Source organism: Scyliorhinus torazame, chromosome 3 (assembly GCF_047496885.1).
Source record: "Scyliorhinus torazame isolate Kashiwa2021f chromosome 3, sScyTor2.1, whole genome shotgun sequence".
In the NCBI taxonomy this organism is placed as follows: Eukaryota; Metazoa; Chordata; class Chondrichthyes; order Carcharhiniformes; family Scyliorhinidae; genus Scyliorhinus; species Scyliorhinus torazame.
The window spans coordinates 20,066,415-20,210,593 of NC_092709.1; the positions used below are offsets into that span (position 1 = coordinate 20,066,415).

The 144,179-nt window shown below is 47.2% G+C and overlaps 1 protein-coding gene across 3 annotated transcripts; it reads left to right on the forward strand.

Moving 5' to 3' along the window:
• Positions 1–10,197: 10,197 nt before the first annotated feature.
• Positions 10,198–85,978, forward strand: aimp1a (aminoacyl tRNA synthetase complex interacting multifunctional protein 1a). 3 transcript variants are annotated; one of them, XM_072495374.1, is made up of 7 exons: positions 10,198–10,213; positions 45,151–45,284; positions 59,273–59,386; positions 66,238–66,420; positions 74,648–74,847; positions 76,121–76,289; positions 85,742–85,978. In XM_072495374.1, the coding sequence occupies exons 2-7, from the start codon at positions 45,176–45,178 to the stop codon at positions 85,906–85,908; spliced, it is 942 nt and encodes a 313-aa protein (XP_072351475.1). In that variant the 5' UTR covers positions 10,198–10,213; positions 45,151–45,175; the 3' UTR covers positions 85,909–85,978. The 3 variants fall into 3 exon arrangements, with proteins under 3 accessions (XP_072351475.1, XP_072351474.1, XP_072351473.1); XM_072495373.1 differs by lacking the exon at positions 10,198–10,213 and adding an exon at positions 12,206–13,333; XM_072495372.1 differs by lacking the exon at positions 10,198–10,213 and having other exon boundaries at positions 66,238–66,402.
• Positions 85,979–144,179: the final 58,201 nt, after the last annotated feature.

A 144,179-nucleotide genomic window follows, 5' to 3' on the forward strand; every position in this document is an offset into this window, starting at 1 on the left:
GCGCCCTCGCCCAGGCCCCCTCGCGCCCTCGCCCAGGCCCCCTCGCGCCCTCGCCCAGGCCCCCTCGCGCCCCTCGCCCAGGCCCCCTCGCGCCCTCGCCCAGGCCCCCTCGCGCCCTCGCCCAGGCCCCCTCGCGCCCTCGCCCAGGCCCCCTCGCCCTCGCCCAGGCCCCCTCGCCCTCGCCCTCGCCCAGGCGCCCTCGCCCTCGCCCAGGCGCCCTCGCCCTCGCCCAGGCGCCCTCGCCCTCGCCCAGGCCCCCTCGCCAGGCCCCCTCGCCCAGGCCCCCTCGCCCAGGCCCCCTCGCCCAGGCCCCCTCGCCCAGGCCCCCTCGCCCCCTCGCCCTCGCCCCCTCGCCCTCGCCCCCCTCGCCCAGGCCCCCTCGCCCAGGCCCCCTCGCGCCCTCGCCCAGGCCCCCTCGCGCCCTCGCCCAGGCCCCCTCGCGCCCTCGCCCAGGCCCCCTCGCGCCCTCGCCCAGGCCCCCTCGCGCCCTCGCCCAGGCCCCCCTCGCGCCCTCGCCCAGGCCCCCTCGCGCCCTCGCCCAGGCCCCCTCGCGCCCTCGCCCAGGCCCCCTCGCGCCCTCGCCCAGGCACCCTCGCGCCCTCGCCCAGGCCCCCTCGCGCCCTCGCCCAGGCCCCCTCGCGGCCACGCACAGGCCCCCTCGCCCTCGCCCAGGCCCCCTCGCCCAGGCCCCCTCGCCCAGGCCCCCTCGCCCAGGCCCCCTCGCCCAGGCCCCCTCGCCCAGGCCCCCTCGCCCAGGCCCCCTCGCCCAGGCCCCCTCGCCCAGGCCCCCTCGCCCAGGCCCCCTCGCCCAGGCCCCCTCGCCCAGGCCCCCTCGCGCCCTCGCCCAGGCCCCCTCGCGCCCTCAGCCCAGGCCCCCTCGCGGCCACGCACAGGCCCCCTCGCCCAGGCCCCCTCGCCCAGGCCCCCTCGCCCAGGCCCCCTCGCCCAGGCCCCCTCGCCCTCGCCCAGGCCCCCCGCCCAGGCCCCCTCGCCCTCGCCCAGGCCCCCTCGCCCTCGCCCAGGCCCCCTCGCCCTCGCCCAGGCCCCCTCGCCCTCGCCCAGGCCCCCGCCCAGGCCCCCTCGCCCTCGCCCAGGCCCCCTCGCCCTCGCCCAGGCCCCCTCGCCCTCGCCCAGGCCCCCTCGCCCTCGCCCAGGCCCCCTCGCCCTCGCCCAGGCCCCCTCGCCCTCGCCCAGGCCCCCTCGCCCTCGCCCAGGCCCCCTCGCCCTCGCCCAGGCCCCCTCGCCCTCGCACCAGGCCCCCTCGCCCTCGCACCAGGCCCCCTCGCCCCGCACCAGGCCCCCTCGCCCTCGCACCAGGCCCCCTCGCCCTCGCCCAGGCCCCCTCGCCCAGGCCCCCTCGCCCAGGCCCCCTCGCCCAGGCCCCCTCGCCCAGGCCCCCTCGCCCAGGCCCCCTCGCCCAGGCCCCCTCCCCCTCCCCCTCGCCCCCTCGCCCAGGCCCCCTCGCCCTCGCCCAGGCCCCCTCGCCCTCGCCCAGGCCCCCTCGCCCTCGCCCAGGCCCCCTCGCCCTCGCCCAGGCCCCCTCGCCCTCGCCCAGGCCCCCTCGCCCTCGCCCAGGCCCCCTCGCCCTCGCCCAGGCCCCCTCGCCCTCGCCCAGGCGCCCTCGCCCAGGCCCCCCTCGCCCTCGCCCAGGCCCCCTCGCCCTCGCCCAGGCCCCCTCGCCCTCGCCCAGGCCCCCTCGCCCTCGCACCAGGCCCCCTCGCCCTCGCACCAGGCCCCCTCGCCCTCGCCCAGGCCCCCTCGCCCAGGCCCCCTCGCCCAGGCCCCCTCGCCCAGGCCCCCTCGCCCAGGCCCCCTCGCCCAGGCCCCCTCGCCCAGGCCCCCTCGCCCAGGCCCCCTCGCCCAGGCCCCCTCGCCCAGGCCCCCTCGCCCAGGCCCCCTCGCCCAGGCCCCCTCGCCCTGGCCCCCTCGCCCTGGCCCCCTCGCCCTCGCCCAGGCCCCCTCGCCCTCGCCCAGGCCCCCTCGCCCTCGCCCAGGCCCCCTCGCCCTCGCCCAGGCCCCCTCGCCCTCGCCCAGGCCCCCTCGCCCTCGCCCAGGCCCCCTCGCCCTCGCCCAGGCCCCCTCGCCCTCGCCCAGGCCCCCTCGCCCTCGCCCAGGCCCCCTCGCCCAGGCCCCCTCGCCCAGGCCCCCTCGCCCAGGCCCCCTCGCCCAGGCCCCCTCGCCCAGGCCCCCTCGCCCAGGCCCCCTCGCCCTCGCCCAGGCCCCCTCGCCCTCGCCCAGGCCCCCTCGCCCTCGCCCAGGCCCCCTCGCCCTCGCCCAGGCCCCCTCGCCCTCGCCCAGGCCCCCTCGCCCAGGCCCCCTCGCCCTCGCCCAGGCCCCCTCGCCCTCGCCCAGGCCCCCTCGCCCTCGCCCAGGCCCCCTCGCCCTCGCCCAGGCCCCCTCGCCCTCGCCCAGGCCCCCTCGCCCTCGCCCAGGCCCCCTCGCCCTCGCCCAGGCCCCCTCGCCCTCGCCCAGACCCTCGCCCTCGCCCAGGCCCCCTCGCCCTCGCCCAGGCCCCCTCGCCCTCGCCCAGGCCCCCTCGCCCTCGCCCAGGCCCCCTCGCCCTCGCCCAGGCCCCCTCGCCCTCGCCCAGGCCCCCTCGCCCTCGCCCAGGCCCCCTCGCCCTCGCCCAGGCCCCCTCGCCCTCGCCCAGGCCCCCTCGCCCTCGCCCAGGCCCCCTCGCCCTCGCCCAGGCCCCCTCGCCCTCGCCCAGGCCCCCTCGCCCTCGCCCAGGCCCCCTCGCCCTCGCCCAGGCCCCCTCGCCCTCGCCCAGGCCCCCTCGCCCTCGCCCAGGCCCCCTCGCCCTCGCCCAGGCCCCCTCGCCCAGGCCCCCTCGCCCTCGCCCAGGCCCCCTCGCCCTCGCCCAGGCCCCCTCGCCCTCGCCCAGGCCCCCTCGCCCTCGCCCAGGCCCCCTCGCCCTCGCCCAGGCCCCCTCGCCCTCGCCCAGGCCCCCTCGCCCTCGCCCAGGCCCCCTCGCCCTCGCCCAGGCCCCCTCGCCCTCGCCCAGGCCCCCTCGCCCTCGCCCAGGCCCCCTCGCCCTCGCCCAGGCCCCCTCGCCCTCGCCCAGGCCCCCTCGCCCTCGCCCAGGCCCCCTCGCCCTCGCCCAGGCCCCCTCGCCCTCGCCCAGGCCCCCTCGCCCTCGCCCAGGCCCCCTCGCCCTCGCCCAGGCCCCCTCGCCCTCGCCCAGGCCCCCTCGCCCTCGCCCAGGCCCCCTCGCCCAGGCCCCCTCGCCCAGGCCCCCTCGCCCAGGCCCCCTCGCCCAGGCCCCCTCGCCCAGGCCCCCTCGCCCAGGCCCCCTCGCCCAGGCCCCCTCGCCCAGGCCCCCTCGCCCAGGCCCCCTCGCCCAGGCCCCCTCGCCCAGGCCCCCTCGCCCAGGCCCCCTCGCCCAGGCCCCCTCGCCCAGGCCCCCTCGCCCAGGCCCCCTCGCCCAGGCCCCCTCGCCCAGGCCCCCTCGCCCAGGCCCCCTCGCCCAGGCCCCCTCGCCCAGGCCCCCTCGCCCAGGCCCCCTCGCCCAGGCCCCCTCGCCCAGGCCCCCTCGCCCAGGCCCCCTCGCGCCCAGGCCCCCTCGCGCCCAGGCCCCCTCGCGCCCTCGCGCCCAGGCCCCCTCGCGCCCTCGCGCCCAGGCCCCCTCGCGCCCTCGCGCCCAGGCCCCCTCGCGCCCTCGCGCCCAGGCCCCCTCGCGCCCTCGCGCCCAGGCCCCCTCGCGCCCTCGCGCCCAGGCCCCCTCGCGCCCAGGCCCCCTCGCGCCCTCGCGCCCAGGCCCCCTCGCGCCCTCGCGCCCAGGCCCCCTCGCGCCCTCGCGCCCAGGCCCCCTCGCGCCCTCGCGCCCAGGCCCCCTCGCGCCTTCGCGCCCAGGCCCCCTCGCGCCCTCGCGCCCAGGCCCCCTCGCGCCCTCGCGCCCAGGCCCCCTCGCGCCCTCGCGCCCTCGCGCCCAGGCCCCCTCGCGCCCTCGCGCCCAGGCCCCCTCGCGCCCTCGCGCCCAGGCCCCCTCGCGCCCTCGCGCCCAGGCCCCCTCGCGCCCTCGCGCCCAGGCCCCCTCGCGCCCTCGCGCCCAGGCCCCCTCGCGCCCTCGCGCCCAGGCCCCCTCGCGCCCTCGCGCCCAGGCCCCCTCGCGCCCTCGCGCCCAGGCCCCCTCGCGCCCTCGCGCCCAGGCCCCCTCGCGCCCTCGCGCCCAGGCCCCCTCGCGCCCTCGCGCCCAGGCCCCCTCGCGCCCTCGCGCCCAGGCCCCCTCGCGCCCTCGCGCCCAGGCCCCCTCGCGCCCTCGCGCCCAGGCCCCCTCGCGCCCTCGCGCCCTCGCGCCCAGGCCCCCTCGCGCCCTCGCGCCCAGGCCCCCTCGCGCCCTCGCGCCCAGGCCCCCTCGCGCCCTCGCGCCCAGGCCCCCTCGCGCCCTCGCGCCCAGGCCCCCTCGCGCCCTCGCGCCCAGGCCCCCTCGCGCCCTCGCGCCCAGGCCCCCTCGCGCCCTCGCGCCCAGGCCCCCTCGCGCCCTCGCGCCCAGGCCCCCTCGCGCCCTCGCGCCCAGGCCCCCTCGCGCCCTCGCGCCCAGGCCCCCTCGCGCCCTCGCGCCCAGGCCCCCTCGCGCCCTCGCGCCCAGGCCCCCTCGCGCCCTCGCGCCCAGGCCCCCTCGCGCCCTCGCGCCCAGGCCCCCTCGCGCCCTCGCGCCCAGGCCCCCTCGCGCCCTCGCGCCCAGGCCCCCTCGCGCCCAGGCCCCCTCGCGCCCAGGCCCCCTCGAGCCCAGGCCCCCTCGCGCCCTCGCGCCCAGGCCCCCTCGCGCCCTCGCGACCAGGCCCCCTCGCGCCCTCGCGACCAGGCCCCCTCGCGCCCTCGCGCCCAGGCCCCCTCGCGCCCAGGCCCCCAGGCCCCCTCGCGCCCAGGCCCCCTCGCGCCCTCGCGCCCAGGCCCCCTCGCGCCCTCGCGCCCAGGCCCCCTCGCGCCCTCGCGCCCAGGCCCCCTCGCGCCCTCGCGCCCAGGCCCCCTCGCGCCCTCGCGCCCAGGCCCCCTCGCGCCCTCGCGCCCAGGCCCCCTCGCGCCCTCGCGCCCTCGCGCCCAGGCCCCCTCGCGCCCAGGCGCCCTCGCGCCCTCGCGCCCAGGCGCCCTCGCGCCCAGGCCCCCTCGCGCCCTCGCGCCCAGGCCCCCTCGCGCCCTCGCGCCCAGGCCCCCTCGCGCCCAGGCCCCCTCGCGCCCTCGCGCCCAGGCCCCCTCGCGCCCAGGCCCCCTCGCGCCCAGGCCCCCTCGCGCCCTCGCGCCCAGGCCCCCTCGCGCCCTCGCGCCCAGGCCCCCTCGCGCCCTCGCGCCCAGGCCCCCTCGCGCCCTCGCGCCCAGGCCCCCTCGCGCCCTCGCGCCCAGGCCCCCTCGCGCCCTCGCGCCCAGGCCCCCTCGCGCCCTCGCGCCCAGGCCCCCTCGCGCCCTCGCGCCCAGGCCCCCTCGCGCCCTCGCGCCCAGGCCCCCTCGCGCCCTCGCGCCCAGGCCCCCTCGCGCCCTCGCGCCCAGGCCCCCTCGCGCCCTCGCGCCCAGGCCCCCTCGCGCCCTCGCGCCCAGGCCCCCTCGCGCCCTCGCGCCCAGGCCCCCTCGCGCCCTCGCGCCCAGGCCCCCTCGCGCCCTCGCGCCCAGGCCCCCTCGCGCCCTCGCGCCCAGGCCCCCTCGCGCCCTCGCGCCCAGGCCCCCTCGCGCCCTCGCGCCCAGGCCCCCTCGCGCCCTCGCGCCCAGGCCCCCTCGCGCCCTCGCGCCCAGGCCCCCTCGCGCCCTCGCGCCCAGGCCCCCTCGCGCCCTCGCGCCCAGGCCCCCTCGCGCCCAGGCCCCCTCGCGCCCTCGCGCCCAGGCCCCCTCGCGCCCTCGCGACCAGGCCCCCTCGCGCCCTCGCGACCAGGCCCCCTCGCGCCCTCGCGCCCAGGCCCCCTCGCGCCCAGGCCCCCAGGCCCCCTCGCGCCCTCGCGCCCAGGCCCCCTCGCGCCCTCGCGCCCAGGCCCCCTCGCGCCCTCGCGCCCAGGCCCCCTCGCGCCCTCGCGCCCAGGCCCCCTCGCGCCCTCGCGCCCAGGCCCCCTCGCGCCCTCGCGCCCAGGCCCCCTCGCGCCCTCGCGCCCAGGCCCCCTCGCGCCCAGGCCCCCTCGCGCCCTCGCGCCCAGGCCCCCCTCGCGCCCTCGCGCCCAGGCGCCCTCGCGCCCAGGCCCCCTCGCGCCCAGGCCCCCTCGCGCCCTCGCGCCCAGGCCCCCTCGCGCCCTCGCGCCCAGGCCCCCTCGCGCCCTCGCGCCCAGGCCCCCTCGCGCCCTCGCGCCCAGGCCCCCTCGCGCCCTCGCGCCCAGGCCCCCTCGCGCCCTCGCGCCCAGGCCCCCTCGCGCCCTCGCGCCCAGGCCCCCTCGCGCCCTCGCGCCCAGGCCCCCTCGCCCCTCTGCTTGACCCCATCACCCTACTCTGTTCCTCGCACCTGACCCGCTCAACCCCGACACTCCCACCTGACCACCGCACCCTGATCCCCTCTCTCTCCAGCCCCCTCCACCGAAACCCCTCTCCAAGCCCCCCTATCACGACCTGCTCCTTTGCCCGACCCGCCCCCCCCTCTTTGCCCAATCCTGGCCCCTCCCATCATTCTCCGTTGACACCCCATTGATAATTATTTTCATCTTCTACCCCTTCCACTATCCATCGTCTTAACACCCTCACTTAACTCAGCTTGCATTTATATCGAGCCTTTAACCTCTAAACCAAGCCACATTGTTGTTCAGAGGATGAGCATTAGAGACAGAGGTATTTGATGTGGAGGGAGGTAGGTCGGTAGGTTGGGGGGGAGGAGTTGATTAACAAATGTGGCCATAGTTTAGGAGGGAGAGGTGTAGAATACACCTGTATTTGTATAGGGCCTTCCATAACCATAAGCAGCACAAAGTGTCTTTATAGCCAATTAAGTTTATTTTTGAAGATAAAAGACAAATTAGTGTGGATGCTGGAATGTGAAACAGAAACACAAAATACTGGACAATCTCAGCAGGTCTGACATAATCTGTGGAGAGTGAAGGGTGCTAATGTTTCTATTCTGGGCTGCACGGTAGCACAGTGGTTAGCATAGTTGCTTCACAGCTCCAGGGCCCCAGGTTCAATTCCTGTCTTGGGTCACTGTCTGTGTGGAGTCTGCACGTTCTCCCCGTGGGTTTCCTCCGGGTGCTCCGGTTTCCCCTCACAGTCCAAAGATATGCAGGTTAGGTGGATTGGCCGTGATAAATTGCCCCTTAGTGTCCAAAAAGGTTAGGTCTGGTTACTGAGTTCTGGGGATAGGGTGGAGGCATGGGCCTTGCGTAGGGTGCTCTTTCCAAGAGCCGGTGCAGACTCGATGGGCCGAATGGCCTCCTGCACTGTAAATTCTGATTCTATGACATATAAGTGATCTGGACGCAAAACTTTAGCTCCCTCCTCTCTCCGCAGATGCTGTCAGTCCTGTTGAATTGTCCAGTGTTTTCTGTTTAAGTTTCTTTTTGAAGTCTGGCCACTGTTGTACAGTCGGAAATGTAACAGTTAATTTGTTATAGCACTTTCCTACAAACATACAGTTGATCTGTATTTACTAATGCTGAGTGAGGGACCAATATTTTCCAGGATATCAGGGCAAACTCCCAGGCCATTTTCCGATGTAGAGCCATGGGATATTTTATGTCAACCTGTGAGGTCAAACAGGGCCTCAGTTTACCATCTGATCTGAAAAATGGTGCCTCCAGTGGCGCAGCACAGATTGCTGTGCTCAAGTATTGGAGTGGGACTTGAATCCACAACGTTCTGACTCCGAACGCTGCAAACTGAGCCATGGCAACGCTGTATGATGCAAGATAGAGGAATGTAGAACATAGAAAAATACAGCACAGAACAGGCCCTTCGGCCCATGATGTTGTGCCGAACCTTTGTCCTAGATTAATCATAGTTTATCATAGAATTTATCATAGTGCAGAAGGAGGCCATTCGGCCCACAGAGTCCGCACCGGCCCCCGGAAAGAGCACCCCACCCAAGGTCAACACCTCCACCCCATCCCCACAACCCAGTAACCCCACCCACCACTAAGGGCAATTTTAGACACTAAGGGCAATTTATCATGGCCAATCCACCTAACCTGCACATGTTTGGACTGTGGGAGGAAACTGGAGCACCCGGAGGAAACCCACGCACACACGGGGAGGATGTGCAGACTCCGCACAGTCAGCGACCCAAGCCGGAATCGAACCTGGAACCCTGGCGTTGTGAAGCAATTGTGCTATCCACAATGCTACCGTGCTGCCCTTAAGAACAAATTAATCTACACTATTTCCTTCTATCGTAATCCATGTACCTATCCAATAGCTGCTTGAAGGTCTCTAATGTTTCCGACTCAACTACTTCCACAGGCAGTGCATTCCATGCCCCCACTACTCTCTGGTAAAGAACCTACCTCTGACATCCCCCCTATATCTTCCACCATTCACCTTAAATTCATGTCCCCTTGTAATGGTTTGTTCCACCCGGGGAAAAAGTCTCTGACTGTCTACTCTATCTATTCCCCTGATCATCTTATAAATCTCTATCAAGTCGCCCCTCATCCTTCTCCGTTCTAATGAGAAAAGGCCTAGCACCCTCAACCTTTCCTTGTAAGACCTACTCTTCATTCCAAGCAACATCCTGGTAAATCTCCTTTGCACCTTTTCCAAAGCTTCCACATCCTTCCTAAAATGAGGCGACCAGAACTGTACACAGTACTCCAAATGTGGCCTTACCAAAGTTTTGTACAGCTGCATCATCACCTCACGGCTCTTAAATTCAATCCCTCTCAATGAACGCTAGCACACCATAGGCCTTCTTCACAGCTCTATCCACTTGAGTGGCAACTTTCAAAGATCTATGAACATAGACCCCAAGATCTCTCTGCTCCTCCACATTGCCAAAGACCCAACCGTTAACCCTGTATTCCGCATTCATATTTATCCTTCCAAAATGGACAATCTCACACTTTTCAGGGTTAAACTCCATCTGTCACTTCTCAGCCCAGCTCTGCATCCTATCTATGTCTCTTTGCAGCCGACAACAGCCCTCCTCACTATCCACAACTCCGCCAATCTTCGTATCGTCTGCAAATTTACTGACCCACCCTTCAACTCCCTCATCCAAGTCATTAATGAAAATCACAAACAGCAGAGGACCCAGAACTGATCCCTGCGGTACACCACTAGTAACTGGGATCCAGGCTGAATATTTGCCATCCACCACCACTCTCTGACTTCTATCGGTTAGCCAGTTCGTTATCCAACTGGACAAATTTCCCACTATCCCATGCCCCCTTTCTGCATAAGCCTACCATGGGGAACCTTACAAATGCCTTACTAAAATCCATGTACACTACATCCACTGCTTTACCTTCATCCACATGCTTGGTCACCTCCTCAAAGAATTCAATAAGACTTGTAAGGCAAGACCTACTCCTCACAAATCCGTGCTGACTATCACTAATCAAGCAGTGTCTTTCCAGATGCTCAGAAATCCTATCCCTCAGTACCATTTCCATTACTTTGCCTACCACCGAAGTAAGACTAACTGGCCTGTAATTCCCAGGGTTATCCCTATTCCCTTTTTTGAACAGGGGCATGACATTCGCCACTCTCCAATCCCCTGGTACCACCCCTGTTGACTTGAGGACGAAAAGATCATTGCCAACGGCTCTGCAATTTCATCTCTTGCTTCCCATAGAATCCTTGGATATATCCCGTCAGGCCCGGGGGACTTGTCTATCCTCAATTTTTTCAAAATTCCCAACACATCTTCCTTCCTAACAAGTATTTCCTCGAGCTTACCAGTCTTTTTCACACTGTCCCCTCCAACAATATGGCCCCTCTCATTTGTAAATACTGAAGAAAAGTACTCGTTCAAGACCTCTCCTATCTCTTCAGACTCTATACACAATCTCCCACTACTGTCCTTGATCGGACCTACCCTCGCTCTAGTCATTCTCGTATTTCTCACATATATGTAAAAGGCCTTGAGGGTTTTCCTTGATCCTACCCGCCAAAGATTGTTCATGCCCTCTCTTAGCTCTCCTAATCCCTTTCTTCGGTTAGGGTTGATCCTAAGTGGTTGAAAAAACAGCCTTTTAATGATAGGTTGTGGGCAAAGGGAACTGCTTGGGCAGTAGGACCACCACTGGAGAGGTTAGCGATTTAATCATAATTGGTCATATTTTGGTTTCTCTTGCAGGGAGAACGCTGAAAGAAGAGAGTGAGTTTTCATTGAAGAGTTATGGAGGCTGACAGTTTAGCATTTTATACAGAAAGGCACTTGTATTTATGTGGCACCCAAGGTGCCACGAAAAGCAATGAGATAAGTCAGTAGATATACATTTTTAGTATTATTAGTTGAACGATAGATCTTCATGAAACTCTGGACTCTGCTGTTTTCGATATGCTACCATGGCATCTGTCATATCTACTTGAACAGACTGAAGACAACGCAGAACTCATTAAGTACTGCAGTGAAGTATCAGTCTGTATTGTTTATTCAGGAAATGTTAACGCTCCATGCTTTTATTATTGCAATTGCGGTGGTCCCTGTCTTTTGGGACCAGTTACTGTGGAACAGTTTTGTGTTACAGTCATATTGCTGATGTTCACAGTTTACTACAGAGTAGCATTAAGTAACTGGGCAACTGCAGAATTAAAATGTTGGCATGCAGTTAGTTAAAAGTCTTAAACGTGACTGGAAAATAACTTTGCTTACCTGTGTGAAGTTACTCTGAAGGTGCAATTTGTGACTTTAGAGTTCTGACTCCTAACCTTTCCTGATGTTAGTCAACAATCAACAGAGGTCAAGGATATGAAAATCATTTTGCCAGCTGAAATGGGTGATAGTTAGCTTGCCTGCCATCAGAATGAAATAACTAGAGTGCCAAACATAGATTCAGGTTAGAGTGAATAAAACCCTCACCAGGCTGGATGTCACTGGAGATATGTATGCCACTTCACTTATTTCCAGAGGCAGCAATGCTGTATAAATTTTGTATTAATTCATCTCTATTATGCTACTGAGCTTATTGATGCATAATTTCCCTAATGTTATCGACAACCCTTGTTCAAGAGAATGTTTTATGTTTTCACTTTTTTAAGTAGTACTGATGATGACCTTCAGACTTGGGATTTTTACATGCTTATCATTTTGTATTCATTTGCAAAAATGCCCTTGAGATATAACGTGTATCATGTAGAATCAGAGAATCATAGAATTTACAGTGCAGAAGGAGGCTATTTGGTCCATCGAGTATACCCGGCCCCTGAAAGACCACCCTATCATCTCTACCGTAACCCAGTAACCCCACCTAACTTTTGGACACACGGGCAATGTAGCGTGACCAATCCATCTAACCTGCTCATCCCAGGTTCGATTCCTGGCTTGGGTCACTGTGTGCGGAGTGTGCACGTTCTCCCTGTGTCTGCGTGGGTTTCCTCTGGGTGCTCTGGTTTCCTCTCATAAGTCCCGAAATACATGCTGTTAGGTAATCCGAACAGGCGCCGGAATGTGGCGACGAGGAGTTTTCACTAACTTCATTGCAGTGTTAATGTAAGCCTGCTTGTGACAAAGATTATTATTAGAAGTGGACAGCTAATAATTGCGGATAGTTTGTCTTATTGTGAGTTCGATCTCAACATTATGCGAAAAGATGATTCTTTGTGGTCACTCTGATGGACAGGAGAATTAGAATTTTATAATGTAATTTTGTTTTACATGCTGTTAGAGATGGAGATTCAGTTTGTTAAATCTATATGGTTTAAATTGCAGCACTAAATATGCATGAGAATCACAGAATACTTACAGTGCAGAGGAGGCCAGTCGGCTCATCTGAAAGAGCACCCTACCTAGGCCCACTCCCCTACTCTATCCCCATAACCTCACCTAACCTGCACATCCTTGGACACTAAAGAGCAACTTAGGATGTCCAACCCACCTAATCTGCACATCTTTGGACTGTGGAAGGAAACTGGAGCACCCGGAGGAAACCCATGCAGACACGGGGGAAAAGTGCAGACTCCGCACAGTCACCCAAGGTTGGAATTGAACTGGGTCCCTGGCACTGTGAGGCAGCAGTGCTGACCACTGTGCCACGGTGCTGCGTTGACTTTATTATTTTAATTTCATTTAAATTAAATAATTTCAATGGCCCTGAACATTTCAGTCAGAGTGAGGGAAGTATTGGTGTGATGCCCCAGGATTCAGTGTTGAAATGCTATTGCTTCAAATTTATAAGATTAACTTGGACTCAGAATGCCAATGAGCAAGGAGAGGAATGGCATTAAAAAGAGCATCTCATAAACTGCAAAATTAGCTGCATAAAATATGTAAGTGAGCAAAGCAATGGCAGATGAAATTTAATGCAGGCGAGGTAAATTCCGGCGTATTGGAAAGAAATATGGACAGCACATGAACTTTGAATGGTATTGACATAAAGAAGGTGAAGGTGAAACGGGCTGATGTTTAGTAAACTCACTACGCTGCATTGATTGGAGATGTTGAACATTCAACAAAATCAATCGAGTATTGAACTACAGTCAGCTAACGTCATGATTAGCTGCCGTGCTTTGGTCAGAGCATATTTTGAGATTCAAGTTCAGTCCTGGTCCCTGCAACGTAGACATTCAAATATTGGATTCAATGCAAACATGTACTCCAGTACTGCTTCGTGGAGAAGTTATTTTGTCGAAGTATGTAATTTATGTGAAAGGCAAATTTGGAAAATCAATTTTGAAAGTGAAGTACAAAAGGGCACCATAGGTTTGAATGTGTAAAAACAAATTTAGTACTGAAATGAAGGAATTAACCTGTTGAATGGACTCTTGGATAGAAAAGTGAATATGAAAACTTTATACTTGTGTAAGATGCAGTTGAATGCAACAGTGGGGAAGCCTTTCTGGGTTGGATAAGCAATATAGGCTATTGGCCTTCCTCATTGGAAAATTTCCATCAAAAGATAATTATATTTTGCAGTGACTTGACTCAATTTGCACCGAAAAAACATCCTTGACTAGAATACTATGAAATTGTCATTTGCCAGTCAGAATCTGGGTGTAGATTGATATGGCTGGTGCCATGTTAGGAATTAAGTTTCAGATAACATTGAGCTATTTATAAACATGCACGTGTTGCAGTCCTGTTAGAGTTGTCTTGCTTGTGCAAGTAACAAATCTTTCTCTTCAATCTTGGTTGGAAGAATGGTTTGTATTTGATCCTGAATGATCGAGCTGGTGTTTTTGCTGGGAACTGATGAACAAAGCATTTTGTTGTGATACAACAGACTAATGTTAAATAAGCCTCCAATCAACAAAACCCCTGGAACATTTACCATATTAGGTAATTAGATGCTTTTATTTATGCTGTAGTAGCGTGCAACCTTTTCTGCAGAAAATCTGATTATTTGTCAGAAATTCCAAAGTGAAAATAAGCTTAACTTGTTTTCTGGTGTCATGTATGATGCAATGATATAGATACTAATCTCAAAGTTCAGATTAAACAATTAAGCTGATGCATTTGATTGTGCATTAAACCCTGGGTTCAGGCTTTTATTGTCATCACCCTTGTACAATTTTCTATTAAATCTGTACGACATGACTGTAACATTTATTGGCCATAATACTGTTTTTAAGGGGTGAACTCATATTGTATGTATATGGTCTCACCGATTTAATCTGAAATGGGGATAACTGAGTAATTAGTGTTTTGCACATGCCTGAATGTATATTCAATAATTTAGAATATTCTGAATTATTTGTTTGATCAGAAACCTATTGTCAAATCCTTTCCTAGATGGCAGTAATTGAACTTTATCATAGTTTGTATTTTATTTCTGAATGTGATGCTATACATAATGCAAGTGAACAATTAAAATATAAACAGATTTATTTCAATGCTTCTGTATTTTAAGTTTCTTGTGACTGTGGCTCAATGTAAGAATAATGCCTCCAGTCAAGTGTAGGAAGTAGAATTATTAATACAAGGAAGTAATCATGTTTACATTTGATTTATCTAATTTTGCATTATCAGAGCAGACTGGAATTAAGTTTATAAAGAGATAGTGTTTGCATTAATTTTAATTTTTGTTTATTGAAGAAGTAAAAGTGCTGGTTTCAGTAAAGTTTTGCTGTCACGAGCAGCTTAAGATCATTTTTTGATGTGGTATTTAATGGAAGGAATGGCACAAATTAGAGACCAGTACATTCTTGAATTCATGTCTCCATGTTGAACAGATCCAGCAGCTGGTCTGTGACGCCAGAAATCTTGAAGTCAAACAATCGTGCACCATTATATACACATGGTACCGCTCAGTAATTGGTGTCACGCTAATGTTTTCTATTCTGTGTGAAAAATCCTCAGCTAGGTCGCAGAAAGCAAGAACAGTTTACATTCCAAAGCTGCACTAAAGCTTTAAACTTACTGGTAAAATGCACTTCTAGTTCCAGGTTCTAGAATTTAACTCCTATTCCAGCTATAATTTTGAACCTCATTACCTCCCAAAAAAATGTTTTGTTATTAAATGATGTAAAGTTGGCTTAGTGAGTTTATCCAGCTCCGGTTTGATTCTCTTTCTGTGGCTAGGTTACCTAATGTGAGCTGCAGAGTTGGAAGGGACATTTAAATTGGGTTCAGTCCATGGGGTGGAGGGAGAAATGGTCAGACTTGCTGCTTCTAATCACTATTCTATTGGTATTTATTCAGAACAGAATTAATTTCAACTGTGAATCCCTTTGCGGTAAAATAGCCTGCTAATAATTTGTCAGGATTCACAAACAAGCAAGATACTAGGAGGTGGCGAATGATGTACCCAGCAAGGAATCAGCATCTGTAACAGTAAGAAAGGGACATAAACCAGTGGACAAAAGTTCAAAGAGGGAGCAAAGAAACATTAGTTCATTGCTGAGAAATCGAATATATGCAGTCAAATATCACGTGCCGTGGATTTAGATCCTCTAACATGTCTAATCCATAGAACATCCCCTGTTTAGTTTTATTTAATGTTACGTGGTTGTGAGTCAATACACGGCCAAATTCTGCTGGAACAGAATATCTCATGGAGTGTCCCATTAATTAGACGTCATCCAGATTTTTTCTTTAATGTTTGCTCACAATGTTGAAGTGCAAGCTGATAATGGTGCAGCGAGGACAATGGAATATCTGGGATCTTGATATTTAACCTTAAGAAAAGGGAGGATTTGAGAATTACACAGAGGAGGGTGAATTAGGAGTGGTATCAAATTGGGTACAGAAAAAGAAATAGATTGAAAGAAAAATTGGATTGGATTGAGACAAAGAAGTTTAAAAAAATTAAGTATTAAAATTTGACATTTTTAAAATCCTGAATGATTCACAGCCTTGAAAGGAATGAGACTCTACGATTCTTCCACTTTACTTTCTGGACAAGCTCAATTAATTGTCAGTCATTCATAATTATCACATCATTAAAAGGGTACTTGGGCTATTCCATACCAGCTCTTTTTGTGATATATTTAATATGCAAATCTGGAAAATTCTTAAACGAATGGGAAGGTTGAGGGTGAGGCGTTATTTTCACAAATCTGCAGGTGGAATGATGCAAACCTGTCAGCAATTCACTGCTGCTGGGAGATCTATTGTTGCTTCAAGTTGCTAGCCAATATGTGGATCATTCAGACCGTGAATCGTGTTTTTGCGTAACTAGAAAATTCTTCTCATTTTTGGTCCATCTGTGACCACATTTATTCTTCCCACAGGAGCCAAAATGTTTGCATTATGAGCTCTCTTTAAATGGCTGTTCTGTCACTTCTTTAGCTTTTTCATGAGTGCTTCTCCCTCCCTTTAAATCCATAAACCACCCAAAATCTAAAGCTAATTTTATGTTATTAGGCCAAAGATTGATACGATCTGAAGAGAAACCACAGTGTACGCTAATTTTATATTAATGTATTCTTCAGCTACTACCCGCCAAAGCATAAGCCTCAAATAGTCAGTTGCTACTACCGAGTTAACATTGACAGTGAAACTGGTAAACGGGAAGAGTGGCACAGTAGTCCTTCCATGAGACAGCCTACAGTATATTAGGACATCCTGAGAATGGAATGGTTAATTGGATATAGAAAGACAACAACTTTCTTTTTGATTGCAGCTGGATTTCTTGAGTCACCTTGCTGAGTTACACCTGCAGATTGATAGTGAGGATTTGACCAGTGCACATGACATACCAATGGTATGATGTTATTTCACGACAGCTTTTCTGTTTTGCCAGTCTGATGCCCCTTCTGGTCCCAAGCAGACTTGTGTAAATTGCATAAACTGGTTTAAATTAAACTGGCTTAATTATAATAATCTTTATTGTCACAAGTAGGCTAACATTAACACTGCAATGAAGTTACTGCGAAAAGGATCAAAGTTGACAACGTTGCAGCTGATTATTAGAGACTCTTACTTTGGGAGGTAGCAGCTGAAGGATACATAAAGAATATAAATTAGCTTTATATTTTGGGTAGTTTATGGATTTAAGGCAGGCGGGACAGTAACACTCAGTTCCCAGCGACAGAAGTTGCAAACCGACATTTAAAGTCACTTTTGAGAGCTGTGGAATTTACAGCCTGCAATGCAAATTTGTGGGTGGTCAAAACAGGAGGGAGGGAAAAATAGCAGAAAAACCATTAACCAGAAGTACTGATTATCATGGACGTCTGGATTGAATGAGGGCACAGAAGAATGTATAAATGATGTACTTTGCAGAAGCATTAGAATTAAAAAAACATTTTTTAAAGAACTAGAAGAGGAAATAGATGAAGTAAGTACATTTTTATGGATTGAAATTACTGGAAGTGTGCACAATTAAAATCATTTTCTAAAAACATCACCGATCAGTGGGGTTAGTCCAATTTAAGTTGAACTTTCAGGCACTTTTTACAAAAAAAGATAAATAGTCATTTGGTAGTACAGAATCTGAGTGTTTTTGGTCTCAAAAGGACACTTTGCAAGAATACCAATATCAGTGCAAACAACAAATTAATGCTATATGAGAACAGAGTGCTGATTGGTTGGAAAGGGGATTCTAGGCGGTGCCATGGAGAATACACCAGTTAATGGTGACTTGACAGTTAACTGCCAATCATTGTTCGAAAATTTAAACCAGGCAGCTTGAACTGAGTGGTCACATTTAGGAAAATAACAGTAGTTTTAAGGGATTTATATTTGTATTGATAAACATTAGAAAAAAATATAGTTTTAAATGACACTGTCACTGACTTCATCTCCTCTGGAGATCTTTCCTCCGCTGCTTCCAACTTCTGTCTCCCAACCCTGGGCAACGTGCTTCTACTGCCTCCCTAAAATCCACAAACAGGACTGTACCGATAGGCCCATCATTTCTTCCTATCTTGACTCCATACTGTCTCCTCTTGTCCAGTCACTTTCACCTACATCTACAATTCCTTTGATGCCCTACATCATAACAACTTCCAGCTCCCTGGCCTTTCTGCCACTTCTTTACCATGGACGTTCAGTCGATTGATTTCAGAGATGAGGGGTTTGTCGTATGAGGAGAGATCGAACTGTTTAGGCCTACACTCTAGAAGAATGAAGGGAGATCAAATTGAGGTATACAAGACACTAATAGGTATGGATAAAGTAGACGTGGAGCGGATGATTCCTCTTGTGGGGCATTCTAAAATGAGAGGTCGTGATCTTAGAATAAGAGGGAACAAATTTAAAACTGATTTGAGGAGAAACAACATCTCCCAAAGGGTTGTGAATCTGTGGAATTTGCTACCTCGGAGTGCGGTGGATGTTGGAACAGTGAGTAAATTTAATGAAGAGTTAGACAGATTTTTAATCGGTAATGGGTAGAAGGGTTATGGGGAACGGGCATGACTGGAGTTGAGACCATGATGGCATCAGCCACGATCACATTGAAGGTGTTTATGCTCGGGAGGTCAAATTACCTACTCCTGCTCCTAGTCCATGTGTTCTGGGGAGGAGATGCTTGAGCTGATTTTGACATCCAGCTCTTGGTCTGTAGCATTGAAGGAACTACGGGCAGCACGGTAGCACACGTGGATAGCACTGTGGCTTCACAGCGCCAGAGTCCCAGGTTCGATTCTCCGCTGGGTCACTGTCTGTGCGGAGTGCCCGTTCTCCCCGTGTCTGCGTGGGTTTCCTCTGGGTACTCCGGTTTCCTCCCACAGTCCAAAGATGTGCAGGTTAGATGGATTGGCCATGCTAAATTGCCCTTAGTGTCCAAAAAAGGTTAGATGGCGTTATTGGGTTACTGTGATAGGCTTAAGTGGGTCGGTGCAGACTCGATAGGCCGAATGGCCGCCTTCTGCACTGTATGTTCTATGTTCTAAATGGAGAACATATCAGCCATGATCGAATGGCAGAGCAGACTTAATGGCTGAATGGCCTAATTCTGCTCCTATATCTTATGAATTCCCTCTATACCTCCATTCCCCACCAAAATGGTCTGCGGGCTTTCTGCTTCTTCCTTGAACAGAGGCCTGAACAATCCCCATCCATCTCCACTCTCCTCCCTCTGGCTGAACTTATACACTCCCTGAACAATTTCTCCTGTAACTTGTCTCACTTCCTCCAAATCAAAGGAATGACTATGGGTAGTCACATGGGTCCCAGTCTTTCCTGTCTCTTTATGGTGTATGTGGAACATTTCCTGTTCCAGTCCTACTCCAGTTCCATCCCATAACCCTTTTATCGGTACATCGAGAACTGTTTCAGTGCCACTTCATATTCCCATCTGAACCTGAAAGAAATTATGAACTTCACTTACAATTTCCACCCCTCTATCACCTTCTAAGGATATCTAAGGAGGTGAGGGAGAGTATCAAATTGAAGGAAAAAACATACAAAGTGGCAAAAATTAGTGGGTGACTAGAGGACTGGGAAGTCTTTAGGGGACAACAGAAAGCTACTAAAAAAGCCATAAAGAAGAGTAAGGTAGACTATGAAAGTAAATGGTTCAGAACATAAAAGCAGATAGTAAAAGCTTCTACAAATATATAAGACAAAAAAGAGTGGCTAAGGTAAATATTGGTCCTTTGGAAGATGAGAAGGGAGATTTAATAATAGGAGACGGGGAAATGGCTGAGGAGCTGAACAAGTTTTTTGGGTCAGTCTTCACAGTGGAGGACACAAATAACATGCCAGTGACTGATGGAAATAAAGATATGATAGGTGAGGACCTTGAGATGATTGTAATCACTAAGGAGGCAGTATTGGGCAAGCTAATGGGGCTAAAGGTCGACAAGTCTCCTGGCCCTGATGGGATGCATCCCAGAGTGTTAAAAGAGATAGCTAGGGAAATTGTCAATGCACTAGTGATAATTTATCAAAATTCACTAGACTCTGGGGTGGTCCCAGAGGATTGGAAAGTAGCAAATGTGACACCACTGTTTAAAAAAGGAGGTCGGCAGAAAGCGGGTAATTATAGGCCGGTAAGTTTAACTTCGGTTGTAGGGAAAATGCTGGAATCTATCATTAAGGAGGAAATAGCGGGGCACCTGGAGGGAAATTGTCCCATTGGGCAGACGCAGCATGGGTTCACAAAGGGTAGGTCGTGTCTGACTAATTTGGTAGAATTTTTTGAGGACGTTACCAGTGCAGTAGATAACGGGGAGCCAATGGATATGGTATATCTGGATTTCCAGAAAGCTTTTGACAAGGTGCCACACAAAAGGTTGCTGCATATACTAAAGATGCATGGCATTGAGGGTAAAGTGGTAGCATGGGTAGAGGATTGGTTAACTAACAGAAAGCAGAGAGGGGATAAATGGGTGTTTCTCTGGTTGGCAACCTGTAACTAGTGGGGTCCCTCAAGGATCAGTGTTGGGCCCGCAGTTGTTCACAATTTACAGAGACGATTTAGAGTTGGGGACCAAGTGCAATGTGTCAAAGTTTGCAGACGACACTAAGATGAGTGGTAAAGCAAAAAGTGCAGAGGATACCGGAAGTCTGCAGAAGGATTTGGGTAGGTTAGGTGAATGGGCTAGGGTCTGACAGATGGAATTCAACATTGCCAAGTGTGAGGCTATCCATTTTGGGAGGAATAACAGCAGAATGGATTATTATTTAAACGGTAAGATGTTAAAACATGCTGCTGTGCAGAGGGACCTGGGTGTGCTGGTGCACGAGTCGCAAAAAGTTGGTGTGCAGGTGCAACAGGTGATTAAGAAGGCTAATCGAGTTTTGTCTTTCATTGCTAGAGGGATGGAGTTCAAGACTAGTGAGGTTATGCTGCAATTGTATAGGGTGTTGGTGAGGCCGCATCTGGAGTATTATGTTCAGTTTTGGTCTCCTTCCCTGAGAAAGGACATATTGGCACTGGAGGGAGTGCAGAGGAGATTCACTTGGTTGATCCCAGAGTTGAGGGGATTAGATTATGATGAGAGATTGAGTAGACTGGGACTGTACTCATTGGAGTTTAGAAGGATGCGGGGGGATCTTATTGAAACATATAAAATTATGAAGGGAATAGATAGGATAGATGCGGGAAGGTTGTTTCCACTGGTCGGGGAAAGCAGAACTAGGGGGCATAGCCTCAAAATAAGGGGAGGTAGATTAAGGACGGAGTTGTGAATCTCTGCAATTCCTTGCCCAGTGAAGCAGTTGAGGCTCCTGTAAACGTTTTTTTAAAAAAATATTTTATTGAAAATTTTTGGTCAACCAACACAGTACATTGTGCATCCTTTACACAATATTATAACAACACAAATAACAATGACCTATTTTATAAACAGAAAATGAATAAATAATAAATAACAAAAATGAAAACTAACCCTAATTGGCAACTGCCTTATCACAAGTAACACTCTCCAAAAATATAATTTAACAGTCCAATATATAATTATCTGTAGCAACGACCTATACATATTATACAGTATATATTAACAACCCTGAGAGTCCTTCTGGTTCCTCCTCCTCCTCCTCTCCCCCCCCCCCCCCCCCCCCCCCCGATCCTGGGCTGCTGCTGCTACCTTCTTTTTTCCATTCCATCTATCTTTCTGCGAGGTATTCGACGAACGGTTGCCACTGCCTGGTGAACCCTTGAGCCGACCCCCTTAGAACAAACTTAATCCGCTCTAGCTTTATAAACCCTGCCATGTCATTTATCCAGGTCTCCACCCCCGGGGGCTTGGCTTCTTTCCACATTAGCAATATCCTGCTCCGGGCTACTAGGGACGCAAAGGCCAAAACATTGGCCTCTCTCGCCTCCTGCACTCCCGGCTCTTGTGCAACCCCAAATATAGCCAACCCCCAGCTTGGTTCGACCCGGACCCCCACTACTTTTGAAAGCACCTTTGTCACCCCCATCCAAAACCCCTGTAGTGCCGGGCATGACCAAAACATATGGGTATGATTCGCTGGGCTTCTCGAGCACCTCGCACACCTATCCTCCACCCCAAAAAATTTACTGAGCCGTGCTCCAGTCATATGCGCCCTGTGTAATACCTTAAACTGAATCAGGCTTAGCCTGGCACACGAGGACGACGAGTTTACCCTGCTTAGGGCAGCTGCCCACAGCCCCTCCTCGATCTCCTCCCCCAGCTCTTCTTCCCATTTCCCTTTTAGTTCATCTACCATAGTCTCCCCTTCGTCCCTCATTTCCCTATATATATCTGACACCTTACCATCCCCCACCCATGTCTTTGAGATCACTCTGTCCTGCACCTCTTGTGTCGGGAGCTGCGGGAATTCCCTCACCTGTTGCCTCGCAAAAGCCCTCAGTTGCATATACCTGAATGCATTCCCTTGGGGCAACCCATATTTCTCGGTCAGCGCTCCCAGACTCGCGAACTTCCCATCCACAAACAGATCCTTCAGTTGCGTTATTCCTGCTCTTTGCCACATTCCATATCCCCCATCCATTCCCCCCGGGGCAAACCTATGGTTGTTTCTTATCGGGGACCCCCCCCAAGGCTCCAGTCTTTCCCCTATGCCGTCTCCACTGTCCCCAAATCTTCAGCGTAGCCACCACCACCGGGCTTGTGGTGTAGTTCCTCGGTGAGAACGGCAATGGGGCTGTCACCATAGCCTGTAGGCTAGTCCCCCTACAGGACGCCCTCTCTAATCTCTTCCACGCCGCTCCCTCCTCCTCTCCCATCCACTTACTCACCATTGAAATATTAGCGGCCCAATAATACTCACTTAGGCTCGGTAGTGCCAGCCCCCCCCTATCCCTGCTACGCTGTAAGAATCCCTTCCTCACTCTCGGGGTCTTCCCGGCCCACACAAAACCCATGATGCTCTTTTCAATCCTTTTAAAAAAAGCCTTCGTGATCACCACCGGGAGGCATTGAAACACAAAGAGGAATCTCGGGAGGACCACCATCTTAACCGCCTGCACCCTCCCTGCCAGTGACAGGGATACCATATCCCATCTCTTGAAATCCTCCTCCATTTGTTCCACCAACCGCGTTAAATTTAACCTATGCAATGTGCCCCAATTCTTGGCTATCTGGATCCCCAGGTAACGAAAGTCCCTTGTTACCTTCCTCAACGGTAGGTCCTCTATTTCTCTACTCTGCTCCCCTGGATGCACCACAAACAACTCACTTTTCCCCATGTTCAATTTATACCCTGAAAAATCCCCAAACTCCCCAAGTATCCGCATTATTTCTGGCATCCCCTCCGCCGGGTCTGCCACATATAGTAACAAATCGTCCGCATACAAAGATACCCGGTGTTCTTCTCCTCCTCTAAGTACTCCCCTCCGCTTCTTGGAACCCCTCAACGCTATCGCCAGGGGCTCAATCGCCAGTGCAAACAATAATGGGGACAGAGGGCATCCCTGCCTTGTCCCTCTATGGAGCCGAAAATATGCAGATCCCCGTCCATTCGTGACCAGGCTCGCCATCGGGGCCCTATACAACAGCTGCACCCATCTAACATACCTCTCTCCAAAACCAAATCTCCTCGACACCTCCCACAAATAATCCCACTCCACTCTATCAAATGCTTTCTCGGCATCCATCGCCACTACTATCTCCGTTTCCCCCTCTGGTGGGGGCATCATCATTACCCCTAACAGCCTCCGTCTATTCGTGTTCAGCTGTCTCCCCTTCACAAACCCAGTTTGGTCCTCATGGACCACCCCCGGGACACATTCCTCTATTCTCATTGCCATTACCTTGGCCAGGATCTTGGCATCTACATTTAGGAGGGAAATAGGTCTATAGGACCCGCATTGTAGCGGGTCCTTTTCCTTCTTTAAGAGAAGCGATATCGTTGCTTCAGACATAGTCGGGGGGAGTTGTCCCCTTTCCTTTGCCTCATTAAAGGTCCTCGTCAGTACCGGGGCGAGCAAGTCCACATATTTTCTATAGAATTCGACTGGGAATCCATCCGGTCCCGGGGCCTTTCCCGCCTGCATGCTCCTAATTCCTTTCACCACTTCTTCTACCTCGATCTGTGCTCCCGGTCCCACCCTTTCCTGCTCTTCCACCTTGGGAAATTCCAGCCGATCCAAAAAGCCCATCATTCTCTCCCTCCCATCCGGGGGTTGAGCTTCATATAATTTTTTATAAAATGTCTTGAACACTCCATTCACTCGCTCCGCTCCCCGCTCCATCTCTCCTTCCTCATCCCTCACTCCCCCTATTTCCCTCGCTGCTCCCCTTTTCCTCAATTGGTGTGCCAGCAACCTGCTCGCCTTCTCCCCATATTCGTACTGTACACCCTGTGCCTTCCTCCATTGTGCCTCTGCAGTGCCCGTAGTCAGCAAGTCAAATTCTACATGTAGCCTTTGCCTTTCCCTGTACAGTCCCTCCTCCGGTGCTTCCGCATATTGTCTGTCCACCCTCAAAAGTTCTTGCAGCAACCGCTCCCGTTCCTTGCTCTCCTGCTTCCCTTTATGTGCCCTTATTGATATCAGCTCCCCTCTAACCACCGCCTTCAGCGCCTCCCAGACCACTCCCACCTGGACCTCCCTATTATCATTGAGTTCCAAGTACTTTTCAATGCACCCCCTCACCCTTAGACACACACCCTCATCTGCCATTAGTCCCATGTCCATTCTCCAGGGTGGGCGCCCTCCTGTTTCCTCCCCTATCTCCAAGTTTACCCAGTGTGGAGCGTGATCCAAAATGGCTATAGCCGTATACTCCGTTCCCCTCACCTTCGGGATCAACGCCCTTCCCAGCACAAAAAAGTCTATTCGCGAGTAGACTTTATGGACTTGGAGAAAAACGAGAACTCCTTACTCCTAGGTCTGCTAAATCTCCACGGGTCTACACCTCCCATCTGCTCCATAAAATCTTTAAGTACCTTGGCTGCTGCCGGCCTCCTTCCAGTCCTGGACTTCGACCTATCCAGCCCTGGTTCCAACACCGTATTAAAATCTCCCCCCATTACAGCTTTCCCATCTCTAGGTCCGGAATGCGTCCTAGCATCCGCCTCATAAAATTGGCATCATCCCAGTTCGGGACATATACGTTTACCAAAACCACCGTCTCCCCCTGTAGTTTGCCACTCACCATCACGTATCTGTCCCCATTATCCGCCACTATAGTCTTTGCCTCGAACATTACCCGCTTCCCCACTAATATAGCCACCCCCCTGTTTTTCGCATCTAGCCCCGAATGGAACACCTGCCTCACCCATCCTTTGCGTAGCCTAACCTGGTCTATCAGTTTCAGGTGCGTTTCCTGTAACATAACCACATCTGCCTGAAGTTTCTTAAGGTGTGCGAGTACCCGTGCCCTCTTTATCGGCCCGTTCAGCCCTCTCACGTTCCACGTGATCAGCCGGGTTGGGGAGCTTCCTACCCCCCCACCTTGTCGATTAGCCATCCCCTTTTTCCAGCTCCTCACCCGGTTCCCACGCAGCTGTATCTCCCCCAGGCGGTGCCCCCCAGCCCATCCCCTCCCATACCAGCTCCCCCCTCTCCCCAGCAGCAGCAACCCAGTAATTCCCCCCTCCCACCCCCCACCCCCCCCTGCTAGCGTAATTACTCCCCCCATGTTGCTCCCAGAAGTCAGCAAACTCTGGCCGACCTCGGCTTCCCCCCGTGACCTCGGCTCGCACCGTGCGACGCCCCCTCCTTCCTGCTTCTCTATTCCCGCCATGATTATCATAGCGCGGGAACCAAGCCCGCGCTTCTCCCTTGGCCCCGCCCCCCAATGGCCAACGCCCCATCTCCTCCACCGCCCCTCCTGCCCCCATCACCACCTGTGGAAGAGAGAAAAGTTACCACATTGCAGGATTAGAACATAAAACTCCTCTTTCCCCCCTTTTTAACCCCCCTCTTCGCCCCCCACATTCGCCCCACCACTTTGTTCAAACGTTCTTTTTAATAACCCGCTCATTCCAGTTTTTCTTCCACAATAAAAGTCCACGCTTCATCCGCCGTCTCAAAGTTGTGGTGCCTCCCTCGATATGTGACCCACAGTCTTGCCGGTTGCAGCATTCCAAATTTTATCTTCTTTTTATGAAGCACCGCCTTGGCCCGATTAAAGCTCGCCCTCCTTCTCGCCACCTCCGCACTCCAGTCTTGATAAACGCGGATCACTGCGTTCTCCCATTTACTGCTCCGAGTTTTCTTTGCCCATCTAAGGACCATTTCTCTATCCTTAAAACGGAGGAATCTCACCACTATGGCTCTGGGAATTTCTCCTGCTCTCGGTCCTCGCGCCATCACTCGGTATGCTCCCTCCACCTCCAACGGACCCGCCGGGGCCTCCGCTCCCATTAACGAGTGCAGCATCGTGCTCACATATGCCCCGACGTCCGCTCCCTCGGCACCTTCAGGAAGACCAAGAATCCTCAGGTTGTTCCTCCTTGCGTTGTTCTCCAGTGCCTCCAACCTTTCCACACATTGTTTCTGATGTGCCTCATGCATCTCCGTCTTCACCACCAGGCCCTGTATGTCGTCCTTATTCTCGGCTGCCTTTGCCTTCACGACCCGAAGCTCCCCCTCCTGGGTCTTTTGTTCCTCCTTTAGCCCTTCGATCGCCTGTAGTATCGGGGCCAACAGCTCTTTCTTCATTTCCTTTTTGAGCTCTTCCACACAGCATTTCAAGAACTCTTGTTGTTCAGGGCCCCATGTTAAACTGCCACCTTCCGACGCCATCTTGGTTTTTGCTTGCCTTCCTTGCCGCTGTTCTAAAGGATCCACTGCAATCCGGCCACTTTCTCCTTTTTTCATCCGTATCCAGGGGGGATTCCCTTCTGGTTTACCGCACAGTGTTTTTAGCCGTCAAAATTGCCGTTGGGGCTCCTATCAAGAGCCCAAAAGTTCGTTTCACCGGGAGCTGCTGAAACGTGCGACTCAGCTGGTCATCGCCGCACCCGGAAGTCCTGTGAACGTTTTTAAGAAAAAGATAGATGCCTTTCTAAAGAATAAAGGGATTTGGGGATATGGTGTACGGGCCGGAGAGTGGAGCTGAGTCCACAAAGATCAGCCATGATCTCATTAAATGGCGAAGCAGGCTCGAGAGGCCAGATGGCCTACTCCTGTTCCTAGTTCTTATGTTATGTCCTTATGTTCACATTACCCATCTCCAGCACTTCCCTTCTTGAACCTTCACTTCTGGGGATAGACTGTCCACTAGTATCCATTACAAGCCCACCCACTCCCACAGCTACCTCAACTACAGCTCTTCACACCTCATCCTGGACGGACTCCATCCCATTCTCCCAATTCCTTCACCCTTGTTGAATCTGTTTCAATGATGCCACTTTCAAAAACGATGCCGTTGACATGTCTTCATTCTTCCTTGATCGTGGTTTCCCTCCCACTGTGGTTGACAGGACTATTAACTGTGTCCAACCCATCTCCGGCACCTCTGCTCTCACCCCTTCCCCTCCCAGAACCAGGATAGGGTCCTCCTTGTCCTCAGTTTTCATCCCACCAGCCTCCGCATTCAAAGAATAACCCTCCGCAGTTCTGCCAACTCCAGCATGATACCACGACAAAACACATCTTCCCCTCACTCCCCCGTCAGCATGTCTCAGGAATTGTTCCCTCCGGGGCACCCTGGCCCACTTCTCCATCACCCCCAATACCTTCCCTCCTCCCACGGCATCTTCTCATGCATTTGCAGAAGGTGTAACACATACCCCTTTACCTGCTCCCTCTCCAAGGGCCTAAACACTCTTCAGGTAAGGCAGTGCTTCACGTGAACCTCCTTCAATCTGGTCTATTGCATTTGCTGCTCCTAATGTGGTCAATTGTACTTTGGAGAGACTAAATGCAGACTGGGTGACCACTTTGCAAGACACCTTCGGTCCATCCGCAATCAGGACTCAGACCTTCCTGTCGCTTGCCATTTCAACTCAACTGCAATGTTTGTAAAGCCCAGCGTAAACTGGGAGAACAGTACCTCCTCTTCTAATTCGGCATGTTAAGGCCTTCCGGACTTAACATTGACTTAGCAATATCTGACTGAATTCTCTCCTTCACCTTCACATCATTTTTATTTCTATTGATTCATTTTCATTTCTTCCATCCATCCGTTTTTCCCTTACCATTGTCCCACCCTAATTGGGCCAATTGTTCCCTGTTCCTAGTTGTCCTTTGACACACTGCTTACCTTTATTCTGCCCAGTAAGGAGTCTTACAACAGCAGGTTAAAGTCCAACATGTTTGTTTGGAGTCTGTGGAAGGAAAATTAATGAGTTGCCAATTTATAAGCATGCTGGGAAATGCTTGACTGTAGTTAACACTGCTTTTTATCGAAAATAAGTAGGTCAGGCAACATAAACAAAATACTGCTTAATATTTAGTTTTTGGACTTATTATGATAACACATTGTCCTCCGAAAGATAACAAAATGTGTACTTGAGTTGTTTTTAGCCAAGGGCAAGAACATACATCCTACGTATTTCAGCTTACGTACTTTCCAAGGTTTATTTAATATAAACATGGCTGTTTACTTCAAACTGTTATTTCCGACTATAAAAAATATGCTTCCTTCAATCAAATCTCAGAGTGCAGTGCACTGGCTTTTGCAGCTGGAACACTCTCCGCAAATATATTTGTGTAAATACATTTCCTTAAATCGAACCTCGAGGAATTTGCCTTTATTATGACTTCCACAACAGAGTCACTAGCTTTCGGAGCGCAGCTCCTTCATCAGGTGAGTCTGGTTTGTTCTGCCATTAACTCATTCTGATATCTTAATATGCCACTATCAGCACCCTTCTTAGTCATTACCCCCCCATTCATGTTCCCTTTGTCTTTCTGTCCATGGCATCCTTTTCAATCTCCCTGTCGCTGGCCTTCTATCCAGCCCCACTGCTCTAAGCCACCCCCCGCCGCACAACAATCTGACCCTATGTCAATTTCTCTCTAGCTTTGACAAAAGGCCATCCTGACTCGAACCGTTAGCTCCATTCTCTCTCCACAGATGCTGTCACACCTGCTGAAATTGTACAATATGTTCTGTTTTTGTTTCAGTTTCCAGCATCTGCAGTAATCTTTTCTTATTATAGTTTTAAGTGGGTTTAATTGGTGGTTTCTATGCCTGGCAGGGTTAAACCTATAGTTAGATTCATGCTGTTTGTATGTGTGGGGGTTGGTTAAGTTCCAACTGTGTTCCTATTGTGCTTAGAGAGGGCTATGGCGTGAAGAATAGATAGTAGTAGCAGGCGCATTGCTTAGCAACAGGATGCCACCTTTGTTCTTAGTTGTAACTGGAAGCCAGAGCAGTTGGAGCCAGGTCGCGAAGGAATGAACAGCTCACAACTCTTCCAAGAGAAACTGGACAGGGGAAGGCAGTTGCAACGATGAAGGCTTACTAAGGGTCAAGATACAATGCAGATAACCAGAGAATTGGGGCAGAAGTGCTGTCAACAAGAAGTTTGGAGTTAGGTGAGCAGAGAACAGGGTATTGTTCGAATAATTCAAGGACGAGTAAACAAAATGTTCTGAGTTAAAGAGACAATCGCAGCAACTGGATTTAAAGTGGGACAGCAGACTACAGGAGGGAGATTAAAAATCTGATGCCAGTTTAATGCAGTCTGGGAATCAAGAGTTATTGTGAGCAGTTTGCACTGCAGTCAAGACCAAGAAATCCTAAAGGGGTTGGTGTGAAATCCTGGACTGGATTCATTATTAAAAGTGGAGCGGAAGCTTTTGTTTAAAAGTGTTATTTGTAAAACCTGCAGGGTACTTTGGAATGCAATGGAAAGTATTATTATGAGAAGATTTTAGAGCTTGTTTTTGCGAGTGAGTTTGGAAACTCATGTGACAATCATCTGGGGGAAATCTAAGGAGAAAACCACAGAAACTAACTTGGTTCAGAATGGAGTATATGTATTCGACCACAGTCATCTTGTGTGCTTAAGGGAATTGTGTTAGTGGGACCATTGTATTTTGTAATCTATGGGTAAAACCTGTGTAGAATTGTTAAGCTAAGGGGGGAGTAAAGGAGTATTGTATAATCATCCAATTTTTCATGTTTAATAATTTTTTTCTTATTGTTAAAACTAATTAGAAGTCCCGTGACACTGTTCCTCCACGTTTTATAAAAAAAAGTTATTGTTTTTTGAGCCAGGGTTCCATTCTGGGATCGTCCAATCCAGTTATGACATCAATTGGGATCATACACAAGGCATTGCCCTGAGGAGTGAACCTGTGAATGGCTATCTCTTTGTTTAGCTGTGTACTTGTTCTTTCTGTCTGCAACAAACAGGGCATTGTGGTATTAATATGTCTTGCAATACACACAAATGTGTACAAGCCCAAATGACAATCTTGAATTGTTTGTTTGTATAATTTTTAGCACACAGGATTATTTAGAAAAATATTGTCCAATTGCTGAATCACACCGAATGCTGGAAATTATGTTTTAAAGGCTGATGTGCCAGTTGAACTGAAAAATGGGTTTCCAATCTGATTTTCATTTTGAAGAAAAAGATTGAAGTGTAGAATGGATAGAAGCATAACAGAGTAACTTTTAAAAATTAACCTTGTGGTTTCATATAATGTGTGAAAAAGTATACCTATTAACAGCATCAACATGATTTTTAGTTTGAGAGAGTGCAGAATTATCAGTCTACCTAGAGGTAATGCAAATGTATAGTGTGCCCAAATTTCGACAGGCTGATATCTCTATTTAAATTGGTGCAGTGTTGATGATCTGCCATTAGATGACGCTAACACATTTAAAACTACTCTTGAATGTTTGCAGTGTGTTTAAACCATCCTGGACGAAAAAAAATGTTACTCTCTGAACTTTCCATTCTTGATTCTAAATCCTGCATTAGCCTTGGGAGTTAGAACAAGCTCATGGTTTCAAACCCTGGAATGCTTTTGTAAGAAATTACCTTTTAATAACTGTTTTGTGAAGATTTGATTGCCATTCCTATTTAAGGCAGCTGTGGTTTCTAACATCTTGACATACCGGAGAAGATGCTAACAGTGTACTGTTGGGTAGCACAGTGGTTAGCACTGTGACTTCACAGCGCCAGGGTCCCAGGTTCGATTCCCAGCTGGGTCACTGTCTGTGAGGAGTCTGCACGTTCTCCCCATGTCTGCGTGGGTTTCCTCCGGGTGCTCTGGTTTTCTCCCACTAGTCCCGAAAGACGTGCTGTTAGGTAATTTGGGCATTCTGAATTCTTCCTCTGTATCCGAACAGGCGCTGGAGTGTGGCGACTAGGGGCTTTTCACAGTAACTTCATTGCAGTGTTATTGTAAGCCTACTTGTGACAATAAAGATTATTATTGTAGCTATATGTAAAAATTCAGACTTTAGTGATAAAAGCTGCCAAAGACACATGAAAAGGTGAGAATGAGGGACAGGTGACTGTTTTGGAAAGCACTTAACAGATTTATAGGGAGAAAACAGCTACAATATATGTTTGATGACAAAATTCTGGACATACACTGCAAAGCAGTCAAATATAAAGAGCAATGACTAGTTATCACGTTTGTTTTTACATTTAATTAGATTTAAAATGTCATAACATTTAGAATGTCATAACCTACCTTTACAGGTGCCAGCTGACCTCTATTTCCAGTATTTTCTTTTTCTGATTTTCAACATTTGCAGTTTGTTTTCTTCATGTTACAATTATGGCACATTCTATGCGTGGACTGAGCATCTGGTTCAAATTTTGAGCAAATGCTTATTTTCTTGAAATTTCAAATTTCTACATGGCAAAAAAATGAGCATTTGTTAGAGCATGTAAACAGTCTCCTGCAAAGAAAAATGTAGGGTGTGTATCAACGGTTATAAGTCTTGAATGCCACTCTTCATGTAGTTTTAAATATATATATAATCCCTGGCCCATATGGTACCGTAACATTTCAAATTTTCCATTGCTTGTGGTCTGCCCCTAAGAGTTTCAATCTTATTCCTCTTCAAGCCACAAAACATATACCAAATTAAGTCATTTCAAGAGAATCAAAGGGTTTGGTTCAGATTGGTTAATTTTATTCTTAACTGAAGATATTACAGTAGCATATTTTATTTTAACACAAAATGGTTTCACTGTTCTTTGGCCTCCTTGATTGCATCGAAATTATAACTCTGAAATTGGCCATTTGGATCAACCAGCCTGTTCTGTTGTATATCCTTCACATGAGCCTGGCTCATTTTCTTTTCTCAACTCTTAAGGTTATCACGACCCTGAGGAATCTTTCCCTGCTAACTGCGACCCATATCCAACCGCCTTGCGCGTCCTTGAACATTTTGTTGCTTTTCCAATTAATGCTCATCTTGCCCACAATGCCCTGATGGTATCCATAATATCACCTGCCTCCATCCCTCCCCCGTTGATCTGCTTCTCAAGCCCTCACCACTGCCTTTGTCATCTCTAAATCAAATTATTCCAATGTTCTTCTGGTTGACATCCCATCCTTTACTCTGTGTACTTAACTCCTCTGAAACTCTGCTCTCCAAATGCAATCTCACACCAATTTTCATTTACTATCACTCTTGGTAACTTCCATTGGCTCCCATGCTCCTATTTAAAATTCTCCTTGGGTTTAAATCACTCCATAGTCTTACTTTTCCTAACTCATCCTATTCCAGACTCAACTAACCTAATCCAAATTCCCCATTCCTTCCACTCTGGCCTCATGTACCCTCTTTCTACCCCCACCCTCTTTTTGCCCCATTATTGGTGGCCATGTCTTCGGCTCCACTGTCTGGAATTTCTTCTTTATACTCCTTTGTTGTCTCTTTTTGAAGCTCTACCAAACTTCTGGCTACCCCTCCTATGTTCTGATTTGGGTTCGGTTTGACATTTAAAATAAATCTTCATGGCCCTCTGAAGCCCTTTGAGCTGTTTTTCTAAATAAATGACAAAATATGAATGTATGGCATTATACGTTAACACTTCAAAAGACCTACAGTAAGTTGATTTATTTTTCTCAGTTATAAGTTTCCAGTGTAACTTCTCATTAGAACTGATTTCAGGTGAAGAGCCATACTTGAGTTGTTAACCTGTCTCTTGCTGCCGTTGTACCATATTTTGGGAGGTAGCGGCCTAGATTGATTTTATGGAGCTAAAAGAACAATTCTGCTCCTGGCAAACCTTCAGAAATAGAATAAAATTAATTCCATGGGTTTCTGTGCCTATGTCATGCCTATTATAACCAAGTATCCGTTCTGGCAAACACGGTAATGTGTATTTCAAAAGATTAAAATAGTGTATTTTCTCCCTCGGGCCAATATTCTGGTCATCCAGTGGTAGACACAGGGTTGAATTGAGTAAGCTGCAGCCACAATGGTCACATCCAGATTTACTAGAATGGCGCCAGGAATGAGGCACTTCCATCATGTAGAAAGATTAGAGAATGGGGATTGTTCTCCTTACAACATAGGACTTTTAAGAGAAATTCAACAGAGATATTAAGTATTTTTTTGAGTTTTGATACGATGTATAGAATGAAACTGGCAGGAGAGATGATAAGCAAAGGGCACAAATTGTACATGATTTGCAAAAGATCAAAGAGATCCCGAGCAATTTTATTTCCACAGTGTGTTATGAAATGCACTGCCTGAAAACGTGGTGGAAGCAGATTGGACAGATTAAAGGGAACTGGATAAAGACTTGGAAAAGAAAATGTAGCAGGGCTATGGGGAATGGGCATGGGACTGATTCCCTGACTAGCTCAAAGGGCAGGTGCAGACATGATCGATAAAGATTTATGCTGCACTGAACCTAGTCTCAAAGAGAGAAAGACTTGAATTTATTAAGGGTCAAATCACTTACTCGGAATGTTCCTAAATGAATCACAACCAGTGTATTGACCCAAGAACAGGAACCCTAATCTCATGAGCATGCCTAGTTTCCATAACTCCTTTTAAACTACTTATCTAACCTATAAGTGTTGAAATTGCCTTTGCTTCAATCATTACCTCTCATGCATTAAGTTCACAAGCCTATGTAAAGTTTCTCCCAATTTGCCCTAAAACTCCTCTTTTTAATCTTGTATCTACATCTCCTAGTTCAAGATGCCTCAGTCAACACCAATAAACTGTTCCAATTTGCTCTGACCTATCTCTTAGAAATGTTAAACTTCTATCAAATAATCTCAAATCCTCCTCTGTTCTAAGAAAAATATCCAATTTTTCAAGTCCTATTTTTTTTGTTAGTTGCTTTTTATATTTTGCCTAGCTCTATGATTGTCAGGTTTGCCAATCTGTTCAAATTCATGAAACCGTGTGTTTCAGTATTTTTTTACAGTCGGTTATCTGTCTTTAAACCGCACTTGAAATCTTCTCTAATATACATATTTAAAATTGCCTTGAGGCTTCTGGTACAGATCAATGTTCCATAGGAATGTTGATTCAGAAAACGGGTGCAGAGGTCGGTGCACCCAATTTGTCCTGATTTTCCTGTCAAATCGCCCTTCTCTACTGTATGAAACGAATGATTAAATACGCAGATCCTTAGTACAGGTTACAGTAAACATTTTATCTCAGTCTTAACTTGGATTTTTTAAATATCCTGGACATAAAACAAAATGTAGAACCATTAGCATTTGTCTAACGTTTTGAACTGATCTGTAGCACATGTGGTAGTTGGAAAAAATAAAACTGTATCCTGTCTCTTGCTAGTTACTTGGATCTGCTTTTCAAGGTGCACTTTTTTTATCAAAAGGTTTGTTACTCTTCTCTTCTAGCGTTACAAAGTCATTCAACTTGTTATTAAGAGAGCCAACAGATCCTCCAACATTTTGACAGCTTGATCAAAACCAGCATTGCACATACTGTGTTGCAGTGCCAAAGTCCAATTTATCCATAATTTTTGTATTAGATATAGGTTCAAATTCCAAGTTGTCTGAGGTGGAAAACAACTATATCATCTTAAGTGCTTCAGTTTCAAAGAGCAGAGGGCTGTTATGAAATCTTAACTCGCTTTTTTAAAGTTGAATTTCATTTTTAAAGCTTTGTGCTACTCTTTATGGTTAAAGTAATATTTTTGGACTTGTGTGAAGTTATTATTCGTATTTTGAGATGGGAAACAAATGCTGGCCTTGCCAGCAATGCCCACATACCATGAAAGAGTAAATAAATAAATCCTCATCATCATCATCTTTGGCAATCTATCGCTCACGAGTATGATTGCCCTCCTAAGAAACTCCATGTTATTGGTCATAGGTTCTATGGGTTCTTGCATGGTTGATGGGTCCGAACCTTGAGCTACATCATCGACTGCACACTTGACAGGTATTTTCGGGAGGGAAATTGGTCCTTGCTGGTATTCCTTTCTGAGACTCCTTTTCCGGGTGTCCTTGAAGAATTGTGTCCCATTAATGAGGAGCTTCCTCCAAGTAGGTCTCTTCTAGCAAGGTTCCCCCAGGCATTGATAGCTATGTTGCATTTCTTGAGTTAAGCGTTCAGGCTATCTTTGAAGTACTTCCTTTGTCCTCCTCCTGTTCGGGCTACCTCCTTGAGCTGGGCGAAGATTTACTTTGGCAGTTGGGACTCTTGACAACCTAAGCACATGGCCAGCTCAGCGAAGGTAGTTTTGGATGATCATGGCCTTGATGCTGGCACTCATGGCTCCTTCAAGGACGTTGATATTCGTACGCCTGTCCTCCCAGTTGATGTGGAGAATTCAGTATTGATGGTACCTCTCCTGGGCCTTGAGGTGGCATCCATACCTAGTCTACGTTTCTGAGCTGTATAGAAGAATTGGGAGGACAACGAAGATCTCTGTCAGTATAGATGTCATGGTCATCAAAGACTCTCATCCTTGAGCGTCCAGAGGAGTGCTCGTGGATTGGATACGATGTTGGATCTCTGCATTGATGTCAGCCTTCTGCATTGATGTCAGCTGATGAGACGGGTAGGAGAAATGTTCCACGTTTGGTAAGGTTTCTCCATTGATCTTGATGAATGAGAGACTGGATCTTGCCCTGGTGCGGGTTGGTAAAGAACTTGAATCTTTTTGAGGTTTGAGTCTGAGACTGGCTGTTCAGTATGCTTCCGAGAAGGTGTCGCGCATGGTTTGGAGATTCTCTTCTGAGAGAGTGGAGTTGGCGTTGTCATCCACATACTGAGGTTCCACGAGCGATGTTAATGTCATCTTTTTCTTGGATTTTAACTGGTTGAGGTTGAAAGTTTTTCTTTCATCCATCCTGTGGACAATGTCCACCCCACTGGGATGCTTGTTCTTGACAAGGTAAAGGATAGTGGCAATTAAGTTGGAGAAAAGGGTGGGGGCGATGATACATCACTGCTTGACTCCAGTCTTGACCTCCAAGATTTTTGTCTTATTTCCACCGATGAGGACTGTCCCCTACATCTTGTCATGGAGGAGTCAGGGGATGGTGATGAATTTCTCTGGACAGCCGGCCTTTGGCAGGGTCTTCCATAGCACTTCCTGATTGACTTGAGTTATTTTTTGAATCTCCGCCTTGGCTGATTGAGCTCTCCTCTTTGACTTGCTGGTTATATCGTCAGAGCTTTCCTCTTCTCGTCGATGAAGCCTTGGATGATGTCGTACTTGTCGAACCAGTTTTGGTGTTTCCTCGTCTTGGAGCCGATGGTTTCTTCACAGCTCGAGATGATTGCTGTCTTCTGCTCTTTTCTCTTTTCCTCCACTCCATTAGAATGGTCATTTTGGAGAAGACATTGTTGGAAGTTCACTAGCATGCTTAGCTCTTGAAGCTGTTCAACGTTGATCTTTTTCTGAGCTTTTTCTTCATCTTATGTTGCTTTTGAGGGAAGTTTAATGGGCATAGAGGAGCAGATGGACCAGTGGTCTTTCCGGCAGTACTTCCTGGTCATCACTTTGGTGATGAGGGCATCCTTTTTGTCTATGGATCTGACGATAAGAAGTCAATCATGTGCCAGTACTTTGATCGTAGATGTCTCCAGGAAGTCTTGAACTTGTCTTTTTGGCGGAACAATGTGTTAGTGATTACAAGCTGGTGTTCCACGCATTTCGTGAGCAGGAGAACCTGGTTGCAATTCCAATTCCAAACTCCTTCATTTTCGATTAGTTCCTTTCCAGAGTTGGGCATCCTTTCCAACTTTGGCGTTGAAGTTCCCAAGGAGTATGATCGTATATTCCTTCGGAATATTGGAGAGTATGGGGTCCAGAGTAGAGCAGAAGCTGTGTTTGGATTCACCATTGGCATCAAGGGTTGGGAGAGTAGGCATTCACGATTGTTGCCTGCTAGTTCGAGGCAAGTTGTAGACGGAGGACCATGAGGCGCTCGTTGATGCCGACATGGTGCTCCAAGAGTCGGTTGGTGAGTTTGTTCTTGATGGCAAATCCAATTCCATGCGTCCTGGGCTGATCATCGGTCTTTCCTCTCCAGAAGCAGGTGAAACCACTGCCATCTTCCCTCAGCTGCCCTTCACCTGCTCTTTGGGTCTCTTGCAGGGCAGCAACGTCAGTGTTGAAGTGCCTGAGTTCACAGGCAACAAGGGCAGCTCTTTGTTCCAATCGATTTGTTTTGCTCGTTAGGGTTTGTACATTCCAAGTTCTGAATTTGCTTTTCTGACTGCAGGCAGATAAACATGCTCAATGTGGTTTTCCAGCCAGGCTGGGTACGGAACAGACAATTTTACGGCACCCTTTCTAACCCCACACGGGGTCAGCAAGATTAAATAAATATAATGTGCAGTACATCTGTAATAGGAACACATGGGCATATCTTGGGAGGATGTCTTGCATCACATGGGTTTAACTCTGGCTGCAGTACAGCAGCCTTGTATGAGGTGTATTTCAAAAGCACTTGGAAATTGGCTGGACTTTGATAAGCCATAAAACTTTAAGCAGCATGTTACAATGCCAGAGTGAATGGTCCTCTTAAAACAAATAAATTAAGCACTGGGAAGACCAAGCTGTTTATGTGCCCTGTGATGGCACTTTAATTCCCGTTCTCAGGGTCATATAACTTCTTTTCGTTTAATTTCAGATGCTACTTTCCTCTCCTGAAAAGATATAACTTTAGTAATTTCAATCTATGATGGTTTTCTTGACTTTAGAAGCCATATAAGAACTAATTGAAAGACATATGCGTTTCAAGATGGTTCTTTTCATCAAAAGCAGACTAATTGATCACTTTCTCGTTGCTGTTTGTGGAACTTTGAAGTGTGAAAATTAATAGCAATGGTTGCCCACTGTGATGACTTTTTTAAAAAACAGCCCTTAATCAGCTGTAGAACATTTTGTAAGGTTTGGATGTCATGAAAAATACTATCTAAATGCTAACATCAACTTAAAAGTACAGAATACAATGTGTCCTTCAGGTTGGGGATAGTCTTAGTTCCCAGAATTTACCTGATTGTATGGCAGTTACTGCAAAAGTGCAAAATAATGTAGTGAGGGAAGATGGTGATAATTCACCCAGGCTCAACTCAGTCCATTATCTGAAATTAATATCTGATATATACTAGGATTCATTGTTACAAATCTAGAGTGAACTCAGGTAAGTCATAGACATTTTTATCCACAGCAAGCCCCTATTGTATTGCAGTTACTAGGACACACCAAAATATATATATATTTTTTTAATTTTATGCCTTTAAGCTTTTATATTGCTGCATAATAATAATATTCACTTATTGTCACAAGTAGGCTTCAATGTAGTTACTGTGAAAAGCCCCAAGTCGCCACATTCTTGGTCTTAAAACAAAGCAAAATAAATGTTGTGCTTGACAAATTCCCGAAGCGCTTTTCCTCATGAGGATTCGGGAATCTCACTCTGTGCCTGTTCGTTAATGAAAGGAAAAGTGCTGGTCTCAGCTACTCCAACTGCCAGCCTTGCATAGTTTTTTTTTCACTCTGTAGTGGGTCATTAGTGCAAGGGAATGAGGTGAGCAAAGGTGCAACATAATGCAGTAGGGAGCTCAGTGCAGCAAGTGATGTGGTTAAGAAGACATGTGATGCTTGCCTTTATTAGCTGAAGCATAGAATATAAGTTATTAGCTGAGGTGTAGAATAATTTTTTTTCGAGTAAGGGGCAATTTAGCATGGCCAATGACCTACCCTGCACATCTTTTTGGGATGTGGGGGTGAGACTCACGCAGACACGGGGAGAATGTGCAAACTCCACATAGAATAATCATCTTTATTTATTTGTGTCAGGTAGGCTTACATTAAAACTGCAAAGTTACAGTTTAAATTCCCAAGTCGCCACACTATGGCACCTGTTCTGGTACACTGAGGGAGAATTCAGAATGTCCAATTCACCGAACAAGCACGTCTTTCGGGACTTGTGGGAGGAAATAGGAGGAAACCTACACAGACACAGGGTGAACGTGCAGACTCTGCACAGACAGTGACCCAAGCCGTGAATCGAAACCATGTCCCTGGCGCTGTGAAGCAACATTGTTAACCATTGTACTACTGTGCCATCCAATAAGAGCAGGGTGGTTATGGAGCTGTATAAAAGACTCATTAGATCACCTAGAATGCAGTTCTGGTCATCTCTATAGGTTGGATGTTATACTGGCTCTGACTTAGAATCAATTCAAGGCCATTTCTCCACAGCCAGGTGAATTCATGAGAATTGGACTTGACCCCAACCCATGATATTCATTGTTACCTTGTTTTCAGCTGACATGTAAAAAAAAAATAGCTCAATTTGATTACCTACAATGAATAAGGTCAGAGCATGAGAGGCTCTACTTTTAAAATATATTTTATTCAAGGCATTTTCATACAAACAAACAAAAGCAGAAGAACAAACAACACCATAAACAACTAACACCCACTCTCCCCCCTCCTCTCATACCCCGAAACCACCTCCTTCTCCCATCCTGCCTTCCCCATTTTTACCCCCTTCATGAGAGGCTTTATTTACACAATATTGTAAATACGCATGATTGAAATGGAGATTGTGTCAACTGTTACAAATAGGTTAAATAAGTGGTTGAAATAAAGGGGGATAATGGGATACAGCCCCTGAACCCTTGCTCAAACCTTAAATCTGTGATCCCCACCTCTTGTATGATCAATTAATGGGAACAGCCTTCCTTTCCTACTTCTAAATCTCCAATAATCTTGCACACATCTATTGACTCGCCCACCATCTCCTTTAGAACATAGAACATAGAACGATACAGCACAGTACAGGCCCTTCGGCCCACGATGTTGCACCGAAACAAAAGCCATCTAACCTACACTATGCCATTATCATCCATATGTTTATCCAATAAACTTTTAAATGCCCTCAATGTTGGCGAGTTCACTACTGTAGCAGGTAGGGCATTCCACGGCCTCACTACTCTTTGCGTAAAGAACCTACCTCTGACCTCTGTCCTATATCTATTACCCCTCAGTTTAAAGCTATGTCCCCTCGTGCCAGCCATTTCCATCCGCGGGAGAAGGCTCTCACTGTCCACCCTATCCAACCCCCTGATCATTTTGTATGCCTCTATTAAGTCTCCTCTTAACCTTCTTCTCTCCAACGAAAACAACCTCAAGTCCATCAGCCTTTCCTCATAAGATTTTCCCTCCATACCAGGCAACATCTGAGCAAATGAGCAAAATCTGTTAACTCATTGAACTTACTCCTTTTCAACTAGCAGTATCATTTCAGGGTTGCGTGTAGTGTGGTTGTGTGTGTGAACGTTTAAAAGACATTTGTTAAATCCCACATGATAAACCAAACAAAATTTGCTAATGACAAGAAAAACGAGAGTAGTAGGGAACAGTTTATTTTGAGTCTGCAGAGGTATTTTACTAGGAGTTGGTATTAGGACCATTGCCCCTTTTGATATATATTAATGACCAGGACTTAAATGTACAGAGCATAATTTTGAAATTTGCAAATAATATGGAACACCAAAACATAAGGTGAGGATAGTAATAAACTTATGAAAGATATTGGCTGATAAAATGGGCAGATACATGGCAGATACAATTTAATGGAGAGAAGTGTTTGATACATTTTGGTCAGAAGGATAAGAGGGGGTGTATATGCACAGATAGAAGATCTGACAACTCTGGGGGGGGGGAAAAAAGCATATGAGATTGTTGGCTTTATTATCCAAGGTAGAGAGTGCAAAGGCAAAGAAATTATCATAAACGTTTATCAACCATTGGTTAGGTTTCAGGTGGAGTATTGTGTCCAATTCTGGCCACCACCCCTTTGGCAGGATGTCAAGGCTTTGGTGAGAGTACAGAAGAGATTTTACTAGAGTGTTACTGGGGATAGGGGACGGTTATCTGAAGAGGCTGTGGGTTTCTCCAGGGAGCAAAGGTTCAGAGGGGCTTTGATGGAAGAGATCAAAATGCAAATGGGTAGGTAACCAGGGGAAGCAGATTTAAGGGGATTGGCAGAAAAACATACGGCAAAATGGAAGAATGTGACTGGCAGCACGGTAGCATTGTGGATAGCACCATTGCTTCACAGCTCCAGGGTCCCAGGTTCGATTCCGGCTTGGGTCACTGTCTGTGTGGAGTCTGCACGTTCTCCCCGTGTCTGCGTGGGTTTCCTCCGGGTGCTCCGGTTTCCTCCCACAGTCCAAAGATGTGCAGGTTAGGTCGATTGGCCATGATAAATTGCCCTTAGTGTCCAAAATTGCCCTTAGTGTTGGGTGGGGTTACTGGGTTATGGGGATAGGGTGGAGGTGTTGACCTTGGGTAGGGTGCTCTTTCCAAGAGCCGGTGCAGACCCGATGGGCCGAATGGCCTCCTTCTGCACTGTAAATTCTATAAAAGTAATTTTGGTGTTGCAGCACAGATGGAAACCTGATTGGAGAGATTTAGACATGGGGCTAGAGAAAGGTGGCACAGATTTGGGAGGGTAACGCAAGACTTCTGAAAAAAACATTGTAGTTTGCAAGATGGAACAGACTTCTCCATGGTGATGAAACCATTGAAGCAAGTACTCCCGGATACCAGACTGCATTATTTTACCCAGATTTATTTTTATAGCCTTTAATCCAGTAGCTAACCATCCCAGTGTGATTTAAAAGGTATCAACTAACTCAAATTTACAGAGCTTACAGGGAAAAGAAAGATGGATGGCACAGGGAGCATTGCTCTTGCAGAGAGCCAGCACACACACAAAGAATCGAGGCTCCTGTGCTGTAACCATGATGTGATTCTGATGAGAATCTGTTATGCATCTGCTGTTCCGAGAGGGCAAAATGTTTTGGTTAGTTTTAAAGTTTTACTTGAGGTTGCTTAGCTTTGTTGTCCCCAAGTCTTGTGGCAAAAGTGAGTTGATTTGACTGCTTGACTAGCAGCTTCTGTTGTTCAGTTAGTATTTTTGTGTTTGAAATTTTCACATGCGATCAAAATGTAACTTTTTGATCTAAGCAGAGGTGTGGTTCAAATCAAAATATCACATCAAATTTTCAATTATTTAGCCTTGCTTTACAATTTAAAATTTAAGCAGTGACGTCCTTGTACTTCAATAAATAGATTGTATCTTTCATTTTTATACTTAAGTAATAGATATTCTCCCCCCCCCCCCCCACCACTTATTTTTTTCTGCTAATTCTTTTCTTTGTGATTTATTCCTTTCCTGAGTTCAGTGATCCCTTACGTGGATCCAGTATGAGTCCTGGATGTTTTGTGAAACACCACCCAGCTGGCTATTTTTCAGCTAAGACATTGATAAGAAATGTAGACTTCTGCTTCTGCCTGTTTTAACCACCTTATTTAAGATTTTGTTATCACAGAATCACATAAAAATCTTAATTCCATTTGCCAGCACTTGGCCCACAGCCTTGAACGTTAAGACGTGCCAAGTGCTCATCCAGGTATTTTGTAAAGCTTGTGAGGCAACCAGCCTCTACCACCCTCCCAGGCAGTGCGTTCCAGACTGTCGCCACCCTCTGGATAAAAATGTTTTTCCTCAAATCCCCCCTGAACCTCCTATCCCTCACCTAGAATTTGTGTCTCCTCGTAACCAACCTTTCAACTAAGGGGTACAGCTGTCCCCTATCCATCCTGTCCCTGCCCTTTGTAATCTTGTACACCTTGATCAGGTCGCCACTCAGTCTTCTCTGCTCCAACGAAAACAACCCAAATATCCCAAGGCTTACTTCAGAACTTAAATGTTCCATCCCAGGCAACATCCCGGTGAAACGCCTCTGCACCCGCTCCAGTGCAGTCACATCCTTCCTATATTGTGGCGACCAGAACTGCACACAGTACTCCAGTTGTGGTCTCACCAATGTTCGATATAACTCCAACATGATTTCCTTGCTTTTGTAATCTATGCCACGATTGATAAAGGCAAGTGTACCATTTGCCTTTTTCACCAGTCGACTAACCTGCCCTTCTGCCTTCAAAGATCTATTTACAAACTGTTGCTAACTTTTGTTTGGTTCAATTGGCTCTGTTTTATAACCTTTGCTCTCGAGTCGCCAGGTATCTTTATGATACATCCACGAGGTTCAAGTTCAAGTAATGATCAATAACTCAGTACACCGATTAGTAAGATTCAAATCAAAGCACATTTATTATACACAGTAATCGCTACTCATGCACAAATTCTACTTCTAAGCTACTTCTACAACTAACAGGCCTATACTTAGCTTCGGACTGGCCCACCAGATATGGGGAACAAATGGCCTTTTGTTCGGGTTCTGAGTCTGCGGGATTCGAAGTTGGTACGGATTGGTAGCTAGGAGTGCCTATCTCGTAGCGAGCATTAACTTCAGACTTACTGGATATCGGCAGCTGCACTGGTCACTGTCAAGGGTTGGTTCGCGTTGCTGAGTGACCCGGTCAAGAAGATCGATTTGAACTTGGGGGCTTAACTTTATAGTCCCCAGGGGCTTCCCGCCTTTCGGGGCGGACCCTGTACCTGGTTCCAAGTGATTGGACTTTGTTCCAATCGCTTGGTTTGATTTCTCCTATACTGGAGCGGTTCCCTGATCGATGGGCGGTCTTGAGGTGTCCGTTAACCTCTTTTGTGTTGGCTCCTGCTAGCGCCGGGGAGCCTGGCTAGGCTTTGTTTATCCCAAATGTTGCGATTGTTCCTGGGGATCGCTCATTAGTATGTAGATGGCTGCCACATTATTATGCAGATGGCTGCTTGTATCGATGCTGTCTGGGCTTTTGCAGAGTTTAATACACAGTAACTTGCACCTAGTTTCTGCCTGTGTTCTCTGAATTTCCCTTCAGCCTTTGCTGTTCTCCATTTTAAATCCGGACTTGGCCAACCCAGGTGGCTACAAAACACGCCAAGGTCTCTTTATTCCTCAGGACTTCCCAGCATTGTGCCAGTCATTGAATGTTTCCTTGTCAAATTGCTCCTTCCAAAGCAACACCTCACACTTTTCAGGATTAAATTCCATCTGCAACTTTTCTGCCCATTTGACCATCCCGTCTATTTTCCTGTAACCAAGACTCTCAGCCTCACTGTTATCCACCCGTTCTAACTTTGTGTCATCCACAAACTTACTGATCCTACCCCCCCACATAGTCATCTAAGCCATTTATGTAAATGATGAATAATAGGGGACCCAGCACAGATCCCTGTGGTATGCCACTGGACACTGCCTTCGAATCACTAAAGCAGCCGTCTGTCATCACCCTCTGTTTCCTACAGGTCAGCCAGCTTTAGAACATAGAACATTACAGCGCAGTACAGGCCCTTCGGCCCTCAATGTTGCGCCGACCTGTGAAACAACTCTAAAGCCCATCTACACTATTCCCTTTGAATCCACCTTATCATGTTCCCCTGTACCCCATGTGCATGTGCCTTCTTTATAAGTCTCTCCGATTGGGACCTTGTCAAATGCTTTGCTGAAACCCATGTAAACTACATCAACTGCACTACCCTCATCTACATACTTAGTCACGTGCTCAAAAAATTCAATCAAATTGTTAGGCATGAACTCCCTCAGACAAAGCCCTGCTGATTATTTCTGATCAACCTTGCCTGTCCAAGTGGAAATAGATTTTTTCCTTCAGAATTTTCTCCATTAGTTTCCCCACCACTGACATGAGACTCACTGGCCTGTAGTTCCCTGGCTTATCACTACACTATTTCTTAAATAGTGGGACCATATTCATGGTTCTCCAGTCCTCTAGAACCTCTCCCGTGGCCAGAGAAGAATTAAAATTTTGAATCAGGGCCCCTGCAATCTCTTCCCTCGCCTCCCGCAACAATCTGGGACACAATTCGTCCGGACCTGGAGATTTCTCCACTTTTAAGCCAAGTCATACAGAAGTCTTAAAGAATGGGTGGCACAATAGCACAGTGACTAGCACTGTTGCTTCACAGCGACTCGGGTTCGATTCCGGCTTGGGTCACTGTGTGGAGTCCGCGCGTTCTCCCAGTGTCTGCTTGGGTTTCCTCCAGGTGCTCCGGTTTCCTCCCACAAGTCCCGAAAAACGTGCTTGTTCGGTGAATTGGACAGTCTGAATTCTCCCTCAAGTGTACCCGAACAAGCACCGGAATGTGGCGACGAGGGGATTTTCACAGTAACTTCATTGCAGTGTAATGTAAACCTACTTGTGACACTAATAAGGATTATTGAATAGTTAACCTAAGAAAGAGATGAAGCAATGGTAATGAATTCTGCCTCGTTACTGCTCAAAGTTACACCAGGAAAGTCACAAAGTTACTAAAAGGCCTGTTGGAATCATGATCCAAGGATTATCCAGTGTTCTGTTCATCCTAATTTGTCTGTAGAGCAATGAAACAAACTCATTCTGGTGATATTTGGCTGCCACCAAACTTGCGTTTCCAGACTTGACTTTTTTAAATGTAGTGCATGGACATCTATGTGAACAATAATGAGCAACTGCTTATTCTTTTTTCCTCTCAGGTTTCTTGTTCGACAGCTGAAAAGGATGTCTAACGATCGTGCTCTATTAAACCGACTGGAGCAGCGAGCGACAGAGGCTGACCAAGTTATTGAATACCTTAAGCAGCAGGTGTTCTTACTTAAAGAGAAAGCAAGTAAGTTTGTAATGTTGTGCTTGTTTCTTGATGCATTCTTATGTTGCCCTTTCACCACGGCTTTTCTTAGTTAGGAATGTCTGAAATAATTTCCCATTTCACATTGTACATTGGCAGTGTTGAGGACAGGATGGGGAAGGGGAGTGTTCATTTAAACAGAATTAATTTCTCCTCTCGCCACTTGTCCGTAAACAGAAAGGTGTTTTGTTTCCCTCTTTATAAGCGGTGGCGCATTTCTGAACCCCTCAATTTTGGTGTGATCCAATTTTCTATTCATAACCTCACAGCAAACTCTAGAGAGGATGAACTCAAAGGGTTAGTTTATTTGCACACAGTCAAAAGGCGGAAGAGAGAGTCACAACATCACACCCTTATATTCATACACTATAAAAGGACAGATAAACACAAGATTTACAGTACAAGTGTTAAATAATGGGTTAAGAGACATTCCAATTAGTTGTCCCATTTATGTTAAGTATCCAATAATTGACACTGATATGAAAAGGGGCTTCAGGTGTCCTTTGTGGCAGGTGATGTGATGATAGCGTTTTGTGCAGAGTCTGTTAAAGTGAAATAAAGGTGTTTGTGGAAAAGGAGCAGAACCTTTGACTCTTTATACAACAGCAGCTAAATGTCTAACAAGACCACAGAGGAAATAAATATTATTTCAGGTGGGTTCCGAGCCCCAGCTGAGGAAATTCAACCTCACATACGTAACAGCAAAAGAAGATTTTTGAATGTCCGATTCCACATTGAGTACACCGACTGCCCTCATGTCTGAGTGATGTGGACTTCGAACGTCATATCTGGGCTGTAGGAATTTCATTGAAAAACCTTCATTCGAGGGGGACTGGTCCCAGGGAGGGCCACAGCACAGCCAAAATTGTTTCTAAACTTGTCTGAGCATGGGTTTTAACATTGCCCAGAGAAGGAGGTTGGTCTTCAGATCTGTTACAAGCCTTGCATCTAGTAACATGCACCTTGTTAAATGACTATACCATACATGCCGTATGTCGCCTGAGCAATAGAGAACAGCAAGATTGTAACCTACTATTTACACCGACATTTCATATCTAGAACTCAATCCCTTCCACTTCTATCTCGATTTTCTACAAATAAATCCCAAATTATTCGATATTAGGATCACACACAAAGACAAACCAAACTGTCGCAGTATCCCTTAGGAATGAAATATTGGGCACTGTAGGAATTGCACCCGAAGCTTCCTTTCCATTTACACTTCAATGTATGTCAGGAAGCAACCACCATGTGTGGGATAATTTCCACAAAGATACGTGAAGAAGTGAGAATTTCAGACATTCAATGGGAAACACCTTGGTTATCGTTTGAGAACAGTTTAATTACAAAAAAAATGAGGTCCAGTGTTAATTTTTCATGTTTTTATTTGTAAGAGAATAACGTCAACCACATTTCGCTATTTGTACTTGCGTGCATGAGTATTCTCCCATTAAAACTTCTAAATGCTTACATTTTGATTTAAGGAAACAAAAACTTCAGAAACAAACATTCAAAGTACACTTCATAAATATAGTTTTCTTGTTTTTGTAGGTGCTTCAAACTTGACAAAATTTGGCCAAAAGATTCCATTGCTCCTAAAAATAAAGTCTCGATGTGCACAAGTTTTACCCTTCGCTAAAATGTCTGGGAGGCAAACATCCTTCCATTTAATACCAAAATAATCTTTATGGTCCGATATCAAATATTAAAGTTCATTAATTCAGTCGTCGATGAAGCTATTAAAACTCTTTGGCCTCATGTTAAATTCGCAAGTTATTTCATTGCAGTGTTAACGTAAGCCTACTTGTGACAATAAAGATTATTATTATTAATTTGTGCAAGAGCCTTACAAAGGTTCGCGGATCATTAATAATCCAACAAGGCATTAAAAGAGTCATGTTTTCTTTCTTCCTGCTTTCTTGTGAAGTCTCACAAAGCAGGTTTCCAAAAGAGAAAAAAGATGGTCATGTTTTTATTAGAGAGGTGCTGATTCATTCCCTTTTCTTTTTGCAGTCTGAACCTTCCTCACAAGAGATAAAAGTGAGATTTCTTGATAAACAATGACCCTTTGATGGTCTTGTATAAAACTGAAACGCAATTGTTTTTGCAACAATTCAACATTGTACAATCACAACTTCTGCATGTACCACATATCAAAACATTGTGCAAGAAATTCGAGGTTATATCTGAAAAGTAGAACATTTGAAATAAGGGATTATCATCTTCTGGTAACAGACTTGTTCAAAGTAGTTTTAAAGACATACCAAAACAAGGATGAAGTAGGGGACCAGGTTCTCTGGGGCTTTCTCCCTGGATCGTAACCTTTAATCTGTTACAGCTGTTTCACACCTCTAGAAAGCTCACGTTCTGTGTTGAATGAGAAGTACCTTTCATTTCTGCATCATTCATATTCTACGTATAAAGTCCATTTGATAATGGGGGTTTGGGGTAGGAGGAGGTGGAGAAAAACTGAATTTAAGGTGAATTCCTACTTGCCCAGTAATGACTAGTTTTCCACACGCTTTCTCATCCCTGGCGCCAACACAGCGAGAACTCATTGACATTAATAATCACAGATTCACAGAATAGTGGCAAAGCCTTTTTCTGCTTTACAGTCAATGTGTATTGTTGCTTGTTTTAGCCTTAGTTTAATTGCTCTTGGTATCGCCAGGTATCTTTCTGATACCGCCACGTGGTTCAAGTCCGAGTAATGATCAATAATCCAACACACCGCTTAGTAAGAGTTAAATCAACGCACATTTATTATATACAGCAATCAATACTTTCCATTAATTCTACTTCTAAGCTACTTCCTACAACTAACAGGCCAATACTTAACTTTGGAAATGGCCCACCAGGTCAGGGAAACGAATGGCCTTTCGTATGGGTTCTGAGCCTGCGGGATTCAAAGCGGGTACAGGTCGATAGTCAGCAGTGCCTATCTCATAGCGAGCGTTGGAGTAAGACTTGCGGTTCTCGCGGCTGTTGTAGAAGGTCAGCAGAAGGGTCTCGAAGGGTGCGGAGAGGAGAAGAAGGGTCGATTTGAACTTGGCCGCTATTCTTATAGTCCCCAGGGGCTTCCCGCCTCTCGGGGCGGACCTTGTACCTGGTTCCAAGTGATTGGACTTGGTCCCAATCACTTGGTTCGATATTCTCCAATGCTGGAGCGATTCCTTGATCGATGGGCGGTTTCGAGGTGGTCATTCACCTCTCTTTGTGTAAGCTCCTGTTGGCGCCGAAAAGTCTGGGTTGGCTGTGTGTGTCTAATTTGTAGCATATTGTTCCCGGGGATTGCTAATTAGTATTCAGATGGCTGGTGTGTTGTTATGTTGATGGCTGCAGGTATCAATTCTGTCAGGCCTCCCCAGAGGCGAATACACTGTTTTACCTGCAGCTGTCTGTTTGAGTCCTGTTGGCTGATTTTCCCATCAGCCTCTTCCGTTTGCCATTTTAAATCTGGGTTTGGCCATTCTAATCGTGAGTTAGCCATTTTAACCGGCTACAGTATCTTGCTATACAAAAGAACACATTGATGGTTGATTGCACTAAAGGCAGTTAAAGGAATTCTTCTACTACTTGCTGAAGTCTGAGTACACCTTCTAGGGCCTTGGGCAAGGCACTGAGTTCTTTCATTAATTGTGGATCCTCCTTATCTAAATAATTTCACCTTCCAAAAATACATTTTGACTCTGAGGCCTTCAGTCCAACCTTGCAATCTGATACCACATTGATGTTATCAAACAGGAGTCAGATTCACTGGCATTTTCTTTCTGCTGATTATGAAACCCAGGCCACTTGCACGTTGTGAAATTGTTTCACAGATCAGACTGCTCCTGGCCTCCCCTCCCCCCTCAGTACTGGTCAGCCATCCGGCGGCTCTCTCTAGCTGACCGGGCCCTGGATCTGTCCCCTTCTTTCCTGGGATTGAACCCCACCACCCATTATTGTAGATTGGATCAACAAAACATTCAAGCTAAAACGCCGCAGTATGCGAGGAAAGCCAGATTCCAGATTTTCTGTCCAAAACCCCAGTTCCTGCAGACCTCTGTAACCAGTGTTGTGTTATGTGCTCTGGGATACCACAGGCTGCAACTCGATGCAGCTTTGACCAAAAGATACTCCAGACTTTGAAGTAAGTTCAATGTGATTTATTGAACCATTAGCACAGTTCTCTATGAGTTCGACTCTCCTGTTAATCTCGCTATAGCAACTCAGTCTAACTAACCAGTCTGTTCTAAGCCACGTGGTGGGTGTTATGCTTCTGATCTGCCCCTGTCCTACTCTCTAAGGGTCAATCTGTGGAAAGAGACAGAGCATGTGTGCCCTGTCCTTATATACGGGTTGTGTAATGCCCCCTTGTGGTAGTATCACCTCTGGGTGTCTTGACTGCCCATTGGTCGTGTCCTATTCTATGTGTTCATTAGCAGTATGTCTGCATGTTATGGCGTCTCTGGTGCTCCCTCTAGTGTTTACTTAGTCGGAGTGTATTTACATTAACCCCTTGTGTATTTACAGTGATGCAAATCACCACAACCAGCACCTGTTAATATTCAGACTGTTGTCTCGGGTATCTGGTGAAGCCCTTTCATCAGTTACTCCTCTGATCAAAAGACTCTGCCCACATCGGCAGCCCAGGTTTCCCACTAATCCTGCTATTTGCTTCACTTTGTATTTTGCTGTGATCCATTGAATTTCAGTTGTATGATGCAAACCTCTCTAATAAAACGGTAACCAAAGTAAATGTGACATTTATGAACAATCGATTCAGGTGACAAAAGTTGGGCATGTTCTGGAATTGTTTGACTCATTGAAGCATGCTGTGTTGCTGAAAAGGTTGGGAACCACTGGTTTAATCTGCTATCTAAAACTGGCTGAGGTGCCTAAAGGTGGTTTGCTACCTGTAGAACTGTAACCCAGAAAGAGTTGCTACTTTCAATTTACAACCATAAGGGAAGAAAACTGAAAGAAGGAAGAAAGAAAGACCTTTGCTTTTTGACCCAATGTAGGACATTAAATTGTTCTTAAATGTGCATTCATTAGGGATCTATTCTAGGTCCTAGCTACAAATTGAGCCAAGAATAATGTAGTTAAGTCTGAAATACTCCCGAGTGAAATGAGCAATTGGCAGTCAGCATCTAGTTTCTAGTTCGAGACCACAGTACAAGATTGTGCATAACTAATTGGCAGCGATGTCATTCTGGTGCACGGAGTGTTTTCTTGTTAGGTCAATCCAGGGAACATTGGTGATAATTTTTCCCTGGAGGCAGTAGTAGATTTATCACTGGATTGGTATGTTATACAATTGTTGCTTTAAAACAAAATCACTTTTCCACTTTCTTCACTAATTTGGTATAGATAAAAAGGACTGTATAGCTTTGAGTAGTCTCTAACAACAATACAAAAAGCTTCAAGAGGAAAATGCTTCAAAATGGCATTTATTCTTGAAAGCTGCCGAGACAAAATGGAATTCAGTTGTGGAATGCTGGCGAAGGCGGTTTGCGAACTTGATTGAAGTGAACCATTACCCAGGCTTCTGGTCATAGAGCCTTGTAAGAAAAAGGGCCATAAACTCATTAAAGACTTAAAACCTAACGGTTAATTGCACCAGAAAGGTTTGTGTTTATATTATAGACCAGTCATACAAGACTTTGGAAAGCCAAATGTAACATAAAGATGTCACCTCCCTCAATTTGCATTGGAAAAATAACTAGAAATGCAACATCAGTGGGTGAGGGAGACTCATAAAACTGTAGACACAAAGTCTGTCTTACTGGGAGGACGAACGTGCCCCAAGCAATTCAAATGATAAACATAGGACATCATATTTAGCGTGTTTGATTGGCAAAAAGGTAGCGGGGGGGGGCCTGTGTGGGAGATGTGTGGTCGAGACCTTCTGGCACCAGTGTCATCCTGATTGAGTGAATACAGGGAGGATTCCTGTTAAAATCAAGATATAAAAATTAGATGGTTCTACGCCTTTCTGATCAATCAATGTTAGACAATGGGTAGCCAATTGTAACAGCCGTGTGTAGCAATGTACATTAAAACAGGCATGTTTCCCGGTGTATGGCTCCTTAAAAATCTTTTGCATCGCTGCACGTGAATGTCAAAGAGACCAACTTGTGTGCATTGTGTGTGGGAACTTTCAGATTTCTGCACAATTGTGCAGCTTGGGGGCTAGCATGCTTGTCCAACATTTTTGCACAGGGGACCACATTTCAATTTTCCTCTCACTCTGGGAAGAGGGTGGATGGCGATGAGTAAATTTCAGACAGATAAGGTTTGGCACAACATCAACCATAAAACTATGCCATTCAGCCTCTCGTGTCTGTGCCAGCTTAAAAAGTAAAAGTAAAGAACTGGCTACCCATTCTAATCCCACTTTCCAGCACCCGGCCTTCGCCTTGCTGGTTACAGAACTTAAGGTGCAGATCCAGGTACTTTTTTAAATTAATTGAGCATTTCTGCTTCCACAACCAAACCAGGCAGCACCTTCCAAACACTCCACCCCTTTTTCCATATATCCGCTCTAACCCTTGTCACAATCACCTTAAATCTGTATCCCCTGGTAACTGACCCCTCCACTGGGGAAACAGGGCATCCGTGTCTAGTGTAAACATGAATTTCAAAAGAAGGTGAGAAGAAGCCACTTGCTGAGCTTAAAAATATCGCAATAATCATCATTCTTTATTGTCACAAGTAGGCTTACATTAACACTGCAATGAAGTTGTTGTGAAAAGCCCCTGGTCGCCACATTCCAGCGCCTGTTCGGGTACACAGAGGGAGAATTCAGAATGTCCAATTCACCTAACAGCACTTCTTTCAGGACTTGTGGGAGGAAACCGGAGCACCCGGAGGAAACCCACGCAGACACAGGGAGAACATGCAGACTCCACACAGACAGTGACCCAAGCCAGAAATTGAACCTGGGACCCTGGCGCTGTGGAGCAACAGTGCTAACCACTGTGCTACCGTGCCACCAATAAATTGATAATTTTTAAAGATAAATAATAAGTAAAGATGACCATTAGAGTGTGAAAGGGTGAGAGTGTGTGTCCAGCTCTCTCCCAGTCTCGGTGCTCACTCACTCATTCTACCCCTGTGAGAGTAGGTAATAGTGCCTGTTGGTGTGTGCGGTGAGGGGGAATGAGACCTTCTGAGAATGGGAGTGAGTAAGACATGCCCTCTCCCCTCACTCTCACCTACCTCCTCTCACACACTAGCACACACCCTGTCACTCTCACACTGCCTGTCTCACACACACCCTCTGCTCCCATCCTCCAATTGCTAATCACACACACAAACCCGGCTATTCTAAGTTTGTAACTTGTCAGCTATGTAAGTAATTGGGGAAACAATGATGTAATATAATGTCATCGGACGAGTATTCCAGATGCCCAGGCTAATGCTCTGAGGTCAAGAGTCAAAATCCTACCATAGCAGCTGACTTAACCCCCGCCCATCGCTTAGCCAGGTCAGCCCCACTGTCCTGGTATAGGCGGATCTGATTCCTCTCCCAGCTACAGTACCGAGTCTCCTTGGCCCACCTCCGAATCTTTTACACTGCCCGAGGTGGCTTACCAGCCCTCGGCCTCTGTCTCGGGGACTGATGGGCACAATCCACCAATCCACCTCTGGGGCCTTTCCGAAGATCTTCTCCACCAACTTCTCAAACATCCTCGTGGCACTTGTTCCCTCTATTCATTCCGGCAATTCCCCGATTTGTAGGTTCTGGCATCTGGACAAATCCTTCTGGTCGCCCACCTTTGCATGCAGCACCTTGCAGGTCTCCCCCAGAATAGCCATCTCTGCCTCCTATGAGACGATCCGGTCACTATGATCCGACATTGCCCTTTCCACCTCCTAGATCAACGCACCTTGCGCCCCCAACCCCTCCCACATGATCCAACGTCCTGCGGAGAGGGACCTCAATCATGCTAGATCAGTCACCCTACATCTCTTTTCGCTGTTGACAAAATTTGCCCTTAATGAAATCCATCAACTGCTCCAAAGAGAGTGTGGCAAACGATGATGATGCCCCCCCCCCCCCCCCCCCCCAACTGCCATTTTTTCCAATGGAGCTGCGCCACGAACGTCCTCCAACTTTTGAGCTCGGGCTCTGACCGACTTTAGCCGGATCTGATACCTGGTCGACATTCCACTCTCGGGAAGAAACCACCACCCTCCTCTCCCTTCACACTTTATCCACAAAAGTCACCCATTAAATGGGCAGAAAGGGCCAAACCTAACACCTCCAAGCAGGAGGCACCCTGTGTGCGTGACCGATCTGACCATGGCCATAGTGAACAAAACGCAATTTTACTTAGACGTATTTTGTTTCTTGATTCCATATCCATATTTCAGTATTTACTTGTTCGTACAATGCATCTATCTGACAATTTGCACTGGATGTTCATTTTCTAATGATTGTGTTCTGCTGGAATATGCCATTACGTCTCACCTTTAAAACTGATGTTGAGGCTGCATGTTATCCCCATGTGAAAGAGAATATGAGAGAATTATTCAGCTAAAACAACAAAATCACTTTATGTTAAAACGTTCATAAAAATGGGCGGCACGCGGCGCAGTGGATAGCACTGGGACTACGGTGCTGAGGACCCGGGTTCGAATCCCGGCCCTGGGTCATTGTCCATGTGGAGTTTGCACATTCTCCCCGTGTCTCCCCGTGTTTCACCCCCACAACCCAAAGATATGCAGGGTAGGTGGATTGGCCACGCTAAATTGCCCCTTAATTGGAAAAAAAAATTGGGTGCTCCAAATTTATAATTTAAAAAAAGTTCATAAAATGAAACCAAAGGGAGTGCTTAAGAAAAAGAAAGATTCTGATCAACATGTCAAACCCATGCCCCTGTTATTGTCTTGTTAAGTTACTTCATGTTAAAACTAACTAGAAACACATTGTTAGAAAAGAAAATGCTGAGCAGAGTTGCATCTGATCCTGAAAACACTGATTCAGACTTACAAACTAGTAGTACATAAACCTGTTGACTTTAAATAACCGAGACTGAGTGAATTGTGTTCAGTGAGCAGAGACTACTGTTTTTCCGTTTCCTTCTGGTGTGAACATCTCAACAACATGCATTTCAAATATGTTGTCCAATTTCTTTGAGCAGAATCAGCAAATAATGCATTTGAATGAAAATGAAATGAAATGAAAATCGCTTATTGTCACAAGTAGGCTTCAAATGAAGTTACTGTGAAAAGCCCCTAGTCGCCACATTCCGGCGCCTGTTTGGGGAGGCTGGTACGGGAATTTAATCCATCTGATGGGATTCTGAAAATGGTAAAGTGGTTGATTTAAATACAATTATTTTTTCAAAACTAGTGATCACATGCTGTGCTATAATCCACGAAACGGTGACATCTTGTTACCTATTGAACACTTGGATTTAGCTAATCAATTTGATTTCCAATCACATTATTTCAAACCAGCGTGTTTTGTTTAATCACAAAAATCTGTTAAATAATGGTTCATCAAGCTTGTGCATTTATAAGTTTAATTACACAGTCAAGTGCACAGCTATTAATTTCATACATTAATTGTATTGGGTAAGTATGCTTGACAAACTTGCTCGAGTTCTTTGCGGACATAACCAGCAGGGTGGATAATGGGGAAATGAAAAATGAAATGAAAATCGCTTATTGTCACAAGTAGGCTTCAAATGAAGTTACTGTGAAAAGCCCCTAGTCGCCACCTTCCGGCACCTGTTCGGGGAGACTGGTACGGGAATTGAACCGTGCTGCTTACCTACCTTGGTCTGCTTTCAAAGCCAGTGATTTAGCCCTGTGCTAAACCAGCCCTGTGGATGTTGTATATCTAGACATTCAGAAAACGTTTGACAAGGTGCCGCTTAAAAGACTGATCCAGAAGGTGAGATCGCAGGGGATTGGGAATAGAGTACTAGATTGGATTGAGGATTGGCTAACTGTCAGAAAGCAGAGGGTCGGGGTAAATGGGTCCTTCTCTGGCTGGCAAACTGTAACTAGCAGGGTGCCGCAATGGTTAATCCTCGGACCTCAACTGTTTATAATCGATAGAAATGATCTACAAGCAGGGACAGAGTGTAACGTAGCAAAATTTGCGGATGATACTAAAATAGGCGGAAAAGCAAGCAGTGAAGAGGAGATAAAAATTTTACAGACAGATATAGATAGGCTAAGAGATTGGGCCAAAATTTGGCAAATGGAGTTTAATGTAGATAAAAGAGATTATCCATTCTGGCCAAAAAATAGAAAGGCAAATTATTATCTAAATGGAAAGCAGATTCAAAATGCTTTTGGGCAGAGCGATCTGGATGTCTTTGATCATGAATCACAGAAAGTCGGTATGCAGGTACAGCCTGTAATTAGAAAGGCAAATGGAATATTAGCATTATTGCAAAAGGACTGGAATATAAAAGCAGAGAGGTGTTGTTGCAATTATATAGGGTGTTGGTGAGACTACATCTGGAGTATTGTGTACAGTTTTGGTCTCCTTATTTGAGCATGGATGTGATGGCACTGGAGGAAGTTCAGAGGAGTTTCACCAGATTGATTCCGAGGATGAAAGGGTTGACGGTTGATTAAACAGTTTGGGCTTATACTCGCTGGTGTTCAGAATGATGAGAGGGGATCTGATCGAGGTATATAAAATACTGAAAGAGATTGATACAGTAAACATAGACCAAATTTTCCCCCTTATGGGGCAATCTAGAATGAGAGGTCACGGATATAAGTTGCGAAGCGGTAAATTTAAAATTGAGATGAGGAGGAACTACTTCTCGCAGAGGGTGGTGGATTTTTGGAACCTGCTGCTCCACAGTGCGATGGAATCAGAGTCATTAAAAATTTCAAGAAGGAGATAGATATATTTCTGATTTTTAAAAAAACGAGTTAAATGGATATGGGAACAGGTAGGGAAGTTGATTTGAGACCAGGAAGAGATCAGCCATGATCTGATTGAATCGTGGAGCAGGCTCGAGTGGTTGAATTGCCTACATCTGCTCCTAATACCTATGTTTCTATTACAGACGTGTTTATGGTCAACAAGACAAGTGGCTACTGTCTTTCTTGAGAAGCAAGAAAAACAAAAACCGTGCCTTACGTGAGCAAGTCTATAATTTGTCAAAAGTAAAGGCCAAACATAGATGTATAGAGAGCCTTGGCATTCTGTTCCACCAGGGAGCTTTACTGTCTTTGTTCTGGAGCAGAGGAAATGTTCTTGCATGGGAGAGCATTTAAGACAAAAATTGCAATCAGCAATTGGTTGAAAAGCTCTGGCAATGCTCTCACCCTTCAGTGAAGCAATAGCAACATTCTCAGAAATAATTGCTATTTCCTTGCTTGGTACAGGCACCACTCTAGAACTTGGCAACTCATTTACATTTGCTACAAAAGTAATGGATTTGCACTCCCAATTTTCGTGCATCTCTAATCCAGCCACGGTTATCATAATATCACACTGGCAACCAAAAGTCAGAAAATCTAAATCAACCCAGTGTTATCAAAGCAGGTAGCGATAATCAATTTTTTTTTTTACTGGAACAAGTCTTTAAAATGAAAACATAGAAAGACATGGAAAAAAATACTTCTTTCTCCATCTGGGTCCATAGCAGTCAAACTGAAACTGAAACTAAAAAACCTCACAGCCACAGCTTAGCTCCACCCATAAAATGACATCACTGAAGCCAGGTGATAGACAAAAACCTTTCCATTTTGGTAGGAATAACAGCAAAAGGGATTATTATTTAAATGATAAAATATTAAAACATGCTGCTGTGCAGAGAGATCTGGGTGTGCTAGTGCATGAGTCGCAAAAAGTTGGTTTACAGGTGCAACAGGTGATTAAGAAGGCAAATGGAATTTTGCCCTTCATTGCTAGCGGGATGGAGTTTAAGACTAGGGAGGTTATGCTGCAATTGTATACGGTGTTAGTGAGGCCACACCTGGAGTATTGTGTTCAGTTTTGGTCTCCTTACCTGAGAAAGGACGTACTGGCACTGGAGGGTGTGCAGAGGAGATTCACTAGGTTAATCCCAGAGCTGAAGGGGTTGGATTATGAGGAGAGGTTGAGTAGACTGTGACTGTACTCGTTGGAATTTAGAAGGATGAGGGGGGATTTTATAGAAACATATAAAATTATGAAGGGAATAGATAGGATAGATGCGGGCAGGTTGTTTCCACTGGCGGGTGAAAGCAGAACTGGGGGGCATAGCATCAACATAAGGGGAAGTAGATTTAGGACTGAGTTTAGGAGGAACTTCTTCACCCAAAGGGTTGTGAATCTATGGAATTCCTTGCCCAGTAAAGCAGTTGAGGCTCCTTCATTAAATGTTTTTAAGATAAAGATAGATAGTTTTTCAAAGAATAAAGGGATTAAGGGTTATGGTGTTCGGGCCGGAAAGTGGAGCTGAGTCCACAAAAGATCAGCCATGATCTCATTGAATGGCGGAGCAGGCTTGAGGGGCCAGATGGTCTACTCCTGCTCCTAGTTCTTATGTTCTTATGTAAAGAGACACTCCCATAACATCAGTCAGAAGTATGTTGTGCAGCATATAGATTAACATTACAGAATCATGTTCTGATGTAATTTGTTCAGTAACGAATGGACAGTAGAACTATCAAATTGACCAAATTGATGAGTGTGCTTCAGCTTTTCAATCAGTTCTAGCAAGTTGGCGCAGTGTTTACTAAAATGTTTGATGTTGTAATGGAAAATGTGCCTATAGGAGGCCTAACTGAACTGTGAAATAATAAATAGGAGTTTATTTAATACTGTAATGTTCTGCCCAATAAGAGGATGAGCTGAATGGCGCAGCATATCAGACAATGATTTTCACCTTGGAAGCCTGGATGCATATCCAGCACAAATTCAAAGTTGGCATTTTCTCTGTTGTGTCACCTGTTAAGTATGTGAAATTAGTTTCATAACACCCATCCGTTTCCAAATGGGCAAAAGATTTGTTACAGATCCAGGACGCGATCTATCGACCACGTTGTGCCCCAATGGGAGCGTGATGCGGCCGGTAGATCTTGGGTGAAGCCTCTTGCGGGCTTCCTGACAGCCACAACACCTCGTGGGATCAGGAACCCACCCACAATGGGTGCGACCATACTGCACCCGTGTAAGTAGGTCTTAAACCTGCTTACCCTGTATCTACTGGCCTTCCGGGATCTACCGGCCTCCCCAGGGAGGCCGCAGCTGGGCGCCATTCAGTACTGGCCCACACAAACGTAGAACAGCATCCAGAGGGTCATCGGGCCATTGGAGACCCCTATGTGGCCAGGGATATTGCATGGTGGCCCCCAAGGTGCCTGGATGGCACTGCCAAGCCAGCAAGAGCACTGCCAATATGGCAGTGCCAAAGGTCAGTGCCCTATGGGGGCCATGCCCATGAAAGGGGAGGGGATATAGAGGGAGGATGCAGAGCAGATAAGAAGGGGCTCTCAGAAGTTGGAGGTCCTGGAAGGGGATGTGTGGGGGAGGGGGAGGTCCAGGAACTCCATAATGGGGTGTCCTCACTTTGGATGGTTGTGGGGTAATGCCCATGCGTGTGGGAGATGGCATTGCCATAGGTGGGGGTTGGACCCACAAGTTCACGTAGAGACTGGGGCACCCTTTCCAAATGGCGGCCCGATCTCGGTATTCAGTCCCTAGTGGTGGAAAAATTCAAAGTGTGGGCTGAACGGTGAGAAACTCCCAGGGCTCAAAAAAAATGACTAAATGTCGTTAGATAGCGGTGGGGAACTCTCCCAGCAAAACCCACCACAAATGACACTTAGAAATCTTTGCATTAAATCACCATATGCTAGTCAATACATTTTGCGTTTAGAACTGGCCTAATTAGTGTGTGAATTTTCTGTTGATTTGTTTCCAGATTGAAACTTGGTCAGAAAGGCTACATTGTGCCTTTCTGGTTTGTATGTACTGAGCATTTACCATTTAAGCATTTTATCTTTTGGGAATTAAGTCCTGCAGGCTTCCCAAAGAGAAGAAAAGAGACTTCGGGTTGAAAATGCCAAGTTGAAGAAGGAAATTGAGGATCTAAAACAAAATCTCATTGAAGCCGAGATTCGAAATGGAGGTAGGCCTTTGTACCACGAAGAAAATTATGATTAAAAGCCTGTGTATAAAACATTTGAATTATAAAATATTGACACAGGTCTACTTTAATTAACTGTGAGTCTGTTAATAATATGCCATGTTTGTATTATGTTTGTAAATGCACCATGGTCTCCCAATGCTTGAAATAACTGCTAGAGAGCTCTTAACGTGGCAGATTGTGAGATGCGACCAGTAAATTGCGCCCTCTGTTTTCCTCTCTCCATAGATGCTGTTGGCTTTTTCTGAGTTTTTCCAGCATTTTCCATGTTTGTCTCAGATTTTCAGCATCCACAGTGGTTTGCTTGTATGTCCTGGAGCTTGCTTGCTTGCTGTTGAGGATGTTGGAGAGAAATTTCCCCAAGCTTTTTTTCTACTTTGGCCTGTGCGTTTTGCCTTTCCCAGGTGATTGCACTGTTATGCGAGGTAGGATGATGGGAGAAACTGCAGCCTTGCAGAATGGGATGAGCTCAATGTTGAAGCTTACCTTTTATAATATAAACCGGAAATGCTGGGAATGCTCAGCAGCTCTGGCAGCATCTATGGAGAGAGAAACGTTACTAACATTTGATTGTGACCTTTCAGCTCGTGTCCTGTCCATTTACAGGTGTTACTATGCAACTAGCATTTCTCATTTTCAGGGCCGTTGGTTTGCAAAGGAATGAAATAATCAGATTCTTCCGTTTCTCTGAGACCCACCGGTTTTAAACTGGTCTATTACTAGTTAATAAGGATCCTGATTACAGTGAAACTATGTTGACTTTAGCCCTCACTCAGTGTTGAGGTCAGAAAATAAATATTACACAATGTTATTTTGGGAGAATCCGAAACCTGATTTAGATGCCTTATCCTTCATTACTTTTGTGTCTTTTATCACTTGTGTCATCTTTTTGTCACAGTAACTTAGCTTTGCCATTTTAAGTCTAAGATAAATCATAACAGAAGTGCTGTAAATTTAAATCTTCCATATAACTCCATGCTCATGTTTCTAATGCAAAAACAGTATTTCACAAATGTTTTGCGAATGTATTCATAAGATCACAGAATTCCTACAGTGCCAGGAGGCCATTCGGCCCATCGAGTCGGCATCGACCCTCCTATCTGGATCCAATCCCTGTAACCCCACCAGACCTAACCTTTGGACACTAAGGGACAATTTATCATAGCCAATCCACCTAACCTGCACATTTTTGGACTGTGGGAGGAAACTGCAGCACCCGGAGGAAACCCACAGGGAGAATGTGCAAACTACACCCATTTGCCCGAGGTCGGAATCGAACCCGGGTCCTTTGCGTTGTAAGACAGCAGTTCTCACCACCCTAACCACTGTGCCACCCATAATTAAATTGCAGTACTTTACAAGTATTTGATGCAACCTGCAGTATAATGAAATGAGATACCCCCAGTAAATATAAGGTGATTTTATTTTAAAATTTTTGTAAATTACATGGATTAGCCAAAATATTTTAGCATCGCAGATAAATGAAGGAATGGCTTTGTAGACCAACAGTAAAATCTTAAATTTTATTTCCACAAATAACTTCTGAAAAGGACAGTTCAGATTCCTTAATCCCTTAAAAACACTGATGCACAGTTGAGGCTTGGACATCAGCAAAGTACCAGGCCCAGTCCACAATTGGTTCAGCTGATTATTTATTTTTGAATCAAAGCAATGATAGGGTAACATGAGTGGGAGACAGTATCCTGGCCTCCCAATCCTGATTGCTGTCCAACAATTTCACTTCTAAAGTAAATGAATGGTGAGGACAGAAACAGGATTGACTTTGATTAACCGTCATTGTTGCACAGTCTATTAATTCTTTGCAACTAAACTATCATGAGGATTGGCCACAAAGACATGTTGCTGGCCTATATTTGTTGTGTAGAAGCATACCCACTTTTGTCAGTGGCCTCAGCAAAGGAAATGGTAAAATGTGCCATGCAGATTCAAATAGTGTAGAAAATCCTACCTCTCAAAAGTCGACAGGCCATCCAATCTCCCTGCTGTATCTAATGGTATGTTGTGTTTAAGATACTTAGGAATTTCACATCTGAGCAATCAAAGGTAAACTATTCCAGAAACCAACTCCCCAAGCATAAAAAGTAATGCATTGTTACTTCCAGCCTGAAATTATCTTTCTTTGCCTTTTACTTGTCACCCTTTTTTGTACTTGAACCTCTTTAATCCAAATATTCTCAATTTTCCTTTGTTTGAGAAAAGTCCCAGGTCAGTGATTTCTCCTTTATCCTCTAATCGTTCTTTGCATATTTTTCAGCTCAGCACATCTGCCTATAATGAGGGTACCAGAATATTTTTACAACAGTGGAATAATGTCCTTTGATCTCTGCTCTGTTAATCTTTTTATACAATCTTGCATCGCGGGTGCTTTCTTTCCAGCAGTTATACATTGACTTTGTAGGTTTATCCAGGATGACTCCTCTGATCTCTTTTTTATTGTTGGCCTTTCCTCAACAATCCTACAATCCCATTTCTTATTTTATATCCCCAGTTGCAAGATTATACATTTAACAAAGGAGTCCAGAAGAGGACCTGACAGAGTTCTTGATGATATTTATTTTTCTTTGTTGTTGCCCAATTCAGATTTGATCCACCCTGATCTTTGCTTGAAAAATTTCGCAACCTTTATTGCACCAAACACCAAGGGCTGGATTCTCCAAACCCCGATGCCAAAATCACGGGCGGCGCCGGGGCGGAGAATCCAATTCCCCGTATGGAATCTGAACCGACGTCGGTTCCCCGATTTTCCGGGTCCCCGAAAAGAGACCGCGCCACAGATCCCATTACCTGAGGCCATTGTTGGAGGTCTTCTCTGCCCCCGACCGGCTGAAGTCCATGGCTGCCCTGATCAGAGGCGGCCGCCGTGCGCATGCTCGGAAGTGCGGGGGCCCATATCTGCAGCAAAAGCTGCTAGATCCACGCCGGGTCCCTGCTAGCCCATTGCAGGGTGAGGAATATGTGGCCCTTTCGCGCCAGTTTTTTGGCGTGAAAGTCCACAGTTTTTACGACGGCGTGGGGAAATAGTCCCAAAAACAGAGAATCCAGCCACTTGTCTGGAGCTGGAGTGAAACCCAAATAATGTTGACCCCATGCTGAACTGCTTCACCAAAAAAAGAAATTCAATAGAGTTGGTCAGTTTTCTTTTGCAAAGCAATGCCGACTCTTGCAGGTTATATACCTCTAAATTTCAACTAGCTTGTACCAATTTTACCACAGCACCCTAGTATCATGTTCTGTGATAAACACAAAACTAAAGCACTTATTTGTTTTTTCTTCAAATCTCATATCTTTAATTTGCGAATCATCTCCCCATGTTTTATTTTTCCTTTGTCTTCATTTTTGTGGCCATTTTTAAAATCCAGACATTTTCTGTTTAGCCAGTTTCAGTCCTTTTGCTCTTTCCTCACATTTTTCTTTATACTGACACTTGCTGCCCTCAGACAGCTTGAATGACTTTGTTCCTCTAAAACGTCAATTATTTTACCTGTCATCCAAGCTGACCGCCGTCGTTCAATTTGTGGCAAATTCAAAATGTTGGATGTGTGAGCTGGATGTTTGAGCTGAATAATTGTATCTTTAAATGGAAGAGAGTTATTGCTGTTATTCTTTCGCTAATTAATTAGATGATCCACTTTTTAGGAAATAATGGAAAATGCAATTTCATCCTTATCAAACTTAGCAAAGGAATTTCCATATCCTATTTTCATTGTCGCTTCAATGATAATGGGTGATTTTATCTGCATTCAGAAAAGCTTCTTCATTTAATTAAGTTTCCAAATTTTATACCTGCTTTTCCCTCGGGCATCCCTTGTTTAATATAATCATTGGCTTAATTGCGGATCCTTGACTACAATTACAATACTGATGTCAAAATGCACTTGTTTTAAATCAAAGCAGAATATGGCATTGTCCCTAATGGAACAGACCTCATGAGTTTGCAATGAAAACCATGTTAGGAAAAGTATTGCAATCACATTTTATGGTGATGAATTTCCTTCCCCTCTTACCAGAACCAAAATTGAGAGAAACAACTTGCATTTTTAGAGTGCTGTTTATGTCTTCAAGATGCCCCAGAACACTTAATTATCAATGAAGTTTTTGTTTAGGGTGTAGTCATTGTTTTTATTTGGGGAAATACAACAACCAAATTCTGCGCAGTTGGGCTCCACAGGTTGAAATGAGGACAATGACGTGTTCATTTGTTTTATATTCAACGAGGGATGGTTGCTGATGAGAACACTGGGAGCACTCCTGCTCCTCTAAATAATGCATGTCCACATGAGCAAACCGATGAAGGCTCAGTATAATAATGCGCTTGAAAGACTGCAGCCGTGTACATCCTCAGTACTGTACTGAAGTGTCCGCCTAGATTATATCCTCAAATCTCTGGAGTGGTTCTTGAACCCATCAACTTAATTCAAAGACAGAGCCAAAGTTGACATTCATGTTTGGGTAATGATGAATGAAGTAGAAAGCAACATTGTCTTTGATCTTTCTAATGCACTTTTGTTTAGATTGTCACAACTAAAATTCTCTTGCCAGTTTTCCATTATCTGGCCAACACTCATGCTGAGTCAACTGTTCTCTTGGATGACCTTGGTAACCTATTAATTAGTTTTCCGATCGTCTGATCTTTTCAGTAATTAAGTTAATCTCCCTGACCATTTCCTTATGTCCCATCATAACTTATACAATGCATCTGTTTCTCATCATTTGTCTCTTTTGAATTGTATCATGCCTCTTCAGGATATCTTGCAATAAATCATGCTGTTAGCCAGATTTGTCTTGTTTGACATAAGGCAGCCAACTGACAATCGCCATTGCAGATTCTTGAACAAATAATATATACATTATCCAGGGCTTTTATTTGTTTGCGTAGTAACTGATTTATTTTATAACTCACTGATCCCTTTGGATCTGGTATTCCATATTGATTTAATCGTACCTGTCATTCTGCTGTCTTCGTAATATTTGTATGCATCCTTAAATTTGATTACACTAAAACAATCCAACCCTACTGTATTTCTGTTCATAACTACTGCATTGAAGCTATTTATTAATACTACATTGAAAAGTGTCAATCGTCTTCCCATCTACTCATCAGCAGTCAATCTATCCTGGTCATCTACCTTATGACATTTTTGAATCTTCCTTCACCCGTGTCCCATTAGCACATTTGCTAAAGATTCCCCTTGTTCCTTTGACACAAATCTCAATGATGAGGTAAATGGAAGACTTTATATAGTGCCCTTCATCCCTTCATGACATACCAAAGCATTTACATCCAATTAAGTATTATTTTTGAAGTGTTGTCACTTGTAATGTAGAAAATAAGGTAGCCAATTTGTACACAGCAAGCGCTCTCAAACAGCAATTTGATGTTGACTAGATAATCTGTTATAAAGATGTTGATTGAAGGATAAATATTGGCCAGGACAGCTAGAATAACGAGAAACATAAAACCAGGAGTAGGCAGTTGAATACCTCAGGCCTGTTCTGCCATTCTGAGAGATCATGGCTGATCTGCAACATGATTCCATGTACCCAACCTTTCCCCCATATCCCTTAATTCTTTTGTTAAACAAAAGTCAATAAATCTCAAATGTTTAATTATCCCTTGAACCTAGCATTGTTTGCCGAGGAAAGTTCCAAACTTCCACCATCCTTTGTGTGTAGGGGTGTTTCCTTAAAGATCTGATTCTAATTCTTTGACCAGCCATCAGTCCTAGATTCCCCAACCAGTGGAAATAATTTCTCTCTTTGCCCTATCTGTTTTCCTTAATATCTTTTAAAAACTTCAATCAAATCACCACTTAACCGTCTAAATTCCAAGGAATGCAAAGCAACTTTATGTAATCTCTCCTTGTGATAAACTTTGGAGTCCAGGAATCATTCTGGGATATCTGTGCTGTACTCCTTCCAAGACCTACATATCCTCCCAAGTGTATGGTGCCCATAACTGCTCACAATCCTTGAGGAGTGGTCCAAACAGGGTTTTATACAGCTGAACCATGACTTCTAGATATTTAAAGACCAGCATTCCTTTAATCTTTCCACACCTCTTCATGGCATTTTGATAATCTATATGTCTGGACACCCAAGTGTGTATGGACCTCCACTATTTGGCACATAAGGGCTGGTTTAGTACAGGGCTAAATCGCTGGCTTTGAAAGCAGACCAAGGAGGCCAGCAGCACAGTTCAATTCCCGTACCAGCCTCCCCGAACAGGTGCCGGAATGGGGCAACTAGGGGCTTTTCACAGTAACTTCATTTGAAGCCTACTTGTGACAATAAGCGATTTTCATTTAATTTCATTTCACTGTTTCTAACTTTTCGGCATTTATAAAGTACCCTGTCCTATCCTTTTGGGTCACAAGTGGATGACCTCCTATTACCTATATTGAAACCCATTTACCACAGTTTTCCTTATTCACTTAATCTATCAATATGTCCTGGTCATTGTATGCTTCATTGCTTACAATGCGACCCATCTCATCAGCAACTTTGGATATGCGGCTTTCTATTCCAACTATTACAGTCGGGAAATAAAAATCTTGGTACTCGTAATGCCTTACCATCACCTCTCGCTTAAGTATCCATTCCACACTTCCTGCCAGTAAAACGATTTAGCTTCATGTTTACCGATGAGCAGAATTATAATGGGAGAGCTTCATAGTAGGGTAATTGCTTAAAGATTCTTTAGTTATCTAGAGCTACTTGTCTGCCCTTGAAAAATTAGAATTGCAAGACCCTCAACCTGTGCATTTCATGTTGATTTCTGTATCATCTCTAATGTGGAAATGTTTGAATTCCAGTTAAACGGGTTCCACTTCCGACAGCAGTTTCCGTTCAATCCAGTTCTGTAACATCTATGTCCCCACCAGCTGCATTGGCTACTCCAACTGCTAGCGGAAAAACACCAGAAGTGTGTGAAAACAAGAAAGAGAAAGAGAAACCAGACAAGAAGCCGGACAAGAAAGGTATTAATCCTGAGCAAGGTATATATTATTTTACACAGTAATAAAGTGCATGTCAAAGCACTTCTTTAAGTGTTCATAAAGATTAAAGAGTGAACTTGTATAATTATTGCGCTTTAACACATCTTCAGTATGCCCCAAAGAACAAGTTCAGGACAAAGGAGGAGAAGTGAGGATGTAGCCAAAGAGAAGAATTTGGAGCAGGTTTTGAAACTAAGAAGGGAAATGCCAAAGTGGCGGGAGGTATGCACAGCTTTCCAGAAGAGAGAAATGTAATGGGTGAGCATAGAACACCAGTAGTAATGTTAAAGAAGCAGGCAGCAAGTGTACAGTGTGTATGCATGGGCATAATGGTGGAGAAGGTTACCAACTTAGTGGGGCAAGGCAGCGGAGATATTTGAAGGGGAGGAGGTGAATTTTGAAATCCTTTCATTGGAGCTTGTAGATGTGATACAGGATTTATCCCATCAACTCAGGATCAAATAGCACATTGAGTAGTTTGCAAGAGCAAACATCTGTAGAATCGGTGACTAGGGTGTGGAGTTTCTGGTAGAAGCCAAAAGGGATGCCTTTGGATTTGCTCCTCTTAAGCTGGGTAACAGATGAGCAATTATTTGAGACAGTGACAGTTGTGAAGAGAAGATGGTGACAAGGTGAAACTGGGTATCATCAGACATTCATACATGCTGATTGGACTTGACTTTTACTAAAGGAGTGCTTATTAATGACAAAATTTAAATTTGAACCAAATTGGACTTGCGGATGTTAGGATGTGTCATAACGCAAACTGTTTCTATGCTTTGAACCAGTGAGACCTTGTGCAGGGACTTGGGAAAGTCCCCCTCCCGAGGCACATGCCATTTTGACTTGGAAGTACATCGATGTTCCTTCATTGTCACTGGATCAGATTGCTGGTCTTCCCTCTCTGATACAGCTGCAGACATGCCTTCACCACATGAACAGCAGTGGTTCAGTAGATGACCCAACACCACCTTCAAAAGGCAACAAATGCCAGCCTTGTCAACAACAAATCCCATGACTGAATAAATGACACATCCTTTCAACTTGGCATCTGCTTGTCATATTTTTTGTTTGGATGAGGAAGTTTTGAGAGCCTCTGCATAGAGATTCACAGTGATTTACTAGAGGTAAAAGTGTAAGTCATTCTTTTGTTCACATTATGGTCACAGCATAATGAAAAAGAATTGTGCAGCTGACCATTTCTGTGTATGTAAAAGTTAAATCTCAGTGCTGGTTGAAAACAGAAAATGTTCATAAACATTTACCTTTTGGAGATAGTTGTTTCTAATGGTAACGCTTCTTAAGATCTCGCCATTTGTTACCATGTCCTCCCCACCCTTCACCACCCTCACTTTTATTGGAGAGAATAATGCAGCTGGCACCAAAACAGTGTGCCTGAAGCTGCTGTTAATAGAATGGAAAGAGGATTTTTATGTGGATCCAGTTATCTGATGTGGATCCAGAATTCCAGCATTTTAACAGGATATTGTGGGTATTCTTACATGTTCCTGTAGTCAAATACAGATGTTCCAGATAGCTCATAATTTGGATTAAAGATGGTATTGACTGATGAAACGCATTTGTCGAACAGCAAGTTTATTATATCTTCGCACCGTTTGTCACATGGATACCAAATTGTGTTTTTCTCTAGGGTGGGTACAAAGTTGGTGGACTGAACAGTTTATTTAATCGTAATAGTGAACACTGTTCAATAATCAGGCTACGTATAATTTGCATAACATGGCATAAATTGTAAAATCATATTTTTGAAAATCACTCAAATGAAACATGTATTTTTTGTACAGGGGAATAATGAATAGGAAACAATGGTCAACCTCCATTTCAAACAGTATTGCTAAATGTTTATAATCTATGTAGAAGTTTATAAAATAGTAAAAGTTATGCGAGCCCTTGAAATCATTGATTTCAATGGGGACTTCTAAACTTTTAACCTATGCACTTAAACCCATAGGTTTGGGAAAGGATTTATTTTTACTCGTTAAGAATGGTATTTTTGAAGCGATGTTAATTAAAATGTGTAACCGCTTGCAATATCTGAACAAGAGGCGAGACGAGGAGATATCGGCATTTGTCAACTAACTCTTTATAAAGCTACGAAGCGCTGTGGCAACGCTTCACAAAGATATTCCGCATTATTTACAGTAAAAACAGAAAATGCTGTAAAATGCTCAGCCAGCAATTATGGAGGGAGAAATGGTGTTAATTTCCAGCCTCTGGCATTTTGCTTTTATTATTTGCAGTGACTCTTTAAGATGTTATCTGAAATAAAGCTGGATATATTCCCAAGGAAATTACTCAGAAAACACAGTTCTAAACTGAAAGAACTTGTTCCAAAACCCTCCACAGCTAATAAAAAGGAAGACTTGCATTTATTTAGCATTTCTCTGAACCATCAAATGCCTCAAAGCACTTCACAGCGAACCTGGTCCTGTTGAAGTGTCACTGTTGTAAAGTCAGAAACGTGGCAGCCAGTACGCACGCAACAAGCTATCACAAAGGAAATGTGATAAAAACCTTTTTTCTGGTTTTTTTTATTTGAATAAGAAATACATATTGGCCAGGGTCCTGTTGCTAACTGCACTGCTCTTCTACAAAATAGTGTTGTGCGATCTTGGGAGAAAGTAGATGGGGACTTGGTTTAACATCTCATTGGAAAGAGACCTCGAACAATGCAATACTCCATCAGTACTGCACTGAAGAGTCAATCTTGCTTTTTGTACTCGAGCCCTGGGGTGGGATTTCCAGCGGTGGAGGTTCCCCGCCGTTGGCCAGCGGGGGAATTGTCCGGTCCTACCGCTGTCAGTGGAGTTCCTGTTGTTTGTACCCTCTGCTGCTGGGAAACCCACGGCACGGGGATCGTTGTCAGCAGGACTGGGAGATCTGTAAGAATCTTTAATTTATGGGATCTTAACCTGTCGAACTACGCCAAGTTTGGGGGAAGCTTAGTTGATGAATCAAAGTCCTGGCGCAATACGACAAGTTGTAAGATTTGTAATATTTCTGGACTATGCCAAGTTGTTCGATTCCTTGTATTATTCGACTGTGTAAAGTTGAAGGAATTTATATTATCTCTGCTATTCGGTTATCAGTAGCACTTTGCGAATACTGGGACTCAGCAGAAATTTCAGTTAAAACTTCTCAGGTGCCAAAAGAATTGTTTTATTTGTAGTCGCTTGGTTACAATTTGAAAGTCATTTAAAAGGCAATTCGTAGACAATTCGAAGCTTTCAGAGAATTACAGACATTATCTTTCTTTGCTTAGGCAGACAGCTCGAAAGTAACTTTTAAAAGGTCAAAGTCTGGCAATGAAACATGAAGAGAGAGAGAAAGCTAATCTTCAGCTAAACTCAAACTCAAAGTCAAAAGTGGACTAACATCACTGACACAGACTGGTAGACTGACAGAACCCCCAAAAGACATCTCTAAAATGGAGACTATTAAGGACAAAACTGACTAAACTAACAGAAAGACAACACACCAAAGACAACACCCTAAAATGGCGGGGGGAAACTTTTCAGTTATACACTTTCATATCTGTCTTAAGTCATCTAATCACACCCCAATATAATCCTAATTGGTTTGGGTTAGACTCAAACACATTTGATTTGATGGCAAGCCGTCCATCTTCAATGTGCAATATCAGCTTTTTAATTGTTTCATGTCTACATGTTATGGAATGTGATATTCTGCTAATCTTTAACAGCAATAGACTGGTTGTAAGCTGGCTTGGCTAATGTAACAATTGAGACTTCATATCGAGAAAGATTGAGTAAAATATATATGATTCAATGCTCTTACAAACTGCATTGGACTCTTGCCACCTCGTTGCCATGGAACTCAGTCCTTGGCCTTGCCAATTAGCACAAGCAGTGTCAAATTGTCTTGCAACTGTGCTGTTATAATCTTATAATTGAATTTTATGCTGTTTCATGTATCATATTGAAGTCCTGAATTTATGTGTGCTGAAATTCTCATTTTTAAAATGAGTACTTAAACAGCTATCTTTTACCTATACTAGTTGTATTCGAAATACCTGGCTTCTACAAGATCCTACCGGCAGGTACGGTCGGAAAATCCTGCCCCTGTAGCGGGAATTAAACTCCCAAGTGAGAGTGCTACCTACTGAGCCACAGCTGACTTAATGAATTATAATGAATTATTATCCTGTGTATTAAATTATCTAATGAGGCAAATGCCGCAACCCATTTTGTGCATTACGCCTCCGGGATAACAAGTGAGAGGTGACCAGTTCATCTGCTTTCGATTGTATTGGTTGAGAGATAAATGTTGACCACAAACCTTCACGATCCCCCCCCCCCCCCCCCCCCCCCCCCCCGAGCGGCATGGTGATGCAGTGGTTAGCACTGCTGCCTCATGGCACCAAGGACCTGGGTTCGACCCCAGCCCCTGGGTCACTTATCTGTCTGGAGTTTGCACGTTCTTCCCGTGTCTGCATGGGTCTCACTCCCGCAACCCGAAGATGTGCAGGGTAGGTGCATGCTAAATTCCCCCTTAATTGGGGAAAAAAAATGAGTTGGGCACTTTAAATTTTTAGTTCACAAACTTGAAACCTGCAAAACTAAGAACAATAAAATGTTTCCCTCCCGAAACCCTTCTGAATGTTTTTTACAGTATGGAAATTATTCAGCACCTGTCAAGTAAGTCCAGTGTATGGGTATGTTCCACTTGTCTAAGCAGTGCAAACTGAAGACCTGAAAAACTAAAAAAAAAGAATATTTCCCACCCTAAACTCCTTTGAAATAGTTGCAATAATGAAATTCCACTCCTGTGTATGGTTATATTTCCAGTGTCTAAGCAGCACTTATCTGAAAAACTAAGAATAGACTGCTTCCCATCCTAAACCTCAGTGCAACTTTTCAATGCATTTCAGCATCCATGGGTGGCACGGTGGCACAGCGGTTAACACTACTGCCTCACAGCTCTAGGGACGCAGGTTCAATTCCATCCTCGGTATGGAGTTTGCACTTTCTCCCTGTGTCTGTGGGCTTCCTCCGGGTGCTCCGGTTTCCTCCACAGTCCAAAGATGTGCAGGTTAGGTAGATTGGCCATGCTAAATTGCCCCTTAGTGTCCAAAAGGTTAGGTGGGGTTACGGAGATAGGGTGGAGCCGTGGGCTTAAATGGGGTGCTCTTTCCAAGGGCTGATGCAGACTCGATGGACTGAATAGCCTCCTTCTGCACTGCAGGGATTCTATTCTATTCTATTTTATTCTATTATGCCCTCAAATCCAAGCCGTGGATTTTCACGCATGAAGAGAATTGCAGGGTGTGTAGCTTCAATCATATAAATGATTTATTCTCAAGGAAGCTGCTCAAGGTAATGCATTCCATACTGCACACCCAGACATTTGTGAAAAACTTTGATCTCCCAACTTTCTTTCGGAAGAACACACAACCTACTCTTACTGATCATGCCCTGCTCCTCAGTTATTCTGTCCAAAAATCTGCACAAATGTCTACACAGACGACAACTAATTCTAGAGCACTCGACTCTGCATAATAAGTCCACTTTCCTAAGAACATGCAGCAATTAAAACGTGCAGTGGTAGCATCTTAGCGCTTTGTGGAATATTGTTAATGTTGTTGTGGCGTTAGGCTGTTTTGAGTGGACTCAATCTTGGAAAGAAAAATTCTCATCTGGTGATGCAAATACATAATGATAATTGGGAGCTTCTCAAGCAAGGGAGAAAATTGGTATATAGTTGATTTTAGTTAAACTGGGAGTATGTTCTACTGAAATTGACAATGTGTCTACATGTTACGAAGATTGGAGGAGCCACATGTACACTCAGACCTCAATCACCTCTTCTGGAAATGCTGGCTAACGCATTTTGTACAAAGAATGTTTCCCTCCATATGAAGTTAATCAATTACTGATACCATGCGTGGCAAGATAGACCCACAAATCACAGCTGAACTTGGAGCAGTGTTGGATTGAAAAACACAAGTCTCAGCACCATGATGGTGCTGTTTGTAATTTCATAGGAGAGATACATAACATTAAAATATTTTTCTGAGTCCTCCCTCACACCCAAATCTTAAACTTGCCTTATCGTGATGCCAGAAAATGTGACGCAGAGACAAACATATTTTGTTTTTTAAAGTCACGAGAGTAATCCATTATTTTTAGTTCTGATGAAGGGTCATCTTGACCTGAAACAACAACATCTGTTTCTGTCCATGGACGCTATCTTGCTGCTGAGCATTTCCAACGACATGATTATTTTTCAGATTTCTAACATTGGTGGTATTTTGCCTCAATGTTAGTTATTCTTTCATTGACTTTGTGTGTTTTTAGTTATAATGAGATTGAAATGAGGTGGTCATAAAATTTTAGAATTCCATGTCGGTTTCTAAATTTCTATTGAAATATACACACCATGGTAACATAAGAACATAACTAGGAGCAGGAGTGGGCAATTCAGCCCTCGAGCCTGCTCCGCCATTCAATACATTCATGGCTGATTACATCTCGGCCTCAACTCACCTTCCTGCCCGTTCTCCATAACCCTACGTAATTACCTTTGTTTCACTCCAGAACGCTCGTGTGGGACTCCAGTTTCTCACCCTCAAACTGAATGTGAAATTCTGTCATGCTATGATCACTCTTCCGTAGAGGATCCTTAACTATGAGGTATTAATTAATCCCACCCCTCATCAGACAATATCAAATCCAGAATAGCCTGCACCCTGATACATTCAATGAATTCTCCCTCGAGATTACCCTTGGCAATTTGATTAATCCAGTCTATATGCATATTAAAATCACCCATGATTATGATCGTACCATTCTACTATTGACAACATTTAAAAGACATTTGGACAGATACATGGATAGGAAAGGTTTAGAGCGATATGGGCCAAATGCAGGCAAATGGGGTTAGCTTAGGTGTGCTTTTTGATTGGCATGGACCAGTCTGGGCTGAGGGGCTGGTCTCCCTGCCATAGATTCTATGATTCTACCTTTCTTACTACCTTACTTACTAGCCTCCAGTATTTCATGGTTCATACTGTGCCCCAATTCGGAATTACTGTTTGGGGACCTAAAGATTATTTCCATCAGGGACATCTTTCCTCTGCTATTTCATGTTTCTACTACCCAGAATGATTCCACGTCTTGATCTCCAGTGCCTATATCATTTCTCACGACAACTGATTCCTCCTAGTAAAGCTCACCATCTCCTTTTCCTTTCTGTCTATCCTTCCGAAATACTGAGTACCCATGGATATTCAACTCCCAGACCTGGTCTCCATGGTACAATTTCCCGAACCCTGGTGACTTTTGTTTACTTCCCATGGCATTCTGCAATATTTTAGTTCCCAGATCTGTTAAGAGCCTGAATTAAAATTTATGTGTGGTCTTGATCTACTTCCTAATAGTTGGTTGGCTGTGGGACATATTTTCGGAAGACATATAATCTTGAAAAGGTCCATGCAGAGTTCTTGTGGTTTCATTCTTTTTCCAAGTTGTATTGTAGTCGAATGTTTAACTATATTCCCTCATCTTTCAAAAAAAAAACAGCAATTGATGACTTGTAATATAACAAGCTTAACAAAGATTATAAGGCTTTCATTTAAAACATGCTCCAATTAAAATTTAAAATATTTGTCTTTGTGTTCCCCACTCCTACAATCTAAAATTTAAAAACTAGAAGTGTCTTTTGTTCTGTTGTGACTCGTGTAAATGATTAACCATTCCCTTAGAATGGTGAATATTTGCGTAGCATTAGTTCAGTGTTTTGCACAATTGGCCATTTGCACAATCCCTTACAAGAAAGAAATTGCAATGTTTTGTCCTAAATATTCCACAGGTTCCTCCGACAAGGCATTAGGTGTTGCAGTTGGTGGGGGAGGAGAGTGAAGAATGATTTAATTCCATATGTAGAGTGGCTGGAGTTGACATATTAAGGAACTTGATGGCCTGTTCATTTCAGCTGCAAAATTGTGTTAAGTCCTCGGATAATAAGGGGGTCACAGTGCCTACATTTTCAAGCAAAACAAATTTCTGCGTAGAATATAGTAGTCTTCTTTTACAGATTCGCTACAAAGGATGCTGCAGTTATGAAATCACATTATAATCATTACTCAACAAGGTGCACACAGTTGCTTTGAACACAAATGCACCTTTTTATCTGGTCTACAAGTGTGAGCTTTTGAACTGTTCATTATTGATTCCTGTATTTGAAGGAGAGAAGAAACAGTCAGCAGGAGGTGGAGATGATTCCAAACCAATTGACGTTTCCCGTTTAGACCTGCGTATTGGCCGTATCATCACTGCGAAAAAGCACCCTGATGCTGACTCATTGTATGTGGAAGAGATTGATGTTGGAGAAGAAAATCCAAGAACTGTTGTCAGCGGCCTGGTGAAACATGTGCCCATAGAGGAGGTAATGTTTGGTTAAAAGCACTGTAATACCAGAAGGAAAATATATGAAGCTAGTGCCCCATGCATTGCTACATTGTTTTATGGCAATTAAGGAACAACCATTATGGTTAAATTGGATATAGAATGCGGTGTCGAAGTCTTATATTTCATAAAGATGCTCCTGCTTTGTATATTTTCCAGGCTGAAGGAGGGGATAGTTAGTTGGACCAATGAAAAGAAATGGGTACAAGTGAGAATTTTCAGCTTCGGCTTTTGACAAATGTAAATTGGGCGACAAAAACTAAAATGAATGAGAATTCCATTCTCCCTTCACCCCTTGGTAGTTTTCAATCCTCATTTCTGTGGACATGTGAAAGTGCTTTCCTATTGTTTCAATGTTTTATGTTTCATTTGATCAGTTCTTTTAATCATCAATACGATTTTAACTGAAAGGTGCACTTTGTGAGTTCTATAGGTCACTTCATAAATAAGGTTAGTTAAGTTTTATACAACTTGCCCGATTATGAACATAAACTTTTGTGAGCTTCATGTCGATTTGATTAGTTTCCCAAATAAACAATTTCTGGTTCTGGTTATCGATTTAATAAAAGTGTAACCTTTGGTAAACTAGTTAAGAGGGAGCCAGTAGCCATGCAAATTGTTTTTAAAATGTAGAGACAAACTGTAGTTCTGAGAAAAGAAAGAATGGGTCTAGAAAATATTTTATCCTTTGTTACATCTGCTGGACTCAGTTCTCAAATTATTCTCTCAATTTTTAGCCAACCTTTATGCACAAAACACAATCTAGTGCGCAACAGGAAACTGAAATGTACTGATGCTTCAGTTATGTGAATTTGTTCTAAGTTGCCGATAAACCGTCAACATGGAGAAATTGTTTTCCAGTACTTACCAGTTTGTTCCACTTTATTTCACGTGTTTTACATTGTCTCCAGATGTGCTATTGTAAAAGATGAAATCCAAAACATGTGCCAGGCAAATTTGTGCTAGAGTGTTCTGTTTTGAAAAGTATGCAATTTGGATAATGGCATATTCTGAAATCGTCTCTTTATTGTACCATAATATTTAACCATTTTAATTAAACTGAGAGTTGTATCCTTGGGATTTATTTTATGCCCAGTGGGTTATTCAGGAGCAGTCTAATCCTCTAGATCTGCATTATCCTTTGGATTTTTAAAATCATTATAATTCTATTGTATACAAATATAGTAAAGTGTTGCTTAAGGTCTTTGAAAAAGCTTTTGAAAATAGCCTTGTAAGATTTACTGTCTTTCCAGATGCACAATCGACTGGCAATAATATTATGCAACCTTAAACCAGCTAAAATGCGGGGAGTGGTCTCGCATGCTATGGTGATGTGTGCAAGCTCACCAGAGAAAGTTGAAATCTTGGATCCACCAAGTGATGCTGTGCCTGGAGATAGAGTAACTTTTGTGGACTACCCTGGTAAGCAGATGATCACAGTATGTAATCCTAATGGTTGGCAAAAGGGATTCTGACTGAACGGATCATTTGTGAACCTGTGTAGATGCACCCATGCATTGATGTGCCTTAGTTGGCTTGTGACTAAGATATGAATTTTAAATTTTGATGGAGGGATGGTTACATCCTGCCTTCCGATTCAACAGATGCCATTCTAGTTACAGTCAAGCTGAATGTAAATTTTCCACATTGAGTCCATTTGAATGGTAAGTCTAGGTACAAAAATGCAATGGAATCCCTACTGATGTGCTTCAGTTGCATTTAGTTAGGGAGTTATGTTACAGTTTTTTGTTTGCCAGCAGAAGTCCTAACCCGGGTCCTTGTGAAGTGCACTACCAACTAGTTTCCACTCATGTACCTCCACCCCCCCCCCCACCTCACTTTCAGACTACAACGCAATTCAGTCGAATAATTGGCATCTATCACATGGGTACACCGTACAAATTGATCTGGCATGCTTAGTAAAGGAAGATTTGTCGAAGAATCAACAGAGAGCTAAGTTTGTTATCGCGAGTCTCCTGAGCTAATAATTTGTAAGGAAGCTTGCATGAATTTAAACCAAGGCGTTTTACATAGATGCAGGCTTCTGACGGAAAATATAAATTTAGGCATTTCAAACACATTAAATACTATTAGTATTTCAAGCATTTAAAGGATAGGTAGAGAGGATGGAACTCCTGAGGGTTGAGTCCAATTATGGAGCAAGGACAGATGACTGAGATTATGGCCAAAATTTAATCCAGGGGATCTCACCCGCCAAGGATCAAGGACCCTCTGAGGCAGAGTTCCCATCCCCTGAAAGGCCAACAGCTGCTCGATGCTGTCAGCGCCGCTGGGGCAGAGGTGGTAGCTGCCGGCAATGCAGCATCAGAGGCCCGGGATCAGTGAGGGACCCAGCTAAAAAAAAAATTAAATCGTTTATTGTCACAAGTAGGCTTCAAATGAAGTTACTGTGAAAAGCCCCTAGTCGCCACGTTCCGGCGCCTGTTCGGGGAGGCTGGTACGGGAATCGAACCATGCTGCTGGCCTGCCTTGGTCTGCTTTAAAAGCCAACGATTTAGCCGAGTGTGCTAAACCAGCTACAGGTGAGTGAGGACAGGGTGTTGTGGGGTGGAGATTGCTAGCTAGGGTGGGGTCAGAAGAAGAAAGACCATGAAGGTGGCTTTCAGCAGGCTCCCTCCGGGATTCTTTAATCAGACACCGAGTGCCTTTGAATGAGGGTAACCCCCCCCCACCTCCTTGCGAGCCAGCAAACAAACACAAGGGGGTTTATTTTTCAGCTCTATATGTGGCGACTGCCCTGCCATCGCTGGAATTTAACACTGACATTGATTGCAGCAGAGGTAGAGAGGCAGCGGCACCTTCCTGGCTGATTAAATGTGCCCTCTGCCTGTAAATACGTTACCGGAGAGCATTCAATTCCACATTAAATACTTTCCATTTGTTATTTTACAAATGGTTCGAAGTAAGAGCGTGTGTATACTGGAAATAAGGATAGAACAATTGTTGGAGACAACAGTATAAAGAAACTTTCTTAAAAAATATATTAATTGTGAATAGGTCACTTGTTACTGATTACTTGGGCCCGAGGTTGTCGAAAGTAGTCATAAAGGAACTAAGAGTCTGAGGCTGCAATTTTTTTAATTTAAAAAAAATATATATTTATTAAAGTTTTTTAACACAGTTTTTCTCCCTTACAAACAATAACCCCCCCCCCCCAACAAAAAAAAACGAGAAATCGCACAGAGCAAGATATATACATGGCAAAATGATATATTTACACAGCTTTGTACACTGGCCCTCACCCGTACATGCCAGTTTCCCCAACCTTTCATGTTATCTCTTGCTCATCCACCCTCCCAGGCAGTCTCCCCCCCCCCCCCCCCCCCTCGTCCCCCCCCCCCCCCCCCCCCTCCCAGGACGTCCCCCCCCCAAGGTTGCTGCTGCTGCTGACCGACCTTCCTCTAACGCTCTGCGAGATAGTCTAGGAACGGTTGCCACCGCCTGTAGAACCCCTGCGCAGACCCTCTGAAGGCGAACTTAATCCTCTCCAACTTTATGAACCCAGCCATATAATTTATCCAGGCCTCCAGGCTGGGGGGCTTCACCTCCTTCCACATTAGCAAGATCCTTCGCCGGGCTACTAGGGACGCAAAGGCCAAAATGCCGGCCTCTTTCGCCTCCTGCACTCCCGGTTCGTCCACTACTCCAAATATTGCTAGCCCCCAGCTTGGCTTGACTCGGACTTTCACCACATGAGATATTGCTCCCACCACTCCTCTCCAGAACCCCTCCAGTGCCGGGCATGACCAAAACATATGGACATGGTTCGCCGGGCTCCCTGAGCACCTTCCACATCTGTCCTCTACCCCAAAGAACCTACTCAACCTCGCCCCCGTCCAGTGCGCTCTGTGGACCACCTTAAATTGTATCAGGCTGAGCCTGGCACACAAGGAGGAGGAATTAACCCTACCTAGGGCATCAGCCCACAGACCTTCCTCGATCTCCTCCCCCAGCTCCTCCTCCCATTTACCCTTCAACTCTTCTAACAGCGCTTCACCCTCTTCTTTCAACTCCTGGTGTATTTCCGACACCTTGCCCTCCCCGACCCATACACCCGAGATCACCCTATCTTGAACTTCTTGTGCCGGGAGCAACGGGAATTCCCTCACCTGTCGCCTCACAAAAGCCCTCACCTGCATACATCTAAAGGCATTTCCCGGGGGTAACTCAAACTTTTCCTCCAGTGCCCCTAGGCTTGCAAACGTCCCGTCGATGAACAGGTCCCCCATTCTTCCAATCCCCGCCCGATGCCAGCTCTGGAACCCCCCGTCCATCTTCCCCAGGACAAACCGGTGGTTACCCCTGATCGGGGACCACACCGATGCTCCCATTGCACCCTGGTGCCGTCTCCACTGGCCCCAGATCCTTAGCGTTGCCGCCACCACCGGGCTCGTGGTATACTTTGTCGGCGAGAGCGGCAGCGGTGCTGTCACCAACGCCCACAGGCTCGTTCCTTTACAGGACGCCATCTCCATCCTCTTCCATGCCACCCCCTCTCCCTCCATAACCCACTTGCGGATCATCGCCACATTTGCTGCCCAGTAGTAGCTCCCCAGGTTTGGCAGCGCCAACCCTCCTCGGTCCCTACTGCGTTCCAGGAACCCTCTCCTTACTCTCGGGGTCTTATTCGCCCACACAAACCCCATAATACTCCTGCCTACTCTCTTAAAAAAGGCCTTAGTGATCACGATGGGAAGGCACTGAAACACAAACAGAAACCTCGGAAAGACCACCATTTTGACCGACTGCACTCTACCCGCCAGCGAGAGCGGTAACATGTCCCATCTTTTGAAATCCCCCTCCATTTGCTCCACCAACCTCGTCAGATTCAGTTCATGTAGGGTCCCCCAACTCCTGGCTATCTGGATCCCCAGATACCGAAAGCTCCCCTCCGCCCTCCTCAGCGGTAGGTCCCCTATCCCTCTTTCTTGGTCCCCCACCTGTAATACAAAGAGCTCACTCTTCCCTACATAACTTATAACCCGAAAACTCGCCAAACTCCCTTAGAGTCTGCATGACCTCCACCATCCCCTCCATTGGATCCGCCACGTACAGCAACAGGTCATCCGCATATAGCGACACCCGATGCTCTTCTCCCACTCGGACCACCCCCTCCATTTATTAGACTCCCTCAATGACATGGCCAATGGTTCGATCGCCAATGCGAACACCAGGGGGGACAGGGGGCACCCCTGCCTCGTCCCTCGGTACAGTCGAAAGTACTCCGACCTCTGCCGGTTCGTCACTACACTCGCCATCGGGGCTCTGTAAAGGAGCTTAGCCCAACTGATAAATCCTCCCCGAACCCAAACCTACGCAGCACCTCCCAGAGGTACTCCCATTCTACTCGGTCAAAGGCCTTCTCCGCGTCCATAGCTGCCACTATTTCCACCTCTCCCTCCTCTGATGGCATCATTATCATGTTTAAGAGCCGCTGCACATTGGTGTTTAGTAGCCTGCCCTTTACAAATCCCGTCTGGTCCTCGTGGATTACCCCAGGGAGACAGTCCTCGATCCTCGTGGCCAGCACTTTTGCCAGCAACTTTGCATCCACATTGAGGAGCGAGATCGGCCTGTACGATCCACATTGCAGTGGGTCCGTGTCCCACTTTAGGATCAAAGAAATTGTCGCTTCCGACATTGTTGGGGACAGAGTCCCCTCCTCTCTTGCCTCATTAAAGGTCCTCACCATTAGCGGGGCCAACAGGTCTGCGTACTTCCTGTAGAACTCCACCGGGAATCCATCCGGTCCCGGGGCCTTCCCCGCCTGCATGCTCCCCAAACCCTAGCTCAGCTCCTCCAACCCAATTTGTGCCCCCAAAGCAGCCACCTCTTGCTCCTCCACCCTCGGGAATCTCAGCTGATCTAGGAATCGTCTCATCCCCTCTTGCCCCCGCTGGGGGCTGGGATCTGTACAGCTCTTCATAAAAGGCTTTGAATACCTTGTTTATTTTCGTCGCACTCCGAACCGTGGCTCCCCTTCCATCTTTGACTCCCCCTATTTCCCTCGGTGCCATCCTCTTACGGAGCTGGTGTGCCAGCATCCGACTAGCCATTTCCTCATACTCGTAGGTCGCCCCCTGCGCTTTCCTCCACTGTGCCTCCGCCTTCCCTGTGGTCAACAGGTCAAACTCTGTCTGGAGCCGTCGTCTTTCCCCAAGTAATCTTTCCTCCGGGGCCGCTGCGTATCTCCTGTCCACTCTCAAAATCTCCCCCACTAACCTCTCCCTTTCCATACCCTCTGTCTTCTCCCTATCAGCCCTAATGGAAATGAGCTCTCCCCGATCACCGCCTTCAACGCCTCCCATACCACCCCCACCCGCACCTCCCCATTGTCGTTGGCCTCCAAGTACCTTTCGATACACCCCCTCACCTTCCCACGCACCACCTCGTCCGCCAGCATTCCCACATCCAGCCGCCACAACGGGCGTTGGTCCCTCTCCTCTCCCAGCTCCAGTTCCACCCAGTGCGGGGCATGGTCCGAAACGGCTATGGCCGAATACTCCGTCCCCTCCACCCTCGGGGTGAGCGCCCTACCCAGAACAAAGAAATCTATCCGGGAGTAGGCTTTGTGTGCATGGGAGAAGAAAGAAAATTCCCTGGCCTGCGGCCTTGCAAACCGCCATGGGTCCACTCCACCCATCTGACCCATAAACCCCCTAACTACCTTGGCCGCCGCCGGCCTCTTTCCAGTCCTTGATTTGGAGCGGTCCAGTGCTGGATCCAACACTGTATTGTAAGTCCCCTCCCATTATCAGGCCTCCTATCTCCAGGTCCGGAATGCGCCCCAACATGCGCTTCATGAATCCTGCATCATCCCAGTTCGGGGCGTATACGTTTACCAACACCACCCACGTCCCTTGCAGCCTACCGCTCACCATTACATATCGCCCTCCATTGTCCGCTACAATAGTCTTGGCCTCAAATGACACCCGCTTTCCCACCAATATTGCCATCCCTTTATTCTTCGCGTCCAGTTCCGAGTGGAATACCTGTCCTACCCATCCCTTTCTTAGCCTGACCTGGTCCGCCACCTTCAGGTGTGTCTCTTGGAGCATGACCACGTCCACCTTCAGTCCCTTTAAGTGCGCGAACACTCGAGCCCTCTTCACCGGCCCATTCAGGCCCCTCACATTCCACGTTATCAGCCGGATTGGAGGGGCTCTCACCCCCCCCCACGCCCCGCCGACTAGCCATCTCCTTTTCTGGGCCAGTCCCGTGTCCACGCCTCCCTCACCCTCCAGTCCCCCAGAGGGGGGACCCCCGTCCTGACCACCTCTTCTATGTCCCATTCCCTTTCGGCCAGTGCAGCAGCAACCCCCCCCCCCGCTAGACCCCTGTCTAGCTTTTTTGCTCCCCCCATGTCACTCCTGTAAGTCAGCTGACGCCTGCTGACCCCGGCTTCCCCCGCCGTCCCATTGACCTCCCCGCGTGGGAGTCTCCCAATCCATATGCATTCCTTCGTTCCCCTTCCCGCCTTTCCAAAGCCCGCTCCGCCCCCTCTGGCGCAGCGAGGCTGCAATTTTTTAGCCTTCCTCAAATATGAAATTATACCAAGGGTCTGGAAAGTAGCCAATGGTGGAATGCCTTTGTGGAAGAAGGGAAAGAAGGATAACCAATATAACTGTAGACTAATTAGTCTAATGCCAGTTGTGGAGTCACAATGTGAGATGAAATTAGTGAACATTTAGAAATATATGGCTTAATCAAGGATAACTGAAGGATGAATTTTACAGGGGCACATATTCCTTGTCCGTGCCGACATGGTCAAAATGTTGGTCGGCATCACGCCACAAACCTAGCCGTCTCACAGCTAATACACTGCAGGTGGTCATGCTGAGGTAAGAGTGGGATTTCTGCCCCTCAAGAGCTGCCTTACAAATCAGGTTGGCTGGCAGCTCTGTATCTCAACAGCACCAGAAGCAAGTAGTTCATTCCACCTTTCTCAGCTATACCTGGTATTGCGATGAAGGCAGAATGTTGTCCTTAAGGCCTCCATAGGTAAACGGGTGTGTGGACTGGCTGGCTCCTTAACCACCCCAGGAAATATGGGGGACATGTAAAGGGATAAGCGAGGAGGCAGCAGGCTGGCCAACTGCTTTAGTTTTCATGACCCCCCCCCCACCACCAATTCAGCAGGATGTTGCAAAATTCAATCCCATGTTTGACCAATTTAATCATTTTTTAAATAAGTAACATTAGATAGATAAAGGAATGAAGTCCAAAGATGTGCAGTTTAGGTGAATTGGCCATGCTAAATTGCCCCTTAGTGTCCAAAGATATGCAGGTTAGGTCAGGTTAGAGGGATAGGGCAGAGGAATGGGCCTCCTAAGTAGGGTGCTCTTTTGGAGGGTCAGTGCAGACTCGATTGGCCGAATGGCCTCCTGCATTGTAAGATTTCTATGGAACCTCAGGTATATGGGGTGGGATTTCCTGATCACTGACGCCGAAATCGCGTTCAGCAATCGGATGGAGAATACCCGTTGGCTCTGAAATCGGGGCGGCACCGCTTATGCGATGCTCCGCCCCCTCCAAAACCGAGTACGCCACATAGCCGGCCTCAGAACGTTACCTGAGGTCCTCCCCCGATGCTCGGCCCCCGTGGTTCGTGTTCCCGATAGCATGTGGCGCATGTGCTATTTTCTAGAGGCGGGGGCTCTACACTGCATGCCTGTACCAGGATCGGTGGAGGTTTTGCGCCGTTTTTTCAGGCGTAAAATGCCAATGTTCCCTCGCCGGCGTCAGCACATAGTCCCCCAAACGGAGAATCCAGCCCAAAGACTTTCAATAGCATTTAATAAAATGCCTCACCATTCGCTCGTTACAAAGACTCTGTGGGGTTGGAGTAAATCTGGCACCATTGTTGACTGATAGGCAACAAAGTATTTTGGTGAATGGATTATTGTTCAGGTTGAAGAAGAGCTGGAGGTGACGCTTGTAAGTGGAGTGTCCAAATGTCAATACTAGATGTTTGATCTCCAAGTATTTAAATAACTTGGGCACAGGGAACACAGTTTCTACATTTGCTGAAGAAGAAAAGGTTTGTTAAGGACCCCTTGATAGACTTTCCGAAGATGTAAGATTAGTCAGCAACATGGGAAGACATCATAGAATCCCTACAGTGTGGAAGGAGGCCATTCGGCCCATCGAGTCTGCACCAATCCATGTCCCACCCTATCCCAGAAACCCCATAACCTAACCTTCACATCCCTGGACACGAAGGGATAATTTAGCGTGGTCAATCCACCTACCCGTACATCTTTGGACTGTGGGAGGAAACTGGAGCACCCGGAGGAAACCCACCCAGACACTGGGAGAACGTACAAACTCCAACACAGACATTGACCCAAGGCCGGAATTGAACCCGCATCCCTGGTGTTGTGAGGCAGCAGTGCTAACCACTGTGGTACCATGCTGTCCTTGTGCACTTCCAATTTAATGTGGATAAATGAAAGAAAATACAAGCAATTGACATGTACACTAGTATTTACTGGTGCTAAATGAGCAAGATGATCTATAGATTCAAATTTGTAAGTCATAAAAATGAGTCCATCGAATCCCTGCAGTGCAGATATTATAAATAGGAGCAGAGAATAGAAAAGTAAAGTAGTAACAATAAATTTATACAGTTGAATTGGGTCATTTTCCATCCTTCTACTCACGGAAGATTGTCACTCCCTCAATAGAGGTGTACCCTGATGGTTTGTTAGGACTTATTTGGTTCTGGGTGCAATTTTTGCACCTCATTATGGAAAGGACACATTAAATCTTCTATTTATTTCTTGGATGTTAGTTTTGGGGGTCAGGGGAAATATTTCCACTGAGGAAACTGAATGTTCGTGTAATTTTAAACAGTTGATTAACTTCATACTGTATTCAAATTTGGAAATTTAAATTGGATTTCTTGTACATAGCTTCCAGTACTGCTACTGAGCCCCAATTGAAACAGCAACCAAATGAGTTATCTCAGGGTTCCGGAGCTGATGCTGCAATATTTATTTCATAACCTAGCTCAGGGCTGTAAAGGGAAGGCAATAGCAGGTACCTAATTACTGCGGTAAAGTCGCCAGAGTCCCAGATGACCATAGGCTGCTTTCCCCTTCGAGGGGGAGAGCTGACTGGTGGTGATTTAACCTGAGGATCATCACACGTCAGGCGAGGGGCAAGGTTGAGAAGGTTCGTGAATAACCTCAACCGGTACGGAAATTGAACCCGCTCTGTTGGCCTCGCTCTGCATCACAAACCAGCTGTTCAACCAATTCAGCTAGACCAGCCCCATCAGTGTAGTAGTATGGGAATCATTCCCCAGATGCAGTTACAGCATATAGAATGCAATTTCCACTGCATGGCCTTAGTAAAGGCTTCGGGGAGATGCATTCAACCAATGTCACTATTTGTATCTGTTCAAGAGGAGTAAAAAAATCAGTCAATCTGGGACAGTTTTCTTGAACTCTTTTCATTGATTTTTACCCATCAATGTGCACCTCTATTGAGGGAGTGACAATCTTACGTAAGTCAAAAGATGGGAAAATGACCCAAATCAACTAAACTGCAAGACAGGATAGAATAGAATGTGACCCTGTCCAGCACTTCCTCTGCCATTTACCAGTTCATTCCCTCAATCATATCTTATTCAGTGCCTATAATATACATCCGAATCTATCTAAGTTTGCCTCTTTTGCTAGAGATTTGTATCGGCACCCTTGAATTTCTGTGTTCTGCTACACCACTTTAAATTTCAGCATCAAAGTTATATTACCATTTATATTTCGCCTGTTTGGAGCTGTAATAACGTAATCTCCACTGCAACAAATTAAGTTTGTATCTGTATCTCTTATGTTCCTCTTCTTCAGGTGAACCTGACAAGGAGCTAAATCCAAAGAAGAAAATATGGGATCAAATTCAGCCTGACATGAGCACAAATGCGGAGTATGTTGCCACATACAAAGGCACGCCATTTGAGGTGCAAGGAAAGGGAGTTTGCAAGGCTCAGACAATGGCCAATAGTGGAATTAAATAACTTGTATGTCCCTACAGTGGCAAGGAGTGAAATATTGCAAAAAAGTACAATAAATATTTGAAAACATTAAGTTGCTATGAGTTATTCACTTTTGTTTGTGTGCGTTTGTGTTTCCATCAGGTTATCTTGATGGAAACGATGCATTTGCACGATGTGGCTTAATTTGAATACCACAAATACTCTGACATATAACCAAAATATTGTCTGGTCTAATCACTCTAAATCTATTTGGAGTTAAAAAATGTAACAACTTGAATACACTTTATTAACTGTCTTTAAAAATCTGTTGTGTGCGCTCCAGTGGTACAAGAATTATTTTTACTACCTCAGCTGCAGAAAATTACATTGAGGGTCTGTTTTTTACATAGAATTTACAGTGCAGAAGGAGGCCATTCGACCCATCGAGTCTGCACCGGCTCTTGGAAAGAGCACCCTACCCAAGGTCAACATCTCCACCCTAACCCCACTAAGGGCAATTTTGGACACTTAAGGGCAATTTTATCATGGCCAATCCACCTAACCCGCACATCTTTGGACTGTGGGAGGAAACCGGAGCACCCGGAGGAAACCCACGCACACACGGGGAGGATGTGCAGACTCCGCACAGACAGTGACCCAAGCCGGGAATCGAACCTGGGACCCTGGAGCTGTGAAGCAATTGTGCTATCCACTATGCTACCGTGCTGCCCACTTTGGAAGTTAAGGAGTGCATTCCAATTTGTCCCACCATATGATAAATGGGCAGTGATGCTAATGGAACAGAAAATTCGGCAGAATATACAACAAACAGCTGTGGGATGTGTTGATGCCTACTGCTCTGTGGGGCCAAGCTATGATTCCCCACGTACACTCAATTGTCCAGAGGGGGTCCGCAACTGTGCTGTTCTTTTTGTCAAAGGACTTTCAATCCCAAATGTGACAGCCCAGATGTGAAGTGGACAGTAGTGCATTGATTCTCATGGATCATACTGCACAGAAGAAGGCCATTTGGCAGATTCAGACAGGTAATTCAGAAATGGGAGTTCAAATCCCACCAGGGCAGCTTACAAATTCAAATTAAAGGTTTTTTGTATCATTAAATGAATGAATGAAATGAAATGAAAATCATTTATTGTCACAATTAGGCTTCAAATGAAGTTACTGTGAAAAGCCCCTAGTCGCCACATTCCGGCGCCTGTTCGGGGAGGCTGGCACGGGAATTGAACCGTGCTGCTGGCCTGCCTTGGTCTGCTTTAAAAGTCAGTGATTTAGCCCAGTGTGCTAAACCAGCATGTTAATCATCATTCTTTCAGATAATGTGTGAAGAGAGTGACTGATTCATGAATGCTTACTTCCATGCTCAAGATATGTTCAAAATGTTATTTCCTTTTCCCAATAGGTACTTTAATGTCTAAAGAGAATTCAATTGCGTTATTTGTGCCAATACTTTGAAGAATAGTTTCCCACATTCTATTGCAAAATGTAATCAAGATTATTAATATCATATGGCCATCTACAAACTAAATGTAAACTAAGTTCAGAAAATTTGGGATCCAAGTGCTGTCGAAATTCCAGTATTACCGCTTTTGCTATTTTTTTTCATTATTTTTAGAAACAATCTGCAACATTTGATTGCCAAGAGCAGCTCGTAATACATTCAGCCTAATTAACTATACATTAAACTAATATTTTGCATTGCTCAAACTAAATCATAAGATATGACATCCTTTTTTCCCTTCCTTTCTTTTCCTTGCCTCCCTTGCCCCACATCCTCCCTGTTCTAACTGGTAAAGCATTGAACCAGTATACATACAACTCCTTTGAACTTTAAAGGGGACATTATCAAGAATTTCAAGCACAAAAATTAGTGAGGATGGTTGATTGTGAAGGATAACCAAGGTAGGATATAGCTAGGTTGGTAGCTGGACGCAGATACATTTAAATGATGCATTGGATATGCAAATTTGTAAAATAGGAGCAGAAATTGCTAACACTCTATTTTTTAAAACGAAATGTTCACAAGCCACAGGCCTTAGTTTTATAAATATTGTATGTAGAAACAAAAGGGTAGTGCAAATGATGTTCAGTATTTTAGCCTTTCAGGACATATTACTTCTTTAACGCTCTGCTCAGTTTGTAGTACGGGGAGGCAGTGGCATAATGATATTGTCACTGAGGCCCAGGTTAATGCTCTGGGGACCAGACCTGGGTTCGAATCCCACCACGGCAGATGATGGAATTTGAATTCAATAAAAACCTGGAATTAAAAGTTTAATGATTACCATGAAACCATTGTTGATTGTTGTAAAAACCCATCTGGTTCGCTAATATCCTTTAGGGAAGGAAATCTGCCGTCCTTACCCGGTCTGGCCTACACATGACTCAAGACCCACAGCAATATGGTTGACTCTTAAATACCCTCACGGATGGGCAACAAATGTTGGTCCAGCCAATTTAACAGTCCAATATATAATTATCTGTCGCAACAACCTATACATATTATACAGTATATATTAACAACCCTGAGAGTCCTTCTGGTTCCTCCTCTTTCCCCCCCCCCCCCCCCCCCCCCCCCCCCGATCCTGGGCTGCTGCTGCTGCCTTCTTTTTTCCATTCCATCTATCTTTCTGCGAGGTATTCGACGAACGGTTGCCACCGCCTGGTGAACCCTTGAGCCGACCCCCTTAGAACGAACTTAATCCGCTCTAGCTTTATAAACCCTGCCATGTCATTTATCCAGGTCTCCACCCCCGGGGGCTTGGCTTCTTTCCACATTAACAATATCCTGCGCCGGGCTACTAGGGACGCAAAGGCCAAAACATCGGCCTCTCTCGCCTCCTGCACTCCCGGCTCTTGTGCAACCCCAAATATAGCCAACCCCCAGCTTGGTTCGACCCGGACCCCCACTACTTTTGAAAGCACCTTTGTCACCCCCATCCAAAACCCCTGTAGTGCCGGGCATGACCAAAACATATGGGTATGATTCGCTGGGCTTCTCGAGCACCTCGCACACCTATCCTCCACCCCAAAAAATTTACTGAGCCGTGCTCCAGTCATATGCGCCCTGTGTAATACCTTAAACTGAATCAGACTTAGCCTGGCACACGAGGACGACGAGTTTACCCTGCTTAGGGCATCTGCCCACAGCCCCTCCTCGATCTCCTCCCCCAGCTCTTCTTCCCATTTCCCTTTTAGTTCATCTACCATAGTCTCCCCTTCGTCCCTCATTTCCCTATATATATCTGACACCTTACCATCCCCCACCCATGTCTTTGAGATCACTCTGTCCTGCACCTCTTGTGTCGGGAGCTGCGGGAATTCCCTCACCTGTTGCCTCGCAAAAGCCCTCAGTTGCATATACCTGAATGCATTCCCTTGGGGCAACCCATATTTCTCGGTCAGCGCTCCCAGACTCGCGAACTTCCCATCCACAAACAGATCTTTCAGTTGCGTTATTCCTGCTCTTTGCCACATTCCATATCCCCCATCCATTCCCCCCGGGGCAAACCTATGGTTGTTTCTTATCGGGGACCCCCCCAAGGCTCCAGTCTTTCCCCTATGCCGTCTCCACTGTCCCCAAATCTTCAGTGTAGCCACCACCACCGGGCTTGTGGTGTAGTTCCTCGGTGAGAACGGCAATGGGGCTGTCACCATAGCCTGTAGGCTAGTCCCCCTACAGGACGCCCTCTCTAATCTCTTCCACGCTGCTCCCTCCTCCTCTCCCATCCACTTACTCACCATTGAAATATTAGCGGCCCAATAATACTCACTTAGGCTCGGTAGTGCCAGCCCCCCCTATCCCTGCTACGCTGTAAGAATCCCTTCCTCACTCTCGGGGTCTTCCCGGCCCACACAAAACCCATGATGCTCTTTTCAATCCTTTTAAAAAAAGCCTTCGTGATCACCACCGGGAGGCACTGAAACACAAAGAGGAATCTCGGGAGGACCACCATCTTAACCGCCTGCACCCTCCCTGCCAGTGACAGGGATACCATATCCCATCTCTTGAAATCCTCCTCCATTTGTTCCACCAACCGCGTTAAATTTAACCTATGCAATGTGCCCCAATTCTTGGCTATCTGGATCCCCAGGTAACGAAAGTCCCTTGTTACCTTCCTCAATGGTAGGTCCTCTATTTCTCTACTCTGCTCCCCTGGATGCACCACAAACAACTCACTTTTCCCCATGTTCAATTTATACCCTGAAAAATCCCCAAACTCCCCAAGTATCCGCATTATTTCTGGCATCCCCTCCGCCGGGTCTGCCACGTATAGTAGCAAATCGTCCGCATACAAAGATACCCGGTGTTCTCCTCCTCTAAGTACTCCCCTCCACTTCTTGGAACCCCTCAACGCTATCGCCAGGGGCTCAATCGCCAGTGCAAACAATAATGGGGACAGAGGGCATCCCTGCCTTGTCCCTCTATGGAGCCGAAAATATGCAGATCCCCGTCCATTCGTGACCACGCTCGCCATCGGGGCCCTATACAACAGCTGCACCCATCTAACATACCTCTCTCCAAAACCAAATCTCCTCAACACCTCCCACAAATAATCCCACTCCACTCTATCAAATGCTTTCTCGGCATCCATCGCCACTACTATCTCCGTTTCCCCCTCTGGTGGGGGCATCATCATTACCCCTAACAGCCTCCGTCTATTCGTGTTCAGCTGTCTCCCCTTCACAAACCCAGTTTGGTCCTCATGGACCACCCCCGGGACACATTCCTCTATTCTCATTGCCATTACCTTGGCCAGGATCTTGGCATCTACATTTAGGAGGGAAATAGGTCTATAGGACCCGCATTGTAGCGGGTCCTTTTCCTTCTTTAAGAGAAGCGATATCGTTGCTTCAGACATAGTCGGGGGCAGTTGTCCCCTTTCCTTTGCCTCATTAAAGGTCCTCGTCAATACCGGGGCGAACAAGTCCACATATTTTCTATAGAATTCGACTGGGAATCCATCCGGTCCCGGGGCCTTTCCTGCCTGCATGCTCCTAATTCCTTTCACCACTTCTTCTACCTCGATCTGTGCTCCCAGGCCCACCCTTTCCTGCTCTTCCACCTTGGGAAATTCCAGCCGATCCAAGAAGCCCATCATTCTCTCCCTCCCATCCGGGGGTTGAGCTTCATATAATTTTTTATAAAATGTCTTGAACACTCCATTCACTCTCTCCGCTCCCCGCTCCATCTCTCCTTCCTCATCCCTCACTCCCCCTATTTCCCTCGCTGCTCCCCTTTTCCTCAATTGGTGTGCCAGCAACCTGCTCGCCTTCTCCCCATATTCGTACTGTACACCCTGTGCCTTCCTCCATTGTGCCTCTGCAGACCAAATTTAACATTACTGCAGATCTTTTAAGGAGAGAATCACCATACAACTTATAACCCTCAATGCGAAGCAACTAATGATTCCGGGGCAAGAGTTTGTCGAACTGTAGCCCAGCAAATGCTAAGCAGCCAAACCCAGAAAACCAGTCAAATAGGACAAAGTCAAGCCACACGTTACTATTCAACCTACATTAAGGCAAGAGAAAATAATTCCTGTGTGGTACAATACAGACCCCTATGGGTTTGGGAATTACAAAATATCTGCTGCAGAAATTGGTCCACTCTTATTCTTTCCCTCAATCTTGAAGCTGGTACTTTGCTTCTTCTCGGTGATGATGCTGTTATTGCGAAAGGGCATTCCCTGTTGACCCTACAGGAGCTCAGAGGTGTGTTTCTGAGATGAAGAGTATTAGTCAATAGCCTCTTGCATCCATATGTTCACTGATTCTGTAACATAGGGCTACAAACTCCTGCAGGTGGGCACTATTTGTGTTGTAGGTGCAAAGGTAATACTCAAGATATTTATGTGGGCAGACTGGAAACCACCATGCCTCGAGAAAAGCAGCAGTCCTACAGGTGGTTTGAAAATAGTCGTACAGTGTAAAACCCAAGACACAACAAATGGGTAGAAAAAGCACAGGAGATCCAATCGCTCATGGACATTTAGATGAGCATACAAGGCTACAGACCATGACATAAACAAAAGTGCGGTTACTTCAGCGCTATCAGGATCATGTATGGTCAAAGCACTCCGGCCCATGCCAGTGAGAGCCAGGGTTGGAAAGGTGCTCATCAAGGGCAAGGAGGCAGCCAGCGCTCACTGGAGGAAACATTTTGAAGTACTTCTCAACTGAAACTCTCATCGGCTTGAACATTGTCTACTCTGTTCCTCAGTATGGGTGGCACGGTAGCACAGTGGTTAGCACTGTTGATTCACCGCGCCAGGGACCCAGGCTCGATTCCCGGTTTGGATCACTGTCTGTGTGGAGTCTGCACGTTCTCCCCGTGTCTGCGTGGGTTTCCTCCGGGTGCTCCGGTTTCCTCCCACAAGTCCCGAAAGACGTGCTATTGGGTGAATTGGACATTCTGAATTCTCCCGCAGTGTACCCGAACAAGCGGCATAGTGTGGCGACTAGGGGATTTTCACAGTAACTTTATTGCAATGTTAATATAAGCCTACTTGTGACACTAATAAAGATTATTATTACCTCATCTGGCTGGGTCTCGGTGCTATCCTGGTCCAGAGCGAAGTTGAAAAAGTCTTTCAACAGCTGAAAAATAACACGGCCTCTGGGGCAGATGGAATGTCTGCTGATATTCTGCAACACTATGGTACAGCTGTACGTCCTCATATCCATCCCTCTTCCAGAAATAGTGCATGCTGGGGGATCTCAGGAACACTTTGATTGTGACTTTATTCAAGAAGGGAGATAAGTCTGATAGCGTAAAAGCGGAGGGATCACCCTACTGTCTGCCACTGGGAAGAACATTATCACCTCCTCCCTGTGGCTGAAGAACTTACAGCTTTGTAGTGTGGGGTTGTTTTGCCCATCAGGAGGCACCACAGGCATGATATTCATGGATGTCAAGGTGGCGCAGTGGTATTGTCGCTGGACTAGTAAACCAGAGACCCAGGTTCAAATCCCACCACTGCAGATGGTGAAATTTGAATTCAATAAAAAATCTGGTATGAAAGGTCTAATGATGAACGTGAAACCATTGTCGTAAAAACCCATCTGGTTCACTAATGTCCTTTTGGGAAAAAATCTGCTGTCCTCACCTGGTCTGGCCTACATGTGGCACCAGACCCACAGCAATGTGGGTCTTAACTGCCCTTCAGGGCAATTAGAGATGGCCAATAAATGCTGGCACAGCCTGCATTTATTCGTCCCATGAATAAAAAACAAAAAAAATTCAAGAAGAATGCAAGGAACAACACCAACCGTTGAACATGGCCTTTTACCACCTCACAGAAATCTTTGTCTCGACTGCAAAAACTTGTGGAGTATCCTCCACATATGTGGCTGCTCTCAGAACTGGAAAACAAGAGTGGTCCTGACCCACATCCCTGGCATAATGCTGACTAGATGAGAAATATCTACTCTCTCCCATCACCTTATTCTTGCTCATGATATTTCTTATATGACGCCACATTAAATGCATTTTAATCATGGCTCATTGTTAGCACTCTTGCCAGAAGATTACCAGCAATCAGATGATTGTAGATTCAAGTCCTACGCCAGAAACCTGAGTGCAAAATTTAGGCTGCTGTCTCAAGGCAGAACTGAAGGAATGCTATACGGTCAGAGGTGTGTTATTTTTTAGATGAGGCATTGAATCAAGGCCCCATTTGTGCTCTCAAGTGAATGTGAAATGCACTGTTTTAAGAAGAGCTAAGGAATTCTCTCTGTAACCTGCACAATACTTATCCCTCAACCAACTTCACTCACAAACATCTGGTCACAATCCCAACATTGTTTGTGTGTGCAAATTGACTGTCACATTTCCTACATTAAAGCTATGACAACACATCAAAGGCACTTTGTTGCCTGTAAAGCGCTTTGGGACATCCTGAGTTTGTTAAAGGCACTATATTAATGATGTACCTTCAATCCACAGAGAGGCAGCGAGAGCGAGTGAACATAAGGCTTTATTAGTCATGAACTTGCCTAGCCAGAGTCAGTAGTACAGATGAATGCCGCCCACAAGAGGCCGGCCTATATATGCCCCGGCGTGGGCGAAGCCAGAGGTGGAGCCATACCGGGGTTACAGGACAGTACCTGGAAGCAGTTCATATCACTACTTCCAGGTCATAGGTCACAGGTTATGGTATCATGCATGCATTATGGTGAATACATTCACCACAATTAATTAATGCTCTCCTGGATTTTGAATGTACAAATATATTGTCTACTGTATTCCTTTTGTCAATCACTCATCCGCTTACTTCCCAATTTGATTAACGTAAACATGATTTGCTCTTTGTAAATCTTGGCGAACCATTTCTGACTAGTCCACACTAAGTGCTCATTAATATTATTCCTGTATTCTGGTTTCTTTTCCTACTAACAATCTCAAGTTAACTCATCTATATTGCTCCTTTATCATTTTGAGAATTGGGAGTGATAACACTAGTCAGCCTGATCATTAGGTGTAAATCTTATTACTGCAGGATTTTGAAAACGATGGTACCTACATTATTTCATTTCTGACCTTCCTCGCTAGTTTGGACTGATTGAATTCCATTAATATTGTTGCCTTTTTAATGGTTATATCTATTAATGTTCCTCCACACAACTGTCTCTCTTGACCATTCTCAGAAAATATAGAGGTGTGATATATGCTAAATGTCTTCACCAGTCCTTTAGTTAAAAAGATTTCACACAAGGGGCGGCATGTGGCGCAGTGGTTAGCACTGCTGCCTCACAGCACCGAAGACCCGGGTTCAATCCCGGCCCCGGGTCACTGCCTGTGTGGAGTTTGCACATTCTCCCTATGTCCGCAAAAATGTGTAGGGTAGGTGGATTGGCCGTGCTAAATTGTCCCTTAATTGGAAAAATTGAATAAAAAGATTTCACATGGGCGACATGAGGTTATGCTGACTGCCCCATAGCAAAGACTCTTTTGGGGCCTTTGATTGAACCTCTCAGTTTTACAGCTCATTTGACACATGAAGGAAACATTTTAAGTAATCACTACCCAGCCATTATTTTTGTACTGTTTCTCGAATCTATCTTTGCCAAAGAGTCATTGAGACTTGAAATGTTAGCTCCCTTCTCTCTCCACATATGCTGTCAGACCTGCAGCGATTGTCCAGTATTTTCTGTTTCTGTGTCTGGAATCTATACTTGTGTTGGAACTCAGAGGCTGAAGCCAAATTGCTGCTCCTGCGAATAAGGTTGTTCGTGTTGTATCGAGGCTCTTGCCAACCCAGAGGCCAGACAAGATATCCTCAAGTTAGAAATAGTATTCTCCTCAGACAGATCTCATGAGTGGTTTTTTTTCCTGAGTTGAATTTTGGCAAGCATTTTTGATATTTCATATATTTGAGATTTATAAGTTTCACTGCATTATGGAACAGTCACTGCTGCTTTAAATATGGTGTTTATGTATTTTCATCCAAGATTCTTTCATGTAACTGGAGTGATACCTGATAGTGATGAGTGAGGCAATGAGACTCCTGGAGTCTCACTAAAACGCTTAGCTGGTTGCATTCATCGATGACTGTTGAAAATGTAAAGCTATTTTTGTTGAACATTGGTTAAATACTGAGCAAAGTGAATGCAGTTTTGTTGCCATTCTCCCTCCTCCCACTCCCCACGAAAAAATGCTTCCTGATCTGTTAAATACAAGACAGGATAAATTAGCTTGATAACTGTGGTGTTTCATTCGGGCGTCTCTCCGTCGTTACAAGGTGTGGAACAAAATCGTATTGAAATGTTTCAATTAATTCAGCCAGAGCTCATGCTCAAAATTTAATGACCCGTATGTGAAAATGCTCTGAAATTTGTGACCAGCTTATTGCTTCAAAAACAAAACTAAAGGTTGAGAGCAAACAACGGTTTAATCATTTAAAGGTGGTAGATTAATTAAAAAGCCATCATAAGCATAGCTTTCATAAGCCACGTAATTTCTGACCACGGCACTTTGTGCATCTGGCTGCGAAATTTCAGTCACTACAACCACTGCTTAAATCCTCTACGCAATCAATTAAACTACTTTGCTAAACAAATTCCATTCATTTTAGTGAAAATGGACCCTGTTCGCTTTTGAGCAAGTCTGGACCATTCTTGACTCCCTACAGTGCAGAAGGAGGCCATTCAGCCCATCGTGTCCGCACCGACCCTCTGAAAGAGCACCCTACCTGGACCCAATCCCCCCCCCCCCCCCCCCCCCCCCCCCGCCCATCCCCGCAACACCGTAACCCCACTGTGGTAGTCAGTATTCGAGGTATTATGGTACTCTGTAATGCCGGAGGACCATTGGTGTAGAAGGTACTCTGTTCTCATTGGTTAAGCCTGTCTGCTGGCTCCGCCCAGCAAGGCAGGGTATAAGAAACCGTGTCGCCCCAGCAGCTGCCTTCTGTACCTGCGCTGCTGGGGGAAACATCTAGTGTAATAAAGCCTTCAATTGTCTCCAATCTCTCTTCTGGAGTTATTGATCGAGCATCAATTTATTACACTACATTTTAAAGAATGGAGCTCCGAATCAAGCCGGAGTGTCTGCAACTCAGCCCCCACGTGGCAAACTCAGCAGCAACCTTCAAGCACTGGCTGGTGTGCTTCAATGGATATCTCGGGACGGCCGAAAACACACCCACAGAAGACCAGAAACTACAAATTCTGCACTCGAGGGTGAGCCCAGAGATCTACACCCTCATCGAGGATGCGGATGTCTTCGAGGCCGCAATGGATCTGCTGAAAGGACATTATATTCGCCCTGTAAACCAGGTCTAAGCCCGACATCTACTAGCGATGAGGCGTCTAATCCCTGGGGAATCGCTGGAGGAGTTCCACCGTGCGCTCCTGGTGTTGGGGCGAAACTGCAGCTGCCCACAGGTTTCGGCGAGCAACCACACAGAACGTTTGATCCGGGATGCTTTCCTTGCAGGTATGCTGCCCTCCCAAATCCGCCAGCGATTGCTGGAGAAACAGACACTAGGCCTTAAGGAGGCTCTGGCCCTTGCCAGCTCACTGGATGTGGCCTCCCGAAACGCCCGCGCTTACGTCCCCGACTGCGCACCAGCCCCCTGGGCAGCGTGGAACCCCCCCGCGGCCGACCCCAATGCATCTCCCATCCCCCCACAAGCATGTGCTGCGAGACAGCCTGGCAACCCCGGGGGGCCCCGCTGCTATTTTTGCGGGCAAACCAAGCACCCCCGACAGCGCTGTCCGGCCCGCTCATCCTTCTGCAAAGGATGCGGCAAAAAGGGCCACTTTGTGGCGGTATGCCAGGCCCGGGCGATCGCTGCGTCTCAGGAGGTGAACACGGACCAGCACCATAACCCTCTCCACGGGCCCCGTGCGGCCAGCGGGCGCCACCATCTTCCTCCTCCAGGGCCACGTGTGGCCTCCGGGCGGCGCCACATGCGATGGATGGGCACCGCCATCTTGTACACCCCCAGCCATGTGCAACCAGTGGGCGCTGCCATCTTGGCTGGACTCTCAGGACCCCAATTCGGATGACCGCACACCGCCCGAAGAGAACATCCAACTGCTGCCACGACTAGCCTCGGTGACCCTGGACCAGTCTCGGCCCCGAACACTCTCGACTGCAACGACGACGGTGCTCATCGATGGGCATGAAACGTCCTGTCTGATCGACTCTGGGAGCACGGAGAGCTTCATACACCCCGACACGGTAAGGCGCTGTTCTCTCCCCGTTCACCCCGTTAACCAAAAAATCTCCTTGGCCTCCGCGTCTCATTCAGTAGAAATCAAGGGGTTTTGCGTAGTGGAACTCACGGTCCAGGGAAGGGAGTTTAAAAACTACCGGCTCTACATCCTTCCCCACCTCTGCGCTGCCACACCCCTCGGGTTAGATTTTCAGTGCAACCTCCAAAGCCTAACTTTCAAATTCGGCAGCCCTATACCCCCTCGCACAGTCTGCGGCCTCGCGAGCCTCAAGGTCGATCCGCCCTCCATGTTTGCGAACTTCACCCCGGATTGCAAACCCGTCGCCACCAGAAGCAGAAGGTACAGTGCCCAGGACCGGACCTTTATTAGGTCGGAGGTCCAGCGATTACTGAGAGAAGGTGTCATTGAGGCTAGCAACAGCCCCTGGAGAGCTCATGTAGTGGTTGTAAAGATCGGGGAGAAGCATAGGATGGTCATAGACTACAGTCAGACCATCAACAGGTTTACGCAGCTTGATGCGTACACTCTCCCCCGCATATCCGACCTGGTCAACAGGATTGCGCAATACAAGGTCTTTTCCACGGTGGATCTAAAGTCCCTCTACCACCAGCTCCCCATCCGCCCTAGCGACAGCAAATGCACTACTTTCGAAGCAGATGGGCGGCTCTACCACTTCCTAAGGATTCCCTTCGGTGTCACTAATGGAGTCTCAGTCTTCCAATGGACTGAGATGGACCGAATGGTTGACCGGTACGGTTTGCGGGCCACGTTTCCGTACCTCGATAACATCACCATCTGCGGTCACGACCAGCAGGACCACGACACCAACCTCCGAAAAGTCCTCCATATCGCAAAAATCCTTAACCTCACATATAACAAGGGTAAATGCGTGTTCAGCACCGATCGCCTAGCCATCTTCAGCTACGTCGTGCATAATGGAGTTATAAGCCTAGACTCTGAACGCATGCGCCCCCTTATGGAGTTCCCCCTCCCTCACTGCTCCAAGGCCCTGAAACGCTGCCTCGGGTTTTTCTGTTATTATGCCCAGTGGGTCCCCAACTATGTGGACAAGGCCCGCCCGCTGATCCAATCCACGGTTTTTCCCCTGTCGACAGAGGCCTGCCAGGCCTTCAGCCGCATCAAAGCAGACATTGCAAAGGCCACGATGCACACCATCGATGAGTCCCTCCCCTTCCAGGTCGAGAGCGACGCGTCCGACGTAGCTCTGGTGGCCACCCTCAACCAAGCGGGCAGACCCGTGGCCTTCTTCTCACGCACCCTCCACGCTTCAGAAATCCGCCATTCCTCAGTTGAAAAGGAGGCCCAGGACATAGTAGAAGCTGTGCGGAACTTGAGGCATTACCTGGCCGGCAGGAGATTCACTCTCCTCACTGACCAACGGTCGGTTGCTTTCATGTTCGATAATGCACAGCGGGGCAAGATAAAAAACGACAAGATCTTACGGTGGAGGATCGAACTCTCCACCTACAACTATGAGATCTTGTATCGTCCCGGGAAGCTAAACGAGCCTTCTGATGCCCTATCCCGTGGCACAGTGCCACCGCACAAGTGGACCGCCTCCGAGCCATCCACGAGGACATCGGTCACTCGATTCTTCCATTTCAGCAAGACCTGCAACCTGCCCTACTCCATCGAGGAGGTCAGGACAGCCACCAGGAACTGCCAAACCTACGCGGAGTGCAACCTGCACTTCTACAGGCCAGAGAAAGCGCACCTGATAATGGCTTCCCGTCCCTTTGAACGCCTCAGTATGGACTTCAAAGGCTCCCTCCCCTCCACCGACTGCAACACGTACTTCCTGAAGGTGATTGACGAGTACTCCCGGTTCCCATTCGCCATCCCCTGCCCCGACATGACCGCAGCCACCATCATTAAAGCCCTCCACAGTATCTTTACGCTGTTCGGTTTCCCCACCTACATACACAGCGATAGGGGTTCCTCCTTTATGAGCGACAAATTGCGTCAATTCCTGCTCAGCAAGGGCATTGCCTCGAGCAGGACGACCAGTTACAACCCCCGGGGTAACGGACAGGTAGAGAGGGAGAACGGAACGGTCTGGAAGACCATCCTACTAGCCCTGCGGTCCAGGAATCTCCCAGTCTCCCGCTGGCAGGGGGTCCTCCTGGTTGACCTCCACTCCATCCGGTCAGTGCTGTGTACCACGACCAACCAAACACCTCACAAACGTCTCCTTGTCTTCCCTAGGAAGTCCTCCTGGACCCATCCTGCTCCGCAAACACGTGCGGGCGCACAAATCGGACCCATTGGTCGAGAGGGTCCATCTCCTCCATGCTAGCCCTCAGTACGCCTACGTGGTGTATCCCGACGGCCGACAGGGTAAGGTCTCCCTACGGGACCTGGCGCTTGCTGGATCCCCACACAAACCCCCACAACCAGTCCCACCCTCCCTCCCACCGGCGCACCCCACAGCCGCCCTCTTCCTAGGTAATCGGTTCTCCTACCTGTCCCATCTAGGAGTGATGAAGCTTCCAAAGAAGCCAAAGCCACACTCCCGGAGCCGCAGACGCCCGAGCCGCCGCCTGCATCACCACCAAAGCTACGACGATCGCAGAAGACGACCAGGGCCACCGATCGACTAATTGCTTCATTCTGAAATGTAAATAAATTTTGTAAATAGTTGCGATGTAACGAGGCGAAACACTGTACGGAGGTATACCAGGTAATTCATAACCTTAACTTCTACCACTCTGTAATGCGAGGCCACCACCCCCGCTGGAGCCACCACCCCCGCCGGACTCTTTTTAACAGGGGGTGAATGTGGTAGTCAGAATTAGAGGTATTACGGTACTCTGTAATGCCGGAAGCCCATTGGTGTAGAAGGTACTCTGTTCTCATTGGTTAAGCCTGTCTGCTGGCTCCGCCCAGCAAGGCGTGGTACAGAGCCCGTGTCGCCCCAGCAGCTGCCTTCTGTACCTGCGCTGCTGGCGGAAACATCTAGTGTAATAAAGCCTTCAATTGTCTCCAATCTCGCTTCTGGAGTTATTGATCGAGCACCACCCACCTAACCTTTTGGACACTCGGGGACAATTTAGCATGGCCAATCCACCTGAACCTGCACATCTTTGGACTGTGAGAGGAAACCGGAGCACCCGGAGGAAACCCTGTCAGACACTGGGAGAAAGTGCAAACTCTAAGCGGTCACCCGAGGCTGGAATCGAACCCGGGTCCCTGGTGCTGTGAGGCAGCAGTGCTAACCACCGGGCCGTTGTTGACAAAGCGAAACCTGTTCTGCACAAATGCCAGTCGCTTCAGTGGTAGTCTGCAAATATCTTTCTTTGTGATAATGAGCTTTCTCAACTCTACCTCTGTGGGTGGTGACATCATTCGACTCGTAACAACACAAATTGTATATTGAATCTTTAAAGTCGATAAGCACAGTAATTTTCATACCCATGGACATACTATTCCAGATTCAGTTAAATACGCAATTCATTTCACAGCATGGGCTTTTTGTAATGAGACAGAGTAAATTTAGCACTGGCTTAGAATCCAAAACCTGGTATAAAACTTCATATCTTAGAGCAGATTTCTAACCAAACAGGGACGACCTTTAAATCACAAAATGGGTCTCTATTTCTGAATGTTTTAAAAAATATATATTTATTCAACTTTCAACAAAACACTCCAAACAGAAAAAAAAAGAATAAAGCACAAAACAAGCATAAATTATACATGAGATTTCCAACAAAATACAATAACCCCCATTTAACAAATAAACACGCCAGTGAGGAAAAACGCCCCACTCTAATCTAAACAAAACAGAAAAACCAAATGCCCCCCCCCCCTCCCCGGGTTGCTGCTGCTGTTGACCTCCACCTAACCTTCCGCGAGAAAGTCTAGAAACAGTTGCCACCGCCTGGAAAACCCCTGCACAGACCCTCGCAAGGCAAACTTTATCCTTTCCAGCTTGATGAACCCTGCCATATCGTTAATCCAAGCTTCCACGCTTGGGGGCTTCACCTCCCTCCACATCAGTAGGATCCTCCGCCGGGCTACCAGGGACGCAAAGGCCAGAACACCGGCCTCTTTCGGCTCCTGCACTCCCGGCTCGTCCGATACCCCAAACAATGCTATCACCCAGCTCGGCTTGACCCGGGTGTTCACCACTTTGGACATAGTCCTCGCAAAGCCCCTCCAGAACCCCTCTAGCGCCGGGCATGTCCAGAACATGTGGGCGTGATTCGCTGGGCCCCCCGAGCACCTCACACACCTGTCCTCCACTCCAAAAAACCTAATCATCCTCCCCCCTGTCATATGCGCCCTATGGACAACTTTGAATTGTATTAGGCTGAGCCTGGCGCAAGAGGAGGAAGAATTAACCCTACTCAGGGCCTCAGCCCACAGTCTATTTCTGAATGTTGCACAGATCAGTAGAGGAAATGTAGCTTTAAACATAATTCTTTTTAAAAAATGAAATTTAAACTTTAATATAGAATAATTAAGAAATAAGTGGGATGTTAAACCCGTGACAAAATGGTGGTGGCTAGGAAAGTAAAGCAAAAGAGTAAAGGGGAGGAAAAGCTATTTGTCTTAGCCTTAGCTCAGAGTAGAACGTTGCCTCCGAGTTAGAAGTTCTTGGTTCAAACCCTGATGTTGGACTTGAGCACAGAACCTGGGCTGACATCTTAGTGCAGTGTTGAGTGAATGTTGCACCCTGTGAGGTCCCATCTTTCAGAGGAGACACAAAACCAAGGCCCCCGTCTCCTCTTGAGTGGAAAAGGAAGGTCCCATATGAAAAAAAGCAGGGCCCTCTCTCCGGTGCCCGAACTGATATTTATCCCTCAATCAACTTCACTGAAGAGGATTATCTGGTCCGTTTTGTGGAACCTTGCTGTCTGAGAATTGACTCCTTGATTGTGAAGTACTTTACGATACCATGAGGACACTGTGTAAATGAAAATAATTCATATTTTTATCAGAATTTTTAATAAAGTTGAGAAAGCATTCAAAATATTCCAGGGCGACACGGTAGCACAGTGGTTAGTACTGTTGCTTCACAGCGCCAGGGGCCCAGGTTCGATTCCCGGCTTGGGTCACCGTCTGTGTGGAGTCTGCACGTTCTCCCCGTGTCTGCGTGGGTTTCCTCCTGGAGCTCTGGTTTCCTCCCACAAGCCCCCAAATTAGGTGAATTGGACATTCTTAATTCTCCCTCAATGTACCCGAACATGTGCCGGAGTGTGGCGACTAGGGGATTTTCACAGTAACTTCATTACAGTGTTAATGTAAGACTACCTGTGACACGAATAAAGATTATTATTATTCAATATGTTCATTCATTTATGTTTATTCTGCCTGAAGACATGTCCATAAATCATTGTCTGCTGATGCTTCATGCTGAATGTTGAATGATATGTATTTAATGTTAGAATAATAAAATTATTGACCTCTGATGCACGACCAATGAACCCTAAAGCGAGGTTGTAGTCCAACTGAAGGCTTTAATAAGCTAGATGTTTCCCCCAGCAGCTCAGGTACAGAATGAGGGCTGCTGGGGCGGCACGGGTTCTTATACCCCGCCGAGCAGGGCGGAGCTATTATACACTCTAGCCAACAGCAAGCATACAGGTTCTACCAATGGTACTTTAGCCTCTCAGGTACCGTAATACCTATAATACCACATTCACCCCCTGTTAAAAAAAGTCCGGCGGGGGTGGTGGCCAGAAACTACAAAACATAACAACATGGTATAATTAGGTATGGAGGTACCGTAATACCTCCGTACAGTGTTTAGTAACGATTTACAAGTCTGGTAGCTATGTACATTTGGTGGTTTATATTTACGGATTACAGTTAAAATGAAGCAATCAGTCGATCGGGGGCCCTGGTCGTCCTCTGTGATCGTCGGAGCCTCGGTGGTGACTCCAGTGGAGGCTCGGGTGTCTGTGACTCCGGGAGCGTGGCTTCGATCTCCATGGCAGCTTCGTCACCCCTAGACGGCGCTGGTGGGGAAAACGGCTGACCTGAGAAGGGAGCGCCTATGGGGGGGGGGCATCGGTGGGTGGGGGGGCCTAGACGGGGGCGGCGGAAGGACTGATCCTCCTGTAAGGTGTTGCGGTGGAGGGGAGGGTGGGACTGGTGGCTGGGATGTACGTGGGATTCCGGCGGGCGCCAGGTCCTGTAGGGAGACCGTATCTTGTCGGCCGTTGGGGTACACCACGTAGGCGTACTGGGGGTTAGCATGGAGCAGATGGACTCTCTCAACCAACTGGTCCGACTTGTGCGCCCGCACGTGTTTTCGGAGCAGGATGGGTCCGGGTGCTGCCAGCCAGGTCAGGAGTGAGGTCCCAGAGGAGGACTTCCTAGGGAAGACAAGGAGACGTTCGTGAGGTGTCTGATTGGTGGTTGTACAAAGTAGTGACCGGATGGGGTGGAGGGCATCCGGGAGGACTTCTTGCCAGCGGGAAACTGGGAGGTTCCTGGACCGTAGGGCCAGTAGGATGGTCTTCCAGACCGTTCCGTTCTCCCTCTCTACCTGTCCGTTACCCCGGGGGTTGTAACTGGTCATCCTGCTCGAGGCGATGCCCTTGCTGAGCAGGAATTGACGCAGTTCATCGCTCATAAAGGAGGACCCCCTATCACTGTGTATGTAAGCGGGGAACCCGAACAGTGCAAAGATGCTATAGAGGGCCTTGATGACGGTGGTGGCGGTCATGTCGGGGCAGGGGATGGCGAATGGGAACCGGGAGTACTCGTCAATCATGTTCAGGAAGTACGTGTTGCAGTCGGTGGAGGGGAGGGGGCCTTTGAAGTCCATGCTGAGGCGTTCAAAGGGACGGGAAGCCTTTATCAGGTGCGCTCTCTCTGGCCGGTAGAAGTGCGTTTTGCATTCCGCACAGATTTGGCAGTCCCTGGTGGCTGTCCTGACCTCCTCGATGGAGTAGGGCAGGTTGCGGGACTTGACGAAATGGAAAAAACGAGTGACCCCCGTGTGGCAGAGGGCCTCGTGGAGGGCTCAGAGGTGGTCCACTTGTGCGGTGGCACATGTGCCACGGGACAGGGCATCAGGAGGCTCGTTTAGCTTCCCGGGACGATACAAGATCTCATAGTTGTAGGTGGAGAGTTTGATCATCCACCGCAAGGTCTTGTCATTTTTTAACTTGCCCCGCTGTGCATTATCGAACATGAAAGCAACCGTCCGTTGGTCTGTGAGGAGAGTGAATCTCCTGCCGGCCAGGTAATGCCTCCAATGTCGCACAGCTTCTACTATGGCCTGGGGCTCCTTTTCGACTGAGGAGTGGCGTATTTCGGAAGCATGGAGGGTACGGTAGAAGAAGGCCACGAGTCTGCCCACTTTGTTGAGGGTGGCCGCCAGAGCTACGTCGGACGCATCGCTCTCGACCTGGAAGGGGAGAGACTCGTCGATGGCGTGCATCATGGCCTTTGCAATGTCTGCTTTGATGCGGCTGAAGGCCTGGCGGGCCTCTATCGACAGGGGAAAAACTGTGGATTGGATCAGGGGACGGGCCTTGTCCGCATAGTTGGGGACCCACTGGGCGTAGTAGCTAAAAAACCCTGGGCAGCGCTTCAGGCAGTGAGGCAGGGGGAACTCCATAAGGGGGCGCATGCGTCCAGGGTCGGGCCTATAACTCCATTTTGCACTACGTAGCCGAGAATGGCTAGACGGTCGGTGCTAAACACGCATTTATCCTTATTCTATGTTAGGTTAAGGATTTTAGCGGTCTGGAGAAATTTTCGGAGGTTGGTGTCGTGGTCCTGCTGGTCGTGGCCACAGATGGTGACATTATCGAGGTACGGTAATGTTGCCCGTAAACCGTACCGGTCAACCATTCGGTCCAACTCGCGCTGGAAGACCGAGACCCCGTTAGTGACACCAAAGGGAACCCTTAAGAAGTGATAGAGCCGCCCATCTGCCTCGAAGGCAGTGTATTTGCGGTCACTAGTGCGGATGGGGAGCTGGTGGTAGGCGGACTTTAGATCCACCGTGGTGAAGACCTTATAATGTGCGATCCTGTTTACCAGGTCGGATATGTGGGGGAGAGGGTACGCGTCCAGCTGCGTAAACCTGTTGATGGTCTGACTGTAGTCGATGACCATCTAATGCTTCTCCCCGGTCTTTACCACCACTACTTGAGCTCTCCAGGGGCTGTTGCTCGCTTCAACGACCCCTTCCCTCAGTAGCCTTTGGACCTCTGACCTAATAAAGATTCGATCCTGGGAACTGTAGCGTCTGCTCCTGGTGGCGACGGGTTTGCAATCCAGGGTGAGGTTCGCAAACAGGGAAGGCGGGTCGACCTTAAGGGTCGCGAGGCCGCAGACAATAAGGGGAGGTATAGGGCCGCCGAATTGGAAGGTCAGACTTTGAAGGTTACACTGGAAGTCTAAACCCAGGAGTGTGGCCGCGCAGAGGTGGGGAAGGACGTAGAGACGTAAATTTTTGAACTCCCTTCCCTGGACTGTGAGGTTTGCTACTCAAAACCCCTTTATCTCCACTGAGTGGGAACCGGAGCCCAGTGAGATTTTTTGATTAACAGGGTGGATGAGTAGGGAACAGCGCCTTACCGTGTTGGGGTGTATGAAGCTCTCCGTGCTCCCAGAGTTAATTAGGCAGGACGTCTCGTGCCCGTTGATGAAAACGGTCATCGTAGCGGTTGAGAGTGCTCGAGGTCGAGACTGATCCAGAGTCACCGAGGCCAATCGCAGTAGTTGGGAATTCTGTTCAGGCAGTGTGTGCTCGGCCGAGCTGGGGTCCTGGGGGTTCATCTAAGATGGCGTCTCCCATAGGTCGCACATGGCCGGGGGTGCACAAAATGGCGGTGCCCATCCCTCAAGCGTGGCATCCGCGGAACAAGATGGCGGCGCCCGAGGTCCGCACGTGGCCCTGGGATATGGGGGTGGCGGCGACCGCTGGCCACATGGGGCCCGTGGAGAAGTTTGTGGTGGCGGTCCGGATTCGCCGCTGGAGACCGCGGCCACCGCCCGGGCCTGACATACCCCCACGAAATGGCCCTTTTTGCTGCATCCCTTGCAGGTGGATGCGCGGGCCGGGCAGCGCTAGCAGGGGTGCTTGGCCTGCCCGCAAAAGTAGCAGCGAGGCCCCTCGGGGTTGCCAGGCCGCCTTGCAGCGCAGGCCTGTGGGGGAACGGGGGAAGTCTCGGGGTCGGCCGCTGCGCGGTTCCACGCTGCCCAAGGGGCTGCCGCGTGGTCGGGAACGTAGGCGCAGGCGTTCCTGGAGGCAACATCCAGGGAGCTTGCAAGGGCCCGTGTCTCCCTGAGACCCAGGGTGTCCTTCTCTAACAGGCGCTGGCAGATTTGTGACGAAAGTATACCTGCCACAAAAGCGTCCCGGACTAAGAGTTCTGTGTGTTCGCTCGCTGAAACTTGCGGCAGCCGCAGCTTCTTCCCAGCACCAGGAGTACGCGGTAGAATTCCTCCAACGATTCCCCAGGGGTTTGTCGCCTTGTTGCAAGCAGGTGCGGGCGTAGACCTGGTTTACCGGGCGAATATAGTGTCCTTTTAGCAGCTCGATTGCTGCATCGAAGTCTTCCGCTTCCTCGATGAGGGTGTAAATCTCCGGGCTCACCCATGAGTGCAGTTTCTGCTCTCCCGTGGGTGCATTTTCGGCCGTCCCGAGATACCCTTTAAAGCACGCCAGCCAGTGCTTAAAGATTGCCGCTGAGTTCGCCGTGTGGGGGCTAAGTTGCAGACACTCCGGCTTGATTCGGAGCTACATCCTTTCTTCTTAAAAAACTAGCTTATTAAATTGATGCACGATCAATGACCACTAAAACGAGGTTGTAGTCCAACTGAAGGCTTTAATAAGCTAGATGTTTCCCCCAGCAGCTCAGGTACAGAATGAGGGCTGCTGGGGTGGCACGGGTTCTTATACCCCGCCTATCAGGGCGGAGCTATTATACACTCTAGCCAATAGCAAGCATACAGGTTCTACCAATGGTACTTTAGCCTCTCAGGTACCGTAATACCTATAATACCACAACCTCTAAAATATTTCACAACTGTAATACTTGAGGACGTTTTAGCGTGTGTCAGAATCCTAGAATCATAGAATTTACAGTGCAGAAGGAGGCCATTCAGCCCATCGAGTCTCCGCCGGCCTTGGAAAGAGCACCCTACCCAAGCCCACACCTCCACCCTATCCCAGTAACCCCACCCAATCTTTTTAAACACTAAGGGCAATTTAGCAAGGCCAATCCACCTAACCTGCACATCTTTGGACTGTGGGAGGAAGCCGGAGCACCCGGAGGAAACCCACGCAGGCACGGGGAGAACGGGCAGACTCCGCACAGACAGTCACCCAAACCGGGAATCGAACCTGGGATCCTGGAGCTGCGAAGCAATTGTGCTAACCACTATGCTACCGTGCTGCCCTGAGACGTCAGAGAGGTAGAATTTCTAAAATAATGTCAGAGAGTGCTGGATTCCCAAAAAATACTGATAGTCTAAGAGTTAATCCTATAATGTTAACTTACTTTAAGCAAAACCAGCTTTTAAAATTATTTAACATTCTGCATTTTTAAAAAAGTGTATAACATTAGTGTATAGTCAGAAGGGGGAAATAACATGTCATTACTCTCTAATTATTTAATAGTTCACATTAATCTCTTTCAGCTGACTGTCTGGATTCCAAGATTTCTTCCAGTTTTTAAACTTATTTTTACAGGACGTGAACTGGCTGGGCCAGCATTTATTGCCTGCCCCTAACTGCCCTCCATTTCTGAGGGCGTTTAATAGTCAACCACATTGCTGTGGGTCTGGAATCACATATAAGTCAGTGAGAGTTTCTTCGCCAATGGCTTCTTTGTCCGTGGCTATCATTAGACTTTCAATTCCAGATTCTTTTGTTGAATTCAATATCTGCCTGTGGCGGGATTTGAACCCAGGTCCCCAGATCTTGCTCTGGGTCCCTGGATTGCTCGTCCAGTGACAACCACTGCCTTCCCTATGCAACGGCAACATCGTATTAGCACCATCAAAGGTGGGAAAGCGAGCGTAGCGTATATCAGATTGATACCCCACACTGAGGAGCGAGACAAGTTTGAAGGACAGGGAAATGAATGAGGCGGGCAAGGGGTTGTATGTGTGGCTGACAGCATCAGGCTGAGAGCATCAGATAAATACGATGTATTTTGGTCCTAGTTCAGAGGTAGTAGAGAGGTTTACACTTCTGCAACGTGAAGGCCTGGTTACTGCTACCACGGGCTTTGGAGTCCGCCAGTCACTGAAACCTGACAATGTGTTCCTAATAACGTCAAGGCAAATGGAATGTTGTCAATTTTTGCAAAGGGGATCGAGTTAAAAGTAGGGAAGTTTTGCATTATGAGCAGTGCGAAGAAGGTTCACTTGATTTATTTATGGAATGAAGGGGTTACCTTGTGAGGAAAGGTTTCTTTCATGGGATGTGGCCTTCACTGGCAAGGCCAGCATTTGTTGGCCATCCCTGACTGACCATGAACTGAATGCTTTGCTCGGCCATTTCAGAGGGCAGTTAAGAGTCGACCACATCGCTGCAGGTCTGGAGTCATGTGTAGGCCACGCCAGGTAAGGGTGGCAGATTTCCCTCCCGAGAGCCTATTAGTGAATAGGGTGAGTTTTTATGGCAACTGGCAATAGTTTTATGGCCACTATTACTGAGACTAGCTTTGTAGTCCAGATTTGTTTCCAGGTTGGGCAGATTGGATCTGTACCAATTGGAGTTTAGAAGAATGAGAGGTGACCTAATTGGAACATTTAATATCCTGAGGGAACTTGATGGTGTGTCCCGTCATTCTGGAATTCCCCACAATGGGAATCATCCTTTCACCATCCACAGTTTAAAAATTAGGGGCCTCCCGCTTAAAACGGAGATAAGGAGGAATCTTTTCTCTCAGAGGGTTTGTGAAGTCCTCTTCCCCAGAGAGCAGTGGACGCTGCGTCATTTCATATGTTCAAGGCTGAGTTAGACATTTGATCAGCGTGGGAAACAAGTGTTGCGGGGCTGGAGGAGTGGTAGACAGGAAAATGAAATGAAAATCGCTTATTGTCACAAGTAGGCTTCAATTAAGTTACTATGAAAAGCCCCTAGTTGCCACATTCCGGCACCTGTTCAGGGAGGCTGTTAAAGTGCAGTTTCAAGCTCAAAGGGTCAAATGCTTTACCCTGCTAATTCTCACGCTCTTTACCATTATCTGCAGTGCCTCATGCCTAAATGATGACAACCCTTTTCTTTTCCCTCTCCGGCAGCCGTGAGACCCAAATGCTGTATCCAGTACCTATTGGCAGCATACACTGAAAAAATAATGGGGCATTCGAAACCTACCCCTCAGTCAGGGCCGTGATCATACCCACACAGCAGGTAACGGGGGAGATCTTCCGGCTGTCCATGCCAGTGGGGTCTTCTGTGTCGCCGCCACCCCCCCCCGCCGCGGATCTCTCAGCAGCGTGGGGTGGATTCAGTGCGGAGTCCCATTGACAGCGGCAGGACCAGAAGGTCCCACCGCCGGCGAACGGCAGGCCACTTCCCACCGCCGACAAACAGGCCACAGGGAGGCCAGAGAATCTCACCCAAAGTTATTTTTAAAAAGTTTTTGGTGAAGCATTTTCAGATGCAGTAATACAGTCTTTGCAAAAGGCTCCGACACTAACAAAGTTTATTCATTCATTGTCAATCTATACTGAAGATAAAGCACGATTGCTACACCAAATAGTTTGTCTCTTATTTATGGCATTGCAATAGCTGGAATGGAATTTTTAGTTGTTTCATCTGTTACGATTTTCATGTAATACTCAGATTTAACATTATTTTTATTGTTCAATAATAGATTTATTGGTAAGTAAAGACAATTCTCAGCTGAAGAGCTTAAGAGATGTACGGTCATAGAGTTTCATTACAGCGTGACATGTTTACATAAGCAGTTTCCATTATACATGTGGACATGGGGATTTTTAATTGCCAAAGTTGATACAGAAATGAGACAGCAACAGGATATCAGCAAGTAAAGATTTTGTGGGAATGTACATACATGAGATTTTTTTTTCAATAATAAAGCTAGATAATTAAATGACTTTCGCAGCATTATTCTGTCTCTAATGGGTGGCAGGAACATTTAACAAATTGTGCAGAGAGTACATCCTGCTGAGCTGTTTATCTTTAATGAAGTCAACTTCTTAATAATTTTATACGATGCTAGATTTAGATGAAGAATGGTGGGAGGAGACTCGCGTGAACCATGGGCTGATTGGGCCGATTGGTCAATTTCTGTGCCGTCTATCCTAAAAAACTGAAGATCAGTTCTTGATTTATATACTTTTGTTTTGGTTCAAATGTTTTATTGTGAGAAATGTGCGACTGTTGAGATAGCCCCTCAATAGAGTACCTTGCCACCTGATTCCGGTTTCACCCAAAAAAAGGCAAACAAAATCCGACAATCCTGTGCATCATACAACAAAAGGAGCAGTCAGACTTGTAATCAAGCATGTTTTAAAACAATGACCTGTCTTACGATTTAGCATAAAGGTACACGGCCGGTGTGGTAGCGTGGCCCTTTAAGTGGCGACCTTTCGCAGGGCACATGACCCACTCAGGGCCTATCGCATGGGAGCACGTGAACCCCCACCAATAGGGATAAAGCATGGGACCCTGGGAAAAGGGCCCAGGGCAGTGTGGATCTTGGAATTAAGGAGTAAAGAACCTCATTGTTGTTCCTAATAAACATCTTCGTTATATAAGAGGCCTCAGTGATACCTTGTGCTATTTCAGTGATGACGAAAGTAAATCAGACAATGATCACAAGTTTTTAAAAAACACACCACAACTCCAGTGCATAAAGTTGAGAAAACTGCCGAAGAAGAATCTGAGGTTTTCAGGTTAAATATGGTTAAATAAACAAGACTGTTCCTATCGAAATAGTCCTTATGGTCAATGGGCGATCGTTGCGCATGGAGGTCTGTCGTGTTGGGTGCTCTGCTACACAGACGAACCAACACGGTTGCGGATGGTACAACTCAGTTTTATTACTAACATATATTCACAATGGTAAACTGGTTACTGTGGTTCGATCATAACCCTTGAATCTGTGGACCTATTCCTAACACTATCTTGGAGTGGCACTCAGCACATGGTGGATGTCTGAGTGGCTTGCTGTGAGCTCTGTGCCCTGAGCTGTCTCCTGCTGGAATGCCTGGGAAGTGTCGTGTTCCCCGTTTTATAGTGTGTATGCTCTTGCCTGTGATTGGCTGTGGTGTTGTGTGTGTATTGATTGGTCCGTTGATCTGTCCATCAGTATGTATGTATGTTTGCACCATGATGTTTACCTGAATATCATGACACAGAGTCGTCCACTGTGATGGCGGGTGACAAAAACCTACAAGTATCTTTGAGAAGGAGTCCAACCCCTGAGTTGGCAACGTATACAGCGGAAACATTAAAGCTTTCAGTTACCATGGTGACACTGGTGTTGTATCAACAGCAATTGGCTCAATTACCCATGATCGTTGGGGAAGGACGAGGACAATACCTCATGGGGCGAGATTGGTGCGGTGAGATAAAGCTAAACTGGCCAGAAAGTTTCTGGCTATCCAATGGCATTTTAAAAGAAGTTCTTTGCAAGTACAAAGTGTGTTTCAAATCAACTTGGCCAAATGGTAAAGCCCAAAATTTATGTGACCCACAAATCCACAACGAAAATCTTCAGAGCTAGGTCCGTCCCATCTGTTCTACATTGAGACAGAGCTGATGTGCTTGGAAGAACTAGGGATCATAAAGTGGTACAATTCTATGAATGGGCGGCCTCTATCATCCCTGTCTTAAAACCTGATCGCTCTTTCAGAATCTGCGATGATTACAAACTCACCATAAACTAAGTGGCCCAACTTGACAAGTATAGAACATAGAACAGTACAGCACAGAACAAGCCCTTCGGCCCTCGATGTTGTGCCGAGCATTGTCCGAAACCAAGATCAAGCTATCCCACACCCTGTCATTCTGGTGTGCTCCATATGTCTATCGAATAACCGCTTGAAAGTTCCTAAAGTGTTACTAGGACTAAAGATAGTTGTGCCACTATCACAGCAGGCAGTCCATTCCACACCCTAACCACTCTCTGAGTAAAGAACCTACCTCGGACATCCCTCCTATATCTCCCACCCTGAAACTTATAGTTATGCCCCCTTGTAACAGCTACATCCACCCGAGGAAATTGTCTCTGAACGTCCACTCTATCTATCCCCTTCATTATCTTATAAACCTCTATTATGTCGCCTCTTATCCTCCTCCACTCCAAAGAGAAAAGCCCTAGCTCCCTCAACCTTTCCTCATAAGACCTATCCTGCAAACCAGGCAGCATCCTGGTAAATCTCCTTTGCACCCTTTCCAATGCTTCCACATCCTTCCTATAATGAGGTCACCAGAACAGTACTCCAAATATGGTCTCACCAGGGTCATGTATAGTTGCAGCATAACCCCCACCGCTCTATCCACTTGAGTGGCAACCTTCAGAGATCTGTGGACATGAACCCCAAGATCTCTCTGTTCCTCCACATTCCTCAGAACCCTGCCGTTGACCCTGTAATCCGCATTCAAATTTTTTCTACCAAAATGAATCACCTCGCACTTATCAGGGTTAAACTCCATCTGCCATTTTTCGGCCCAGCTCTGCCTATCTTTCAGATAGAAGACCTCTGTGCAAATTTGGCAGGGGATTTCACGTATACAAAGCTTGACTTAAGTCAAGTTTGTTTCCAATTTGAACTGGATAAGGGCTCCAGGAAATTGGTGACCATCAACACGCACAAGGGACTTTTCCAATATACCAGTATATGCCTTTTGGTATATTGTCTCCTTGTTTTTCAACGGACGATGGAGAACTTGCTGCAAGGAACCCGAAAATTTGTGGTGTACTTAGGCAATGTCTTGGTGACAGAAACTTCACGCGAAGTGCATCTGGTCAGCTTGGAAGAAGCCATTAAAAGTTTCAGAGCCGCCGGCATCAGACTGAAAAGTGAAAAGTGCACACTTCAGGTCCGTGAGGCCATATTTGGGTTTTAAGGTGGACTCAAAAGGTGTGCACTCTTTAGAAGATGAGGTGAAGGCCATCAAAGAAGTCGCTGCACCAAAGAATGTCGCAGGATTGAAATAGTTTCTGGGCATGGTAAATTACCACGGCCGGTTCATCCCTAATTTGGCAACTATGTTGGCTCTGCTGTACCTCCTTTTAAATAAGCACCAACAAAGGCATTGGAAAGTCCCACAAAAGCAAGTTTCCATCAAGTCAAATCGGCTGTACAGTCGTCCAGCTTGTTTCCACTTTGACCCAGGCAACATATCATTTTGACTTGCGACTCTTCATCTTATGGGATGGGGGGGGGGGGGGGTCCTGTCCCGCAAGATGGAGGATGGCATTGACAGGCCTGTTACCCTCGCCTCCCGAACACTCACCGACGCAGAACGAAAGCATGCATAGATTGAAAAAGAGGGCCTAGCTGTGATATATATCGAGGGACTTAAGGGGGGGGGGGGGGGTGGAATGTGGTCGTGTGGCCCCTTTAAGGGGCAACCTTTCTCAGGGCACATGACCCACTCGGGCCTATCGCATGGGAGTGCGTGAACCCCTACCAATGGGGAAAAAGCATGGGGGCCCTGGGCGCCCTTTACAGACAGCCTTCCAAACAAGATAGCTTTTTTTTAAAGGCATAGGCAGTTTTACAACACGTTTTAAAACAGAGGACAGTCAATCTCGCAATAAAATATGCTTTGAAGGAAAAGGCACAGCCTGACTTGCAATCAAGTTTTAAAAACATAGCTCTACAATGTTTTATAACATAAGATACAGCCAGTTATGCAGTCAAGTATGTATTAAAACAGAAAGCACACCCTGTGTTGTAATCAAAAACATGTCCTCAAACAGACATTCCCCCCAACTTACTCTAGTTCTAAATGTAAATCCCATGCTTTTCCCTTGCCTTTATTACACATATAAAGCCTTATTTATCAACAAAAATGAACTCTTATTCTCTCTAATAGACTTGCGAAGATGAATAACCTTTAACCTACAAGGAGGTCTGTTTGGAGTGAAAATGTCCTGGCTATTTTCATGTATTTTGGAGTCAGCTTTCCATGTTTACTTTATCTTTTTTGCAATCTCTCCACTTATTCCTACATATCTTTTAAGAATTGTTAATGTTGAGAAGCAATGATGTTACTGTAAGTATTTGTCTTGGTCCTTTTCCGAATTTGTAAGTGGCCGTTTAAATGAAAGGCACGAAAGAACGAGCTCGTTTCACAAGTGCTCAGTAGTTTAATGGCATAGTAGCTGTGTACAAGGTCCTACAGCACAAAATTACGAGAAGAATGGTTTGTTTGTGGTATACAGATGCCAAATCCTCCATTAGGACTTTTCCCCTCGTCTTTTGAGGGGGAGCTGGAATATATATATATATTTTTCTTTATCTCTGAAAACAATTTGGAGTAAAAGAAAATGGTAAGGGATGAATGCTCATGTCTTTGATTGATTTATTTTGGATAAGATTTTATACCTTTGTTTTAAAGTACTTCTATTCAGCAAATTTTCAACAATTTTACAATACAAAACAACACCAAATAAATCACCCCCAGCCACCCCCCCCCCCCAAAATCCCCCCCCCACCCACCCACCCACAGTTAATGGTAACCAACTCCCGAAAATGCAAGATGAGCAAATCCCCACCATTGTAGAACCCATCACTCCCCACCACCCAGCGCAAATGTCACCTTCTCCAGGGTCAAAACTCCAGTAGGTCCCCCCGCCACAGCGAGGCACAGGGTGGGGAAGCTGACCTCCCCCAACAAGACCCGCCTACAAGCGATCAGCGAGGCGAAGACTAAAACATCGGCCCCCACACCCACCTGCAGCTCCGGCTGGTCCGACACACCGAAAATGTCTTCCCGGGGACTGGGCACCACATTCACATGTAAAACCCCCGAGATGGTGCTGAACACCGTCCTCCAAAACCGTTCCAACTTCGGGCAGGACCTCTCCCACATCACTCACGGACATCCTCCACCCCCTCGAACAGCCAGCTCATCCTTAATTTTGTACGGTGCGCCCTGTATACTACCTTCAGCTGTATCAGTCCCAGCCTCACACACGGAGTCGAGGCATTTACCCTCCGCAGCACCTCACACCACAGACTCCCCTGCAGCACTACTCTTTCTCCCACCTCGTCTTAACCCCACCAGGACACCTTGTCCTCCAAAATCCTCCCGTAAATAACCAAGATGAACCTCCTCTCCAGGCCCCCCACTGGCAGCACTGCCTCCAACAACGAGGAGGCAAGCACTGACGGGAAGTCGGAAAGACCTTCCTTGCAAGTCCATCACCTGCATATACCTGAAACTTTCACCTCACGCCAACCCAAACTTCTCACCCTGCTCCTCCAGACTCATCAATTGTCCTCCCAGAAACAGATTCTGCATTTCCTTAATCCCCTTCTCTTCCCTTCACCAAAACCTAGCAGCCATCCTTCCCGGCTCAAACCCATGATTCCCCCTAATCGGCATCCTCCCTGACCCGGCCCCCAACCGAAAGTGACGTCTAAATTGCCCCTAGATCTTCACCATGGCCACCACCACATGACTCACCGAATTCTTCCCTGGGGCCATTGGGAGCGGAGCCGTTGCCAGCGCCCACAATCCTGACCCCCTGCAAGAGCCCGCCTCCGTCCTCACCAACAGAGCCCCCTGCTCCCTGTTCCAGCCCCACCCGATCAAACGCCTTCTCCGCATCTAACGCCACGACCGCCTCCGTCTCCCTCCCCTCTGCCGGAGAAAGCATCACGTTCAGCAACCTCACGCTCGAGAACATCTGTCTTCCCTTTACGAACCCCGCCTGGTCCTCCCCGGTCACCTTTTGGAGACACCCTTCCAACCTTAACGCCAACACCTTTGTCAATATCTTGCCGCCCACACTCAAGCGGCGATCTGGGCCTGTACGATCCACACTCCACCGGACCCTGTCTTTCTTTAACAACAGCGAGATGGAAGTCTGCCCCATTGTTTGCGGCAAGACATCCCTACACATCGCGTCCTCAAACATTCCCACCATCAACGGCACCCAGCTTGTCCTTAATTTCTTTTATAAAATTCGATCGGAAACCTATCTGGCCTCGCTGCCTTCCCTCCCTGCATCCTCCCAACCACCACCTTCACCTCCTGCTCCCCAGTAAGATTTTACACCTGGCACCTATCTGCATGTTCGGGAAATATGCCCTAACAATTTATGAAGTAAGTGGAGAATTCCCCAACCATGTCCCGGTGAATATTTATCCTTTAACCAACACCATCAAAATAAATTAACCGTTGACTTCCTCACTTCTTGTACTTCTCCTTGCCTCCAAAGGCTGAATGAAATCTGACAGCGTGTTGACAGCAGTTGGAACCATTGCTGAGAGACTTGTGCGATGTTGCGAAAAGGCAAGGCTTTACTTTGAACTAACTGCCCTGGGATGGTCAGCTTGCCCGTTGCAAACTCCGGCAATTTGTAACTAAACTTGCTGGAAGCTGCAGGCAATAAACAGTTGCTTGAACAACCACCAAGCTGTAAATCTGCTTCATTAGTGAGGCTCCTTCCTGTCTCTCCCATCTCCTTGCTTCCACAATGATTTAATTTACGCAAAAACAAATGAAAATTAGTCACTGGGCAAAGAGAGAAAGGAACAATGACAATTTGCAGATGCCGAGGAAATGAGAGCTCCATGGCAAGGCAATGTTGCACGGCCAATGAAGATATATTTGTTGGCAACCAACCCCACACCAGAAAAGAGTCAGATTTTCCTCAGCCCCACAGCAGACGCACAGTGGAGGAAGGCAGGAGGTTCAAGTAAAGCGGGCGAAAACTAACCTCTTCCGCTGAAACAAAACACTCGATCCCTTTTAGATTCACACGGCTCGGGTTAGAATGCAGCCTCCACCAAGACAGGTCTGCACAGAAGCAAGACGTCATTTCATGTAATATATCATACAATATACGCAGAAAATGCTGGATAAACTCCAGGCCTGGCAGTATCAGTGGGGCGAGAAACAGAGTTAGGGCAGCATGGTAGCACAGTGGTTAGCACCGTTGCTTCACAGCTCCAGGGTCCCAGGTTCGATTCCCGGCTTGGGTCACTGTCTGTGCGGAGTCTGCACGTTCTCCCCGTGTCTGCGGGGGTTTCCTCCGGGTGCCCCGGTTTCCTCACACAAGTCCCAAAAACGTGCTGTTCGGTGAATTAGACATTCTGAATTCTCCTTCAGTGTACCCGAACAGGCGCCAGAGTGTGGCGACTAGGGGCTTTCCACCGTAACTTCATTGCAGTGTTAATGTAAGCCTACTTGTAACACTAAAGATTATTATCATTATTATTAGAGTTACGGTTTTGAATCCATATAACCCTTCTACAGAACTGAAGAGGGATAGAAAGATAATGAATTATATAGTTGGGGGTGGAATGGAAGGTCAGGCCTATTCAGAGCTAAGATGCGATTGACGAAGATGTCATGGACAGAAGACAAAGGGGCGTGTTAACCATAGAATCATTGAATCCCTATAGTGCACAAGGAGGCCGGCCATTCAGCCCATCGAGGCTACATCGACCCTCCAAAGGACCACCCCACCTAGGCCCAACCCCACCCCATCCCTGTAATAAGTTAACCCTAACTAACATTTGGACACTAAGGGGCAATATAGCACAGCCAGTCCACATAACCTGCGCATCTTTGGACTGTGGGAGGATAACGGAGAACCTGGAGGAAACCCACGCAGACACGTAGTGGGGGGGGGGGGGAGTGCAAACTCCACGCAGGCAGTCACCTGAGGTTGGAATTGAACCCGGTTACTCGGCAGCAGTTCTAACCACTGTGCCACCGTGTCACCCCACGGTAGCAATAAGGCTGAAAAAGTGCTGATAAAGATAAGATAGTAGAATGTGGAGAACAACGGTCAGTGGTCAATAGACGTAATACTGAAAAACAAGGCCCAGGTGGCCCTCGGGGGAGGGGCGGGGTTGTATTGACGCAAAAACCAAGGGAAGCAAAAACCATTCCATCATCAGCAGTATTTTGCTTTTATTTGTCATTTCACATCAGGTTGACTTTAATAACGGAGGACAGTGTGCACATGGTGGAAACACTCAGAGCTGAGGGCCACATTGTTATGGGCCATGGGTTTAGACAACCCCAAAGTGTATCATGGAGTTCACCTGACCCACAACTTTTACTAGATTGTGGTATGGGGAGCACACGGCCCACTCTACAGGTGTGGTACAGCAGAAATGGAAAAGTATTTTTTAAAGCAAAACAATGTTTATTCTATGAACTCAAGTTAACCTTTTTAAAAACATACAGTGAACATCTTAGCAACCATCAATTCAAGTACAACCCCCAAAGAATACAACATTAAGTAATCCTTAATAAATTCCCAAACAACATTCAGAAGACAAAATACCCTTTTTACATAAAGATCAGGTTTGAATTCACTATTGAGAGCAGTTACCACATTGAAATCCGCAAATGAACATTCATAAGCTTGCAGAGATTCATACACATCCTGCTGTGATTTCAGCTTCTCCAAATCTAAATGAAACCAAACCCACCCTGCAGCAAAAAGCCTAAAGCGAAAGTAAAAAAGCTGACAGACAGCCCAGCTCCACCCACTCTCTGACATCACTGCAGTAATAAACACCCATTTCCTAAAGGTACTCTCACTACAGATATTTATATACACACCCATTTATAGACACCCATTTCTTAAAGGTACTCTCACATGACAACATCCTGCAGCCTGGATGTTTGAAGAACCATCTCATCAGACTGCCACTGAAAAGCGCCACGGCAGGGACGAGTGTGCGGCAGTAGCTACTGCAACAGCCAATGACAACCTACAATATCCTCACTGCACCCAATTTTGCCTTGTTCAAAAGGGACTGTACTCCCATTAAAAGAGATGAGTAGACGTGAAACTAAAAACAGAAAATACTGGACAACCTCAGCAGGTCTGACAGCATCGCTGGAGAGAGAAAGGGAGCTGTCGTTTCGAGTCTGGATGATCTTTGTCAAAGCTGAGTAGGTGTGAATCATTTGTGGCGATGCAAAGCTCGAAAAGAAGAAGGATCATTTGTACTCAAACTCAAGAAATCCTTGCTGAGCATGGCAGATCCCGGATCAAGCCACTCCCAGGGTATATGCATGATATTTACAGGCACCCTGACCACGTGGGAAACCAAGAGTTTCATCCAAAAATCCCATTAAAATATGTCATCTTCAGACCTGTAGAGAGGTAAAAATGGGTTTTGTGCTTTTGGGAAAGGGGGGGGAGGGGCAGGTGAGCAAAAGGGGAGGGGTTGGATTTTCTGGCCCATCTCGCCAATGGGAGCTTCCGGTCTCGCCAAATTCCCGCTGTGGTTACCGTGGCAGTGGAGGGTTCAAACAACGTGGAACCTTGTTTACAGCGGGAGGCGGAAGATTCTGCTGCCAGCCATTGGCAGGCTGCCTCCACTATCACAGGGGAGATTAAAGTGACAAAAGTGCCACGGAAGACTGGCAAAGAGAGTGGTAGTGGTGGTACTAAAGACTCATAGTTTGGTCAGGGTAAGTCTTGTGGTGATGTGCATCAATGTAAATGCATGTAGGCTAGCTAGACACTAGAGGGAGCACCAGAAACATCACAAACACACACTCAACCAATAGATCAGGTAGATCGGACACGATCAATGGACATTCACGATACACACGGAGGTGACACGACCACAGGGGGGCATTACACCAATCCATATATAAAGGACACCACACACATGATCTGCCTCTTTCCAGTGGAGACAGTCAGTGAGTAGAGACACAGGGTTGATTCAACATTACACCCACCACGTGGATTGCAGCAACTGGTTAGTCAGTCTGGGTAGCTATAGTAGGATTAACAGTAGTGTCGAACCCGAGTAATAGAAGTGTAAATAGTTTAATAAACGTGTTGAAGTTATCTCCACGTCTGAACCTTCCTTTGTCAAGTGCACCACAAGGAAGCCGCTTATGTTACACCTACAACATAACAAACCATGGTACAAGGACTGAACTGTTTCAATCCACATAGCCATACCTCAGCATACAGTGACAATCAGCAACGATACCCAGGCAAGGTGTTCGAGATCCGGGTTCCGCAGCGGCTCCAGTGCCACGGCGATCTCCGCGAAAACTGGCGGGCATTCCGGCAAAGGTTTGAAATCTTCCTGGCAGCAGCCTAACTAGAAGACCTGGCCAATGCTGAAAGGACAGAGTTTCTCCTCACCATCACCGGTGCCAGAGTAGAAGAAATCTTTTTAAAATTCAAGTTCTCCAAGGGGCAACGCAGGAGCGACTTCCAGGCAGTCCTGGACAAATTCGGCAAATACTGTGAGGAAAACACACTCCAACCAACAAGAAAAGGTAAGAGAAGCGCCAGTACTCACCACGAAGCCGAGGTCCCGGAGCAGAGAACAGTTTTGATCGCCGGCCATCTTTCTAAAGGGTCTGCACTTGCACAGTTGCGCGAGAAGCGCACAGAACGGGAAGGTCCGTTTGCGCATGAAATGAAAATGAATGAAAATGAAAATCACTTATTGTCACAAGTAGGCTTCAAATGAAGTTACTGTGAAAAGCGCCTAGTCGCCACATTCTGGCGCCTGTTCGGGGAGGCTGGTACAGGAATTGAACCATGCTGCTGGCCTGCCTTGGTCTGCTTAAAAAGCCAGCGATTTAGCCCAGTGTGCGAGACGCCGCGCATGCGCAATCACAAAAACGGCCATCAGTAAAGGAACCGCGATCTGCGCATGCGCAATCACTTCCTACGCACTACGTCACATGCGTCATGACCTCAGAGGCCCCGGACCAGGCCCATTTAAAGGGGAAACGTCCCAAATCAAAGAAAAAATATTTTAAAGCCATAAAACAACCTTCGTTCACCTGGAATGACAACACAATGCCTCAAATTGAACCAGGAAATGAAATTAAGCTCCGAAGAACCCTGCAACAAGCAGTTACCTATGCCCAAACCGATGATTCCGACCTTGAATACTTTGACACCGACCTTTACATTTTCTCTGGACCTCACGAGCCCAATGCCAGCTCCGACGCAAACAGTAATGATATGGTCCTGGAAGACTACGACTCGGACGAACCTTTCACCTTGGGAGGCTACCCCAGTACCAAATCCGAACCGCAACTAGACGTGTTGCACATTGGCGACCCCCGTACTGAACCCGACGCAGACGCGGATTCGTTTTTCGGATTTGAGGATCTTCAGCCCAGCAGATATGACATCCCAACTCGTGAGTGCAGGATGATGCTGCAGCCTGAAACCAAGAGACAGGGAGCGGTACAAGCCCACAGAGAGCGGCCTGCTGCCACACAGAGCATGGTCCACGCACCGCTCAGGGTTCCCCACTCTACGAAAGAAGACATGCAAAACTCCACACCGCAGTCCTTGCACGAACAAAAGGTGACTCCAGTGTCACAAGCCTCCGCAGCAAGCTCATGGACAGCCTCCACGATAGAAGCAATGCAAGACTCCGACGCGCAGTCCTTGCAGGAACAAGACCATGAGGGTCTAGCAACATCCTCTGACCAACTAGTGGCAGATGATGCAAGTCTGCCATGCTCAAGTAAACAGCAAGAAGACTTTGACAGTCTACCACGCTCCAGTGCACAGCAGGACGACCATGACGGTCTATCATGCTACAGTGAAGAACAAAGCGACGATGACAGTCCAAGCCCAAATGAAGGACAACAGCAAGACAATGACAGTCCACCCACATTGTTTGCACCACCAGATGAAGACTCTGACAATTTACCCAACCCAAGTGAACAACAAGCAGCTACTGAGGCTCTACCCACGGTGTGTGAGACGAGTGACGACAGCATCCCACTTCCCATGCAAGATGTGCAAAGTGACAGACCTCAGCTAGTGTGTACAGAGGCACTCGACGATCACTGTGAGACCACTGGTGACTCCGGTGACACTACGATACTTCCACCCTCATTCGCTCGAACCTCTCCACAAGTCAATGCATTCTTGCATGTTCCGACTCCAGACGTGCAGCTTCAAGAAATCTCAGCTGACTCCGGTGAACCTGCTAAGACTCCGGACGGAGAGCATCAACAAACCAACACTGACTCAGTTAAAACAGACCAGACTCCAGATGGGGAGCAACCAAACGCCGACTCTGATTCATGTAAGCCGGACTTTACTCCAGACAGGGAGTGCTGCAACCTCAGTGATGGCACGCTCAGGGTGACAGCAGATGGATCACTTAACAATTACACTGGGTCAGTAATAACAAGCAGCGGCTACAGTCCAAGAGGAATACACCAATATTCACCACAGCTATATCCACATATTTTTTCCACACCAGCAGTGCAGCCAATGACAGCTCATGCTGGACAAACCCAGTATTCAGGCATGCAGCAGCCAGCAGTCTATGCAGCATATTCTCAAACAGGCCAGCACTACGGATTGCCCACTAATGGAATCAAGACCGAAGGAGGACTACCGCCAGCGCAATCTGCACTACAGACTGGATGCCTTAGTTACAGCCCAGGATTTGCTGCACCCCAGCCTGGTCAAGCGGCATGTTTCTATCAGATGCAAGGTTCTAGTTTCACACCATCACCAGGTATTTATGCGAGCAGCAATTCTGTTTCCAATTCGACAAGCTTCAACGGTTCTCAGCAGGATCACCCTTCCAGCACAGCACATGGCCAGAACCAGTATGTACAGTCTTATCCAACTTCAACATATGGCACATCCATGACCTCGAATGATACTGGTGATGGTACCTCTTCAACGTCAACACCTTATCAGCTACAAGATGCCATCCAACAGCACCATCACAAACATCGAAAAAGGGACTCCAAATCAGACAGCGAAGTGATTTGACCACTTCTTGGTTCCTGTGGCACAGGGACGTTGATGGCGTTCATAACCAAGAGAGACATTTGACCATGATGATTGATGGTTTTTGGACTCACACAAATGATTTGGACTTATTGTTTAATCACTGTTCCCATGACTTGTATATACCTTACCTTATCAACCTGTTCTTTGTTCAATTTTCTTAAAGTGTACAGAAAATATGAACATATAAAAAGGGGGGGATGTGGTGATGTGCATCATGGTAACTGCATGTAGGCTAGCTAGACACTAGAGGGAGCACCAGAAACATCACACACACACACACTCAACCAATAGATCAGGTAGATAGGACACAACCAATGGACATTCACGATACACATGGAGGTGACACGACCACAGGGGGGCATTACACCAACCCATATATAAAGGACACCACACACATGATCTGCCTCTTTCCAGTGGAGACAGTCAGTGAGTAGAGACACAGGGTTTATTCAATATTACACCCACCATGTGGATTGCAGCAACTGGTTAGTCAGTCTGGGTAGCTATAGTAGGATTAGCAGTAGTGTCGAACCCGAGTAATAGAAGTGTAAATAGTTTAATAAACGTGTTGAAGTTATCTCCACGTCTGAACCTTCCTTTGTCAAGTGCACCACAAGGAAGCCGCTTATGTCACACCTACAACATAACAAATCAAGTGTTAATTGCAGAATAATGGTAAGCGCTGTCTAAGCAGAAACATGAGAACACGATAAATTTTAATCTTGGTGACGATGTTCCATTACCTAACCGCAGAAGAGAATTCTACCATCCTCACAGGCGACAATACTTTTAGTCACTTAATAAGGACACGGGGAGTACCCACCAAGTAAAATAAAGAAGTTTAGTTTATTCACAGTTGTGTTATATACAACTCCCGGTCGATCACGAGCGGGTCTTTCCGCAGTCGTGCCTTACGACCTTTTATACATTGCTGAATGGAGTTGCCCTGCCTCTCAACGGGGGGTGGGGGGGCGCTCGTACTCCGCGAGAACCACGGGGAAGACAATCATTCCCACTCAGCAAGTCCCTTGCGGGATATTACAGTTCCGGTTGAATGAATGTTGATTGTGATGTAATATATATGGGTATGCTGGAGTTACATTCCCAGTGATCTCTGGGGCACTGGAAGCGTTATTTAGAGCCTTCACTGTGGGTATTCATCTTCCTTGGTGTAATGATATGTATGTTGACTGGGATGTAAAGGGTTAAGAAGTTAATGATAATTATTCATACCACAAGAGGGAACCACAGAACAGTCATAAAATAATATCATGTGACTAAGGGATTCTGGGATTAGAAGATGATTAGATGAGTAGGAGTTAAGAGTTAGGAGAGAGCTGGTAGAGTGTCAGGCATAGAGAGCAGTTGTATACTTGAGAGTTCTGCAAGTTAGAGATAGCATAGTTTTATACAGTAACCTTCTACTTTAGGAATGTGAACAAATTTTAGTAGTGTAAGAAATGTATAGTTTTGTTCGTTAACAAAGTTTTGTGTTCTTTATTCAACATGACGCATCCAAGCCATGCAGGTAAAACAGAATAGTGAATACAATACTGAAGTTGAGCAAGGTTCACAATGGAAAGAATTGCGTAAAGGAAGTGTGGAACAAGAAAATGCTTTCTGGCCCCGCAAGCAGCTCCCTACACAGAGTATGAGTAATTCACTCCGAATCATTGACTCTTTCCCATCTGCTTCACAGCTTGAGGGTATTTTATCTATGAATACTCCCTGGTTCCTGTGGTGAACCACTGTAATAGGAGATGTAAGGTAGGACCTGCACTACAGGTTCGCCGGTACCTCCTGCCGGCTGGCTCCGCCCACGGAGAACTGTATAAATATGCATGACCTCCAGTGCCCTGCCATTTCGTCAGCTGCAGCAGGAGGCCACGCATCTGACTGTAATAAAGCCACAGTTGTACCCAACTTTAGTCGTTGTGCAGTTGATCGTGCATCAGTTCCCAGAGACAATTCAACAGAATTCCTGAATATTCATCTGTTGTCTTATGATCCGGTCTTGTCCTATTCGGCTGTCATCAATATTTCCAAAGCCCACTCTAAAAGGACTGGATTCTCGTTTGGGAGACAAGTCCCCACGCCGGCGTGAAAACGGTGGTGTTTTTCGCCAGGACAACTGGCGCAAAACGACCACCGATTCCGGGGGGGCGGGGGGGGGGGGGGGTTGCTAGCAGCCAATACCTTCGCCATCTGGAACCTCACTCTCTTACCCACCAAAAGCGCTACCCCCCGCGCTCTGCTGTCGAACCCTGCCCTTTAACCCAGCCCTTCCTGAGCCTCACCTTAAGATGAGTTTCCTGTAGCATGACAACATCGGCCTTTAAGCTTTTTACGTTCAGAAACACCCTCGATCTCTTCACTGCTCCCCCCGAAACCCCTCACGTTCCACCTCACTATCCTGACCGGGAGTCTCGCACCCACCTGCCCCTCCTACCCACCATTATCATAACTCCGGGCCCTGCCCACTGGACCTGGCCCACCCCATCCCTTTGTTGCCATCGAACCCCTCCCCACCCTGGAATCCCCCCATCCACTTCCTCTCGAAAACACCTCACCCAGTATCGGTCCCCTCCCTCCCCCCACTTTTCACACCTCCTAGGCCCATCGAAACCTGTTTGACCAGGCTCCAATGACCGCAGCCCCTCACCCCACCCCACTCCCGTTCACTAGCCAGCTTGAACTTGCTAGTGTGGAGGCCCCTGCCCCAGCCTCACTCCTCTCCAATCACCTCCCCACTACCCGGTCCCAGGAAATCAAGAAATCCCCTTTGAACAAACAAACCCAGTGCAAACAGACAAGCCCCAGAAAACCGTCGTTGCAAAAAAACCCAACTCCTACCTCACCAAATAGGCAACTTCACCCCATTTAAAACACATAACAACGTGAAATAGACATTGACATGGACAGAATTTACAGTGCAGAAGGAGGCCATTCAGCCCATCGAGCCTGCACCGGCCCCTGGAAAGAGCATCGCACTTAAGCCCACAACTCCGCCCGATACCCGTAACCCACCAACCCCTTTGGACACTAAGGGCAATTTATCATTGCCAATCCACCTAACCTGCCCCTCGTTGGACTGTGGAGCACCCGGAGGAAACCCACGCAGACACGGGAAGAACGTGCAAACTCCGCACAGACAGTGACCCAAGCCGGGAATCGAACCTGGACCCCGGAGCTGTGAAGCGACAATGCTAACCGCTGTGCCACCGTCGAAGACCAATCCTCAGTCTCATTTCTCACTTCTGCTTCAGTCCTCCTGCCTTCAAAACGTTTCCTCCGTTTCCACTGTCTCAAAGTAAAAGTTTTGGGAGTAGTAGGTCACCCTCAACCTAGCTGGATAAACTACACTGAACTGCATCCCGCTGTTATACAGTGCCGACTTCACTCATCTGAAGGCTGCCCGCCTCTTCGCCAACTCCACGTTTAAGTCCTGGTCTACACGTACACCAGCTCCAGCCCACTGCACCTCCCACTTCTGCTTCGCCCAACTCAGGACCTTCTCCTTCACATGGTGCCTATGGAAACAAATAATTCCCGCCCTTGGCGGCTCATTCACTTTCAGTTTAGGCCTCAATGACCGATGAGCCTGATCCAGTTCGTATCGGGAGGGATCATCTCCTTCCCCCAACAATCCGCCAACATCTTGCCAAAATATTCCGTCGGCCTCGAGCCCTCCACCCCTTCAGGCAGGCCCACGATCCTCAGATTTTGCCGCCTAGATCTGTTTTCCAGGTCCTCCAACTTCACTCGCAGGCATTTGTTGGTCTCCACCAACCTCTGCAACTCCTCACCGATCGAGGTGAGCCGATCGCTGTGTTGCGACAAGACCTCCTCCTCCCCTTTCGGTTTCTCACATCTCTGCATGCTCGTCTGTTCTTCGAAGTTAGAGCACTAAATTCCAGCCTTGACCTAGATGTTGTCTTTCAATGCACAATATCCATTTGAAAGTGGGTTAGTCGAAAGTATAAGCACAATTTGAAATGTGCTGATTCCGTGACTTGTATAATGTTGGATCATCACGTTTTACCATACAGGCTACTGCCTATCAGATGGGTGCTGCACCATCAATTACACACGAGGCAAGTTATAGAAAACGCAGTAATGGTTTTAATACTCTAAGATGTAGCCTGTCTGCTGCTGAACCCAGCCTGGAGACAGGGCTACAGGTCAGTCAGCTATCTACAACACCTTGTGGGCAGAGCCACGGAAGAACAACAATATACAACACAGTGAGTAACAATGGAACAAACAGTAACAGAATATATACAGCTCTGTAACAAACAGTGGAACAACAGTGGAACTACAATAACCGTGGTTCACCACAATGGGTCTACTATCAAAACAGTTACACTCACAGTAACTAGAAACATAGGTGCATGATGATACATCACTACCAACTCCTTCTTCACCTCTGCTAATGACTCACTCTTTGTTTAATGTTCCCTGTACCCATGTGCTTCACATCACAAAAACTTACACTCAGATCCACGTTCAACTGAGGAAATTGGTTCAATGAAACCAAATAGTTTCTTCTTTATCTTGTTCCATGTTTCCTTATATGTTTTCAAAAAAAACTGGCAAAACTCGGATCAAGAATATCAGCCTCCAGTGAGCTAAGCTCATTGCCTGTGCATTGCACTTTTGTAGTAGCAATTCTGAACTATTACTGACTTTAGAATATGGTACTGAGTTCACCTTACGAAGTAAATGTTAATATTTTTCTGGGTTCCGCCAGGGCCAGTTGGCTCTTGACTTCATTGCAGCCTTGGTCCAAATCTGGACCAAGGATTGAGATGAGAGTGACTGCCCTTGGCGTATAGGCAGCATTTGACCAAGTGTGGCATCAAGGAACCACAGCAAAAGTGGAGTCAATGGGAATCAGGGAGAGAAGCCTCCATTGGTTGGTGTCATTCTTAACAGAAAGAAAGATGGTAATGGTTGCTGGAGGCCAATCATCTCAGTCCCAAGATATTGCTGCAGGAGTCCCTCAGGGTAGTATCCTAGATCCAACTGTCTTCAGCTGCTTCGTCGATGACCTTCCCTCCACCATAAGGTAAGAAGTGGGGATGTTTGCTGATGGTTTGGTAATGTTCAGCACCATCCGCGACTCCTCAGATACTGAAGCAGTCGATGGCCATGGGAGGCAAGCCCTGGACAATATTCAGGCTTGGATTGATAAATGGCAAATAACATTTGCACCAAACAAATGCCAGGCAATTACCATCTCCAACAAGAGAGAATCTAACCATCTCTCCATGCTAATCAATGGCATTATCATTGTTGAATCTCCCACAGTCAACATCCTGGGGATTTCATTGTGGTGGTATGTATTAGGGGTAATACGGTACACCACGTGTCGACAGGCTATTGGTGGAGGGATGCCAGGTCCTGATAGGATCTGCCACCTACTGGACTCCACCCAGAAATGCCGGTATAAGAACCCAGTTTTCCCCTCCATTTCCCTCAGCAGTTGCATTCTGTAACCACGCTGCTGGGGATAAAGTTCTGCTTAATAAAACCTTCAATTGACATTACCTCAACCTGCCTTGCGTCATATTGACGGTGCTACATTCATTCACCATAAACTGAAGTGGAACAGATACATAAATACTGTGGCTACAAGGGCAGATCATGAGAGTGGGAATCCTGAGGTGAGTAGCTCACCTCCCAACTCCCCAAAGCCTGTCCACCGTCGACAAGGCACAAGTCAGGAATGTGATGGACTACTCTCCACTTGCCTGGATGAGTGCAGCTCCAACAACACTCAAGAAGCTCAATACCACCCTGGACAAAACAGCCGGCTTGATCAGCACCCCACCCACAAACTTAACTTTCAATCCCTCCACCACCTATGACAGTGGCAGCAGTGTGTATTTTATACAAGATGTAAACTAAGCCTACATATTGTCTGGGTCTTGCTGCATATGGAAACAGGCTGCTTCAGTATCTGAGAAGTCACAATTGGCAGCAGGGTGTACTATATACAAGGTGCACTGCAGCAACTTACCATGGCTCCTTCAACTGCTCCTACCAAACCTATGCTCCCTACCGCCTAGAACGACAAAGGGAGCAGGGTAACCTTTACGCCATGCAAGTGCTAAGCAATGACAATCTCCACCAAGAGAGAATCTAACCATCATCCCTTGACATTCAACGGCATTACCATCACTGAATCCCCCACTATCAATATCCCGGGGATTACCATTGATCAGAAATTGAACTGACTCAATCATTTTAAATGCTGTTACAAGCACAGGTCAGAGGCTAGGAACCCTGCAAGTAACTTACCGCCTGACTCCCCAAAGTCTGTCCATCATCTACAAGGCACAAATCAGAGGTCTCTCAACCACCGACAAACAGTGGCAGCCGTGTGCACCATCTAAAAGGTGCACCACAGGAACTCACCAAGGGAACTCACCAAGGCAGAACCTTCGAAACCCACGCCCGCTACCATTTAGAAAGACAGGGGCAGCAGATACCTGGGTTAGGTTCTCCTCCAATCACTCACCATCCTGAGTTGGAAATATATCACATTTCCTTCACTGTCACTGGACCAAAGTCCGAGAACGTCCTTCCGAGCAGCACTGTGGAAATGCCTGCATCATTTGAATTGCAGTGGTTCATGAAGGTGACTCACTATCAGCTTCTTAAGGGCAAGTAGAGATGGGCAGTAAATGTTGCCCTGGCTTGTTACACCCAAATCCCATGAAAGAATAAAAAGGGAATGCAAGTCTAATGTAAAGAACTGTGGTGACATCATTCAACTTTAAAATAACATGAAACTGAATTCCAACTTTAATGTGTTTTGGACAGATATTTTTGAAGCTTGAACTGAATCCCAAATGTAATACTTCTTGGGGCATTTTTTAAATTAAATCTCAGACCTTAAACTCAATTCCAACTTTAAATCATTTTGTACTGGCTGGTTGTTCTGTGCTGCTTTATTCTGCCTCCAGGGTTAGTACATTGTAGAAACAATTTGATTCTAATCTCCATTCTTGTTTATTCTTTCGTGGGATCTAGGCATCGCTGGCAAGGCCGGTATTTGTTGCCCATCCCCAAATTCACAGAATCGCTACAGTGCAGAAGGAGGCCATTCGGCCCATCAAGTCTGCACCCACCCTCCGAAAGAGCACCCTAGCCTAGGCCCACTCCCCCCGCCCGAACCCCGTAGCCCCACCTGACCTTTGGGCACTAAGGGGCAATTTAGCAAGGCCAATCCACCTAACCTGCACATCTTTGGACTGTGGGAAGAAACTTGAGCCCGCAGACAAGGGAAGAACGTGAAAACTGCGCACAGTCATCCAAGACTGGAATTGAACCCCGGACTTTGACGCGGTGAGACAGCAGTGCTAACCGCTCTGCCAATGTGCTGCATCAGAAAGAAGCCATTGAACAGGTTGAACTAGCTTTGCAGTCATTGAGTCTCTTGGTCCATTTTGAACCCTCAAAAGAGATCATCTTTACCTGCGACGATTATGGAATAGGGATGGTTTGGGCCCAGAAGATGGAAGAAGGTGCAGAAAGACCTATTACCTGTGCCTCAAGGACTTTGACTCCCAAATTGAAAAGGAGGGACTAGCCATAATATTCAGAGTCCAAAAGTTCCATAAATAATAATAATATAATAACCTTTATTAATGTCACAAGTAGGCTTGCATTAACACTGCAATGAAGTTACTGTGATAAGAAAAGATAAGTTAAGTTATGAAGACGGCACATTATTATGTGTAGCATGGGTGGCGGTTCCCGCCCCCACTGGGAATCTGTTGTTACAGGAGCTACATTCTGCCCAATTTGGGATGTGGAAGATGAAGATGCACGCACGCAGTTAAATGTACTGCCCCGCGGGGAATGGATATCGACAGAGAGAATCCAGTCAAACAACGTGAAGGGCAGCACGGTAGCTTGGTGGTTAGCACAATTGCTTCACAGCACCAGGGTCCCAGGTTCGATTCCGGCTTGGGTCACTGTCTGTGCGGAGTCTGCACATCTTCCCCGTGTGTGCGTGGGTTTCCTCCGGTGCTCCGGTTTCCTCCCACAGTCCAAGGATGTGCAGGTTAGGTGGATTGGCCATGCTAAATTGCCCTTAGTGTCCAAAATTGCCCTTAGTGTTGGGTGGGGTTACTGGGTTATGGGGATAGGGTGGAGGTGTTGACCTTGGGTAGGGTGCTCTTTCCAAGAGCCGGTGCAGACTCGATGGGCCGAATGGCCTCCTTCTGCACTGTAAATTCTATGAAACAGCGTCAAATGCGGCAGCACTTTTCATCCGCTTCCCTCGTACACCTTGGGAGTGGCTAGGTCGACCCTGGACAAGGCTACACGTGGACTTTGCGGACCCATTCATGGGCTCTATGTTCTTGCTTATAGTAGATGGTCACTCCAAGTGGTTGGAAATGCACAAAATGAAGTCCACGACCTCATCAGCAACGGTAGAGAAATTGCGACAGACTTTCACCACCCAGGGGTTGCCTGAGGGTCTGGCCTCAGAAATGGAACTGCTTTTACTCATGAAGAATTCCAACACTTTATGAGAACTGATGGTGTTCAACAGATTCGAACTGCTCCCTACCACCTTGCTTCAAATGGACTGGCTGAGAGAACCGTCCAAGCATTCAGAGCCGCCATGAAGAAACAGTCGTCAGCCGCTTTACACCTCAGACTGGCCTGGTTCTTGCTCACCTCACGTACTACACCTCATGTCACCTCAGGTGTTACACCTGCTGAGTTACTAATGAGGAGGCGCACCAGAACACAACTGGGGAAGGTGGAGGCAAAACAGAACCAACAGAAGAAACACCATTGACTGGTAGAAAGAATGTTTGAAGTGGATGATTTGTGTGAAGAATTTTGTTGCTGGCCCAGATTGGTGCTGAGAACGGTCGTGGCAAAAACAGGTCCAGTGTCGTACAGAGTGGATATTCGGGGGAGAAGGTTAAGAAAACATCTGGATAGTGTGAGAAGAGAACTGCACACAGAAGGAGTTCTTGGAAATGCGTTAGCCTGTTTGACACTCTGCTCATCTTCAGCTGCACTTGCCTGTTGCCAGCCTTCATTGCTGCATGGAAGTAGCTTGCACAGCTTGCACCTCCGATGGGGAACAAGAGGAGCAGCAACACCGCCCTCAGCATCGCCAGGGGCAACACCAACAGCAGCAGTAATGCTGCCTTCTGCTCAGCCACGTGCTGCTCCGCAGGACAGAGCACATGGACACAAAAATACGACTTGAGGGAGGCAAGGGTCTATAGCTAGACGATCAGCTCTCCCAACATGTCTGAACACCAGTGCCTCAGGGGGATTAGGTTTCCATGGGAAGTGTTTTGCAGCCTCCTGGAATCTGAACTCCTTCCCTGTGGACTAGGTGGACATGAGTTGCTGGTGGTCATCAAGATGGTTGCCACAGAAGGGCCACCTTCTGCTGCCTCGCCCCAAAGGTCTGTGCTCTTCTCTGCATAGAGAGAAAGCGGCGAGGGGGTCAGATAGATTGTATGGACAGGAGGGAAGGACATTACTCTGGACCCTCTTGCTGCACCGTTTCCAAATTGGAAGGACCAACATAAGCAACCTTCATCTCAACCTTCCGGGGGCAGCGCATTCCTTCACTACCACCTTCAACAGGTAGTTTCTTTACCTGTGAAATGGCGAGACATCAGCAAAGTGTTACAGTAACAACACATATTCGAGGGATTAGTTCATTTTTAAACTCCTAAGTATTTGTAATCAGAGAATGAATTCAGTTGGTGAATAATATTGAGAGCAAGGAAATCTGATTTCGTTCCCAATGGGGTGGAACTTGTATTTGTAGTCTATTTATAAACCAGAGGGTTACTCCTTGCCATTGTTACCAATATGATTTGCTTCACTTCGAACCAGTTAAAGATAAGCAATGTCCCGTGAGTGCTCGAAACTTTCAAGTGTTGAAGGGAGCCTCCACAGATGAAGGCAATGGGAATAATTGCAATACTTTGGGTGAGACATGTCATGCCTAATACACTTATTGGAGTTGAATTCTTAGTAAGTAGAACAGAACTAAACAGTGTAGAACAGGGGCCGGTTCAGCACAGTGGGCTAAACAGCTGGCTTGTAATGCAAAACAATGCCAGCAGCGCGGGTTCAATTCAATTCCCATACTGGCCTCCCCGAACAGGCGCCGGAATGTGGCGACGAGGGGCTTTTCACAGTAACTTCATTGAAGCCTACTTGTGACAATAAGGGATTATTATTATTAAAAGTAGTGGTCAGTGGGAGCAGATTAGTTGGACAGATGTTATTGGAAAATACTTTGAGCCAAGGTCAAGACTCTCATCTGTTCGAATATCATTGACACCAACAACATTGTTAAGTAATGACCTGATGGAAGTATAAAAGCTGAGCACCTAAGTTTCTGGATAATACCAAGCTATGAGGGAAGGAATAAAATCATAAAGATCTTCAGAGACATTGCTGGACTGGGGTGAGCACAGTAAGAAGTCTCACAACACCAGGTTAAAGTCCAACAGGTTTGTTTCGAATCGCAAGATCCTTCATCAGGTGAATTCACTTGCATTTTCTTCATATCACTGCTAAAATTTGTAAGTATGATTAGGCAAAGTCAGGAGATCATTGCACACAGTGATGGAAAGAGAACTGAAGGTAGAATTCCATCACGGTTGCATGGAACGACGTGCCTGGACTGTTGCAGAACAATATTTTTCACAGTACCTCGGTACACATGACAATAAATCTAAATCTAAACGTGTGACATGAACAGCAAAATTAAATTATATCCTTATGCAGTCCCCCAACCATTAAAAATATTTTTGTATTTTTGCTTGAGTTTTCCTTACTCTTAAATGACCCCCTACTGGAACCTCATGCACTACCCACAAAACCTCCTTTCTATAATCCACTGGTAATGCCACTTGATGAACTTCTGCCTATTTCCCATCTGCTTGAATATATAAAGGTCTCCATTTTCTCATTAATACGTTATTTCAAGTATAATAACACACTAATATACACTCAGATTCTATTTCCGTATATGCTTTCTGATACAACTGCTTTATCTCTGAATCTTACTACTATAATTCAGCCAACATGCTTGAATTAAAGATATCCGCTTCACTCACACCTTCTCTTGTTCTTTGCCAACCATCTGATCAAACATGGTTTCTGACAACTGAACCTCAGCGTCCCTATCGGCACTCTTTAAGTTCTCTTCCTCCTGTCTCAACCTGTGGCTTTGTGATCTTGCTACCACACAATCAGGAAACACCCCAGGATATACTTCTTGCATCATCTCAGTGGTTTGACTTTCCACTGGCTTTTCAACCACAATAGGCTACATTCCCACCTATGATCCCACTATATCATTACCTAGGATAACGTGTACACCTGAAAAAGGCAATCTTTCTATTACTCCTACCACCACTTCAGTGCCTTTCACCAGACTCTCTAACCTAACCTTACATAGCGGCACATTACAGCTCTCACCACTAATTCCCCATATTACCACTTTTCCTAGCAATACTCCTTTCAAACTATATGGGCGCGATTCTCCCGCCTTGTTGCTCTCTCACTCAAGCGAAAGGAGGCCGATGAATAGCGGGATAGGACAAAAATGAGAACCGCGCCAGACACCAAGCAGTTTGCGATGCAACCGGCCTGCACCCGTAGGCAAAATCAGGATCTCGCCACAGTGTGGCAAGAAACCAATTATCGCCACTTAAGTCCTATTTCCATACAATTAATGGGAACCACCCCATATCCAACAGCCTCCCGTGATTCATCGGCCTCCCCAGCAAGTGTTCACGCTGGCGCCGATTAGTACTCCATTTTAAAAACGTGAGCCTGGTGGAAGGGCTTTTGCAGGGAGCCGAGGAAGTGAATCGCCATCTTTGCTCACTGGCAAAGAGCCCGAGGGCACTGGGCATGCTGCCTCTGTGTTCGGTGGGGTGTGGAGGACCCTTGGCTGGGGGTGGGGGAAACATCCACAGGGGTGGGTCGCCATAGGAGGGTGGATGGGAGGCGCGGGGAGGGGGGGGGCAGCCACGTGCAGCACCACTATGCCAACCCCTGGGTCGTGTGTACCGGTTCTGGGAACAACCCTTGTCCCTGACTGTCTGTCCCACTGACCACCCATAACCCCCACAGATTGCCGAGGCCTCCAGCCCTGCGTCTGAAGGCTATTGTTCATAGGGAATTGGCAACCGTGGTTAAGTGAGCACTTCACACAATCCAAGTGGATTCCTGTGGTAGGGCGGGTCATGTAGCATTTGGGAGTCATAGAATGTACAGTGCAGAAGGAGACCATTCGGCCCATCGACTCTGCACCGGCTCTTGGAAAGAGCACCCTACCCAAGGTCAACACCTCCACCCTATCCCCATAACCCAGTAACCCCACCCAACACTAAGTGCAATTTTGGACACTAAGGGCAATTCATCATGGCCAATCCACTTAACCTGCACATCTTTAGACTGTGGGAGGAAACCGGAGCACCCGGAGGAAACCCACGCACACACACGGGGAGAATGTGCAGACTCCGCACAGACAGTGACCCAAGCCGGGATCGAACCTGCGACCCTGGAGCTGTGAAGCAATTGTGCTATCCACAATGCTACCGTGCTGCCCTGTTCCTAGTCACTGCCTAGCATCCCAATCACACCATGATGTCTGGACACGGAGCCTGAACACTGCGGGAGGCAACACCACATACACAGCAGCCAACATCCGAACACCCAGGGGATGGGACACTGCTCCGGGACATGTCCATGGCCAGAGGGTGGGTGAGTGCCACGGGGAGAGGACCATCATCCGGTCCAGGTGACGTTATGAGCGGGTGTCTGGGGTACAGGGTCTTGGGTCCGGTGAGGGGGGCCCACTGGCGACTGGAGTACGCGGGCAGGGTGTTCCAGGTTGGAGGGGGCGACTAAATGGGGAAATGGAGGGTCCCAGAGTGGGAGCCACCGCTGTTTGTTAGTCTGACACCCTCTCCCAATGTCTTACGGATATTGAACGGTATGGACGGTATTTTGGATGCCGCAGAACCTGCCCTAGAGGTGCTGCTGCTAGGCCGGGCGGCCAGATCTCGGAGACGGCAGCAGCAGCAGCGTCTGCAAATGCTCGAGGCGACGGCCCATGTGCCAGACCCCCCCCCCCCCCCCCCTCCACACCCTGAGGACCCAGCCGCCCATAAAGCCAGGGAGGGACCCAGAAGGGGAGGCCCGCGATGGCGCAGGGTGTACCAGCGTCGAAGGTCGTTCGAACAGATGATGGACAGCGCGTGCCTCCGCAGGAGACTCCGCCTCAGCAAGGAGACGGCCAGGCACCTGTGCCATGTCCTCGCGGACTTGGCACCTAGTGGGTGTCATAATATCCACCATGATGTGTTAGGCAGGTCGGTTCGGTGTGGACTGCACTTGATGCAGCGATGCGAGAAACAGACCTCTAACACTGTAGAAGATCCAACACGGTTTTATTGAACGATAGAACTAACTTACATATTTAACTGTGGGTCGACACTATACTGAACTGACTGGAGACCTTGTACTAGCCTGACCAGACTTACTAGCTACCGCATGGTGTTTGCACTGTGCTAGCAGAGCTCGGGAGGCGGTCTATTGGCCGGGCATCTGCCAGGACATTGCCGACACAGTCCTCAATTGCCCTACCTGTCAGAAGTTTCAGCCAGCTCAACCCAAAGAAACGTTGCAGCAGCACGAGATTGTGACCTCTCCGTGGTCCAAAGTCGCTGAAGACCTTTACCACGCCAAGGGGCGCGACTACCTACTCATGGTCGACTACCTCTCCAGTTACCCAGAAGTAGTGAAACTGTCCGACTTTACATCGAAGGTGGTAATCAAAACCTGCAAAGAAACGTTCGCCAGGCATGGGACACCGCTCACGGTAATGAGCGACAACGGTCCTTGCTTTTACAGCCAGGAATGGTCTGGTTTTGCACAGTCCTACAACTTCCGTCACGTTACCTCCAGCCCCCACTACCAGCAGTCAAACGGGAAGGCCGGAAAAGGGGTCCACATTGTAAAGCGGCTGCTGTGCAAAGCTGCAGATTCAGGCTCCGATTTTAACCTGGCTATGCTGGCATACAGGGCAACCCCACTGTCCACTGGGTTGTCTCCAGCCCAGATGCTCATGAATTGCACTCTGAGGACCACAGTTCCAGCCGTCCATGTTCCCGACCTTGACCACCTTACGGTCCTACAGAAAATGCAGCAGTCACGGGTGTCATAATATACACCAGTATATTATGGTGCAGACACACACACACACACAAACTGATGGACATGCAGAGGGACCAATCAGAATACACAACACCGCAGCCAATCACCAGTGAGAGCACATGCACTATAAAGACAGGGGACAGGAGAGTTCCCGCTCATTCTAGTAGCAGCCAGCTCGGAGCACAGAGCTCACAGCCTGCAACACAGACATTCACCATATGCTGAGTGCATCACCTGGTTAGGACTAGGCAAGGGTCAACAGTTAAAGCTGGTATTGCATTTACCCACAGTTCAAGTATGTTAATATAGTTAACCTTATAATAAAATAGAGTTGCACCACTTCCAGTGTTGGTGACCTGTTTGTGATCCAGAACACCCAACACATCAACGGGCCCAACAGAAAGCCACGTACAATGCACATGCTACGGATCTGCCCGAGCTGGCCCCAACTGATCATGTTCGCGTACAGTTGCCTGAGGGCGGCTGGTCAGCCACAGCTGTTGTGCTCAAGCAAGTGGCCCCAAGATCATTCCTTGTCCGCATGGCTGGGTGCAACAGACGGGCACTGCGAAGAGTTCCACGCCCGCTACCTGACAGGCGTGCCCCGCCGCCTACGATGCCTCCTCCGGACGTGCCCTACCACAAGGCCACCGATCTACCAGCAATCCTGCCAGTCCACGCGCCCACCGCGATGCCAGTGATCCCGCCTCTCCAAGCGCAGGCGGCTCCTGATCTGCCTCTGTGGAAATCAACAAGAATTCGTCGCCCACCATAAAGACTAAATCTATAGACTGAGCTTCTGTACATTTTTGTGACTTCACCAATTGGACCTCTGCATATATCGCTTTGTTTGCCATGTATCTGCACTATCGCAACCTTCCTATGTATATACGTTCATTTAGACATCTTTCTGTATATAGTCAGGCACATATGTATATATATATTTATAAGCATCCGCACCTTAATATTTATTTTAGGAACAAAAAGGGGGGAGATGTCATAATATCCACGCATGTATATAATGAAGTGCAGACAGGCAGTGATTGACACACAGGATGACCAGTAAGCACACAGCACAGTGCAGCCAATCACCAGACAGGACACCACCACTATAAAGCCAGAGGGCACTGGGTTTCCCGCTCTCTCGGGACCCAGGCACTAAGACAGTCAGAGTCCACGAGCTAGCAAGTGCAAACACCATGCGGTAGCTAGTAAGTCTGGTCAGGCTAGTACAAGGTCTCCAGTCAGTTCAGTATAGTGTCGACCCACAGTTAAATATGTATGTTAGTTCTATCGTTCAATAAAACCGTGTTGGATCTTCGACAGTGTTAGAGGTCTGTTTCTCGCATCACTGCATCAAGTGCAGTCCACACCGCACCGACCTGCCTAACACATCAGTGGGGTAGAGGGACACCCCCTCCTGGAGATCGTCAAGGTCATCGCAACCCTGAACGCTTACGTCTTGGCCTCGAATGGGGGCCTGTGTGGCGTCTCACAGGCCGCAGCCCACAGATGCATAAAATGTTGATTTGAAATAAAAGAAGAGGTTTTGTTCATGGCATGTTAATCTTATTCATAAGAATTGGCATTGATTAAATACCTCAAGCAAAAATGAATTGACATTTTGTGAGTAAATTAAGTATTGTATAAAAGATTGGTCTTTGTTTTCCTTTTTATCATTTGGCTGTCAGATATTTACCATACTATTTTGCAGTAAATATTATATTTTCACTAATTAATCAAGCCTTCGTTATCTGGCTTGATTAATCTTTGCACCCAGACGCCGTGTGCAAATTGCAGTCAGAGTATTTAAATGAGTCGAATAGCTCATTTAAATATACAATTTGAATCTCGCCATAGTCGCTGAATCGTGCCCCTAATCTCTTATCCCTAGACTTTTATCCCTTTCTTCATAGAACATAGAACATACAGTGCAGAAGGAGGCCATTCCACCCATCGAGTCTGCACCGACCCACTTAAGCCCTCACTTCCACCCTATCCCCGCAACCCAATAACCCCTCCGAACCTTTTTGGTCACGAAGGGCAATTTATCATGGCCAATCCACCTAACCTGCACATCTTTGGACTGTGGGAGGAAACCGGAGCACCCAGAGGAAACCCACGCAGACACAGGGAGAACGTGCAGACTCCGCACAGATAGTGACCCAGCGGCGAATCGAATCTGGGACCCTGGAGCTGTGAAGCCACAGTGCTATCCACTTGTGCTACCGTGCTGCCCCAAAGCCATCTTCAAAGTCCTCCTTAAAACTTAACTTATTGACTATGTTTCCATCAACTTTTTTCTCTCCCATCTGTTACTCAGTGTTTCCTGTAACAGCCTCCCCAAACAGGCGCCAGAATGTGGCGACTAGGGGCTTTTCACAGTAACTTCATTTGAAGCCTACTTGTGGCAATAAGCGATTTTCATTTCATTTCCCCCTTTGCACTTTTGGAGACTTTGTTGTATTAAGAAGATTATGAAATAGTCCAATTGTTATACAATCATATTAAAACATTAATTTGGGATGCGCATTGTACAATGAGGACATTCATCCTCCTTCTCACCTATGAGGCTATATAATGCTGCTCATGCACTAACCATATCTGGCTATGATGCACAGGCCATGTCTTCTCAGGAGATTTATTCTAGTTTCAGTCTTTGGATAATTTTCCCTGTCCTTGGGAATGCTTGAAATGAGTTTAAATTACATATTTTGTATTGCATGAAACCAGAAAGAACATTTTTATTTACATTTTACAAATAAGCAAAGTTGAACAAATGCAGATTAACACTGAGACAAGCAGCGATGATCCACCCTAGTTCCATTGCCATTTTATGGGAATATGCAGATACGTGAAGTCCTCACATCAAAGTTGTGCGTCAGGGTTTGTGACAATCCAACTTTATGCCAATCATAAGTTCCCATAGGAATCAATGTTCAAGCCAGAGTTAGGTGCCTGTGGTTCTCAAAACAATCTCAAGTTGAAATACTGTAACTGTCGTTTGCGGAGTCATGTGCCACTAAATATAAAAGAAATACAATGTGCAATACAATGTAAATTGTTTAAAAAAATGACCTCCACCTTCAGTCCAGCCTTTTAGATTGACAAGACTCCATCTAGTGCCAATAGTTGGTGAGTGCAGGTATCAGCTGAAATGCCAGGACCACTTCCACTGACCAACCGCTGCCAATAGATGGAGCCCAGGAATTCAGTGCGAGTTCAGAACGAAGGTCAGGAGCCAGAGAGGAACAGCTGAAGAGCAGACGCAGAGGACTCGGGCTTGAACAGAGGCTGGGAGTTGGTAAGGGTGGGAGTCGGCAAAGGCAGGGGTGGCAAGGGAAGCAGTGGGAGGAAGAGGGATTGAGGGCAAGGGTGGAAGAACTATGGAAAAGGTCAAACGAGCATGCAGGCCCCAGAGAGGAAATCTGGCAAATGACATGTAAGTGACATTGATGACATTAAACAGATATTGTTGTGCACCCGTGCTTGTTACTAGTTGGAACAAGGTCACTTTAAGAGTTTGATCACATGACATCCTGATGGCGTCATCAGCAGTTTGGGCAGGCTAACAGTCAGTCTATTCTAGCAACCTGTGAGAAGACATCTTTCAAATAAAGCTCTTGTTTGTTTATATCCTTGTGGTCTGCAAACCTATCCTTTAAAAATATCACAAAGGAACTGGCGATGAGGTGGTTGATCCACACTGCAAACCCCTGAAAAAGAACTGCAGAAATCCAGAGGAGTAAGAAAAGTCATCAATTCACACTGCAGCCATCCAAAGAGGATTAAGAAGATAAAAATATCGCTGCACCAAAGCTGGCAATGGAGGGGTGCCAAATAATAGCAGCAACCATCAAAGGAACCAAAATGTAACAAAGATTTCGGCGAAAACTGCAACAAAAGAAGCTTGCCACGTGCTCTGCCCAGAAAGTTCTGGAACAGTGCTCCCTCTACTGTGAGTCACAAGTAAAGCAGCAAATACTATGCAACAAGTAATTGTGAGCAAGGGGAGTTTTGCAACACCCCTTGCAAAACACAGAAAGAGACAGGCCGAGCTCAGGGTTACCTTATCTGAAAAAAAAAGTGGGGTAGTGATAAGAACGGTGTGGTACGTTGTGCTCACACAAGCTGTCCCATAGTAAAACTGGTGAGTTTTTGGCACCTGGGGCTGTATTTTGAAAGCACCAAGGGCTGGATCTCATACACTGATAGAATCAAATACTTTGTCCAGACGAACATCACCGAGAGTTTACGGTCCCATAAACGTAACCAGCAAGGAGGCGAATAAATCAAACAATGTGTTGCTACTTTGAAGAAATTAGCTGAATACAGTGAATTTGGAGATGTCTTGAATGACACCATTAGAGACAGACTTGTATTTGGGCTAAGAAGCGAACCTATCCAGTAAAGGCTGTTAACAGGAAGCAACTTAGACCTAAAGAAGGCTTTAGAAGTTGCAATCTCTCTGGAACTAGCAGCTAAGGAAGCACAACAATTAAGCTCGAGAACTGAAATCCTTAAAATGTCGGCTGAGACCCGAACACAGACACGGGTTCAAAATGGCCACCGATGTGCAAAATATGGGCACACAGCAACTAATTGCTGGAGTAAAGATGCAAAATTGAAGAATTGTGGTAAAAGGTGGCACATCAAACCCCCTTGTTGGAGAAAGAAACAAGTTTCAAACAAGAATTATAAAAAGCAAGAACCAAGTACATCAAGTGAAAAAACGAATAGAGGGAAGAGCATCCACGTGATACAAAAAGGGCCCCAACAGGGCCCAGAATCACAGTCAGATGATGAACTGTTGTCGAACATACTGGCCACTGCGGACACAATAAACCATTACTGGGTCACTCCTCGGCCAACATTGTCTGCCTCATACGCTGCCGGAAAGGATGTCCGAAGCGTGGTACATTGGCGAGACCATGCAGACGCTGCGACAACGAATGAGCGGACATCACGCAACAATCACCAGGCAGGAATGTTCCCTTCCAGTCGGGTAACACTTCGGCAGTCAAGGGCATTCAGCCTCTGATCTCCGGGTAAGCGTTCTCCAAGGCGGCCTTCAGGACGCGCGACAACGCAGAATCGCCGAGCAGAAGCTTATAGCCAAGTTCCGCACACATGAGTGCGGCCTCAACCGGGACCTGGGATTCATGTCGCATTACATTCACCCCCCCACCATCTGGCCTGTGAAATCCTACCAACTGTCCTGGCTTGACACAATTCACACCTCTTTAACCTGAGGTTACCCCATCTCTGGATCTGTAAAGATTTAATCACCTGCTAATGCTCGCATTCCAAGCATTGTCTGGCATCTTTGAATCTGTCTATATATATGTTTCTGGAACATACCTCTGCATTCACCTGAGGAAGGAGCAGCGCTCCGAAAGCTAGTGACATCGAAACAAACCTGTTGGACTTTAACCTGGTGTTGTAAGACTTCTTACTGTACTCCTTTACCAGACTGACAACTGGTGAAAATGGAGGTCGATATTGGCACAGTTGGTTTGTTTGTCCCACAAACTGTTTACCAAGAGAAACTACGACATATCGCCTTGAAACCCTCAACAATAACATTTAAAACCTATACCAGAGCAGTTCTTCTGTTGAGCGGCTGTATCAATGTAAATATGCAGCTAAACAGACAGACTTGTCCCTGCATGCTGTTAAGGATAACTATCCATCCCAGATGGAGAGAATTAAGCTAAAATGGGCCAAGGTAAATCTCATATCAGAGTCTGAAACAGGCCCAACCAAAAGCCTGAAGGAGCAGAAAGCAGCAACTGGTGAAAAAGCTCTAAAAGCAGATGTGGCCACGGTGGCAGTGCTGGGACCAAGACGGCAAAGGCTCAGCATACTGCAACAAAGGCGGCACATGGCATAGTGGTTAGCACTGCTGCCTACAGCGCTGAGGACCCGGGTTCAAATCCCAGCCCTGGGTCACTCTCCGTGTGGAGTTTGCACATTCTCCTCGTGTCTGCGTGGGTTTCACCCCCACAACCCAAAGATGTGCAGGTTAGGTGGATTGGCCATGCTAAATTGCCCCTTAATTAGAAAAAAATAATTGGGTACTCTGAATTTTCGGCAGCACGGTAGCACAAGTGATTAGCACTGTGGCTTCACAGCGCCAGGGTCCCAGGTTCGATTCCCCGCTGGGTCACTGTCTGTGCGGAGTTTGCACGTTCTCCCCGTGTCCGCGTGGGTTTCCTCCGGGTGCTCCGGTTTCCTCCCACAGTCCAAAGACGTGCAGGTTAGGTGGATTGGCCATGCTAAATTACCCGTAGTGTCCATAAGGGTTGGGAGGGGTTATTGGGTTGCGGGGATAAGGTGGAAGTGAGGGATTAATGTGGGTCGGTGCAGACTCGATGGGCCGAATGGCCTCCTTCTGCACTGTATGTTCTATGTAATCTATGTAAATGTGGTCCACATGAAGAA

Coding starts and splice junctions, on each gene's coding strand:
- aimp1a (XM_072495374.1), top strand. CDS start 45,176: ATGTCTAACGATCGTGCTCTATTAAACCGACTGGAGCAGCGAGCGACA. Junction 45,285..59,272: donor CTTACTTAAAGAGAAAGCAA/GTAAGTTTGTAA, acceptor TTGGGAATTAAG/TCCTGCAGGCTTCCCAAAGA. Junction 59,387..66,237: donor AGCCGAGATTCGAAATGGAG/GTAGGCCTTTGT, acceptor TTTGAATTCCAG/TTAAACGGGTTCCACTTCCG.